The sequence below is a fragment of the Haemaphysalis longicornis genome, unplaced genomic scaffold (assembly GCF_048455015.1).
Source record: "Haemaphysalis longicornis isolate Haplotype H1 unplaced genomic scaffold, Haemaphysalis longicornis Haplotype H1 scaffold_13, whole genome shotgun sequence".
Classification (NCBI taxonomy): domain Eukaryota; kingdom Metazoa; phylum Arthropoda; class Arachnida; order Ixodida; family Ixodidae; genus Haemaphysalis; species Haemaphysalis longicornis.
The window spans coordinates 93,978,017-94,122,195 of record NW_027526233.1 but is presented as its reverse complement, the minus strand read 5'-3'; the positions used below and the strand labels follow the sequence as shown (position 1 = coordinate 94,122,195).

The 144,179-nt window shown below is 44.5% G+C and overlaps 1 protein-coding gene across 6 annotated transcripts; it reads right to left on the bottom strand.

Moving 5' to 3' along the window:
- Positions 1 to 44,223: 44,223 nt before the first annotated feature.
- LOC144164408 (papilin-like) lies at positions 44,224 to 141,021 on the bottom strand. Of its 6 annotated transcripts, XM_077694928.1 has the most exons (29): positions 140,883 to 141,021; positions 136,382 to 136,567; positions 129,476 to 129,550; positions 128,793 to 128,966; positions 121,784 to 121,837; positions 120,855 to 121,043; positions 119,377 to 119,427; positions 118,088 to 118,261; positions 112,537 to 112,725; positions 111,446 to 111,508; positions 109,436 to 109,609; positions 108,160 to 108,210; positions 106,486 to 106,659; positions 100,249 to 100,299; positions 98,575 to 98,748; positions 93,076 to 93,126; positions 90,269 to 90,442; positions 82,154 to 82,201; positions 77,071 to 77,244; positions 75,145 to 75,333; positions 65,886 to 65,942; positions 62,271 to 62,315; positions 61,130 to 61,186; positions 58,843 to 59,013; positions 55,757 to 55,936; positions 53,927 to 54,001; positions 50,599 to 50,772; positions 49,221 to 49,280; positions 44,224 to 44,689 (listed from the first exon to the last, which is right to left on the bottom strand). In XM_077694928.1, the coding sequence occupies exons 1-29, from the start codon at positions 140,923 to 140,925 to the stop codon at positions 44,487 to 44,489; spliced, it is 3,480 nt and encodes a 1,159-aa protein (XP_077551054.1). In that variant the 5' UTR covers positions 140,926 to 141,021; the 3' UTR covers positions 44,224 to 44,486. The 6 variants fall into 6 exon arrangements, with proteins under 6 accessions (XP_077551054.1, XP_077551055.1, XP_077551056.1 ...); XM_077694929.1 differs by lacking the exon at positions 65,886 to 65,942; XM_077694930.1 differs by lacking the exons at positions 62,271 to 62,315; positions 65,886 to 65,942.
- Between the last annotated feature and the right edge of the window lie 3,158 nt (positions 141,022 to 144,179).

Sequence of the window (144,179 nt, the reverse complement as noted above, 5' to 3'; positions counted from 1 at the left end):
GATGCCACACGTACACGCAGACACACTTGAAACCCACCTTCGTCTCTACAACAAAATATTTCTTTCAGAGCGCCTTCAAGGGTATTGGAGGGAGGCCATCGTAGTGGCCTTTCTGAAAGAGGGGAAATACCCTTCCTCTCCCGCAAGTTATTGTCCCAGCGCCCTGACAAACGCCTGTGTAAGCCGCTCGAGAAGATGATCAATAAGAGACTCCTGCACTTCCTAGAGTACAATGGTCTTCTCGACAGCTTCCAGGCTGGTTTAAGGGCGGGGAGATCCACCAACGATCAACGGTTGCGTTGGATTCGTAGGTAAAAGATGCCTGCATCAATAACCAGTTTTGCATAACAGACTTCACGATATGGCAAAGGCCCCCGACACGGCCTGGTGGTACGCCATCTTGAGTGACCTCAAGGCATTTGGCGTTTCAGGGAACACACTGAAAATCCTCGCTAGCTACATGTCGGAAAGAACCTTTCGAGTGAGGATTGGCAGTGCACTTTCCGATGTATATGTACAGAAAAATGGCGTCCCTCAAGGAGGTGTCTTGAGCTGTACACTATTCATTGTTAAGGTGAACTCGGTCCGGAAGGCATTGTCACCAACCACCTGTTCTATATATGTAGATGATGTACGCGTGCGCGTGGATTCACGCGTGCGGATATCTATATTGGTGGCGCAGTAATTCCTATCAGAGGGGAACATAATTTTTTAGGCCTAATATTCGATAGTTAACTCGCATTTGTCCCTCACATAAAACGGCTCAAACACAAATGCCTAAAAACAATTAACATTCTCAAAGTTCTGTCACACCAATCATACGGTGCCGATAAAGAACTCCTTCAACGTATGTATAATGCTCTAATGGGATCCCGGCTAGTACAGGACTAGTGCTTGACGGGAAGGCAGGAAACGATCACTATGGGCCTGGAACGCCGCTAAACAGCTTTGCGGCAGGACCATTAGAATCGCTGTCAGGGTTGCTGACAGCTGACAGCGTTCCACTACACGGGCGCTACATTTTGTCTTACTTTTCACATGTGTTTGAGTTCGTTTAATAGCGCCATGAGGTGTAGGGTCGGGTGCAATCGCTTTTTGTATCTTTGGACCAAAGCGTTGCGTCGAACACCTATTTTCTTATTTGCTATCCAAAAATAAACGGTAATTTATATTTATACGAAAGCGCACTGTCAAACCCCTATTGTAATGATTCTAACCCTAAAATACCTTAAATGTTTTCTATTTGCTTCACAATGCTGACGTTCATGCTGTGTGTTTCAAGATTTTGTGGATCAGAAAAGTCTTCCTTATATAGAAATCTCGTTTGAAATGCACCGAACCTTTCTCGCCGGGTATGAGAATGTGGATAAGCAGACAAAACATTTTGCCTTTGGTATACCAATAAAAACGCCTGTTTAAAAGGGGTGTATACATCCGTCGTGGGTATTCCGCGGTTGCTGCCTCTGTACCAGGCGAACTGTCACGAAGAAAGCAACTCCTTTTGTGTACCTGGGTCTTGAATGGCTGTTGTCCAGTCGTAAAGTCGCTGAACTGCCATACGGACATAGTTAAACGGTTCGCTAAAACGGCCGCACACAACAAATAATTGTGATAAACTTTATGATTGGCACCTGTGGAGCTGTATGTGCAAGTAACCGCTCAAAATTGCAAGCTGCGCTTCGGTACATAGGCATGCTTCTTGGCCAGCAAATGTTCAGTGACTTGGCCAGCAGGCTTTGCTTAAAGAGAAGCACTTGTTCCACACGTGGAAATACAACGGGCCGTGTAGTGCACTTGGCACTCGAAAATTCCGCTGCGATCGCAAGGACCCGAGCTTATATGCAACGTTGGCTTTGGTGCGGCGGGCTTGTATTGTGGGAAGGACACCCGGAATGCCAGGTCGGAAGGGATTTTAGTGGCCCAGCTTTTCCACGAGGAAGCGGTCCCGTTGCCGATATCGGCTGCATGTTTCGGCGTCCCCTGCGCCCGCACAGCAATATTACGGAGGTCCTGTAATACACAAAAAAAATTATCGTTTTGGGGTCACACGTGGTAAGAATGCAAGTAGTATGGCCACGTTTAATCAAAGTTTTCTGGCTGTATGTGGATACTGCTGGATGTCCGGTTCACATCTGTGCCGTCGCAGAGACGTCCGTGCCACATCTGCTGCTGGTCAGTTCCGCTATATTGGTGCAGTGTAAAGAAATGCCGCGAGGCATGCACGAAACACGATTGGCATGCAAAGTAACCTAATTGTGCGAGGCATCAAATTTCGACAATCAATGCAAGCCAGTATAGTTCATAGAGATCTTTCTTTGAATGTCGGCACGTACCGGTGCGGCGTAGAACTTTTGGTAGGGGTGTTTGTGCCTCCACAAGCATCATCACTATTGGAAAAGTGTGACAGAGACTATTTAAGCATCTGCGAAACCTCACCGGACTGCATAAAACCTTTATTTTGAAGCAGGGGCGCTCCTGTAAATATTTCTATTATTTTCCAAAACATACATAGCTAGTTGCAATTATTTTTCTCATCATACGCAGTGTGCCGCATGACCTTATTGCTTAAAACACAACTGCTTGCCAAGATAAACTGTTATAAATACTTTGTTGACTCGCATGAATAAAGTAATTGCAAAACTAAATTCTGCTCCATAGGAGTTTAGAAGAGGGCAGAACGATTTATTTATCAAAAGCAAATAAGAGTAGCCATAGAAACAAGTTTATCAACTGTCATACATTATTTTCTCGAACAATGTTTCCAGGTGGAATCCTGCCTCACCGAACTGCCCGATCCATACCGCTTTTCCCAAACAATTATATATGGAGCCTATTGCGCCCCGCCTAATCATCTGCACGTAGTGTATCCTTGTACTTGCCAAAAACCGCTTGTGGCATTTGCAGCGTATATCTTCGAACAGATCCCCAATGCCCAAAGCAACTACAAATGTTTTGAACGGGGTATGACGGTACCTACAATAAAAATAATAGCGCGAAACTACACAGTAAAATGTTAGAACTTTGCCAGTTTATACCATCTTTCTTTTGAGTATTTCCTGTTTGTACAGCGTGGTCGTGTGCTTCTAAGATTCTTCTAATGTAAGATTCTACCAACGCACATCATCATCATCATCACCAGCCTGTCTACGCCCACTGCAGGGCAAAGGCCTCTCCCAATATTCTCCAATTACCTCGGTCTTGTGCCAACTGTGACCAATTTATCCCCGCAAACTTCTTGATCTCATCTGCCCATCTAACTTTCTGCCGCCCCCTGCAGCGCTTGCCTTCTCTAGGGATCCACTCTGTTACCCTTAATGACCAGCGGTTATCTTGCCTTCGCATTACATGCCCTGCCCAAGTCCATTTCTTCTTCTTAATTTCTACTAATATGTCTTTAACACCAGTTTGCTCCCTGACCCACTCCGCTCTCTTCTTGTCCCTTAATGTTGCACCTATCATTTTCCGCTCCATTGCCCGCTGAGTCGTTCTCAATTTAAGTTGAACCCTCTTAGTGAGCCTCCAAGTTTCTGCCCCGTAGGTGAGTACCGGTAAGATGCAGCTGTCATACACTTTCTTCTTCAACGACAATGCTAGGCTGCTATTCATTATCTGATAATGCCTGCCATATGCACCCCACCCCATTCTGATCCTTCTAATTATCTCTGCCTCATGGTTGGGATCTGGGGTCACAACTTGGCCTAAGTATATATATTCGCTTACCACTTCCACTGCCTCGCCATCTATCTCAAACTGCTGTGCTGTCCTGAGATTATTGATCATTACTTTAGTTTTCTGCATATTATTTTCAGGCCCACGGTTCTACTCTGTTCGCCCAGTGCGGAAAGCATGCTTTGCAATTCGTCCCCCGAGTTACTTAGCAAGGCAACGTCATCAGCAAATCTGAGGTTACTAAGGTATTCTCCATTAACCCTTACTCCCACCTGTTCCCAATCCAACGTTCTGAATACTTCTTGTAAGCATGCTGTGAATAACATTGGAGAGATTGTGTCTCCTTGTCTGACACCCTTCCTTATAGGTATTTTACTGCTCTCCTTATGGAGGATGATAGTAGCTGTAGACCCATTATAGATATCCTCTAGTATTCTTACATAATGCTCATCTACCCCCTGGTTCCGTAATGCCTGAATGACTGCTAGGGTTTCGACCGAGTCAAATGCTTACTCATAATCTATGAAGGCTATATATAGGGGTTGAGTATACTCAGCGCACTTCTCTATCACCTGATTGATCGTGTGAATATGGTCCATTGTTGAATAACCTTTACGGAACCCTGCTTGTTCTTTAGGTTGACTGAAATCTAAGGTTGCAGAGATTCGGTTAGCGATTACCTTGGTAAATACCTTGTAGACGACTGACAGTAAGCTGATCGGCCTGTAGTTTTTCAAGTCCTTCATGTCGCCTTTCTTATGGATTAGGATGATCTTCGCCTTCTTCCAAGATTCCGGTACCATTGCGGTCATTAGGCATTGCGTATACAGGTTTGCCAGTTTTTCAAGTACAATTTCTCCACCGTCCTTCAAGAGGTCTGCTGTTATCTGATCCTCACCAGGTGCTTTGCCCCCTTTCATTTCTTTATAGCCTTCCTTACTTCTTCGGTCGTTACTGGTGGGATGTCTATCTCCTCTGAACTACTGTCTCGTTCGGCATTATCCTGTATGTCGCGGCTACTGTACAGATCCCTATAGAACTCCTCGGCCACTGTGACTATTTTATCCCTATTTGTGATGACATTGCCTTGCTTATCCTTAAGTGCATACATCTGATTTTTCCCCACGCCAAGACGTCTCTTTACTGCTTTCAGGCTACCTCCGTTCTTTACAGCGTATTCGATCCTCTCCATATTATACTTCCGTATGTCAGCTGTCTTGCGCTTATTGATTAACTTCGAGAGGTCTGCTAGTTCTATTCTGTCAGCTGTGGTAGAGATTATCATGGTTTGCCGTTTCCTGATTAGATCTTTCGTCTCCTGTGAAAGTTTACCAGTATCCTGTCTAGCCATAGTGCCCCCGACTTCTACTGCACACTCCGTGAGAATGCGTGTAAGGTTTTCGCTGGCTTCCTGTGTCGTAAGCTCGGCTTCCTCGTTAAGGGCGGAATATCGGTTCTGCAGCGCGATCCTGAATTCTTCTACTTTACGTCTTACTGTTTGCTCATTTATCGGCTTCTTTCGTACTAGCTTGTTGCGGTCCCTCCTCAACTCTAGCCTAATTCGAGATCTTACCATACGGTGGTCGCTACACCTTACCCTTCCGAGCACTTCCACATCCTGCACGACGCCAGGGTTATCGCATAATATGAAGTTTATTTCATTTTTGTGCTCCCCATTCGGGCTCCTCCAGGTCCACTTCCGACTCTCCCGTTTACAGAAGAAGGTATTCATTATGCGTAGGTTATTCCGTTCTGCAAACTCAACTAGTAGGTCCCCCCTGCTATTTCTACAGCCCAGACCATAGTTCCCAACTGCGTTGTCTCCAGCCTGATTCTTGCCTACTTTAGCATTCAAGTCCCCCATAACTACAGTACACTGCGTTTTTACTTTACCCATGGCCGATTCCACATCTTCATAGAAGCGTTCCACTACTTGGTCGTCGTGGCTGGATGTGGGCGCGTAGCCCTGCACCTCCTTGAGCTTGTACCTCTTATTGAGCCTAATTACAAGAGCTGCTACCCTTTCGTTAATACTGTAGTATTCGTCTATGTTGCCAGCTATGCTTTTATTGACTAGAAATCCCACTCCCAGTTCTCTTCTGTCCTCTAGACCACGGTAACATAAGACGTGTCCATTTTTCAGCACCGTAAAGGCTTCGCCTGCCCTCCTAACCTCGCTAAGCCCTATTACATCCCATTTAATGCCCTCTAATTCCTCGAACAACCCCTCGAGACTTGCTTCGCTAGATAAGGTTCGCACGTTAAACGTTGCCAGGTTCAGATTCCATTGGCGGCCTGTCCGGATCCAGTGATTCTTAGCACCCCCTGCTGCGTCACAGGTCTGACCGCCGCCGTGGTCAGCTGCTTCGCAGCCGCTGGGGACTGAGGGCCGAGGGTTAGTTGGCGTATTCATGGGAGGTGGTGGCCGGTACTACACCAGGGTGGCCAGTCCTGCTCTGGTGAGGGAGTGCATTACCGGCAATGGTCGCCGGTGTCAGGCCGCACCCCAAGCCCCTTTGTGCAATTCCATCAATACGCGGATTTTTTTTTTTATCCGGTGGGAATTGTCCGGCACCGGGATTCGAACCACGGTCCTTCTGCACGCGAGGCGGGTGTTCTACCTCTACGCCATCGCTGCATCTCTACGCCATCGCTGCATCGCTGCCAACGCACATTGCAATTTAAAAAAGAGTACCATTGATGCCACCACAGAACTGACACCGGATCACTTTGTCGTTGTTGGGCCCGCTTTCATAGGTAGTTATACGCGCAGGTATTGTCACAGGTGTAGGAGGGACGATGAAGACAGCCTGTCTCTTCACTGATATAAAAAGTTTGAATATTCGCAACCACCCTCATGGTAATCTCTACGTAAACTTCAGTCTTCTGGTAAATATGTTGAGAACACAAAGTATTGGTGGGGTTTATCAGGAACTTTTCACACAAATTGTGCAATATGCAATGTGCAATTGCGCAATTGTGCAATGTGCTTTTTACACCAATTGTGCAATGATCAAAACCTCCTAAATTCCCCAAATACGGTTTCTTGAGTTGTAGGACGAGGTCATAGAGCATCAAATGAAAAGGGGCCAGGTACACTAGCTTTTTGTCCACATTCTCTTTTTTTTGGCAGTAAGCCTTTCAAAAGACACAGTCAACGACCCGATGGGTACTTTGCAGTTGTATCTGCTGAGCGTTAAGGGAGGTTACTGAGTGGCTGGGGTCAAGCCTGCCCACTTCAGTAGCTGTCGGAACAGCTTGAGAGCTCCTAAAGACAAAAGAATTACGTACAAAACACGTTCGTTGGTCCGTCACGATGCACTTATGAAGTATTCTCAACGAATCGTTAAAAAAGTATGTTTCAATAACCAAATGGGAGACCGTAATACACGGAAACACTGTGTCAAGATTTTTTGTTGTACTTATGGAGAAAAGAACCAACTTCCATCACGCGGTGCAGAGCCAGTGTACAACCCGGGAATTGTAGCCACTCATGTACGCCACAGGAATTTTTTGCTTAACGTAAGGCCACTGTTCGTAAGCATTTTCAAACGTTCGATGCTTTCATCCCAATTCTAGTTTACAACATTGGGAAAGTAGAAGGAACGCAAACGAACACAAGTGAAGGAGAGAATAGGAGTACACGTGCCGCAAAATCTGCTAATCACCTCCGCTCCGTGCTCAATTGTTTTGCGCTTTTCATGCTTCCAACCGCCGAAATAAATCAATCAACGTTTGGCAGGTACACACATAAAACATTTTCAATGAGGCGCAGTGTCTATTATGTTTTTACTTTGAATAATAAATACTTTTGGGCCTATGGTTGCCAGAGAAGATTGCGTAAGGACAAGAAAACAAAGTGCAAACAAAGTTGAGGAGGTCGGCCGAATGGTTGTTCTGTGGCTAAAATAGGCCTAAGCGGCAACAAATTTCTGATCCTAAAGAGGAGTGCTGGCCTGGTTTTTTATGCTATGACGGGAGGAAAATATTTGTGCTTGCCTATTTTTATATAGTGATTTTTTTATAAATCAGAGCTGCACATTTAGTATAAGGCCATGATTGGCCTTATACTCAACTTACTTTACATTGCTTCCATAGTGCATTGCTCTTACCTATTGAAACCATTTTTTTCGTTGGAGTTAACGGGCATGTAAGGAGCATTTGCTGCATACACGTTGACTTCAGTGTATTTGATATACCTTTTTGAGATCTACTGAAGAGGGAAATATTCGAACGCAGTATGAAATAGAAGTGAACAAACCTACACTATAATCACTATGTTTGTTGCTTGAGAAGAAATGACGAGCGTCACAGAGGGAAAAGAGGAGGAAAGAGAAGGATGTAATTATAACAATTACTATGAGCATTAAAACTAGGAGTGTGGTTAAAGAACAAAACTGTGAGCTTTCCCAAAAAACGCTTGTCGAGGTGAACAGGTGGAACAAATTTAATGGAAAACATCCACTGTATATATCACATCAGTGTTCAGAGGGGAAGGAAAGAGCTGAAGAGTTTCGATGGGTGAAAACTTATTTATTATAAGAAATACAATTTGGCCATACCAGGGGCTTGTGTTTGCGGAAAACATCACGTTGCGTGCTGCTCTAGCAAATAAAGTTAAGAAAACGTGTATTCCTTCTTGTGAGTTCTGAGAGTGGCGGGCAGACCATGAAGGGTAGGCGGTGCAAATATAGGTAGTTATTTACCCCTCCATCTATTACGGGCTATAGCGGGTGTATGGTGTTACAAACATGCGGGCTGCGTGTGCCGAACGATAATGGGTTAGTCATGCGAATTCTATAAAAATGGTACATCTTGCCGTAGTGGTTTAAGGCTGGAGTCAACATCAGAACTTGTGCGGCCAACCTTCTAAAGCCGCTTGTTCATCGGGTGTCCCGATTTTGTTCGGTCTTCCCATGGCAGCAGCACGTACGCACGGTATACGTACGTGCTCTTACGAAAGCGAGTTCTCTCATCGCGCAGGCTGCTCTGAGCCATTGCTCGCCTGTGACGTCACGGCCAAGCTTTGCGTTCACACTAGTCGTCCATTGGTAGGAGAGGAAAGCGAAGTGAACACGTTACGCGGACTTCGCCCTAAGCGCGTGGCGAGGTGGTATGCAAGGTAGTTGGTGAGAAATCGCTCTTGATAGGTGAAGTTATTTCAGGAGCTTTACTTGCTTTTGGAGGTAAAATGTGACGGGACTTGCTTTCTGTGGTTTTGGCGGGAACATGTTACATAAATAGCTTAACGTGGATTGGCGAGAATAGGCCGCGTGTCTGTTGGGACGTGATGTTACGTGTTTGTAGTGGAAATACATCACGGAATTAGCTTGGCGGGACGTTACGTGATTTCGGCGGAAATGGTTCACCTGAGTAACTTTAGGTGATGTTACGTGATTTCGGTCCTGCGACTTACTTGATGTAACTTCTCGTAGAGATGGCATCAAGTTACGCAAGATTTGCCTAGTGGTCAAGTGATCTGGGTTCCGGAACTACGTGTACGTGAAGCTGCGTGATTTCGCCCACGCGACTAGGTTAACGTGATGTTACGTGATCACTTAAGCGGTGTCGAAGCTAGGCTTTTAAAGGCGCCGCTGTGGGCGACTTCGTGTTTGTGCTCGCCACATAGCGGCCGTTGCGAGAATCGCCATAATCAGGTTCGTTTGCGGACTTCGCCATGGTGCCGCACAATTTTTAGCGTCCTAACGGCGTAGTCGTAATAGCGCCGACAGAAGAACCGAAGACGATAAAATGGAGGTGTAAGAAGTTTTGTTGCGTCCCCTTTGGTGTGACGTCCCGATTGAAGTACTGCAGTGCATACTTTTACCGCTTCCCGCGAGAAGCAGACGACGCGTCTCGCAAGGCGCTGTGGACACGGAATCTACGGATTGAAAAAAATTACGCCCACCTCCCCTCGCGGGAACCCTGTGTAGATGCCACGCATCGTGGGTTTCCCTAGGCGTTACCGTTGGGTCGATCCTACCATCGCGTGAAACGTGCCATGAACGCGTACGATGCATTTCCGTCTACTACGGGGTTTCCACTTCCCGTGCACGTCACTTGGCAGCCTCATCGTCGCTAGTGCTAGCAGTTTTGTTATTGGGCTGGCCGGTGCTTGTTGCGGTTGCACCGACCATCGCGATAGCAGTGCTTGTTAGTCTCCATTCAAAGCAGCATTGGACATCCGAGCACCGGCGCTGAAACGACGGAGCGGAGCGGCGCAGGTACCGCGTTGTATGCCGCCACATAACGGTGAGGGGAATAAGAGAGAGCAGCGCATGCACATGCTTCACCCGAGCGCTAGCGCGCCCCGACGCGCAGCTGGCATTGCGATGAGCGAGCGCTAACCCGCAGATAACGCTGCGGTGAGAGCGGCGGAGACCATATGCGCAGCTCGCGCGGACAGCGACGACGCCGGATGGATGGAGGGATGCATGCATGCATGGACAAGGCCGGTGAATGAGATGCGTCACATCTAAAAAGTGACGCCCACCATGCAAGTTAGCAGAAATCGGTTCGCTCAAAATGACTACGAGCTTCCAGGCTAGAAGCTACTTCCTTTTTTATTGTGATGAAGCCGCATTAGATGATTGCATGCGGATGGCTAACTTCCTGTCGGCGTACTTCTCCCGTGTGTTTTGCTTGAAGTATGTACAGGGGGATTAAATGAAATACTAACAACAGAGCACACAGCCTCCGACGCATGCCGCACCGCCTGGCTACACTGTCCCCAAACTGCGCGCATGCGTAGTTATTTCGGAGTGTTTGTGAGTGTGGCCTGCTCTTAGCGAAACTGCTTGATAAAGAAGCGACGTTGGCAATTTATTTTTAGGCGTCTTTTTTGCTTTCTCACCACTGAGCATCATATTACCTAATAAATTCGGGAGCCAAGCATGCAGCAGGCTGATTGCAGTTAGCATGATGCCCTTCAACGATCATCGTGCTCAGTGGCGACGCAGCGTGAAAAGGCGCCTCAAAGTAAACGACCAACGGCGCTTCTTGATCGACCATTTCCCATAAATGTACGCCACACTCTCAAACGCTCTCGAAGAAGTGCGCATGCGTACAGTTTACTTACTTCGCAGCCAGGTGATGCAGCATGAGTCGGAGGCGGCGCACTCCGTTGTTCGCATTTCTTTTCATGCCCCCTGTACCTGCCCTTTTCTCATAGTATCTGTTTGGTGCTAAAGATATATGTCAAGTGTTAATATTATTGAGATAGATGTTTCAAAGAAGCCTTGATTTCCATCAGCTTGGGACATCGTTTCTTACTTCGCACATGAAGCCGTGCCTCAAATGGGCATCTGCATGGCCGAGCCGCGCGCAGCATGACGTACTTGACACTCAGGTCGGTGACTGGGAGTATTGCCGACGCTTCAACAGATCCAAGCAGCGAGCGAACGACGCTATTCTATCGGCGGACGATGTGGCGCCTTTTTGTTTACTCATATCGCAAGTGGGATTCTAGTTTAGTCGTTTCCACTAAGCAAGTTGTGAACTTTACAAAACGGCCGCAGTGATCCGCGCGGCTGTTAAACAACTAGGACGAATTTGTACTAATAATATTTTGCGAACGTCGCTGGCGGCTACAAATCATAATTGTCAAACTTGTATCTCAAAGTTGAGAATCACGACATTGCCAGAAAAAAAGTGCAGTGGAAATTTAATGTGCACCTCGAATGTAGAACAATTTAAAACACAGCCCGATTGCCTAGAACCTGACTTCACCCGCAGGTATTCCACGCCAAAAACTTTAAACCACGGCTTAAAATGTTCGCTTTATAGGCTTATCAAGCAAATGTAAGTTGCATGCTGTCATCGCTGTCATGGAAAGGCAAATAATTTCTTCAAAATGTTTACAGCAATGTTGTCTAAGCCAAGTACATCAAAACAGACGTTTCTCAGTACTGCTCATTTGATTTTTAGTTTGCGTGTTCTCGTGGCAAGCTAACGATACTCTGAACTGGGTTTTCAGGCTACGATCCGAAGAGAAGCTACTGAAGAAAAAAGCAGTTCCAAGACAGGACTGCCAGAATAATCTACGCGTGATGCAGTGAAAGCAGCCTGACACGAACAGCTGAGCGCAGAAAAAGGCAGCTAAAGATGCAGCGGTCTACCGTCCACCACTGTAAGCATAAAGGTAAAACCCTCCTCTAAAATCATACACAGTACCAATTTTATTCCACCTTTTTTGAAATCGGGACAGGTAGACGTCTGCTGCCGTATCACGCAGCTCAGGGATTCTTGACACGCCTCTGATCACCACTGCTCGTATTTGTGCTGTTCAGGTTACACAACAATGCTCAGTTTCTATTATATTTTAACCAACATCATTAATCGAGCAAATCACAGATATTACCATTTTCCAGGAGGGAGTATGGTTGGAGCAAAAATTTCTTCCCGTTTGCGTCACAAGTTAGTCACCACACCCAACCGCAAGCGTTCCAAAAGTGGGCACCTTACTGCACACTAGTTCTTTGGGAGCTCCGCACCTCCAGCCAACAATTCCGAGAACAGAGCCAACATGGGAAACACGCTTAGGCAAGTACACCACGGTTATATGACCAACAGTAACACAGTAACATCTGTCGACATGCGTCTGTGGGATTATTAAGTTGCTCCGGGGGCACAATCTTTTTGAGCAAACCCTAAACTTGATGCTTTTACATGAGTAAAATAATCTGGGGCACGAAATGTGCCATGCCGATATATGTCGACATTACCGTTCAGACCTCCTAATAAGACACGCCATACTTTCATTGTCTATGTGAATATGTCACGTCGGTAAGGAGGGGTTTGAAGCAGCAACATGTATTTTCGTATTGCTGTTTCCATTTCTAGCGAAATATACCAGACACAATGAATATTTATTCAGCCACAGATACCTTGAAAAGGTCGTACCTACACAAAACGCTTGCAGCCTAACCGGTAATTAGCAATAGCTTGTGGGTGGGCGTTCACATTTGCTGCTGCGAGGCAGAGGGGCCTGAATTTAAAACCCAAAGTTTTCGAACTGCCGAAAGCACTTTCTTTTAATATGCTCGGCCAAGTGTAACACATAATATAATACTGGGTACAGACATATCATGACACCCACATACACGCCGAGATAAAAGGCCCTCTCATACTAAACTACCGGCGCTTGTCACAAAAATGACCAGACAGGCACTCATCCAAAGTTTGGCTATGCCAGCCACTTCATCCTTATGCTTTGTATATATAATAAGGTTGTTAGTTGCACAAAATAGGTTACTAATGAGCTTCTGTCCTGTCATTTTAACTGTGGATCACTGTAGGGTCTCGGTTTGTCTTTGGAGCTCGTGCGGGGTCACGGCGTCAAACAAGAAAACAGAGGCTCTGAAATAAAAACGGCTTCCCCTGCTCGAGATTTAACCTGGGTTCCTCGCGTTACGAAGCAAATGTCTATCCCATTGCGCCACAAAAAATTTGAAATAAAAAATGAGCAAATTGAATCTGCTGTTTTTCTAAAAGGGTTCTGAGGGTTCCGACAAGCTCAAATAATCAACACTATTGATCCATCCAACAGAGCTCACTGCTACAGCATTGCCGAGCAACACATAAAAATTCTTGCAGTTTTTTTAGGCCTGATCAGTGCTTCCAATCTTCTGCTTTTCTCATTAGGGTATTTCGAGTAACCTGTTCTGCCTGCTAACATTTGGTTGCTTCCTCAAGTTGCCCCTTACAACAGGAGTAATGAGTTAGCTCACGCGGCGGCCAGTGCTTTAATCCAGCTGGCCCGCAAATGTCGGCCCCCTCAAATTGAGCCCCCTCGGGCCGGTTCCGGAAACACTAATTTCAATCAAAACGACGCCGTGGATTACATACCCGATAGCCTTTTGTCTTTTCCCGAAATAATTGAGAATTTTCTAGGTGGCGACGGCTACCAACTACCCATCACCAACCTCATCAAGCCACAGCATACAATGCTAAGGCGACTGCACACAAACACTCTCATGTGTCCAGTCGGACTCCGCCAGTTTTATCCAACGAAGTTCACCAACCCTCACTGCAAGTTATGTGGAAGAGACAGAACCGGGGAGCATGTTGTAAATTGTATTGGAACCTCGCGCTAAACTGTCACGTGGTTCGAATGAGCCACGCAAGGACGAGGACAGTGAGGAAGATATGTACATGCAGAGCGCAGTGCGTATTGCTTTTTTCTTTGTCTTTTCAAAAAGAACACGACACTTGCTGAGATGGATGGAGGGTTTTGCGCCTCTTTTCTTCGGCGCCCCTAAAAGCTCAGGCGCGGTTTTTTCACATCGATTTTTGTTACCTACAACCTAGGAATCAAGCAGCGGCACGAGCCTTTTATTCCCGGTGGGGGTGAGCTGCACTTAGAGTTGGGCCGGCATGGGACGAGCGAAGCACAAGCGGGCCTCACGACGAGCCATAAACACGAAGATAATCAATGAAGTCAACCAGGTGCTCCAGTCTGATCAGTTTGAGCTTTCGAGACCTCGAATACTGCAGGGCTGCCTGCGTTCCTGCAACTTGGAACTTGGAGCCCTGAACAACGAAGTTGAAACCCACCTGACCGAAGACCTAGCGGAGTACGACTACGACGCGGTCATGCAGTACGACGACGCCGCGAACAGTACGTTGGCTTTGTTCGGGCACCACACTGACTTACTGCAGACCGCTGCAACGTCTCCCCCTTCGGGTCCACCTTCAGCCACGTCCGCTGCGTCTTCCGAGACAGCCCCCAGCGGACACTAACTTCCTCCACGTGAGTTCCTAGCGAGGTCTTCGAAGTTCGAGCTTCTTCGGTTTAACGACTCAGTGACCAAATTGGAGCCCTTTTGGGACATGTTTCGGGATTCAGTGCCCGAGAACACGAAACTGTCCAACGCTGACCACTTCCACGACTTGATCTCCCATCTGGAAGGATCTGCTGCGCAAGCCGTTGCTGGAATTCAGGTGACAGACTCCTGCTGTAATGACGCACTCGAAATTCTCAAGCGACGTTTTCGAAACATTAAAATTATCGAGCACAAATACCTGAAGTATTTGGAAATGCTCAAACCTGTAAGTTCAGCTAGCAATGTGCCTGCCTTGCGCAAGCTTTTGGACACGGTGTAATTGAAGAAGGGGGTCTGCATAGCCTGGGAAGTACGAAGTCTTCGTACGCAGCTATGCTAAACGAGGTGCTACTCTAAATGATCCCAGCCGACATAGTAATAGAGTACTACAAAAACGAAAGCACGGATAATGCGACAGGAACCAGCCCAGCTTCGTCTGATTAACTCGACCAGCTACTCACGTTTTCACGAATCGAGGTCGAGGGCCGACAAAAGGCTTTTCTGATCAACAATTGGTCTAATCCATCGGAAGGCAATGTTCTATTCTACAACCAATCTCCCAAGAAGCAGACTCCGACTCCTGCAGTGTGGGCTCTTCCGAACAGAACGAATTCTTCTGTTCCGCCCTGTTTTTTCTTGCTCCGCCACCCAGCACAAGAGTGAGGACTGCATGAGCGACGGGACCTTGGCAGAGAAGCGCAAACAGCTGGCATCTGATTGTCGGTGCTTCAGGTGCGCGGTGAAAGGTCATCTTGTCCGGGACTGCTGAAATCGAGTCCAATATCATGCATGCAAACGACGACACGCTTCGTCTATGTCCAACGGTCGTCCCATGGGCATATCATCTTCTACTAACGCCCAGCAGTTGAATGTTACGATGCGAGTCACCACACAGAATGATTCAGCTCCTGGACTCATCAATGACGTACTACTCCACACGTTTCCAGCATGAATGATGGCGTCAGAGCGTTGTTGCTACATGCGTAGAGTCATCAACAATGAGAGCCAGCGAACGTTCTTCAAAGAGAGTGTTGCTTTCAAGCTGAAGCTCGCTACTGTCGCCGATACAGAAGTCTCCATCAGTGCCTTTTGAAAAGTGAGCGGACCGAAACGACGATACAGAATAGTGAAGCTCACGCTCCGCAGTCAGCACGACAGCCTTACAGCGGATATCGAAGGCATAGTCGTGCCTTTCATATGCGACGAACCGCTAATGATCAGGGTGTCGAACCGGAACCGGAACCGAACCGAAAACCGGAACCGAACCCGAATTTTTGCCCGGAACCGGAACTGAACCGGAACCATATTTTTTCCGCCATTTTGGAACTGAACCCGAACCGGAACGAATTGAAGGAACCGTTCCGAACCGGTTCCGGGGCCTCAAAACTGTGATTTCTAGTTTTCCATCCCGGTACCCTACCTTGCATCCGAAGATATTTTTACCATTCGCCAGACAGCACCACGCAATATTTTGCATAGTCTGCAGTTCCCAAGGCCCATCATGTTCTCTTCTAACTACTGCCCTCAATTTAATGTAAAGTTGTCCGTATATACTATCAGTTTGCGTTAGGTACTGCCCATCTCCCCAAATTATCTTTTTGCATTTACAATAACTTAATTTAGAACGCATATTCCCTGGCAACGTATCATGGGGTATTCTTTATGGTTTCTATCTGCAGCGTGTTCAAAATCGTGAGAAATTTTCATGTTGTTAATTCCAATGCATCCGTGTCCGCTTGCGAAGGCCTTCAGGGACACCATCAACAATAAATCCGTATCTTCCACTTATTTTAGTTTGAGTGGGCACTTATGGAAAAACAGCACTGAGACACAAACACTCACAGTTCTCTACATCACCATCACTTACTCTTGTACAGTGCCGTTACAGTGGTTACTGCCCTAGGAGAACATGAGAACTGAAAAAAAAATTGGGGCCTTCTCATTTTCACTTTTAAAGTAAATGCGATAGCATTTCGATGCATGGATTTAAGTCGATCAACGCGGATTAGCGGGTAGACTAGGGTGGTTTAGTGAGATTAGTGAATGAACTAATGTGAATTAGTGGGACTCTGGTGTTGATTAATATGGATTAGAGGAATTAGCGAGTCAGTTAAGGCGGATTAGAGGGTTGGACCAAACATGATAGATTTAGGGCCCTTGGCATTTGTAAATTTTGCAGCGTTCTCTTTCTCGACCAATCAGGAAATTTAGTTACGCACAAAATAGGCGGAACGTTATGTTTCGACCACCTGAATGCTATAAAAGGCCTTTTTTTACGCACGTATTACGCTCTTATGGTATTTCTCGCGTAAGATATACATCTCGAAATGAAGTTAAAAAATTATTGCCTAATGCATGTCTTATATACACCAAAAGGTTCTCAAAATGTGTATATATATGAGGTAAGACTAGGAAGAAACTAAACTGAAAGAAAAAAAAAAGGAATAATCAACTGGTGTGATGCGAAAGACACCCCATAGCATTCTCCGATACCTTCTCTTTCTTCGTGCTACCGTTCGGCAGCCTTACGCAGGTGTAGCATCTCAACCCCCGAACACAGCCCCTTCCAAGCTGAGGAAGAGGCTATAGCACGTGCGCTTAGCCTAAGGGCCTCCAAATGTCTAATAACAGACTTATATCAGGTGTGGCGCAACTTTGCCAACAGTATATATTACATGTTACAACACTTCTAATGAAGAAGCAGAGACCACAAACGACACCAGCCAGGATTGTATGGGCATCAGCTCATACTGGCATCGCCGGCAGACAAGATCACCAACCTCGTGGCTGGACATTTGACCCCCTTAGCCAGCGCTGATGAAGCCGAGCCCGAGCGCATGCATCCTGTATACATACCAGGAAATTAATTAGCAGTATAAGCTCTCCCGTAGAACGTATTCCTTCCCGCACAATTGCTAGCGAATAACCAGGAAAGATTATTCCGTGCACTGCGGAATAACACCTTCCCACACATCACCAGTCTTCACCTCTTTGACGGGACACAATTCTCTCCATTTCGTCGCTTCTGTGGGGAGCCTTGGAACCTCATACGCACAGTAGGCGGCTGCGACAAGTCCACCCTAGATCCACCCAACCTACACGTTTCCATAAAGATTTGGGAGAAAGCCTTGGCCAGCTCCGGCCTGGAAGATCAGTTTCTCTTGATGGAAACGACTGTCGACTCTACCCCTTGAATGAGGATGCCTCTCTGAAACTTTTACTATATTTATTTAAAGTTCATTTTCCCTCTCTCTGCGAGGGATAATTACTGCTGCTTGCGACTTCACTCAGCTATTATCTTCCATAGAGCCCAACTGCTCTCACCTGTCGCTGAAGTGCTATTTAGCAAGTTCCTATCTCCGGTGGTTCCCTATCCAATGGCGTCCTGTACACGGCGTCCAATGACTCATTAAAGCCGTTCTTTTTTTCTAACTGGTGCGTTAGCATATGAAAGATGAGCAGAAGGAAATCGCTTTAAACGCCACCAGCCACGCTTGACAGTCGCAGGTTGACGCCGACGCCGGACTGTTTTCGACTTCTAGCAGTGCTAATGATTTCGTGTTAAAGCTAAAGCGCCGTTGAAACAAGGGGTACATGAAAAGCGTAGCAGACCAATCAATTTATTAAAATGCAAAATTATTTGCCTCATTGTGCGAAAACAGGGGTGCATGCGCGCGCGCATGCCTAGACATTTGGTGGAACCAAGAAAGATGTTGGGCGCTCAGGCTCTCCTGCGTGCCAAAAAGACTTCCCGCTCGCCAGTAAACTACCTGCCTGCCTGGCTCCCTGCCAGGCAGGCGATTCCTGCGAGGATGCGTGATTTCGGGACGAGGGGCAACCCGCCACGAGACGCCCGGACGGAGAGAGGAGGCGGCGGAAACGCAAAGTACTGTACCATGGCGACACTCCAGGGTACTAAAAAAATTCTGCAGAAATTCAAACAATTATCTACTAATGCGTAGCATTCCTACGCCGCTTGTCCTCAGTGTGAGTTTTTACAGCCAATTTTCTGGTTTTTATAAATCCTGTCCGACCAATTATCTCAATTGACGCTGCTATAATTACAAATAGAATATTCGCGAATCCATTATTTTGAAAATGCAGGCAGTTATACGGTTTCCCATTTTCCTTAATTGCTTAATATTTTTCATATTTTATAGTTTTTCAAAATTTCGTTCGACCAATTATTTCCATTTGCGCTATTATAACGATTACATTTGTAACTCGCGAAATCTGCCTTATTGTGGAAATGCAGGGTGTTACACGGTTCGCCAGTTTCCGCAATTATTTTACATGTTTTTTATTTTTGAAATTTATGAATTTTGTTCGACTAATTATCTCCATTTACCCTGTATACCGATTACAGGTGGAAATTTCCCTGAATCCTCATTATTGTGGAAATGCAGGGTGTCACACGGTTTGCCAGTTTCGGTGATTACTTTTTTTTTATTTTTTACTTTTTCAGATCTTTTGTGCGACCAGTTATTCTCCATTTACGCTATTACAACGATTACAGGTGGAACTCCCGATAAATCGGTATTCTTGCGGAAATGAAGGGGGCTAGACGGTCCTTGCTGTGGGCAAAGAATGCTACGCATTAAAACGATTGTGGACGGACGGGTCGACTGCTTAGTCATCGTCATCATCATCATCATCACCAGCCTATCTACGCCCACTGCAGGGAAAAGGCCTCTCCCATTATTCTCCAATTACCTCGGTCCTGTGCCAACTGTGACCAATTTATCCCCGCAAACTTCTTGATCTCATCTGCCCATCTAACTTTCTGCCGCCCCCTGCAACGCTTGCCTACCTACGCCATTCCCTATGCTATATTAAGCAAGGGCGACTTGGCCAAGATTGACACCATGATCCGGAAAGCCTATAAGCATGCTCTGAGGCTCCCTATTAGTACCTCGACCGACAGGCTTCTGAAATTGGGCCTACATAACACGGCCGCCGAACTAGTCGAGGCCCACCTCGCCAGCCAGCGTCTGCGACTAAGCACGACGCCATGCGGGAGGAGTCTCCTCACCAGACTGGGAATGGCGTCCCCCGAAGAAAGATCCCAGCAAGTACGCGACGTACCTCCAAAAATAAGAATAAACATTGACGTTGCACCTACATCCCGCAAGATGGACCCTACTCACCACGCAGGGAGAAGAGAATCAAGAGCGCGCACTCTCGACAAACGACACAGGGACCGACACCGTACGGTTTACACCGACGCCGCCGACTACGCCAGAAGGGGAGCCATGACCGCCGTGGTTACTTCAACAGAGAACCACCTCACCATCATCACCTTGCCCTTCACAACCACTACCCAGGCAGAGGAAGCGGCCATTGCTCTGGCCATCTCCCAGACAAATGCGGATACCGTTATTACGGACTCGCAACAGGCTTGCCGAAACTTCCTTCGTGGTAGAATTTCCAAAACGGCTCTGAACATCCTGCTGCAAAAGCCACCCGAAAGAAAAGTAAAGATTATTTGGACGCCAGCCCACTCAACCCTCAAGGGCAACACGACCGCCCATGACATCGCCCGAGATCTATCCCGCCAGGCGACACGAGGGTGTAGGTTAGAGACTGCGTGTCCATTGGTTACGTATCAGGACATAACGGGGTACTATAAGTGCCAAAGAATGATATATCCCCCCGGTCATGCATCCCTAACCAAAGAGCAGGAGCACTGCCTCCGGCTCCTCCAAACAAATACGTTTCCTCATCCGTCAAAACTTCACTTGCTCCATCCCACTCAGTACTTCCAGCTGTGCAAATTTTGCGCTTCCCCGGGCACCCTGTACCATATGGTATGGGAGTGTTCGGCAAACCCCAAAATTCCAAGAATCGCGCACCCTTCCCGTGAGCAGTGGGAGAAGGAGCTGTCCAGCTCCGGTCTCGATTCCCAGCTTAGGCTGGTGGAAAGGGCCGTAGCGGCAGGGGTCTCCAATGGAGTCCTGGAATGAGGGCCCCACACCACATTACGATGCTCCCAATAAAGTTTATCCTCCTCCTCTCTAGGGATCCACTCTGTTACCCTTAATGACCAGCGGTTATCTTGCCTTCGCATTACATGCCCTGCCCACGTCCATTTCTTCTTCTTAATTTCTACTAATATGTCTTTAACACCAGTTTGTTCCCTGACCCACTCCGCTCTCTTCTTGTCCCTTGATGTTACACCTATCATTTTCCGCTCCATTGCCCGCTAAGTCGTTCTCAATTTAAGTTGAACCCTCTTAGTGAGCCTCGAAGTTTCTGCCCCGTAGATGAGTACCGGTAAGATGCAGCTGTCATACACTTTCTTCTTCAGCGATAATGGTAGGCTGCTATTCATTATTTGAGAATGTCTGCCATATGCACCCCACCCCATTCTGATCCTTCTAATTATCTCTGCCTCATGGTTGGGATCCGGGGTCACAACTTGGCTTAAGTAGATATATTCGCTTACCACTTCCACTGCCTCGCCACCTATCTCAAACTGCTGTGCTGTCCCGAGGTTATTGATCATTACTTTAGTTTTCTGCATATTAATTTTCAGGCCCACGGTTCTACTCTGTTCGCCCAGTGCGGAAAGCATGCTTTGCAATTCGTCCCCCGAGTTACTTAGCAAGGCAACGTCATCCGCAAATCTGAGGTTACTGAGGTATTCTCCATTAACCCTTACTCCCACCTGTTCCCAATACAGCGTTCTGAATACTTCTTGTAGGCATGCTGTGAATAGCATTGGAGAGATTGTGTCTCCTTGTCTGACACCCTTCCTTATAGGTATTTTACTGCTCTCCCTATGGAGGATGATGGTGGCTGTAGACCCATTGTAGATATCCTCTAGTATTCTTACATAATGCTCATCTACCCCCTGGTTCCGTAATGCCTGAATGACTGCTAGGGTTTCGACCGAGTCAAATGCTTTCTCATAATCTATGAAGGCTATATATAGGGGTTCAGTATACTCAGCGCACTTCTCTATCACCTGATTGATCGTGTGAATATGGTCCATTGTTGAATAACCTTTACGGAACCCTGCTTGTTCCTTAGGTTGACTGAAATCTAAGGTTGCAGAGATTCGGTTAGCGATTACCTTGGTAAATACCTTGTAGACTACTGACAGTAAGCTGATCGGCCTGTAATTTTTCAAGTCCTTCATGTCGCCTTTCTTATGGATTATCGACTGCTTAGTAGGACGGGACAATAGGCAGTCTGCAGAGACGCTACCCATTACCAGAAGCTTCTGGCGGAGATGCACCAAGGGGGAGGCGTCGGAGGCACCCGTGTGCTGGCCACTGGTCAGGAGGATACCTGTTTGCCTTCCAGAAGACTGTGGCGAGAACGCAATATTTGGAGACAATGTGCGGCCCGTCACTTGTCGGCGAAGGGAGTGGATCACATGGCTGCACAGCGGCTACGTAGAGCCATGCGTTAGAGCGCAGCCCTTAAGCACCCGCTCCTGTGGTTTCGCGTAATCCCTCAGCGTCGGACTCGTTGTAACCGATAGAACGAAGACGCCACCGAAGATAGAAATGGCAGGAAAACGGAGGTTGCAAGTATGACGGAAGAGTAAGGGGGAGGGCATAATTCCGTGACCGTGCGAGACGGGCTTCACAGTGGCGACCCCTTACGAGATAACGACAGAGTTTGTAGCGCGCCGTCGTGCATTAGCTGATGACCCGATCACTTCCTGAGGCACAGCATCTATGCGCCGTCGCCGAGAAGACCACAGTTCGCGCTGCACTCAAATTTCGCATTAGCGAGTGTTGTAATCGTCCGTCATTTTATTTTTCAAGAAAACAAGTACGGGGTATAAAACTGCCGTGTTATCATCCAAGAAAAAATTAAATTAAATTATAAAAATGAAAGAAACTAAATCAATAAAAATAAACTTCGGCCATAAAAAGTAGGGCTTTCAAATTCATACAAATACGCAGTCTTGTGTGTCCGAACGAATTTTTCATTTCGCTTCAGTTAATTTTGTAATCGTGGACCTATTATAGAAAACATTTTGCAGTACATTTTACAGTTAAAGGAACTCTTCAACACTTTAGATCAACGCTCTCGCTCTTATCTTCGCATCTGGAAGCACTGCAAAAGTTATAGCTATTGCCAGCACAGAAGAGCAGTGCGGGATTTGCTCGTCCCAGCAGATACGCCTTCCGTTTCTCCTTCGCTGTTGTGGTTTCATTTTAATGTCGCAACTTAAGGAAAGCCGGCAAATAGCCGCTACATCGCTGTAATGACGTCATTCCAGCGGTAGAAGAACGCTAAGGCTGGGGAAGAGAGAAAAATATTTCAAGCAAGTTTGTAAGTTATCTGATGGGGACAGAGCAGTACTTTTTGTCTGAGGGACTTTCCGACTCCCTGATCTAAGTACTGGATGTGTTGGTTGACTACTTTCTGCAAGCATTCAAGATTTCGAACAAAGTTGAAAAAAGTGTTGAGGGTTGCTTATTTTTGGCCAAAACAAAACATTTGCACCAAAAAAACTACATTATGGCTTCGTTTCTGACAAGAAAACCTGACAAGGAAATGAAAACCGAGCACAAAAAAATTAACAGAAAAAAAACACGCCTGCTTTTTTTTTCTCCGAACCCGTTCGAACCCGTTTGAACCGGTTCGAACCGGTTCGAACCGGAACGGAATGGTGCGCCGGAACTGAACCCGAACCGAACCCGAAAGGCCTGAACCCGAACCCGAACCGAACCCGAAAAAAGTCCGGTTCGACACCCTGCTAATGATATCCCGTTTCTCCAAGCCATGGCTGCCGCAGGATACCACCTGGCGGGGAGGTCATTTATCCTGGCATTCTTCTTGAGGTGGGCGTGGGCGTTCTCATTGGCTCTGATGAACTCTTGAAGTTGATGCCGAGTACGCGAGAAACGAAGTGGGGTGAAGACAAGCCTGCATTGATCTCCACTAGCACAAAGATGGGCTGGACTCTGTAGGGCCCTTCACCTAGAGGTGGAGGTACACGCACCAAAGCGAGCGGCCAAGTGTGCGTTCTTACAACGAATTCCCACTTTAACGTCGACATTGTTCGGCCACTGCAAAGAGTTTGGGAACTTCAATACACAACTCCTAAGGCGCATTCCTCCGAAACGAGCAATCCGGGCGACCTGGTCAGCAAAGGCATATCTGCAGAGCACCTGTTTATGAATAGCATGTGGCAACATGGGCTTAATGGCAAGCTGGTGCCGAAGAAGCGTCGCCGCAAGGCCATGGTATTTACGGAGAGTCGTTGGATGTTGTACGTGACCTTTCCCAGGTGACCCACACTCACGAACTTCAACCTTTTTTGTGAAATCATAGAATGCTGAGAATAAATACAAGTTCTGAGAACGCGGTGGCTTCAAAAGAGGGAGTGAATCACCATTTCCTCAACATCACCACCGGCAGCATGCACAGGACCATGCCCATAGTAATGTCAACGACACTCCGGCGGAACGGCGTGAACAGTTTTCGGTTGTTAGTGGCAGACTATATGTGGGAATTGTTATGTCTAAGTGCAAAGTGTGTGCCGGCACAGCTGTTGTTCCCATTGGAGTCGAAGGAGGGAACTGGGAACTTTGTCGGGCGCGGAGGATGTCGGGCGCGGAGGATGGATAACCACGGTGCACTTATCCATCGATAATCATGTCAGAGCATGTAAGTCGTGTTACCCCGAGGTAGAGAAGTGACAAGGCCAGTACAGCTGTTGTGTCCATTGGAGATGGCGGGTGAACTTTGTTGGGCGCGGATGATGTTGTACACTGTATTCGAACCTCGGGCTGAACTGTCACGTGGTTCGAATGAGCCACGCGACAAAGAGGACGATGACGTAGATATGTACGTGCATCAAGCAGCGCGTGCTGGGCCTTTTACTTTGTCTTTTGAAAAGAACACGGCGCTTCCTGAGATGGATGCCAGGTTTTGCGTCTCTATTGTTCGGCGCCACTTGAAGCCGAGGCGAGGTTTTCCCACAGAGCACATTGTGTGGCTCGCCCCTTGCCCGCACGCCCCTCTTGCGGTTCGTGATATCCGCATTCCTCCTCCTTGCTTTCAGGACAGGCACCCCTACAAGCCATTACTTACAGGAGCACCCCTTTCTATCCTGTCATTTTCCGAGGCCTCGGAAACTTATCCTGGACCGACCCTCCACCGAGGACAAGCTCCAATTGACCGGCAGAGCAGGGGCGATGGTCCATGGCACTCGGATTACCCTGAGCCGGACCGGGCCTTCTATTCCCAACCCCTTCTGCTTCTAAAGGCCAATAAATTGCGCTCCACCACCACCCTCAAATATGTAACAGAGACCATGCCACATCATATTAAGGTGCTGTCCACGGATCATTTGAAATCCACTCTATGAAGTCATATTTCAAGAGATCTTCAGCACTAGAAGAAAAGGAAAAATTGCCCCCATCTCCCCGCGAGGGAACCCTGGTGTGATGTGGCGCATGCATACGTGAAATGAGAGAGTACACGTGTTTTAGCGACAACCACCCAGCTCTTTATTACATTTAGGAATGATGAATTTATGGTCAGTAAAGTTCACAGTGAGCGGTTGCCGCAGCAGTGGTCGAATCTTGGTTTCATCGTCGATGTTCGATAAGAACGAGAGCGAGCGCTGACTGAACCGCCGCGGAGCGATACTCGCCTTATATTCACAGTGCTTGAAGGAGCGGAGACCGCGGGAGAGAGTCGAGCATGCGCGCACATGCGCACCGGAGCCGCTGTTAACACAGCGTTAGCGAAGCGAAGCGCGCACCAACCAAGCGCGCCAGCTGTCGTTATGCTAATGCGCCGGAGTGAGAGTGTTGCGCACAGCTGTGGGAGAGACGAACGGAGGACAGTCGCGCATGCGCAGGTGGCGTGCGGACGGACGCCGACGACGCAGGGGGGACATGCCTCAGAGCAAGAGATGTGCCGCATCTAATAAAAGGCGTAATACATGGTAGCCTCTGTTTCACCATTAATATAAAAATTTAAAAAACATCGAAATGCCCTTAGCAAACTATCAAAGGCGCAACCGGCGGGCATTCTGAAGACATGTTCTCAAATATTAAACGTTAACACAGGAAAGCTTGGACGGGGTAAACAAATTAACAAACAGAAGAAAGCCGATGTGCTTGCCGAAAGAGATAGACAGATGTGATGCAGTACTTTGGGGCTCAGACTTCGGGGATGCTGTTGATGAACTGGTTAGAAACACGGGGAAGTATCCTACGGGCACGCGTGGTGTGTCAAATGATACTGTTCCAACATTAATCAATACAATTTGTTTTGCGCCCAGCAAACGCTACAGAAGTGAATTGCCTAATAAAAAATGCATAATAGCACAGCTGAAGGAATTTAGATCGCACCCGAACCTATCAAACTTGTGGTTACGGCCTTTAGTGACGTTTGAGCGCGGGTAATAAACCAAACATTAGGTACAGGTGTTTTTTTTTAAGGAAGTCGCATGGGGGACGCCGGTGTATACAGTTAGGAAATAGGAAAAAGTAAGCTTAGAAATTATAGATAACTACCAGTTCTTGTCGTGCTCTCTAAAATATTTGGGGATGTAATCCTGTATAGTTAATCCAATACCTTTGCACAGCATTATAATATCAGCAAAACCCATATGGCTTCCAAATAGTAGGATGAACAGACCAGGAGCTGATTGATTTCATTGATTGTAGGGTTTACCGCGCCGACGCAACGCAGGCGATGAGGCGCGCCGTAGTGGAGGGCTCGAATTAATTTTGACCACCTGGGGATCTTTAACGTGCGACGACATCTCCTACACACGGGCGTTTTCGCTTTTCGCCTCCACCAGAAAACCGGCCGCCGCTGCCGCGAATCGAACCCGCCACCTCGTGTTCAGCAGCGCAACGCCTCAGCCACTGAGCCACCGCGGCGGGTAAAAGAACAGGAGCTACTTCACAAAAAAGATAATATAAACAAAAACATTGAAGTGAATAATTTAGCATTCTAGTTATTTTTAGACCTGAGGAAAGCATTTGATTCATGTAACCTCGGAATGTTGAAAATAAATTAAGCAAATATAAAAGTTGCGGCGAAGCGAACAAGTTGATGGAAAGTTACCTAAACAAGGGAAAATAGCTTGTATTCCTTGGATTGTCTTGTTCAGGTTGTTTAACAATTCAGCGCGGGGTACCTCAGAGCTCACAATTACTGTTTCTACTCTTTTTGGCATATAATAATAACCTCACTTGCGTTTCGAATTGCCCCGAGCTAACAAAATATGCCCAAGACAGCAATGCCGTTTTCGTATAAAAAATATAATAGTCCTGTCAAAAATTGTGAACCCCTATCTTCCATTACTTTCCTCGTGGCTTCGGCGCAGTGAACTGCAACTAAATTCCTCAAGAACAAAATATGCAGTAATTCTAATCAACAAATCAATCATAGCAGGGCCAGCAGTAACGTGTGAAGGGACCACAATCGACAGGACAAGGGACCAAAAACATTTAGGAGTATGGTTCAACAGAAAATTAACTTTGAACGCTCCAAAACATAATTAAGCATTGAATTGGTCCTAACTGTTGGAATGTTGTGCCGTACGTGTACCTCATTCCACTGTCTTTGCAACACAGCTTATAACTCCCTTTTAACTCGAAGTTATGCTATGGTGTAGTCCAATGTGGAACCACAGCAGGTCAAAATTACAAAAAATAATTACATTGAAGAATAGATTTCTGAGAATTTATGTTAAGTACACAGGCTACATCAGTGACCTGCTAACGTCTTCACTATTTATCAATACAGCATACTTCGAGCGTACCTGATTTATTACTTAAAACTGCTACACATTGTACATAAAACTAAGACACAGCTCAAACACACGGAACCCGATGAAACATGCTATTCGTTAAGTCATTCAAATAGGCATACTTGCAGAATTACACCAAAATATGAAAAACAATAGTTATAATATCAACTCATTTTAGCACTAACCAAACAATCCGGTTACATCAATTTTAGCGCCTCCATTAGAACACTTACCAGTCAAATAGGCAATCTAGTTCTAGCCACTGGAGACTGGGGTCCATGGGTAAATTGGCGTGTTCATTGGACGTTGTGGCAATTACTACACCAGGGTGGCCAATCCTACTCTTGTGAGGGATGGCGTTACCAGCGGTGGTCGTCGGGCGGCGCAACCCAAGCGTCATTATGCGATTCCAACAACACTCGGATTCTGTTTTTTAAATCCGGAAGGAATTGTCCGGTTTTAACAACAAAACAGCGGTGGCATAGAGGTAGAGGACCCGCCTAGCGTGCAAAAAAAACGTGGTTCGAATCCCGGTACCGGAGAGGAGCATGATCGATCTGTAGTTATTAAAGTCCGTGGCATCTCTCTTCTGTTGAATCAGAATAAAGAAGTCGTTTTTCGGCGCTATTGGCACTTTTTGAGTCGCAAAGCATTCCCAAAATAGTAAGGCAACCTTTTCCACTGCAATACCCCTCCCTCCTCCAAAATATCTACGGTCATGCCATCGTTACCAGCCGCGTTTCTCTGTTTGCATTCGTTTGAAAGCCTTTACAATTTCCTCTTTAGTTACTAGTTGGACATCCCACATTCAGCTTGTATTCTCAGTAGCTTCCCTTGTTCAAACGTCGCTGGCAGAGCCTGCGTGGAATAGTTCTGCTACCTTTATTTCTTCGTCCTGGTCGTGCGTATGCTTTCCTGATAATCTCTGAGTGCGTGCGCCCTGTCTTGGCCGATGGGTAGATTTCACTTAGCTCCTTTCAAGTTTTCCCCGATTTGCAGCATTTCCTTGATTACGGCCATGTGAGATGGGCAAATGCAATTTGTTTTATTTCTGTTAATCAATTTTGACTGCCCGCTTACTCCAATCCGATCCACCGTACTTGACACCTTTATTTTCTTACGTTTGGCTGTTAGTTGCTTTGGTTTTTTTTTTTGTTCGTCAGTTTGTTCTCTACAGGTTACTTCTACCATAGCCGCTGCTAAATTCGGAGTGCCGATGTTAGGTTGTCATTTGGCCTGTATGTACTGACCTTGTTCCACTCGTTGAAAAGCGGGATTTTGTTTTGACAAGTAATTTTAAACTCGTGCAATCTGGATCTGAGTTATGGTATGCCGGTGTTCTTGGTTTTCACGAGGTTCGTTCATTCTCTTCTAAGAAGATTCAGACTTAGTTTGCATCTTACCATCCTATTATTACTCCGCAAAACCTTCCTTAGCATGTCTACGTTTTTCACATTACCAATGTTATAACTTATATTGAAAGCAATTTGTTTTCCTAATTTTTGTTTGTAGAATTATGTGTTCGTTATCCCCAGGTTATTTACCTTTGCAAATCCAACATGTTTATCTACTCGACTGTGGTGATTGTATATTCCGAGGTGTCCCACTGACCTATCTACCATTTTCTTCTTGCCGAACTTGCGCTAAAGTCTCCAATCACAATCTTGAACTCGTTGTTGTCTTCTACATTGCTGATTCGACGTCTTTCGAAGAAGCTATTTGCAGCCTCGTCAGCTTACCTGGTTTTTGGCGCACAGGCCTGTACTATATTTAACCTGTATCGCTTGTTTCGCTTGATCATAACAGCCGCCACTCTCTCGGCAGTGCTGAAAAACTCCGTCACGTTTCCGGCCATTTTTCTGCGGATGAAAAATCTCGCTCCTTCTTTCTTCTCCTGTTGCATTTCCCGGTAGCACAAAAAATGCCCGCCAGTGAGCTCCGTTAAGCCTTCTCCTTTCCTCCAAACCATGCTTAACCCTATAATATCCCACCTAATGTCACAGATCTCCTCCAGTACTACTGCTAAGCTTCCCTCGATAGACGGGGCACGTGTTTTTAATGTCGCAAGGTTAAGACTCTAAGGGCGGCCTGTACGGACCCATACATTCTTGGAAACCTCAGCGGTATGGGTGTTCTCACCACCGCCGTGTACTGGTTCTCTACACCTGCCGGGGACCGAGGTCCCAGAGTGTAGATGACAAGTATTGGGAGGGGCGATCAACTACTACACGAAGGTCGCCAGATTTTTATATGGTGAAAGCGTGCTTTTTGTATCCCATAGAGGCTTCCTCGTATGGTTGAACCTCCCTTGTGTAGCGCCTTAGGAGTCCGGTATGATGGTTACTTCCGGAGCAGGTCGCACTCCATAACTGCATTGCTGTTCACAGAAAGTCAGCCGACAAATTGCCAGAGAGCGAAAGACATTTCCCGACGATGACATTGTCGAGCTCACCAGTAGTGATAATAAGCCACCTTTAGTTGGTTTTGCTTTTTACGCACGCGGTTCTGAAGGAGTAATTTGACACGATAGCTTACGGGTGAGATTAACTTACGTCTGGTAATTATAAAGGTGGGTTACTTTCATGATTAAGCGTATATCAACGAAAAAAAACTTTTTTGAAGCTCAGCTGGCCAAGAGAAGCTAATGAATAGCTAAACTTCTCAGTTGACGCTAAGCTGACTTGCTTGAAGCTGAGGTCGCACAGCTCCGTCTAAGCATGTCCGCTATGAATACAAGCATCTCGAAAGAAAGGCCATTGTGTTTACATTCCAGCTTTCGGCGGTAACTTTACAAACTTTATAGTTGTATGGTGTGGTAATTCGGGTAGGGGGGAGCATTAAGACGTATTAAAACGTTAGCTTTCACGTACGGGGCAAACGTAAGTTTACATAAATTAAAAGTGAAAATATACCATGAATGTTTTCACGGTTTTGCTAAGAACAGATAATGAGAACGTGCAAAGTGCACTAGAAGCCTAAACGCTTCTTCCGATTCATTGCCGTTTCAAACTTTTGAGAGTTGAACTGACGCGATAAACCCCGGTGTTTCTGTACTGTAAGCTATAATGGGTACTCCGTATTTGGAAATCAAGCTTCCCATAGAAATGATAATATATGATACTTATTTGAAAAGTGCGCGCGTAAAATACATATTCGCGAACGTTCCCGCGTGGGCGAGTATGTTTTACAGGGCTTTCGGCAGAGGCTCAGATCGACTTGGGGAAAACTAAACAAGCTGGCGAATGCTGCAATTAATTGAAGGTAATCGAGTTTTAAGTACAGTTTCCCTAATTTAGCGCAGTAGATTCACTAAAAGCCACTGCAAGAATAAAAATAATTACGTGTACGTCGTTATTACCCTGTAGATTCAAACAGGTAGTTTTCCGAAAGCAGCCTCTAGAACTTCTAGGGGATGCGTAGAATCTTCGAAGAAAAACCGTTACTTTAAAATTTTCCTTCGTTATAAACGACTGCACGGCGCTCTGAATTGCTTAGGAATATTTGCAAATGCATTTGTTCAGTTTTAAAACTATTCTACTCTCCTCAGGGGAAACCCAAGCCCATGTACTATTTTTAGGCAATGTTCCCTTTTGAAACGTTGCACGCAGCTTATCAAAAGCAAAGTTGACAGTCACGTGTAAGCCAGTCGTATTTATTGAAGGAGCTACAGACCTCTCAAACCCTTGGAGCAACGGAGTCATTGCAAAGTCTCATTCTTATCAGACATATACGATTCCCATAACTTTATTGGAATGAAAAACCTTTTCAGCTGTCATCACATACTCCGTAGACAAAACACAGGTAGCTCAGAAAAGGCAAGAAATTTGAAGCATACGAGTAGTTGGCGTAATTAGTTTAGTTTACCTCAACACTAAATGTGTGTAATATACATAGTTCTTCCTAGGTAAGCGGGGGAAGTTATTCAAGAAAGGAAAAATACTCTGAGAGGGTGCAGCTTTTTCGTAGTGAGAGGGAATTATTTTCTGCATTTCTGGGCAGTGGTGTAGATGGGGCTGCAACATTGTTGCTAGAGTTTTACTTTTCAGATAAGGATGCTTTTCGCGGGTCTTCTGGCCATTTATTGCAAGCCTCCCTGCCAGAGAAGCAACGTGTGTAACGAGGCACCGAATGTAACAAACCACCGTGTCATGACTATGCTCTTTATCCCTCGTGTACCCAGCGATTGTTTTCCCGGCAGTAGGCTATTGCCATTAAAAAGCTCTACCTTTTGTCCTACAGTCTAACGCCCCTCGAATTCATGAGAGCTTCTTATATTTTCCCGCGATTCACAGGAGAACGTACTCCAACATGACGCAAACCGGAAACTCGCACATACATGAAACCTACACATCTTGTCCGTAACGATAAAAAGAGCCTTCAGTAGGCTAGAGATATGACTTGGTGTTGCCGCCAGTTTACGCGTAAGTCGCGTAACCACCCTCCCTGAAATACGCAGTGGTGTGCGTTCCGAAGTAGGTACAAAAGAAATAAGTGACTGCGAAGCAGAATCTCTGCAAATAGCGGGAACGGATATCACCGTTTTTGGGCTGCCAATTTTCCGTCAAAGATTTCATCATTCTGCCTAAGACGCCTTTGGGCGTATCATGGACCTAACGCCAATTACTCTAACGCGCCATAACTGAACGCAGTTTTGCTATAAACTGCTTTCAATTGGCATCAAGTGCACTTATACGACTCTCGTTCTCACTGTCTCGCCGCATTCTGTTTAGCATTTCATCGTATACATCCTCCCGCCTACCGAGCCTCCTTTGCAGACAAACGCTTAAAACAAAAATTAAAAAGAAGCACTCGCGGAGCGCAGCCGATCCTTCTACGGAGCGCAACCGTATGCAACATGCGCTATTGTATAGGGATTTTTGGTGATGCTTTTTGTAGCCGCAGAACTGTCACTTAGTTATTATCCGCATTTTACTTGTTTCTTTGCTTGTGGTATTGGTCGATTTGCTATTCGTTCTATCCCGACATGCTGTTGTACGGTTACAGCTGTGATTAAACTGACGCACCCGCTTGTACAACGCACTGAAGATATTTTTTATATATTTAAATGTTTCAGTTTAAAATACATAAAATTAATTTTCCTTCACATATCTAACGAAAGCCGAGGTTCACTCGAAAGTCCTACAGTAGTGGATGTCCTCGACACCATGGATTTACTTTTCACCTCTTTACATGCGTAAGCTACAGTTTCAGTTAGCGCTAACGCAAATTTGGCATGCTTGGCAGGAAAAATTGGCATCGTGGCAATTGTAATCTTCGCCCTGCGTACCTTTCTTGGTGTCGCTAAGTGGTTCCGCGCATTTGATGCAGCGTCTGTCCAACAAAGGTTGTTTCGTGGACACAGTCATACCAAAACTAGTTTCTGGTAATATTGTCTCATTAACTCCCCTTAATGAATTATGTGGTACTTCTTATGCAACACCGAGGTCGCCATGATTCCGCAGCTGATACGTGTGTAGATACAAATGACCGAAAAAAATTTAGGATGCTGGCAGGTGCGCTGAAGCGCCCCGAGTCCCTATCGAGAATTATTGCGCTTGTAAGCGGTTGGGGGGGGGGGGGGGGCGGGGCTTCAAAGTACCAGTTCTTAATTTCTTCAACTCAGTATTTTGACCTTTTCGAACACAAGCAAATGCAAGGACAGAAACAACACATACTAGGTGGATGGGAATTTATCATGCGTCTGGGTAGTTTTGTAGTAGCACTTATAACACCGCGCACCATCAAATCATTAATATCCGCGCGCGTTGAGCTGGAGTTCGGGAAGATTGTTTGCGACGAATTCATGAGTAGTTTGATGGAAGGATGAGCTTAAGAGGATCTGTAGGGGACGCGCCGTAAGCTTATATGACGCAAAACTACGTGTGGAAACTCAGACTTCCAGGACCAATGCAGTGGTCAAAACAGCAGTAGTGATTATAGGAACGAAGCACCCATATAAAGGGCCCGGCGCGTGGTTGTGACAGGGCTACGAAAAGAGACACGAATGAATGCCAGTTCGTACTTTTGTGGTGAACAGTGAGTGCGCAATGAAGACGTGTGTAGCGCCAATCAAGCCATAAACAAGTGCAAAAGAACAGAGCCTAGCATAAAAACGTCTCTCACGAGTGCACCGAGGGGATTAGGCGGCAACAGCCCGGCGGTAACGGATGGCCTGAATGGGCGCAAGGGCAAACAACCGCCACCACGGCCCTCGGCCAACTGGAAACAACCAGCATGTATGCAGGCGCCCATGCTGTGGCTTGGTATCAGAATTGAGGCAACACCATCAATGGCGATGGTGGCGCCGTTGTATTTCGCCCACGATTGGCAAAGTAGATTATTTAGCGTCGCCCTATAACCATGACCATTATGTAATACTAGTTTAAATTTCTGTGGATGTAAATCTTTGTTGTCTGGAATAAAACCGGTGGTTTCACTTTCTTGCGTGATGCCGTCGCTTCGTCGGGACGGGTCAGGCTGGAGAACTCTGCGCAGATGAAGGAGGTTCGTTCATTTCCGCTAAACATGGTTTATGACATTGTCGAGCCTAGAGTCAACCTGCGATAATTATATGTGCTTACTTACTGGAATATGGGGAACTCTTGATTGCAATAGTTGCGATTGCTTACACTTGGTTCCTACATGTAAACTGAGTCACACAGAAGCCCGACGGAAGCCACAGCTGCTACGAAGCCACGGAAGCCACAGCGGAAGCCACAGGAAGCCACGGAAGCCACGGAAGCCACAGCCACAGCCCGGCGGAAGCCACACTTGGTTCCTACATGTAAACTGAGTCATGCAGAAGCCACAGCTGCTGTCTTGGAAAGAGTCTCGCAAGAAACAGGTCGTGCGGACTGCGTGAGCGTCACCCCAGTCTCAAAGAAGGCGCAACCACCCGCACGCGGCCAACGACGGAAGAGGCATGCATAGAAACGATAGAAGCGGCGCCAGAAACCTTGTGAGTACTCACCAGCGAAGTTGCAGATATCGCAGATTCGGAGCTGCCCCAAAGCATTTCGCGGTTAGGACCGTTTTTGAACTCTGCGAACTATCGCAAAAGTTGCCTTTCGCGCCACTCTATCAAAATTTTGGAGAATACGGCCTTGTAGAAGGCTACGTTCAACTCTGATTTTATGCTTCCGATGCCCGAAGCAAGTTCACTGCTGCAGGAAAGTTCTGCAATAAAGCATTATGATTGTGTTTTTGATATGGACCTTGTATGAGACAGCACGCGGCCGAGTCGCGAATTCATGCCGTACTTCTTCGAGCTGTAGACATAGTTCGAGATGTAGCTTCTGGCACTAGAGGTTTGCAAATATGACAGTGCCGCTTAATGGTTTTTCGGAAAGCAAGCTCCAAACGCAAGACGATATCGCTGTAGCACATCGCTGCAGTTAAATTTGGAAGTCTTAAGTTCCCAGGTTATGCTGACAAGTTAATATATTTGACTTCCTTCCCAATTCTCCGATTGACAACAGCCCTTGGCAATTAATGATTTAACGCTAATTACAGATGTCGTCACAGGGGCTATGTTTCCTCTGCAGCGACTTTGATGAGTCATCAGTAGCCATTTAAGATTGCGCCTAACTCCACGCGGCACTTGAAGCAAGAGTTCGTGGCTCGGATGTGTCTACCGGATAAAAGAGTAAGTGCACGCGCGTGCTAAGGGTAAGATCAAAAGCCTGCTAGAATTGTGCGTCAGTACAGGATTTCCTCTAGCTTGAAAACCAAACGAAAAGCGCCGAAACTAGAAAAGGTCTCCAGGGCTATGCGTAAGTGCATCCGAGATTCTAGACATACGTACACTTCAGGAGTTTTGAAGCTTTGCCGCCCTTGCAATACAGCCTTTCTCTTATACACGTTTCCATTTTGCCAAAAGCAGACTGCCAACAACCTCCACCTAAGGACTCCTGTTTTGAGCCTTCCTGTGCCTGGTGCCGTTCCGGCCACGCGCCATATTAACCGCGGCACATTGTCGAAAGGGTACTCTTGCGGCCTGCTCATGAGAGCGTTACTTCGATCTGGCCTGACATCTTCCTACCCCACGATATTTCCGGCCGGAAAAACGCCGTAGAAAACAAAGGGCCTAATAGCAACCGAGTGAAGGTTGACGTTATTGAGCCACGACATACCCAAGCCGTGTAGCACGAGCTTTTCCTCGTCGCCTCTTCGGCGACTATACAGTTGTCAGATCGTGGGAAGATGAGTGTAAGGACACAGCTCCTGCATAATTTCTACCCCGCCGCCTGCTAATGAGCGTCCGGTGAGGCCGTGACGAACAAAGATAAGACCTAAGGACTTGCTTGTGTGATGAACTGTGAGCGCCCAACGAGCACGTGTGTTGTACGCAGCAAGCCCGGAACACCCGCACAACTTAAGAGTATCGCATAAAAGCGGCTCTCTCAAGCTCAGCACTACACGTTGAACGGAACAGCCGGTGGGAGTGGAAGGTCAGGATGGGAGCACTAAGGGGTGGACTATCACCACCACGACCCTCGACTAGTTTAGGCTAACCAGCACATGTGTTGGGCACGCATAGTGTGGTTTGGTAAAAGCAGTCGGACATGGTCGTAAGTGTCTAAGAAAGGCCGTATTATTTCCTGCACTATAGGTGCATTGCTCATCATGTTGCGCGGCACAATGACCCTACATGTTCCATTCTGATATTTCTTGAAACTATATATGTTGCTAGATTATATGTATGTCGTTATATTGATGCTCTTGAATAAACAGTTCAGTAGTCTTTTTTGTCTGTCTGCATCGCTTATTCGTACAGGGTCAGAGTGGTGTAAGCTTTATGGTCTGCCACGGAGCGTTACCAGGGAACTCCGCCCAGAACTTCACAAAGAAGAAAGAGGCACTTCGGCCATATCTGGTGAGGATCGAACTCGCGGCCTTCGTGTTATGAGACTTGCGCGCTGCCAGTATTGTACACGTTCCTCTAAAACAGGAACGAAAGCTCCTTCCTCGTTCCTTCCCAGTTTTAAAACAACTAGCCGTTACAAGTTTCTTAATTTCGAAAGGAACGCGTTCCAGTTCCACTTCGAGCATTGCAACATGTCGTTACATTATGTTACATTTAATTTTTAAAATTAAAATGTGGTTAGGCACTCTTGAGGAGAACTTAAGTGAGAAATTTAAAACTCACACCGAATTACGCAATTTATAGGAATATGAACACCACCGGTAGCAGTGTATCTGAAGATAAAAAGAATCCAAAGAAACGCTCCTAGACTATCTTTTTTAAGGGAGCACCGGACAAGATAGAACCTAACTGTGATTTTGGTGCTCGTGTATTATAGGTGCAACGCACGTGACACTTACTACTTCGTTCTTACAAATGTGGAGTGAGCATTGCAACATGTCGTTACATTATGTTACATTTAATTTTTAAAATTAAAATGTGGTTAGGCACTCTTGAGGAGAACTTAAGTGAGAAATTTAAAACTCACACCGAATTACGCAATTTATAGGAATATGAACACCACCGGTAGCAGTGTATCTGAAGATAAAAAGAATCCAAAGAAACGCTCCTAGACTATCTTTTTTAAGGGAGCACCGGACAAGATAGAACCTAACTGTGATTTTGGTGCTCGTGTATTATAGGTGCAACGCACGTGACACTTACTACTTCGTTCTTACAAATGTGGAGTAAGGTTACCGTGCATCAGATATGCAAATATAAAGTTTCTCACATGCAGTAACGTTATAAATGTCGTGCATAAGAAACCGCGTCGAATGGAACAATACATACAGGCCTTTATTAAATGCTGATTCAATATTAGAGTTAATTTAAAATACCTTGCAAGCCCCTTTGCCGTTAATGTAGTAAGAGGGGTCCAAAAGTGAAGCCTTCCGGATCATACAGCACAAATGTGCGAGTAAGAAAACACAGCCGAACAAGTAATTACAACGAGGTTCGAAATCCAAGTTTAGGTCGGCAGACGATAACCAGAAAAAAAATAGCATCCAACAGCGTAGCAACACACAATCTACGCCCAATAATTACAAATTATGCGGAGCACAATCAGGGTAGTAGATAAAGTGAGCAACCACAGATAGCCAAGTATGTGGAAGCGACGCAGAAATCAGCTGCTGTAGTTATAAATACGCATAAGGCAAAAGTACAGGAAATGACACGGAGCATATTCCCGGCCGAAAAGCATTTACACTATATAGTAGGACACAAAAGTGCGACACTGTAAACTAAAAGAAACAACAAGCAATGAATAAAAAATTAATCAGAAAACAAGAAAACCCGTGCCGTGCAACAGAAATGACAGATTCTTTGGTTCTTCAAGCAGAAAAAAGTTACGTACATAGGAAAGTTGGCGGATATGGCCGAAGAGAAAAAAAAAGTAGAATGAATGAAAAATTGTGACAACAATTAGTGAGAAAAAATTGCCTGATGCATAGTCGCAACTAAGTTGAGTCGCTTTTTTGAACTCAGCTAGAGTTGCATCTCGATGTTGGAGTCAGACAGACGAACCCGTTTGTTCGCGAACACTTCGTTGGTAATGTTGAAGAGCCGTTCCACGGAAGCGCTTGAGGGTACTGACGTGCTGTACTGGAAGGAAAGTTGGTCCAGTCCTTCGAAGTTGTTCATCTGCGACAGCGGGTAGTCAGCCGGTACCAGCAGGTACCACGACAGCTCATCCTGTGCCTCGGCTGGAAGTGTTTGCTGCCCAAAAGAAAAAAAAAATATTCGGGCGCGGACTAGGTGGCAAAATCTGCGCTGGATGACTTGGTAAGTGCAGCCAGCTCTTTCGTTGTATCCTTGGTCGCCCTGTCTCGCGTGGAACTGTCGGGGATTCACGATAGGCTGATAGCTTAAACAATTGGGATTAAACAAATGGCGACGATGAGCTCGCGCTTTCCTTTCAGGAGTCCAAACCTGCAATCACGAACAACTTCCGGTGACCCGTTGACCCTGCAATCCCGGTGACCCTTCGAATGACCTCACGGTGAGAGCAACTCCCTCGACCACAACGCACCTGCGCCTCTCGCGCACTAATGCATAATTACCCTTGACAATATACGCTAAATTCACAAGGTACTTAAAGCGCCGCTTGGACTTAGAAACCTTTCTCCGGAACAGAACAATTCTATTCGCCATACGCGCATCCTATCCTCCCCAGACAGACGGTGAAAGGTGAAAAGAATTTTTGCGGCGGTGCCATTCGCCTTTCGAACGGCGTGTAATTTCGACTGGTATGAAATCAAGCACAAGCGGCGGCCCGCTGCGTGGTTGGTTGTTCTTCTATCTTTGACCTTCGAGGAAGCATGTTCCGCTGAAGGGCGGCCGAATTGGCCAGCTTATAGGAAGAGAAACACAGTAGCGACTAGTAGATTTTTGTACTCTAGCGTTGGCGTCAAAAACAGCCAACTCCTAGCGATGTAACATTTGCAGAAGGAACGCCGTTCCGGCCGTTCCTGTACAAACCAAACGAGTTACCATCACAGTTCGACCGACCATTAATTGAACGGTGGCGGTCCTCCGTTCCTCCAAAAAAGAACTAGTTCAAGGAACGCCGTTCCTTGGAACGCCGTTTTTTATAACACTGCGCGCCGCGTAGAGCACAACCGAGGCGGATGCCTGCAAAGGCAACTACTGAATATATAAACACAAAAGTGCATGCTTTGCAAAAAGGTTACTAGGCGTATATTTTAATAGCACAGGCGCTTAAGCATTTAGCTCCACCGTTGAAAGTTGCCAGAAAACTCAGCCCAGCCGACCGCACGTGAGCTTGCGCCCCATGAGGACCTCCCGGCGTGATCCAGGATTTTGGGTAGGCTTGCGCCAATGAGGGTATCAAAAAAGATTAAAAAAACATAGCGCAAGTGAGGTCGCAAGTCGCTAGGAGCGCACGGCGACGGCCAGCTCGACCTTTGAGAAGCCTCGGCCGAGCGTTCATGGCGTGATCTCTCGTTTGCTGTTCTCCTCGCCAGTTCACGTACGTATAAGCCTAAATTGGAGAGAACAGACGCAAAGTTCAAGAAACCGCTGGCGGCTGGTTCAAGCTTCTTAACACCGTCGTATATGAGTGAGATATGAAATCCTGCGCACAAAACAATCCAGTACCGCCAGTGTTGGAGATGTACAGGCGGCAAGTCTCGAAACCTTGTGAGGTGCAACGGCAGGGTAACGAGCGAAGGGAGGTCCGCCAACTCTGCCGTTTCTCCAGCTTCGCCAACTAGTTCTGTTCCTGCAAATTTGTTTACCCCTGAAGGAGGTTCGTTCAAGCTAAAGGAACAGGAAACTAATTTTTATGAAGTATATTTTTTTTATAACGAATGAAATGGCATCACCTAAAACACCTTTCACGAACTGTTATCATGATAGCGGCCTAGAAATTTGAAATGGCAATTTTTATATGTAACAGACATGTTTCCCGCCAAGTGGAATGCTGGAAACCATCACAGACAGAGCGCTACAACATAGTTTTTATTTCATGTAAAAACACAAAACTAGTAAACAGCTTTCGCCGTCCAAACAATAAAATATGCACCCTTTGCTATTTTTATGAGGTCTTTGAATGATGCGTTGAAACCTACTTGTGTTGCCAAGTGAGCTTCTGAGGGGCCTAGATACATAGGGCCAGCTTTCATGCTTCAGAAATTGAAGTAAAAAATTGAAATTATTTCATTTTCTGTATTTACAAATTTATTGCGGTTACCTGAGTGTACAAAATTTGGGATTCATATGTGATACACGAAATGCTCTCCACAGAAATCGTCTGTCGGTCCCTTTGAAGCTCTGGGATCCAATTCAAAATCAGGAAGGTGGCCACAATCAGTCCTAAAGATCCTTGTTATTCCAGTACGTGCCTCATGTCTTGCGGGTTGTTTACTCTGTTACCTAATGCCTTCAATATGGGTGGTGCACCATATATTGTATTTGTTGACAACGGAGTGGGAACATGTTCTATTACCTCACAAAGACATTATGCTCAAGGTAAGAAAGCGAACAACCGCTTAACTTTTTTCTCCACAACCGACTGTTCTGACTTATTTATTTGTTCATTGGTTCACAATAGTCAAAAACGGCACGATGATTCTCAAAAATACCTGGTAAAGCCTTGCGTGTACACCTACCTTGGTCGACAAACCCTGGTGATGACGTGTATACTAACATCACTTTTTCGAACCATAGGAAGTGACTGCGTAATAACATTTATATATCTGTCCGACGTTTTTGGCACTGCTGTGAGAAATTTGAAGCCCTCATTTTAATTTATTCAAAGCACATCCGGCCCAATTGTTTATAGCCTCTGCTCTTTGTGACTTCAATTTTTTTGCAGGCTGCCGCAAGATGCCATAATTGAGATAATCGGTTCCTGACAATGATAATGAGAATGGTGATAAGACACATGTGCTTTGAAAGTAGTTGTGTAGGTTCGGAAAAAATTTCGACCGAATATTGGGAATAACAGTTGACAGTTCAGCATATTTGATCGAAGCTGTCCCACAGATTAAAAATAAAACAGCGTCCGACGAAATGGCGCCGAGAGGAACGTTCGCTCGATGATACGGCGCGCGATAAAGGCGCTTCCAGTGGATTGCCCTTCGCTAGTCGCTACGCTTATCAAACATCTCCCAGTGTAGTCATTGACAGTCTTCACCGGAAATAGAAACTATATGCGTTTGCCTGTGTGCATGTTTTTACCTGCACGTTTGCCTCCCACAGGGGTACGCTTCCTCCTACCGCACATGGGACAAAAAATGCTGCTAATAAAATTATAATCATGGTATAGAGAGGGAATGACCTATTATTCAGTAAGTAACGTGTTACAACACACAATGACACGAATAAGTGCTTTTGGTTCCCACACCCGACTTGTCTTCTCTTTATGCACCCGAATCGCTACGACGCTGAATCTAAATTTTGCTCAGAAGTATAGGAACAATCTGCCACATAAACGGGGTGTGCGACGTTAGCCCTGAGTATCCTCCTCTCTTTCCGTCAACTACCCAACAAGACCAATGGGAGATGCTGCTGTCCAGCCCCTCTCTACTTACCCAGCTTCAGCTGGTTGGCATAGCACAGGCGGCGCGGAGGACTGAATATGGGCTACAGTGAAGAAGGAACCACTGGGCTGGGCCACACTATGGGCCGCTGAGAAATTTGAATAGAAGTATTTCCTCCTCCTCTTCCTGCTCCTGCTCCTCCTTCGTCTCTGCCGCCGGTCTCGTCGCCTCCGTCGGCGATGGCAGAGACGGAGAAATGAAATCGTCTAACACTGGGTTTTAGATTTAATTTTATAAAAAAAAGAATTTCCGCTCATGTGCTCCACCAATACAACTCAACTGACCACCGTTCATGTAACATGCAGTATATTAACCTTACCACGAATACCTCTTTCAAGTAATAGAGGGTGTGGTTAAGCGCATTACACTTCTCTGTGGTTTCACTATTTGTTGAGAAACGCACGTGAGTTAATTGAAGTGACGTCGCATGGGTAATCCTTGTGGGTGCCGTTTACAGCTTTGCTTTACAATCATATTCACAGGGTGGATTGGCGCTATTTTTTCCTTTCTCTTTCTGTCCCGAATACCCTCCCCCCCAGAGGTAAGTAGCAGGCCCAAGATCAATTTCTCAAGCCAAACTCTTCTCCTTTTCAATAAAGATTTACTCTCTCTCTCTCTCTCTTGAGGAGGCTGCTGCTGCTGCTGATGATGATAGTGCGGGAAAAATGGTATTGTTTAATAGTTCTTGAGCTCCTGATGCCCGCTGTCATCTTTATCGGTAAATCCCGGAAAGTAGTTACGCCATCAGACCCACTTCACCCATACTTTACTTGATCGTAATGTTGAACTTAAAAGTCGCACAACGTTACACCACCAGTGTAACGCAAATAAAAGGCTGGGGGAATAGAACAAAAATAGCGGCCTTAGGGCTTTGGATGCACTTTGCGTGCCTACATAGACAATGTTTGTTCGAATGGAAACTTGTTAAGGTTGCTCTACGCTTGTCTATCTCATTTGCAAAATCAGCTTAGCAGGTATGCCTCAAGGGTCTACCAACTGATTTTGTGTAATTTGTGTCCTTGTTTTCAAACGAGAGCTAGTCTTCTTTAGCGGGGTAACTACAAGGAATAGTTTTATAACTTGGTGTAAATAAAATCGTTGGCGCTAAGCTTTTGGATATTTCAAAAGAGGAGGCATCCGGTGTATCAACGTTACTATGCTGTACGTATGCTCAACATGAGGCCTTAAAATCTTACAGCTACAGAAATGTTTTACGATTCAATCTTTTATTCTTGAAAAATTGCCACCAGTTCATCTCTGCTCGATGATGATTTGCAAAGAAGACAAAGTGCAAATGACGGCTCCGATTTTATTTCGGATACTCCGCCTGCCTGTTAGCGTCGCTGGAGCCCCATCAAGCAGAGAAATATAATGTAACGACGTGTCGGTACGAGCGAGTTGGTAATCTATCATAAGTTCGTAAAGCGCAGTAAATAAAGCACTAGCGCTAGTTAAAACTGGATTTTAAGAACAAAACGCTCAAATGACAATGAATTTTATCACGTCTTATTCAAGAAGGGGAGCTTATTCAAGAATGCCAGCTCATTCGAGCTCAAAGATACAGACGTTGTATTGACAGCCAGCTATCCGCTGCATTTACGCGGCCTCGGCAATCTCTCGCGGGCGCAGATCGGCGTCTCGATATATGACGGAGCACGCCTCGTACATAGGCTCGCACTTGTCGCGCTTTTGGCAATGAATACCCAAATTACTCACTTTGCGTTTCCGTTCCTTGTTACAATTTTACCTTAGGCGAGTGTTGAGGCACCGTACCGTTTGGCCGACGTATGCTATTTTACAAGTAAGGGGCACTTATAGACGACCCCTTCCGCTTAACGCACGTACTGGTTTTGGCTTGTGAGGAAAGAAACTAACAAATGCCTCCTTAATCAACAAAACCACTACGAGAGTTGCGCGGAGGGGGTCGTCTATACGTGGCCCCTTGCACATTCTCAGGAAGGGAAAAGGCTCATGAAGTTGCACATTCTCACGAAGCGAAAAGCCACAGAAAATGGTTGCCGTGGAAAGGTTCCTCTCACAGATATAGGCTCTCGCTTTAGTAGAGTTGACCTGTTTAGAACCAACACCTATATACCGAATTATTCGGCTATAGCAAACTAAATACGAGCTTCGGTTCGTCCCGCTTATTTGTTTACCACGAAACTAAAATCGTGTGATCTCCGTGCATTATCAGATATAACGAAGACATATTTGACCATTAGGCGGAGAAGCTACTAGTAAAAACTGCCGGCGCCCGGCACTGAAGAAGTAGAAAAGGCCTTTTTGCTCGTGTAGACTGTGGAAAACTTCATCCTGCGAATAGCCACCCGACAAACATCAAATTCTACCTCGACAAAAAAAAAACGAAAAAACAACGAGGTACGTTTTTTTAAATGAAATGTGGTCTGTTGTATCTTAGGTTGTATTTCCTGTTCAATTGAGCTCGAAATGCCACAAGAAGAACAGTACGGGTTACCTTGTCCCTAGTAGTTTCAGATCCTTAAGAAATTTGTTTTTGAACCAAGGATTTTGGCGGGAGCCAGATAGCGGATTGGTATCAGCCGATTTTTAAATTTGCTGCAACGAATCACGACGTAACAACATTTCAAGAACCAGCGCAAGGCCGCGGACGATAGAACGGAAAAATACACAGTAGAGACCAGCGATAAAGTACGCCTTGTTGCTAGTCAGTGCTTTTACTGTCTTTTTTCGGTTGTGTCATCCGTGTCGTGGCGCTGTTATCTCAAATGATCTATAGTCAACCAGCCCAAACCCAGGCCTTAGTGGGATGTAAAAAACTAAATAACTATACAGATAGTATTTTGTTATAACTAGCCTCGACTGTGCCCTGTTTTGTGTAAATTAACCACTCCCTTACGAATTGTTGTACTTGTGCTTAGCGCACGAAAGTTGTCACGTTTGGCAGGTTTGCGGCAATAAATTGAAATAAATAGACGCAAAAGAAAATAAAAGTGATTTTATTTCCGTATTCGTTTATTATTTTCAATTCCTTAAATAACAAACGAACAACGCATTTTGTTTATTACCTTTATATTTCGAATCTTCGGGTAATTAGTTTCGCACACACCGGTTTCTTTTCATATTGTTGATCACGAGGCTTTAGATTGTGCTAAATGTGTGCAATGGCCATTTATCAGCACCAAATAAAAGTAGGTCTTCACATTATGCTGGATAAACACGGTTGTTATCAGCCAACGTGGTTCTTAAGCCCGAGGGAGTACGGTGTTCTGGTTTCTGCACTTCTTCAAGCACAATTCTGGTGTGGGGAAGTTGTTGCCGTTGCCGTGGCAACCACCGTAGAGGAACAATGCACAAGTGCCGCTCTCTGGGTTGTAATAGTAGCGAGGGATGGATGCCTTGCATGGACCGACGTCTTTTTCCAAAGTGCAGACAGAGGAGGTAGTCACTGTGCAATAAAAAATCGCAGTGAGATTGAATACAGATAAGTCCAAAAAACTGTAGTGAAATACAACCGTGTCAGTTGCAGTTAAATGCAGAGCGGAGTACTGCAACGTCGTTGGTAGTTGCTTATTCTCGGTGTAGAAAAGTTGTCGTATGGTAAAATTTGTTAATATATTTGTGGCCCCTTTTATTCAGTTACATCAAGCTCATTTCGTTCAAGGTTGAGGTGTGCACCTGTAGGTTTAAATAGAAAGTTACATATATAGTTACAACAATACGCTTAGTCCACCAAACGATGATGCCGCTGCTTCTTCAGTTGCCCTCTCTCCAAATGGTGTCGTGCAACATGATCAACACAGGGTTGCTACATCCAACACTATGGCTCACAATGACCAGCATACCCTCACAATTCCACAGACCGCAGAACAAGCTAAATCGGAAGCGTTTTTAATTGCGGCAAACACCGGCAACCATATTTTCCCCTGCTTTCTTTGGCGCAGTCTGTGAACCGCGCCATTATATACAGCGTGTCCCAGCTATCATGCACCAAGATTTAAAAAAAGAGTGAAGGCGTAACTCGAAAGAAACCAGGTGCATAATGTTTGCAGTACTGTGAAGAAGCGGAAAGTATTTTTTTCTTTAATGAGACTTATTAACTAATTGTAATTTATTATCTAACTCGAGAAATACTGTCCTAATCACTAAACTGTCAGTGAGGCACTTGTAGGTAAGCACGAGGGGCATCTAACTGCGGTATTTTCAGCGATGAACAAATTGTGTAAACATTTATTCTTACTGATAAAGGAAACCCGCGAAATATGAAAAATACCACATGACGGCGCTTCCGCGCGCACCGTAGAGTAACGCCCTCAAACAGGCTGCCTCTGAGTTAGCCAGAATGAAATAGACAAAAGAAAGAAAGAAGAAATCGCCACCGAGTTTGTTCCTTATCTGCACACGCGTCCCGCGAATCTTGCTGCTGCTGCTCCTTCCATGCATGCTATTATCAAGGTGAAGCGCTGTCTATTCGGGCGGGTAACACGCGAAGCAGTTGGTTATAACACGCAGTTATAACACACGAAGCAGTTATAACACGCGAAGCAGTTGGGTAACACGCGAATCAGCTTTACAATGCGCGTGTAAGCATAGTCACGTGGTATTTTTCATATTTCGCGGGTTTCCTTTATCACTCAGAATAAATGAGTACGCAATTAGTTCGTCGCTGAAAATAGCGCAGTTAGATGCCCCTCGTGGTTACCTACGAGTGCCTCATTGACACTTTAGTGATTAGGACAGTATTTCTCGAGTTAGATAATTAAATACAATAAATTAATTAAGTCTCATAACGAAAAAATTACTCTCCCCTTCTTCACAGTACTGCAAACATTGTGCACTAGGTTCTCTTTGAGTTACGCAATTTCTATTTTTTTTAAATCCTGGTGCATGATAGCTGGGACACCCTGTATATATATATATATATATATATATATATATATATATATATATATATATATATACTTAGGTTGTACGTTAGCTTGCTATTGAATGGGCACACAGGTAATGGTACTATTAAACTGATGTGAGATTGTTAGACTGCTGGAAATAAGTATAATATTGGTTGGAACGCATATGGAAAACTTGACTAAATATCCACTTGAAAATATAAGTAGCATTGTCTATGTAAAATGACAATTTTCGATTACGTTTAAGTAATTTTGCATGCCAATTTAATCAACGCTTACACGTATACGGGGGGTATACAGCAGAATCGTTGGCAAAAAACATTATTGAAGATGTCGCACCTGATAGAAGGCCCGTTATGAAAGTTAAAAAGCGGAGAGTGCCAAGGACAGAACAAGTAGCATGTTTGCACGCGCGCCAGTTTCCACTCTAATAAAGGACTTGCCTCTTTGTATTTAAACATATTTACAGTGATTGCCTGTCTATTGTCCTAAAAAGTAACTTTCGAAGGTATCTTTGGGCTGTTGAAAGGCGTGCGTGACCGTGAGAGCACTCTAAGGCTCTCACTCTCCTTAATGACGGTACGCCTACAACAAAAATAACCATTCCACCAGCGGTTATATCTGTTCCAACCGTCACGTGCTTTACCCTCTGTTACCATTACAGCTTTTGCACCTAAGAGAAACAACAAATCAACAATACAGATAAACAAGAACACAATAAACCCCCCAACACATTCAGAGGAATTGGCAACTGACTAAAAGGCTACGAATGCATTCGAAATAGCATTTCCACAAGGCACGCAAGGCACAGTTCGCATAGAGATCATAAATTTTTCCGGTAATTTTGTTCTGAGCAAAGTATTACTTATTGCATAAGTTTCGCACACAGTACTGCGTTGAGGTGCGCCTAAAATATCGTATTTTATTCCTGCCTTCATTACAGTAGAAAACAAACATTTGCGACAATAAAATAGATTTTGATGTCACACGGACTTCTAACAATGCATAAATACCAAAACATTTGTAAGTAAGCTCCGTCTGCATTTTCTCCTTGTTTTTACTGCGGCTCTTTTAAGTCTACCAGCCTCTTCCTGGCGTACTGAATTTGCAAAGGAGTTTTCGTAGTTTGCATACCTGTCCGTGATCCAGGGTAATTTATTTTTTACCTGTAGTGCCTTGTATACTTAAACAGCCCCCTACACCGGGTAAACAACCAAACATAACAAAAAGGCGTTGTCCCAGATACATATTTTGTTTATAAATTAAAAAAAGTAGTATCGGCCACTTTTAGTAGCAGATACCGGACGGATCAAAACCAGCTTTAAATCAAGAGTTACAAAAAAGTTCCATCGTCCTGTTCCTAAAACAAATGGCTTCGAGGTTTTTTACCACTACTCAAAAGAGAGAGAGAGAGAGAGAGAGAAGGAACTTTATTTGAGCCCAAACTGGTAGAAGGAAGGTGGTGACAGGGAGGAAGTCACCTAGCCTTCCCCATTAGATGGCGGCCATGAGCCCGTGGGCCCTAGCGGCATCTTCCGCTAGCTGGAAGAGTAGTTGTTGTAAGTCGGGGTGAGAGCTGAGCAAGGCGGCCCCCTTTTGCTCCTGAGTCCTGATGTTTAATGCTCTATTAGGTGAACGAGGTTTCTGTGGGCATGCCCATATGATGTGTTGTAGGGTGGCTTTGTCTGCACACCACTTGTGTCGGAATACGTGTCTGGGTAATATTGGTTGTAGATAACACGGTTGGGGAAGGTGTTCGACTGTATTCGTCTCCACGCAACCGACTGCCATCTGTTGAGGGAAGAGTGTGGTGCAGCGTACTTGAGGCGACTCAACCTCTAGTGGTGCGTAATCTCCCTGTACGTGGCCAGCCTGTCTCTGCTCCCCGTGAACGTAGGCCCGATGTCTCCGTCGAGGTCAGCCTGGTTGCCGAAATCTCGGGCTGCCTCGTGAGACAGTTCATTCCCCGGCAGGGACGAGTGCGCTGGTGTCCATACAAGGCAAACATGCCTTGATCTGTCGCCAATAAACGTTGAAAGAATTTTGGCCGCTGGCAGGGATATTCGTCCCGCCAGGAAGTTTCCTATTGCCGTCTTGGAATCAGACACATTGTGTGTTTCAAGTAACGAAAATTAATGGGTATTTCCAACAGTGAAATGTTTTTATACTGTGGGAATAAATAACTTGTACGCGTAGCTTGCGGAAAACAAAACTGAATTCGGTAGCTCTGTGAGAAAGAATTCGCAATAACTTTAAACACGAAAGCGTATTACGCCGGGATACACCAAGATCTGATTGACGTCATACCCGTCACGGAAATGTCATCGCCGGAAAAACGCGGCTGCGCCAGGATTCGACCCGGGTGCTCCGTCGCCGCAACGGGACGTGCTTGGCGCTTTACCGACTCCACTACGAGCTGAAGCGCGGACAGCCGTATGAACGCACCATATATCTTTCTTATGACCGCCTCTACTTAGATGGTGCTGCCGTCTCAGAGAGGTGAAGCGAAGTAGTGCATCACGATACTAATGCGCGCTGACATTGGCCCCAGCTGAGCTCGTCGCAACGCAACTCTCTGCTTTAAACTCCACTGAACAGGGACACAGTGGTCACACATTTGCGAAAGCGACTCGCCAGCCGATTGTCCCTCCCCAAGCATACCCAATAACCAGCACCGAAAGTCACGCTCTTTCGCTGCTGCTGATCGTGAGTTCACCAAACTATTCGCTGGCAACCCGTTCGGTTTCGTTCGCATGGTTTGCGGGTGGGTGTGCTTTCATCCGGGTTTACGCAGTGCTCCAGCGCGTGCAATCCAGTGGCTAATGTTGATAAGACGACGGTTCCATAACGACGAAATATAAATAACGATGTGCACGTTCTCATCGATGCAGAATAAACATTCAACTGATCCTGTGAAGGCACATCTCAGTTTCGTGTTTTAACGATTCCTATAAGAGATGGATAAACCACATTTTTTATACTAGTCCACACAGCCTGACTCTGATCAACACTAGATAATAACATTCATAAAAGCAGAAGAACTTATTGTTAACGGTTTTGTAGGTAACTTACTTTGAATCAAAGGGTACCTGAATGCCTCCACATCTTCAAGGGTCTCGACCATGGTTGTATCTACAGAGAATAAATCAAAAAATTTTCATTTGTGGCAACTGCTTTGTGCACCTGATTAGCCTCTGCGTGGCTTACAGTACGCGCGCACAGGGTCTTCAAACTATGCTTCATGCTTCAAACTATCCCACCACATTCATTCCGGAGCATCGTCAATTACTCTATGACTTTCAAATGCCCCTAAATGTGTCATTCCCTTGTCTCCTTACAGTAAAATGGAAATATGACCTTTCCGGCGAATAAATAGGAATTATACCTTGGTAATCGCTGTTGTGTGTAAGAAAGTTTTATTAGGGCAGCATAATATAAATTGCTTCCAAAAATTAGTCTGTGGTCGAGGAGCAGGTAATATTAGCAAAACTGGCAGTGTACTCCGGAAGGGGAGATTTGGAATTTCCGAGGTTTTGCTGTGATAGCATCAGCACAATGAAGATTTATCAAAACTAGTCTACTCGCAGTCATGTGGCTCGAATTGAAATTTGCGAGAAAATTGAAAATGCAACTGGAGCATCTGTAGCGTACCAGAAGGCATTGGCGCCCTTCTAGTGTGAAGATAAATTGAGATACCCGCCACTGTTACCAGGTCGCTGCTTTTTGATCGTCCAGTAGATAACGTTTAAACCATCGATTATGTCATTGACGTTCAGTTAACCGCTGTTACACCAGTATCCGCCAAAGCAATAATAAAATATTTCACTCATTTCACACTTTCAACAAGGATTTTGTTTTTGATGGTTACCGTACTTGAGGTCGTGCAGCATACAACAAAAGTTAGTTTCAGCTCCTAAACTTGTCAAGAAATAATGTTTTTCGTACTTGTAAGGTGGTACACGTTGTAAAAGTCTTGTCTCGATTAGGGTGATCTAAGACCATAACATATCGGAATCTAGTGATATTTGCTGTACAGTACGCATGTAATAACAAATGATTTCCTGCAAAGATGTTGCACAACTAAAATTAGTTCCAAAAACCACTGTGAAACTGGAAGCATGGCTTTGGAGGACGCAAATAGGATCGCCAAAATGGTTCATCGTGGTGGTATAATTTGAATATATTTGTACAATTTCACGTTTCCACCAACGGCATCTTTTGTTGCTGCATTTTCGCATAATTTTGGAACTTCTTTCGAACCTGAGAGCGAACCAAAAATACTTCTCATTTTGAGAAAGCACGGACTTCTATTATTGTCACGAAGGTCGCATTACAAAATTCCGAAAAAGACAAACAGTCGCAAACTTCCTGCACTTATCGTAAATTCAATTTGATAACGAAAACGGCTCTTTTTTCGCAGGTAATGGGCGCAAGCAAACTTGCCACTTACTTTTACAGGTGTTCTTACACTCCTCGACGGTGTTGAAGTTGTTCGCGTTGCCACGACATCCGCCGTAGATAAACTCTTCGCAGCGCTCAGTGTTTGAATTGTAGTAGAAGCGAGGAAAGTACGCATAGCAAGGTCCTTTCTCCTTTGGCAGGTAACAAATTGGGTTCTTGCGGACTGCAAATGAAGTAGAAAAGGCCTAATATAGGACAAACACAAATTCGCCGCAATAAAAACACACAAACTCACCCCAACACAAACGCTCAACCCACAGTAAAGGCTTTCTTGTGCGAAAATAAATAAAATTGGTTGAATTTCGAATCCCAGTTCTAACAGTTTCACTGTGAAAGTGCTATTCTTGGTATTCATGAGTGATTATGAAATCGAGAGCAGCATATTCTGCCGTTATCTAAAATGGCCAAGTCCTATTTTACTACAATGGAAAAGGACGCATATATTCAGTAAATGACGGGGCGAAAGAGTTACAAAACCGTGCTACAACAATTTTGCGAGGCGCAGTCAAGATAGCCTACAGGTATTAATAACCAAACCAAAACTTGCATTAGGACCAGGGAACCAGAAAAGAAAACATATGAAGTTTAATGTCATTTAGGAAGGCAAATTGACAAATATAGTACAACACGTGTACAGTAGAGGAACAAATCGAAGTGGCCCTTTACTGAAAACTGTTCCAGAAGATAGGTTTTCAAGTTTCCTATTTAAAACCTGGTAAAACGTGAATAAAGAAAAAAAAAGAATTCCAGCGAAACCAGACAATTGTTTGCAAAACAGTTCATCCCGAATGGTTCAAAACCAAAACACCATCTCTAATCATACCTACGTTGTGCAGTCTCACTGTGAATACACAGCGGTTTGTAAGATACTAATGAGTGCATCAAAAAATCTATATTCTTATTTTAGGTCCATTACGCTGCAGTATAAAGTGGTAGAAATGTACACCAATAATAAGTGTCCAGTTGTGTGAAGATTTATATTGACCAATTTAAATTTAGAAAGTGAAAGAAAAATAGTAAAACCCATTCGGCATTATGGCACTTTTTTTGAACATCCGGATATTACATATTGTGCGTGGATGTACAGGTAACAAATTAACCTAGAAAATGCAGTACTGGCGTATACTCTAAGCAAATTAGCGAAGAAAAGGAAAAAAAATCAGGCCAAGGACGCTAAAAACTGAGCTGAACTATCAGCTGATTTTATTGCGAATGAAGCACAATATAGATATAGTCGTTATACCAAGTAAGAATCTGTGCATGCGCAGAAAATTTAGTTCTTTCTAAGAGAAGATGATAGTGTTCATGCTGACGCGTGCCTCAGCAATTGTTAAAATTCGTTCGCATTTCACGTCACGTGACAGCCGTATTTTGCACTTTCCAATGAAGTGTGAACAACGAAAATATTTTGAACTCTGGGGAACACTCCTCAAAGTTCAAAGAATGGCTCACCGAATAGCCTTTCTCACATTCACTTCTCCCGAATTTTTTAAATTGTTCACGTGCTCCCTCAGCCAATCATGGACGCATCTCTCGGATTGGTCAAGGTATGTTTTTACGCATACTAAGACAGTTTGTTTGACTACGCTTCCCGCGCATTCCACGAAAGGTCCCCGATGTTTCGTTCCGCAGCCATATTGCTTCGTTCCCACCGCATCGGTAGTTTACTGATCATAAAGAGCTCGTGAGGTGCAGAAAGTACAGCGTCCACTTTATACCTCTGAGCCTTTTTTATTTAAATTGTGTAATATCACGTATATGTAGGGTATCACAGCCACCTTTTGCCTACACTCTGCGCGGGCATTACATGTGCGTGGCTTGGTAGGCATTTTTGCCAGTAGGCTCTTTACGACCGACACCAGGAGATACTGAGGAAATCTGGCACTGAGCACACTTTGGGGTTGTTAGATTAACTCATCCGCGACAGTGTGTGGGCAACAGTTGCCTAGAGCGTTCTTGAAGCAAATCAAGGCCGTAGCTCGTTTAACGACTTTTGAGGGCGCCGAGTTAAGGGCACAAGTGGTTTGTTGGCGCGATGGTCATAGCTTCAACAGATACCAACATCTTTCGTCTGAAACTAGGATATCTAAAAAAATTCCCCCGCATTTCCCCGAAGGGGAGTATGAGGAAGTGCGAAGCACGGGGTGATGCTATGAGGGGGAGTTTGTTGAAGATTGGTGGCATTTTGCCCGTTAGTTACATTAACACCCCCTCGTGATCACGTTCGGCTTACCACGCCTCGTTTGTCCCTCTGCGGAAATCTTGGTGAATTAACGTGTATGTTCCAGAGATGTTCGAGAGGGAATGTAATCACGCACACACACACACACACACGCAAAGTAAAGTGAAACGACAGTATTTATTTCAGCACTTGTTTGTGTTGTTGTATGCGACGGTCGTTACGACCGCCTTGTGGTCGCTAAAGTGGACCGTTAAGGGTTGTTGCAGGACAGCCCTTACATTACAGTTCCTAGCAAAGGCCAGGTCTATATACCCGCCGTTGACGGTGGTCGGAGTCACTGAGTCGCCAACGCACGCCGCTGACGACGTAGTTTGAATGCGTTAAAGATATAAGGCGCGTTACTAACGCTGACATCAACGTCGCGTCCGTGGCTTAGTCGGTAGAGCGTCTCGCTGCGGCCGCAAAGTCTTCGGATCAAAACCTTGCGCCAGATGCTGTTTTTTTTATATAGTGTAGTGGCCTGGCTGGCGCGCCGAGAGAGGGTGTTGCGAGCTGGAGAGTAGTAAAGGGGCTTTAGGAGAGTAGGCGATGGGGGAGAGGAGGCACTATGGGAGCGCCCTCACGCGTCGGAAAAAGTGCTTCGCACTTAAAATCGGCTCTCGGCCTTGACGGGGAGGTCGTGAGTTAGTTCATTGGTTTGAAAAACAAATAAAGAGCCTTGTCTGGGAAAGAACCATCTTTTCTACGCATGCGCAGATAAGCCTTTGGTTTGACGGCTATCTATAAATTGTGCTTCATTCGCAATAAAACCAGTTGAAAGATCAGTGCAGTCCTTGTGGTCTTCCCTCTAGTTTTGCCTTGTTTGCGCTGTATTGCTGTATTGTAAGAATTTTTTACGCTATTTTATTGTAAGTTCTAACATAGTATTCGCGTAAATACGAATTTTGCGAAGAATGTGTAGCTCAAATTTGAATCACAGTATTTTTCATTAGTACCGCAAATCAAAGCCAGCGAATTTGGTGCATCTTCTGTGTCTATTCCTATGCACGTTTAGTTAGTACAGTGCGCACATGAAAAGTAAATACTGAGATACGAGAGAGTTGCAGATCCTACAACAGATATGTTTTTGTCTTACCTTCGAGGGACGTCCTGCTTGGTCCACGAACAGCAGAGATCGTTCTGTCCTTCAGGTACACGCTATCGGTGTTGTCTATGGTAGAAAAACATCATAATTAAGGTAAGAGCTTTTGCAGCAGCAAACTTGTGAACCGCAGACTTTCGCTATGATCCATTTGTCACAACACAAAACAACTCCAATATGTGTCTAAAATCCCATTTTCAGAAAACTCTACAGTGAACAATCTTTGCCCTATCACGAATACAAAATAAAAACGGGTGAGAAGAGGTATTCGGTGAAAGATAAAATCTTACCAACATGAAGTTTTGTTTAGCTACGTAGCGGTTCGTGCGCATATGGTTCTTACTACGGTTTAAAAGTTTTACCGACATTTACTTTCCCAATTTACTAATATTTACAGCAAAGTTTTATCAACGAACCAGCGTATGCGAAAGTATTTGTCAAGGCCGTGCGTACTCTATGCAATAAAACAGCGGAAATATGTGCAAAAAATTGTCACATGGCTAACGTTCGTCGCCTTGCAGTGCAGGCATGAGTGAGTGAACTTGGTGCGCCAATTTGAAATGGCCAACTATGAGTGTTATTAAGAACTTCCCTTTACGTTGCACTCCTTGACTGCGGCAGTGTGTTCTTGGAATGTTCTGTGGCTAGAACGCTCTTAAATTCGGGAATATTTTTGCCTACACCTTCGAAGGAGTTTCAAACATGTCGCGTTTACAGTAAAGAAAAAAGTGCTGTTATTTTTGCGCTCGGCCAACGCCGTTTCCCCAGCACTGAACATAGTCCTTGACTTAACCTAAATGTGTTACACGGTCGGCTAGATGACGCAGCCGGATGTGCATGATCAAGATCTTCCGCACAGAACAAAATAAATAAAAAAATGTTTAAATCAACAAAAAGCAGCATCCATCAGTGCTCCACATTAAATTTTACACTTGCCAGAAATAGGTGCAGTCTTTTGGTGAACATTGTAAATCGTAACCTGCAAACACTTTTTATTTTCTCTAGGGCAATCCTCAAAGTCTGGTGCTCCGATTAATGAGCCTGTTTAAATAACAGAGGGCAATTTTATAATCATACGGCAAGTTGTAGGTCGCTGTAGCTTGGAGGATTCCTACAAATGTTTCGGTTGCATGCCTCATTCAAACAATCAATTCCGTCCTTCCTTTCCCTTTCTGTAACAACAAAAGTTATTTACAATGACCTAAATATGGTGGGCAACAAGTTTTCCGCTGCTGTACGAACGCCCAATTGACCAGAAGAAAGCTTAGATAACTTATACAAATATATGTAATATAACGCCTCAGTAGCCGTATTAACGTTCTTCAATGTTACCTTATTAACATATCCTATAATACTCGCACTTTGAATCTGTGTGGATGAAGCAGGTGGTAGAAATTTTCAACTTATGTTTGCGATAAGTAAACAGCTTAACTAAAGAAAAGTAAGGCCATTCTAATACGACAAACCGACGCCACAAGAAAAAGAACGAATAAAATATGGTTCTTGATGAAGAATAGAAATTCGCTTTAATGAGGTGCCGAAAGGTGAATAAATTGATTTACGTGTTAGACCAGGCTTGCTTCATTAACGAGGTAGAAATTCGTGTAGTGCAAATTATTCAGCAAATTGGAAAGGCGTCCTTTTGCTGTCAAAAACTGTTGTCCTTTTGCTGCCACAAACTGTTGAATTTTTCAAGCTCGAGTAACCGGACTTCTTTAAAACTTAGAAGAACTAAGCCGGTACATCATGCGTATACACAAAGTGAAGTACGATGCAACACTACCGGACGGCGAATACTACGTATGGTGGGTGCTGCACGCTCACTGAAGCACGTGGAGAAGCATTCCTGCATAGAACGATACTTGTTGTCGTTTCCGTCGCAGCCTCCATAGATGAAGGTCTCACACATGGATGTTGTCGCATTAAAGAAGAACATGGGCATGTAGGCCAGACAGGGTCCCCTGTCGGGCTTGGCAAGGCATTGCCTCTCGTATTCGCTGGTGGCTGGAAGAAATCGAGCACAAAGGAAAGGGTAATTTTCAACAGTGTGAGGTTCAGAACCTAGCAAAGTGCGCCAAATTAAATAAAAAGAGAGAACAGCCTAAATTAGGACACTAATATTCTATACCGAAATTAGGAAGCCGCCATGCGCTGTCACTGCAAATTTCTATTTTCGCCAGGAATTTGTTGGGCGTATCAACTAAAATAAAAACAAATTCTCGACTATTAAAATAATTACTTCTTATATAAATGCAGTCCTTTTAGTTCACTCGTAACATCCGCCCACATACTATGCAATCTTTGGCCTCCACGGTTCCCGGTGCACCCGCGAACTGAACGCGGTACCATGTAGTTCTGGATATTTTATGTATTTACTCCAACTTCTGGTCGCGTAGCTGTCTTCGGGATACCCGCGGATATTCAAGAACGTGTAAATTGAGGCAGCCCGATGTCAACAAAAGCAGCAATTAGATGTGCGCAGTAGAGTGGCCACATGGCGTACCAGAAGAATTGCGTAGAAGCACTGCTCCTCTTTCTTTTAAGAAGTCCTGTAATGCTGTCTTCTAGGGGGCTTTTGTATTTGGAACGGCAGCCTGTTATTGGTAAGTGTAAAGAAATAGCCATACATCCGATGGTTCGTACTCACAGAAGACAGGCATTAAAAATTGAAGCGATATAAGTACACAGCCGGATCAAAATATCTGTGGGAAGCGCCGTTGTAAAATAATAATTTTGCTATAGATGTTTGCAACATCCTGCCCAATCGGTTTTCTATGATAGTTAGAGCGAAAAGGGGCCCAGCGCCGTTCGGTTTCCCATGACTTAGGTGTACATAATTACAAATGCAGAAAGAAGTTGTTTTTTTAACTTTGGATTAATATTCCTTGGCAAAATCAATAGGAGGATGCGACTAAAGGCGGACGCGGCCTGAAGGAGGCTTCAGCCACATTATTCTAAAATTAATAATGACTCGTTTTAGAATACTAATTTGCAAATTCTTCGTCCGACGGTCCCCTGGTGAATGAACGGGCTTGTTTTGACGGAGCGTACCAAGGTGAATTCAGCCTCCTCGTATTAGTAAGTACTGTACAATACATTTGCCTAGTTGTCATCATCATTACCATCACCAGCCTATCTATGCCCACTGCAGGGCCATGGCCTCTCCCATTATTCCCCAATTGCTCCGGTTCTGTGCTAACTGCGACAAATTTATCCCCGCAAACTTCTTGATCTCATCTGCCAACCTAACTTTCTGCCATCCGCTGCAGCGCTTGCCTTCTCTAGGGATCCCCACTGTTACCCTTAATGACCAACGCTTATCTTGCCTTCGAATTACATGCCCTACCCGCGTCCATTTCTTCTTCATTTTACTAATATGTCCTTAACACGCGTTTGTTGCTTCACCCACTCCGCTCTATTCTTGTCCCTTAATGTTAAACCTATTATCTTCCGTTCCATTGCGCGCTGAGTCGTCCTTAATTTAATTTGAACCCTCTTAATGAGCCTCCAAGTTTCGGCCCCTTAAGTGAGTACCTAGTTGTACAAATCACCGAAGGGCCATAATAAGAAGCAACTTGTACTGCATCTACAAAGCCAACTCATTGTATCAGACCTACAGGTGTAACGAAATAAAATCAAAGCAACAACTTTAGCGTGGCCGCATATTAAAATGTGTTCTTTAGAACCCCGTTCCCAAATAAAAATACAAAGAAAAATTCTTATCGCGTATTGCCGGGGCTCTACATTGCCGTAATATTAAGTTTAATTGCCCCTCTTAACATATTACTTGCGATGACAAACAAAAGCCAATACCTGGACGTTTCCTTTTATCACTGCAGTAACAAAATGGGAGCTAGCGATAACAAGCCTAAACGTAATCTCGGTAATATTACCTGTAAAAGAATTCAAACGCCAGGCACCTGCCCACTAACTACATTTGCCTCCTGTCATGAATAAAGGGCAATTTCCCGGGATGACGCCACAGAGCAGGGGGAAGAAGAAGAAGGGAGATCGAGGCAGGTGCGCCGTGAAGACCCCGGGTTCAGACACAGCCAGCGGCTACGCGACCGTAGGAACGGGCGTCGCCACACAAGCGTGGGCGGGAGACGGCCGACGACGCTTCGGCTCCTGTCTCCCGACGCCCCGCCAACGCACGACTGGTCGGCTCCAGCGGCGACGGGCGCGTGTATTCGAGAAGCTGCTTCGAACCGTCGTCTCCCGCTGTGACGGACCCCACAACGCAACGCTCCCGAAACAAGTCGCACTTCTTCGGTCACAAAACATCAAGATGACCATGCGCCTACCTCTTTAACCCCTCCACACCCACTCTGAGGGCCCACATCAGTGCCGTTCATCCGGTATGCATGTGTGTGGACCCTGTGTGACACCGTATAGATTAACGTAGGAGACTATTCAATGGACATCGGGACGAACTTCTGCTTCTTCATTAACTGTATTTCTGCGTTTTCATTAACTCTTCTTTTTCGGGGGTGAATGATTTCGCTGGCTGCGCTTTGCTTTTCTCGAGGTTTCTTTTGAGATAAATGTCGTTTGCCAAGCTCCCCTCGCTTACCCATGTCCTTCTATGCCGGTCAGAAAACGTGACACCTCCGACATGAAGGGCAAAGGCAGGACTGAGGTTCAAAAGCGTTTTGTTGATACTGCAGTTTTTATTATAATTGTGAATAGCATTGCCGGTTGCATTCGTATACCATCATAATTTCGAAACGACATCTTGCACCTTGGTTTTTTTAGCCGGAAATATCAAGTTGCACAAAAAATTAAAAAGAACATACCCCAAACTCGTGCGACTGCAGGAATTATGTTCTGTAAAACGGCCCCACAGCATGAAGAGTAAACGTTTTACCGTGGTTGGAACATTGGTTTTGTGTTCCAAAAGAATCACTCACGGGCGCAACTGGCTTTGCAGTCTTCCATTGTCTCGAAGTTGTTATCGTTTCCATCGCATCCGCCGTAGACGAAAGGTTTACACTTGTTTTCATCAGCGTCAAAGTAGAAGCGAGGTAGGCGCGCCTTGCACGGTCCCATGAACATCGGCAGGCTGCACGTGAAACTTGGCGCTGCATAACATTGTGTATTAGGTAGCCAGTCAGAAACTGCCGAAAAATGAACGCAGTTGCTGAAGATAGAGTAAAATCAGTATTCGCTCTATGCGACATCGAGGACCATTTGAATTTTTTTCCCGGAAGTACTTTTGTTCTCCCTCCTGGTTAAAACAATTCTTAATGGTATACCTGTAATTAGTTGCCAGTTATTTGCTTGTATGAAGCGTACGGGCGATCGTCCTTTTATTGATTTCCTTGATAATAGTAAGAGTGCTCAATGCGAACACTAACTCATTTGTCTTTGCTTAACGTCGTATGGGCTGTACATCCAAGTACAATGAGGTTGCTAAAAGAATGCCTTAATGCAAATTCCTAATTGGTCAGGTGAAAGTGAGTGTGGTGTTGTAGCAAAATGTTGCGGGGCCCAGAAGCAGGACATTGAAATGGTGAAAGTATCTTCCAGGTCGAAGAAGAAATTGGCCATTACCGTATTTGACTGGTGCCATACTTGCTCAACATTGTCACACTTTATTTTGTTATTTGCTCTGAAGACAATGCGTCATCAGAACGAGAGGTGAGCGATTTTTGCATGGAACAGATCGGAATCGAGAAATAGTAAAAAGGGTACGCGTGTATGCCTGTCGTCGTACCCAATATCCGCTGGGAAAGCAACTTCCAGTTAAAAAAATGGGTGACGAATGCGGCCCCCCTAACCTTACATTTAAGCTCAGCGTGAACTGCAGTCTTCTCGGCGTCATGGTATCGCTGCTTTTTTGGGAAAGCTCACTCTCTTCCCTGGAGCACTTGCTTCGTCTCAGCATGTCATCAGCTAACTCACCACGGCGCGTGCTATCCTGGCGTTATCCCGTAGCGCGTCACCGACTGGGGGCTCGCCTGGTGTGGCCTCGGGGTGCCGACCTCCCACTCACAGGATCACCCGCTCTACTTTCCTACTCTATTTCCTGCTCGCTATATTACCAGTCTGCATCTTCCTGCTATCTGTTGCTACGAGGCCGACTGCGAAGGACGACCCAAAACAATCCGAGCTGGCACTGAAAACGTATAGTGTAAAAATGATGAGCCCTTCAACTCTGTCACTATGATGACCACCCAAGCTGTGTAGCGTGATAATAGAGTCTTTTTGGCGTCTCACTATTAATACATTTTTCTTTCTGGGCCGTTTTGATAACACGACAAATGAAGTTGTTTCCTTTACCTACAGTCCCTCCATAAATGCCCGTGTATTCACAGCACACTGATAAATGCTTACAGCTTCACTGTGTACCATTTACACGAAGTGAATAAAATTCGACGTATTGGCAGAGACATCTTAGTGACTACATCTTCTTTACTTTGTTTTGTTACACTTGCAAAAGCGCCAGAGCTACAACCGTTTTATTGAATTACACTCCCTTTTTAGATGTCCATGCTTCACGTTTCAATACACATCGTAGATGAGCCCACTTACAAAGGCGAACTTTAAGCGATTCTGTGAATGTGACATAAGACTAGAAAAACGAATGCATTGCCTAGAAGATATTTCTTCAGGGGCAGTAGAGGCACGTTTCTATTAAAATAAAAATGGAAAATGTCCTTTCGTAGTTTTCTAATCATATTTTCTTTACTGGGAACTGCTTTCATCCACCAGAGATAACTCCTCCAGAAAGGGCGTGACCCGACACCAGCATTGTCTGTTGTCAGGGCCAGCCCCATAACGGCCCTGCTGTTATAATATGTAGTAGCTTTGCTCCGCCACTTTTATGGTTCGATCCCAATGTACTACTAGCGGAATTTTCAAACCTCGCCTTGCTGTAATGTGTTGGTACATAACTTTGTCCAATAGGCCGGAGATGCCCAAGCCAAATCTGTTGACGCGCTTTGCGGATCCTTTTCGTGTGTTCGTATGGACTGATTGTTGTACAAAACATACATTGCGGGAACGGAAAACCAAATATTGGAGTTCGTTGCTTGCCACCCACTGTTGTCTACGTGAGAGTGGACCACATTCAAAATGTTTGATTTCGTTTATAATTCTTTTTGCATATGTTTCACTACGGGTCTATTCGTGACAGAATCACAACTATTTTTTTCGTCGAATCATTTGAGAAGTTGAGAATGTGGTTTTACGCACTTGATTGCAATGCCAAGGAGGGGGTTTCCCAGTAGACTCCGTTCACGTCCTTGTACTCTGCATAGAATATACAGTTTTCAGCGGTGCACAGAACAAAGCATGTAAACGCCATGGCACTAAATATTTTAACGGCATCTTTCGCATCTTTAGGAGGCCGGTAAGTACAGCAAGGTGAAAGAAACCGGTGTTTACACAACAGGTCTTATATAGCGTACATATAAAGAAAAAAGACAACAACATGTCCGAAAGAAATTTTTGAGATTTATATTACGTTGATTTCAGATTTGGTATCAAAATGTTAAAAAGGTAGGAAGCTGTGCCATTCAAAAATCCCCAAACAATAGCACCATCAGTGCCTCTATGTCGGTAAGTGTCAACGTCAGTACTCCAAAGTTGTATATGCGTGTCAAGTGGCCTAAATATTTCATTTCTTAGTGGGGCTATCCATTTTTGTTTTCTTTTAAGCCCAATACTGAAGCCTGCAGTAGCTGACTTATATATATCATCCCCTCTTCCGCTCCGTTTCGGGCAAGCAGGGAAGTTGTGATTTGTTCTAGCTCAGCTAGAGCTTTTACGCTCAAAGCAAAATATCTTTATTTGCACTTTCCGATTGAATGTTCTTTCCCGCTGAACCTGAGTAATACTGATAGGATGAATAGCTCAGCTCTACGGGACGAGCAAAAGACTGCCCTTTTTCCTTCCAGCAATGTAATTGCATTGATACAACAGGTATATTCAACGACATTTACTACTTCGGATTAATACCTGCAGGTCGATAGAATTTATTAGTTTATCGGTTCATGTTCATGTCTTTCCTTTTAGTGTAGATTGACCGAAACAAATGTTCAGGCCATTTGGTGAAACCATTATCTTTTTGCAGGCGCCTACGTATTGACATTTGTAATGTTCATGACGTTGTATATAAAACACGGAATGTTGGCACAAAAGACCCAGCGGTTACTGCGAACCTTTTTTTTACGATACCGAAAGAGAAAACCAAAATTTACGGGAAAATGAATACAATTTTTTTCGTGTCGACGACACGTGCAGACGGATGTACGTTGGCCGTAACAGGACGGTACGCATACAAAGCTTCTTTGAAAAAACTAGCATATAGAATGCGCCAGATATAATTACTTACGAGCTCCTCTCTCAGGGGGTGCAATAATGCCGTCAACATCGTCACCTAATAAAAAAGAATTAGCGCTGTTAGAACGAACTAGGTTATTTTAGTATTAGAGGTCAATTCCGAATCATCATCTTTGCTGTGGTGCTCGGGCGGTACCTAACCACCAAAAAAATTAAACAGCAGCGGGTTTCAAAAAAGGTGTGTTTTACTTTATGGTTGTCTGTGTAGTTTCTGCATTTCTTTTCAGTCTGCATAATGGCTGTGCTGCACCGCAGGTTTGAATTGGCAGTTAAATGCTCCCTTTGAAGTGCGCTCTACGTATTTGCTATAGAACACTCCATGGAACATTGTCTGGAAGGCCTCCGGACGACCTTTAAAACGGGTGTGTAGAACGGGCATTAGGCAACATAATCAGCAAATTCTACGTTCTGCATGAGCGAGTTTGAAAGCGAGAGACATATTATTAGTTCCGAAGAATGAAAATTCTGTGGAGGCATTAACAAATCCTTCAGTGCCTTCTGCGTATGTGCTTGGGCAGTGAATTGGAACTTGTGGCCACGGAACGAAAAACAATTGGCCGCAGAACAAAAGCTATCACTGAGGGAAAGAGAGAGAAGTGGAGTGTATATTTGTGATACGGCTCACTTTAAAGCTTTTCGGCGTAACTGGCTTTGTAAAGCCTTGAAAGTTACGGTATCCTAAAAAGGTGGCTTTGCAGATCTGCTTTATTGCTATGTAGCAGCCACGTCTTTGGCATTATGTTCATTACCGTCATCCTAAACAACAACAGCCACAAGAACACCACAGAAAATGCCGTCGTCATTATTCATCCTTATAGTGGTCATCACTATCCTGCATTGTACGCTGGAAGCAAAGGCCCAGCATTCCTAACACACACCTTTAAAAATACCTTCCAGCCGCTTTTATTGCCACTTCGTCGAACACGTTCGTTTTGCAGAATTTCTTTGTTTATCCTTCGTACAGTACTTGTAGTTTTTCTCTTTTTTTACAACTCTTGGGAAATTGGCATCTTTACTTCCTGTGTCTCTGCATTATATGACCTGACAAATGCAACTTCATTCTATGTATAATAACTTCTAAAAACTTTTTGTACCCTTTTTGATGGCCCTGTATTCCTGTGTGCAACATAGGAGGCAACAATTTCTCTTTATGCGTTGAAGTACAATAAGGACTACGAGTAATAAATTATGCTAGAGAAAACAGAACTCTGTGCCAGAGAGTCACTTACGCACTTAGATGTGTTTCAGCATGGTTACGGTGAAACAAGGGTTATACTCTGTTCCCGGCGACACATTTGACCGTACGAGCACTTGTAGACAGATATTACCAATTCTATAAATCTACCACATATAAAATAAAAGTAACTAAAACAGCACACCTAAAGTGATATCAGAAGAGAATGTTCACTTAACGTTTTGTAGTATTATTTTTGTCCAACAATGCAGCGCCCTCTTCACGGACCGGTACAACTCATAGAAGACTCCTGTTGTTATAGGCTACATGAGTACGGGGGCGGTTACAACTCCGCGGTAACTTATGTACTAAAACCACTAACTGGAAATTTGTTTATTGACAAAACTGCCCAACCTTCGAAATGCATTGCGATTTTTGCGCCAAGTTATAGAGTGTACTTTTGTTCTCTATCCTGGTTAAAGCAACTCTAAATGGTATAATTGCAAACATTTGCCTGTTATTTGCTTGAATGAAGCGTACGGACGATTGTCGTTTTATTGAATTCTTTGATAACACTGAGCGTGCTCAATGCGAACACTAACTGATTTGTTATTGCTTAACCTCGTATGGGCTGCACATCCACTTACACTGAGCTTACTAAAAGAAAGCCTTAATGCCAATTACTAATTAATAAGGTGAAAGTGAGTGTGGTGTTGTAGTACAATGTAGCGGGGCACAGATGTAGGACATTGAAATTGTGAAAGTATCTTCCAGGTCAAAGAAAAAATTGGCCATTATCGCATTTGACTGGTGCCATACTTGCTCAACATTGTCGAACTTTATTTTGTTATTTGCTCCGAAGACAATGCGTCATCAGAAAGAGAGGTGAGAGCTTTTTGCATGGAACAGATTGGAATCGAGAAATAGTAAAAAGGGTACGCGTGTATGCTTGTCGCCGTAACCAATACCCGCTGGGTAACGCAACTTCCAATTAAAAAAATGACTGACGAATGCGGCCCCCCTAACCTTACATTTAAGTCTTCTCGGTGGCATGGTATCGCTGCTTTTTCGGGAAAACTCACTCCCTTCCCCGGAGCACTTGCTTCGTCTAAGCAAGGGACCATGTCATCAGCTAACTCACGACGGCGCGTGCTATCCTGGCGTTATCCCATAGCGCGTCACCGACTGTGGGCTCGCCTTGTGTGGACTCGGGGTGCCGACCTCCCACTCACAGGTTCGACCTACTTTCCTTCTGTATTTCCAGCTCGCGATATTACCAGGCTTCATCTTCGTGCTAGCGGTTGCAACGAGGCGATGGCGAAAGACTACCCAAAACAATCGGAGTGTGCGCTGAAGACCAATGCTGCAAAAACGAAGAGCCCTTACACTCTGTCACAATAATGACCACCGAAGCTGTGTAGCGTAATCATAGAGTCGTTTTGGCGCATCACTAATAATATAATATTATTTCGGGGTTGTTTTGATGACACGACTATTGAAGCCGTTTCCGTTACCTATACTCCCTCCAAAAATGCCCATGTATTCACAGTACTCTGATTGGGAAAGGCTTACAACTTCGGTGTGAACTATATGCGCGAAGTAAATAAAAGCCGACGTATTGGTATAGACATCTCAGTGACTACATCTTATTTAGTTTGTTCCAAGGCACTTGCAATAGCGCAAGAGTTACAACCGTTCTATTGAATTACACTCCCTTTGTAGATAGCCATGCTTCATGTTGCAATACACATCGTAGAGGCACCGCTTACAAAGGCGAACCTTAAGTGATTCCGTGAATGTCGCCTGAGCTTATAAAAACGAATGCATTGCCTAAGAGACATTCCTTCAGGAGATATATTGCCACGTTTGTGTAAAAAAAAATGCAAAATGTCCTTTCGTAGTTTTCTACTACTATTTCTTTTAATTGGGAACTGCTTTTGTCCAGCAGAGATACCTCCTCCAGGAAGCGCGTGGCCCGACACCAGCATTGTCTGTTGTCAGGGCCCGCACCGGAGCAGCCCTGCTGGTAATTTTGTGCAGTAGCTTTGCTCCGCCACATTTATGGCTTCATCCCAGTGTACTACTAGCGGAAAGTTTAAACCTCGCCTTGCCGTAATGTTTTGGAAAATAACTTTGTCAAATCGCCCGGAGATGCCCAAGCCAAATTTGTGGACGCGCTTGGTGTGTCCTTTTCCTCTGTACGTATGGACTGATTGTTGTGCAAAACATACACTGCGGGAACGGAAAACCACATATTGGATTTGGTTCCTTACCACCAACAGTCGTCTACGTGCGAATGGACCACTTTCAAAACGTTTGATTTCGTGGATAATTCTTTTTGCATATGTTTTACTACGGTTCTATTCGTGACAGAATTACAAATATTTGTTTACTCGAATCATTTCAGAAGTTGTGAGTATCGGTTTTACGCACTTGATTGCAATGCCAAGGAGGGGGGTCCCCAGTAGATGCCGTTCACGTCGGTGTACTCTACATAGAATATACAATTTTGAGTGGTGCACGGAACAAAGCATGTAGAGGCCATGGCACTCACATATTTTAACAGCATCTTACGCATATTTAGGAGGCGGTAACTACAGCAAGGTGCGAGAAACCGGTGTTTACACAAGAGGTCTTATGTATCGTTAAATAAACAAAAAACAGAACAATATGCCCGAAAGAAATAATTAGATGAAAATTAATTAGATGAAAATGTTACATGTGCACCACGGGCAGCTTAACCAAGAAACGCAACTTCTCTGCAAGAGTACAGATAGCATGATTTGCGCATCTAAACGCGGAACAGTCGGAATTCCTTCTTGAAAACACATACAGCGAAATTGTTGTTTGAATCAAAATCTGTGCCGCGGAAACAAATAAACAATTTGGAAAGACACAAATTTAGCGGAGAAAAAATGCCCCATGGGGCATTGTCCTGTGGCTTTTGCAATTTTTCTCCACTTCCTTTCCGTCTTTCCAAATTCTTTATCTGTTTCAATGACCTACCACATTCTCCCCTTGCTTACCGAAGTTTTCCTAACTGCGAAATTTTATTTCTGTCTTAATTCAGCGAGCCACTCATTTCCCAATCAAAGTGGCTATAGATATACACACACACACACACATATATATATATATATATATATATATATATATATATATATATATATATATATATATATATATATATATATATATATAAATATATCTATATATATATATATATATATATATATAAGAGAATAAAAACTTCGAAGTTTTTCTTCTCTTGTGTTCTCTACTATATATATATATAGACTGAAAAGATAAAAACTCACACAGAGCGCGAAAAAAATAAGGTTAGTAGAGACAGAGACAAACGAGAAAGACTAAGAAAATAAAAATAAGTTTACTGACGTTTCAGGAGAGGACTTCCTTTCTTCAGAGTACAAAATAAGTTCGTTTGAGACCTATATATACAGAAAATGTAGCAAGCGCGAGGGCAAGGTAAGAGGTGGGAGAGTTTGTACAAAGGGATTCATGGTTGGTGGGTAGCAAACGAATGAAGGGAGAGCGGGAAAATTAATTACAACAAGGATATATATGTGTTCTTATTATCCTTGTTGTAATTAATTTTCCCGCTCTTCCTTCATTCTTTTGCTGACGCGTTTCCCATTTTTTGTTGCCAACGTTTGCGGAGTTACTCCTTGTTCAGCCCTGAAGAAGGAGTATCCACGACCTCCACGACCTCTGGTGTGTTATCGCACCAGACCAATATTCTGGAGGACGTGGGTTCGGATCCCACTTGGCGGGCATTTTTTCTCCACATTATTTCTTTCTTTCCATTCTTCATTTGTTTTAATTACCTACCACATCCACCCCTTGGCTTTCCGAGGTTTTCTTCACTGCCAACCTTTATTTCTGTATATATATATATATATATATATATAGCGAAATCAGAAATGGGAAATGAGGGGCTCCGTGAAATAAGACAGAAAATGAGGGTTGGCAGTCAAGAAAACCTCGGAAAGCAAAGGGGAGGTGGTGGTGGGTCATAGAAAGAGATGAAAAATTTTTTGAGTCGAAAAGAAAGTGGTGAAAAAATGCCCGCCGGGTGGTATCCGAACCCACGACCTGCAGAATACTGGTCTGGTGCGATATATATATATATATATATATATATATATATATATATATATATATATATATATATATATATATATATATATATATATATTTATACAGTCAAACCTCGATATATCGAACACGGGTATATCGAGTTATTGCCTACATCGAACAGTTTCTATATCACGCGTGAAATCACATCCATTTTCAATTTTTCATTTCGAACTGGGACGGTGATGAAATGGGTATATCGAACTCCGCCACCCCAGACTGCCCAGGCCGCTCGCGCTCTGTTGACAGGCGGCGGGCTATCCCGCAGTACCCTCGAGGATAGCGGTGGCGCGATGGGCGTTCCCGACTGCTGCGCATCGGTTGCACCGAAGCTGAGTTAGACGGTGCAAAAGAAGAATGCGAGCTTGACGACACCTGGGCCAGCTGGAGCGCTTTGTTGGGGCTGAGCCACGAAGCATGTGCATTGATGAATTATTTGGCGGTGACGACAGCACCGGTACTACGGCGCAGTTGACGGGTGTGGAGATCCTACCGGAGGTTACTACTGAGCGCACAAACGAAGGCACTGCTGATGTTGTACCCGCAAGCGCTGATAGTTCCCCGCTCCCGACTTCGACCGAGGCTTCAGCGGTTGTGGCACTACCGCACCGCTACTGCAGCGCCATAAAAGGCACCGGCATGCCGCTTGTGGAACGTTTGGACTACGTTGAGGAAGTCGTGTATAACACGCCAGGCTACCCTGCTGCAGTACTTTAAGCCAAAAGAATAAATACTTTGAAGCACCAAGTGAGTATTTACTGCACAATTCGTTCATTTAATAATTTGTACCAGTTTATGAAGCGTTATCTACGTGATAATATATATCAAATTCTGGTTATATCGAACTATTTCGCGGGCACCGCGCTGTTCGATATATCGAGGTTTCACTGTATATATATATATATATATATATATATATATATATATATATATATATATATATATATATATATATATATATATATATATATATATATATATATATATATATATATATATATATTTATATATCTGTGTGTGTAGGCCTAGGCGTGCTCAGAAGTGGGACAAGAGGGGGGTGGTTTGGCCGCCCCCTAATCATCTAAGGGGGGCGCCAAATTTGCCGCGTACCTTTACTCATTCGAACGTGTCATTTAGGGCAATGACCACGCATGTGTTTTCACTATAATGGCCGCCTAAAAACCTCCATGTTCCCGTCCATCAGCTGTTTTCAGCACACGAAAAACGTGAACCTAAAGCAAGCCATTGTGAGGAACACGTTATCACTTACTTTTCAATGTTGCATCTATTGCGGAGCTTGTTCTCTTTATACTTTTTGCCGTAAACAGCATGTGTAGCACCGAGCTACACAGCCGTGTAAAAACGCTTCAGCAGAGACCATATTACCTTTGTATATTCTTACGCATTTCAAAAGCTTGCAGTGAAACGGTCATCACAACAACCACGTTGCTTCAACCCGTAAAGCAAGACAAGTCCACGCACGGCTTGACGGTAAAACTTTTCGCTCAGAAAGAAGTAAAAAGGGCTGCTCGGGGATATCCTGTATGTGTTGAAATTGTATCTCATTGAATTAAAAAATTTATCACCGTTCCTCGGCTTTGCCCGGCGTTCTGACCGTTAGACTTTTAGTGGCAAGAGGTCGGGAGTTTCCGAGGGGGGGAGCTGCGGCAAGACTTGCCCACCCCCCTACTCGAAAACTCTGCGGACGCGTATGTATATAGGTGTAACAATAAGGGACAAGAAGAGAGATGAGTGGGTCAGAGAACAAACGCGTGCTAAGGACATATTAGTTGAAATTATTAAGAAGAAATGGTCATGGGCAGGGCATAAGATGCGAAGGCAAGATAACCGTTGGTCATTGAGGGTGACAGAGTTGATCCCTAGATAAGGCAACCATGGCCGGGCGCGGGCTAAATTTAGGTGGGCAGATGATATGAAGAAGTCTGCGGGGATAAATTGGTTGCAGATCGAACAGGATCGCGATAATTGGAGATTGATGGGAGAGGCCTTTTCCCTGCAGTGGCTGTAGATAGGCGGGTAATAACATATATATATATATATATATATATATATATATATATATATATATAAAAATTACCAAGAGCGCTACCAGGGCTCCGTTGAAAGGCTTAATCGAGGAACTTCCCCACAGCGCTGCCACTACTGGTGCAATTGGCGGCTACCAAACTATCTTTTATAACCTTTCGACCCCCTGTGTGCAGGAACCCACGCTTTCTTGCCCAGACACTGCGCAGGCATTGCTAATGCTGGCTCGCTAATTTACGCCATAGCTGATACTTCCAGTACAGTTTTTCTGCATGTCAGAAATAACAAACTGGGCTCTTCATCTGTAGAACGGGCTCTTTCTGAGTACCTCTCGCTGGATAACCTTAGTTTTCTATCTCGCCTGAATATTTCTACCACGTTCCGAAGCATGGTTCTTTCCCGCTCTGATAACCGCCACCCCGTATACCGGGCCTTTCGCTTTGGCCATGACTGCAGTCGAAGCCGCGACACTTGAACGCGCTCCACCGCGAATTTTTGCGGCACTCCCGTTGTGTCCGCTACATTGGCCACGGCTTTCAACATCTTAGCGCGGGCGGAGAACTTGCTTCTAATGGCTTCCACCCCCTGGTTCAGATGGCTGCTTTGATTGCTAGAAATACCCGCCGCGGTGGCTCAGTGGCTAAGGCGTTGCGCTGCTGAGCACGAGGTCCCGGGTTCGATTCCCGGCCGCGGCGGTCGCTTTTCTGATGGAGGCGAAAAGAAAAAACGCCCGTGTGTACGAGATTTCGGCGCACGATAAAGATCCCCAGGTGGTCAAAATAATCCGGAGCCCTCCACTACGGCGCGCCTCATCGCCTGCGTTGCATCGGCACGTTAAACCCTACAATAAATCAATGATTGCTAGAAATATTCGCGAAATTTGCTTGTTGCAACAGTGCTACAACCATCACCTGAATGAGCGAAGTTGCGTGTTCCACTAAAGAATCTCCTGCAATACCGTCCTACGACAGGTACTGTAGGCCCTTGCCTCCGCACTTCCCTAGTATAACGTCACACACGATGTCCCCAGAGCCTTGTCGCAACTGGCCATCCCCGCCTGAACCTGCGACCACAGTAGTCACGGTTCTTAGACTCGGCACCCGTGACCCACTCCCGATATACCTGGACGCGAGCTGCAGTCTTCCGCCCGGCCTGCTCCTGAGAACGCAGCAACGATGGAGTACCAAGCCATCGCCCGCCGACCAACCATGAGGGTGCGTCGCGCCCACAGCCTACTGCGCCCACCCTATGGATCCATAGCAACCGCCTGAGCCCCAGCCACCACTGAGCGCCTGGGCAAAGTCATCAACCAGTCAGCACAGCCTCCTGGCGTCGCAATGCCACTCCCCTGTGCCCTGTACAGCTTCCGCAAAAAAAAGTGTCTCCCGAGGCAAGGAACTGACAAGAGCTGGGAAAAACCCGGTAACCCTGCATTCTTCCCAGTGTAAAAGCAGTTCTTAGGGTAAAGGAATATTGCTGAAAAACGCATACGTTACAAATATCTTTTTTCCGCACAAACGCAGTATTTCACTGCCGAGGCAGCTCTGATGTGTTTGAGTATTAGACTTATGCCTACGACTGCCGAGCTTGCCCTATCCAACACGGGAAAGTGGAAACAAGTACTAGACAAGGGCTCCTTGCCATTAACAAAGATAATTCACAATCACTACCAAACTATATCCCGTTCTCTCCTCCAGGAAGGGGAAATTCTTAAACAAGAGCTTTGCGAAACAAAATCCCACCTACGCAGCTACGAATTTTACAAGGCCACCTCCATATCCAAAAACAAAAGTCACTAATTTTGTCGAGCTAATATTCTTAAAATCCCTTCACTCGAAAGATTGAATTAGCATTAATTCTAATAGCTGTCAGCTGTCTCGGAACGCAAATTAGAATCGCACCTGAAACGCGATAGACGTGTACAATAAGACATCTCTATAGCTCAGACTAGCACCGGTACTTCTAGCACCGGTATTGAATCAAAATTTCTTTACCCCGTTTGCAAACAGTTTCCACTCTACGAACGTAAACAAAAATTTCGCTGGAAATGTGATGAACCTCCCGGTATTACGATGCCGGGAGCTTAGAGAAGCGCCCTGCAAAAAGGTCTGTACTTGTGTCTGCCAGCTGGTGGCTTCGGCATATTTCATTTTTAAGGACTTAGACACCTTCCCCAGGATTATGAGACTACAAGAGTACTTCTATGACCGTCCTGCAGCTGACGTATCTTTACACGCCTTAGCCAGCAATGAGCACTGGACCCCTCCCAAGCGCGTGGTAATTGCCTCAATATGTACACAAAAGCCGTCCGATGCGATTTGCAAGCGGCATAACACAGGCCTATCTCGTTTCGCTGTAACAATACTAACACGTAGATGAACACCCTGGAGGAACTCGCAATTTCCCCTAAAGAGTTATGTCAAGCCGAGGGAGGAAGTGGATCGCAATTCTCAACAAAGCGGACTTTATCAATCAGTCGCAGAGAAAATATACCGGTTTCGAGTTTCTACAGAGTGCTCCCAACTTATATCACTAATTTTGTAACCTGATCATCGCAGATAAACTCACTGAGCTTCTTCAAATCAATGTAATAACATATGGGGAGCATTGAAATTCTTGACAACTTATTACTTGCTACCCTTGATGTAGTATCACTAAACGCTAAAATTTGGCACGGAGATAGCGTCACCGCTGTATCATGTGCGTATGAGCAATGGGGGTTTGACAAGCCCGTCGAATATCTTACCCATCACCCTTTGGTTTATCTTATCTTTGAACTGCGGACTTTGGTGTTTGATAGTGCCACTTATGCGCACGACAGCAGAACGTCAATGAAAATTTCAGTTGCGCCCAACTACGGAGATATCTTTACGGGACGTCTAGAGTCAAACTTTCTTGAAACCAAGAATTTGCAGCCATTTTACTGCAAAAGGTATATGACGCTGTTGCTATGGTGAAGTGATAAGGCGGCATTATAAAATAAATGTTAGCGTTATTGAGGCTTGTAATCAGGCGAATTCTATTGCTCTCTCATTCCTACTCTACGCAGAGATACATTTTCTACATGTCCTAGTTACGGTTCTGCGGGTCAAGCTTCAGGACACTTTACAGGAAACATAAATTTATTTGTCAGTATTTAACGTTCCACAGCAGCCAGGTCAGGCACTGCTAGACCGAAATACCATATATCCAAGCTGTAGCCGAGCGGATATCAATTTCCCCAGCGGAAAATTTAAAACAGGGCTCTTGAAACAGAAATACCCATAACAGGTAATTCACTACGTGATTACGCGACGTCACCAATTCAACGGCACTGAAATCATCCTTAACGAAGCTCCAAACCATATTCCGCAAACAAAAATTGTAACCTAACCATTCTTCGTTCCGAATGTTCCAGCCATACTCAGACGACATTAGGATACCCTTGTTCAAAGTGAACACAATAAAAGAATACTTTCCAAACCACTACGCAATGTTTCGAGAGATAGCAAGAATATGGCCGAGTTTTTAACTAAATAGGCAAGAGCTCACCGCAAACTACTGCATGCACGCCCTGTAGCAATCCACGATGCAAGGTATGTCCGCAAATGGTCACGACACAGCACGCCGCCGGAACGGTTCCTAAATACTACGTTAGTGTAAAAGGGAACTTTAACTTAAAGGGAACTTTAACTCTATACCTTTTGGAATGTGCCCTCCCCTGCAAACAGTATATTGGCCAGAGTAGACCGTCCTTTCTTTTGAGGTTAAATATTCATCGCTCTCACGCAACAATTTAATCGCATTTACCTATATAAAGGCATGCGAAAAATCCTGGTCGTTCTTTACAACAATTCTCGCATATGGTTCGAAAACTCTTTATATCTTCAAGTTCCGAGAGTACAATCTCATTTTTTAAATAAACGCCCTTAGACATCATAGACAGTAATACGCGTAAGAGTCTTCTATCCCATTGAAATTTCGGTCCACCCACTCCCTGCCTCCTCTCTCTCTCTCTCATTTATGTACCATGTTTCTGGGCCTGTCAGGAGAGAATTATACCCATTTATCGCGTTCCGTCAACATCCATTCATCAAAGGGCGACCCCTGCTAGCTGATTTTCTTTTGGCACCATGTTCCACAGCATAGTGGCTTCACTAATCAAACATCGCCTGTTTTTAATATATTCAGTTTTTCTTGGGGGAAATCTGCGGTACCTGTTTTAGTTTTGAACTTCTAACCTTGCAATCTATTTCGCGTGGGAGTTTTGGGGATTTTTCACTCCCCCTTCCTTTCTGTATACTTTTTTCTAATATTTATTGCTGACCGCGTGGGCCTTCACTGAGTGTCCAGGTGTGCGTCCTGTGCGGGAGTTCTCCTGTCTTGTATTGTCGTCTTTCACTTCTTGTCTTGTAGAGCCCCAGATGGTTAGTAGTAGCTGAAACACTTTCTAAGTTCATTGATTAATATTTTTGGTTCGGTACGTTTTGTATATTATTGTACGACCATTTCTGCTCGAAACTCTCTCTCTCTGGCTGTTTATGGGACCTTTGCCCCCACCATCACAACCCAAGTATATTACTCTCTCATATTTTATTCAAGTGATATTGTATCTGCTTCAACAGCTTTGTATAGCAAGGTTTTTTCCACATTCTTGCACTGAAGTGTCTTCTTTCTCCTTTTGTCCTGAGCCCTACTGTCACCGGATGCGTGAACTAGCACTTAAAATATTGAGTTAATATGTTTGTTTTTTCATGCTCCTTAATGTTAAGGATGGTTATTTTGTGTGTAAATTTAGCGCGGCCTCATCCTTCATCCACGTCATTATGAAAGACTGTTTTCGCCTTCTGTTGCCCTCAACCCATCACCTGATTGAACAAACATGCTCCCTATCCTTCCCGTGCTTTCTTCCTTGTTATATCGCTCATGTATAATTCAGTGAACTCCACATGCACTTTCCTCTGAAGAATGGCAGTCGTTCTCCTGAAACGCTAGTAAACTTTTTGTGTTATATATTTATGTATGATGTATGTATTATATATTTGTGTCCTACTGGACAACCGACTCTCCTAGTGGATAGTGATCTCAGTTAAAAATCATCCCTCAAAATTGCTTGCTACGACCATGTACGCACATTGACAACGTTTGCATTTGAATGATTCCTAATTTGGTTATCCTGAATATAAAAGGCATCAAGTTTGCTTCAACCATGGAACCGTACAAATTTGGATAAATAAATGCTGAATATGTCTACACTACCACATTCAGCAAATTGGCGAGTCGGCGTATTTTTTCTGACAATTGTACAGGAAATGAACTTTAAGCGGTAGTTGTTTCAAGAAAATTAGTAGAGAAAATATGAGATATTTGTCTGACCTGGTGACCTGGTAATTGTTATCGAGCGCTTTAAAAGTAAGAAACTAAAAACACCACTTTGCGCAATAAGAAAATATAGAAATCTCCAAAAAGTTTTGCAGGTGCTGAACGTAACACCAATGTGTACTTTGTTTACCCAGGGGATGCAGACAGGTAGATTCACAGTCCTCCTTGGTGGGATACTTGTTATCGTTGCCGTCGCAGCCACCATACGTGAACTGCTTGCACTGGCCCTCAGTGGAGTCGTATGCCCACAGCATCATCCTTGCCCGGCAAGGTCCAGTTTCAGCGCGTGCCAAGCACTTGCGTTCGTAGTCGGTGGTGGCTGGGCAACAAACGGTACAGCGATAATACCACACAGAAAAGCTTGAAAGCACTCTGAAAGAACACAATTCACTTCGTAAATTTGTTGATCAGACAGTAGCATTAACTCCCAATAAAAGAAAGATGTTACTTGAAGATGATGTTACTCTACTACCTAACATTTTATTTATGCGATGCTTGAACACCTACATTGCTTTCAGTGCCTAGCCTATTCCAGTATATTTCAGATCACATGTGTTGATTATAGCAAAACATTTGTCACAAAGTCCACCGTAATATTCATCAACAGTACTTCGCATATTGGGTACGGGAAAATACCTCGGAAAAATTTCAAAATTACATGCCGTGGTGGCACATTCGCTGAGTCGTTGTGCTGCTGAGCACGAAGTCACGGGTTCGATTTCCAGCCACAGTGGCCGGTTTTCTGGTGGAGCCGAAAGGCAAAAACGCCTGTGTGTACGAGATTCCGGTGTACGTTAAAGATATCCAGTTGGTCAAAATTAATTCGTAGCCCTCCACTACGGCGCGCCTCATCGCCTGCATTCTGTCGGCGCGTTAAACCCTACAATCAGTCAATAATTTCAAAATTCTGCTTAGTGGGGCAGGCGCACCTTTTTTGGTAACAATATAATACATGTTGCCACATGGATACCGCTATTGCAAAATGAAACGATACGAATGACAGTAAGAAGGCAAGGTAGCGTTTCTTCTATTGGTGTCCTCTATTGTAAAATAAACCATTCCTTACTGCTGCACTTCACACGGCGCTGGCAGCACTGTCTTTATAACAAAATCAGCAGTGTAGCCTAGCGATGTGGATAACTCAAATGATTCAAAGTTGGGGAGAGACTCGCCATGCGTGGTTCAAGCTCCTAAAACCTCGCTCACGCGGGAGCGCGAATCCAGAACGAATTTGTAAGAGGTAAAATGAAAGTGCACGTCTGTCGTGGTTTGAACATAGTTAATTATATTCAGTAGACCCTCAATACTCCTCCCTAGGATTGTTCGTACTTAGTTATGTCTCGAACAAAATTTCCGAAGTTCATTGGCGCGCTGTTTTTATGATATATTTAAATCCCTCTTAAACAAGAATTGCTACATTTGGTTAGTTCGTACCACGGCTCGACTACACAAAAAATATCGCCGTTCTGGCAACTGAAACCTACAAAAAACGGGCGCAACAGAGCCTCTGAACGAATGTTTTTTTGTTCTGCAGAACAAACGACCTTTCGAATAGAAAAAACTACTGAAGAGCGTCATGTTATATGCTTTTTCTGAGCCCTTTGTCGGTTCAAAATTTCAAATATGCACAAATATACACCACTACCCTTAAAAAGTAACACAAAAGAATTGGAATAAAACGCCCATACATTTCTGTTACAATTCCCAAAGAGTTCAAACGAATACATAACCGTCATTTTTGCTGTTTTCTGTGATTATTAAATTGCATGACAACCTTCAGAATATTAATATCAATACATATAGTATACATATGTGTAACAAAAAACGACTCTTGGCTCTGCGGGAGCAACGGCGTCTCCCTGATACCCTGACTTCGCTTAGAGCGTATGCGTTTGTTTACGACTCTCTCGGAATACTGATCCTGCTGACGTCATATTATTTTACTAACCCTCTCCCCTTTGTGTTAAAGCTAATATGTCCATGAAAGTATGTTCATTTTTTACATTTATTCCTTTAAATGCGCGACATGGGGGCCATGTGAGAATGACGCACTTACGGGCACAGCTGGCCATGCATTCTTGAACGGTGTGGTAGTTGTTCCTGTTCCCTCCGCAGCCTCCGTACACGAACTGCTTGCAGGTGCGGCTCACCTTGTCGAAGTAATAGCGGGGAAAGTATCCCGCGCACATACCAGGGTCGGGGTTTCCAAGGCAGGCGAAATTCTCATGCACTGTGGGTGTTCAAGAGGAACTCAGCTGTTTCAGGTTATCCTTGTTTGACTGGGTGAGAGATCGAAATTTAAAAATGCGGATAGCACATTACTGTGGAGCTAACTTGCAGGAAATATATTTTAGACTTGTTATGGTTCTTCTCGTTTAATTCCGTTGCACTGTATAAACATTATGTCGCACACCGAAGGCAACTTCTTATAATAAATACAGTTGATATTACACATTTTATTTTCTACACCTAAATGCTCATTTTACACGTAAAGGGGACGATAAAGTGCTCTTGATATTTGATGTTCCAGGTAAACACAACTTGTGCATACGAGCGCATCGTAGGGGGCTCAGTTGCTATAGCCGCGTCTGGAGAACGAAAGCTCGCTGACCCCACAATAGGGGCATGCAAATATTTCTCAATCGCCATTTCAGAGCCGTGTACGTTCGACAAGTGTAGCATGGGTGGAAAAGTCTCTAAATGGGATCACTGTTCCCCAGAATCAACGTGGCCACCTCCACACTCTGTCGGCACATATGGAACCGGCAGGTTTAAATACCACTAGTGGCGTTGCGGCGATTGGGTGGAAATTGGCTTTACATCTAGAGCGTTTGCTTATTTTAATTGTCAGGTTCGGTATGCATCTCCACAAGTCTGGAAGGTGATGCGAACCATAAACATAATAAATAATTCGCACTATCCAGCTTTCTCCTACCATAAACACTTTTTTTCACTTCACTGATCACTAAACTGAAACGACCTTTACGAAACTCTAGACGCACGTAATTAAGAAAAAAATAATGCCGTTTCACTCGCTATTGGTAGTTCGGAGCAGTGATTCGCCCTGATGGGCTGTAGCGGCGTTGTCCCGCCAGTGCTACCTCCGATCCCGCTCTTCGCCACCCTCTCTCACTGCTATCTTGTAGAATGGTAGAATGGAACTGGGGTTTGGCCAATGCAATTCGAATTTTCTACCTTCGCAGTGCTCGCCAGTTCGCATGCCTAAAACTGCAGCGGGAGAGTTCTGTTCTTTTTGTGCTTCTTTTCCTCCCGCACGTGCGGGAGTTGCACTGCCACTTTTTTTTTTCGCCTATTATCGTATAAACCAACCCAACGAGCGTTCCTAATTGACCACGGGTGCTGACGATTAGGTATGTATATTTTACCTCAAATATACTTGAAGTGTTTATCTGGATAAACAACTGAGAGATATATGGCAAGCGCCAGCAGTTCACGAGTTTCCAATGGTAACGACTTTAAAAACCGCTGGGTTTTGGAAGCCTCGGTGGTACGCGGATGCTACAGGACTCCACTATTACGGCACGCCGTGTGGCTCTACTTCGGTACAGCGAGCGAGCTGCGGCGACAAGGCCAGCCTTTAAGTGCCCCGCACCTAGTGCATAAAATGCGGGTCTGGAATACATCTCACGGGGAACAGCCCTGTGCAAAGAGGGATGTTGGGATAATTTTCTCCAAAACGCTCGAAATGCAAAATATTTGTATAGATGTAAGGAAAGAAATATTCACATTTTCAATGCGTATAAACCTCCAGTGAAGCACAGCATCTTTTACATACGCATAATAATGATTTAGCGTAATTTATTCGCTTGCAATATCTATGCAAACTACCGAAGACTCTTGCATGACAAACTGCAAAGCGAATATCTAATAGTTTAGCCGAGATATTTTTGTTGTGCCAAAAACAAGTTTGAAGGCAGGGTCCTCCGAACAACCAACGCGCCTTGCTAAAACATAGGGAATTTGTATGGGGCTGGCAAAAGCGTTCTTTTTTCTTGATGGTGCGCCTTGTCCCTAAGTATTATTTTTTTTTTCTCATAATGCATTTACTATTGGCATCACCTGTAACTTCGGTATTTTCTTCGCATCCAATAAAGAGCTCCGTTAGCTGCACTTCTTTTTCTAATTTCAGAATGCTGCGTCAAAGCATTGCACTTTATAAGTTCTCCAGTTGAAAAGCAACCGCCATCATCCTCGTATAATGCCCACGTCTTCTCGTTGGCGCTGTTTTCGCTCAACCCCTGAAACCTTTGCAGCGCTGCTGATTTTGGGCAGATAGAACAGCTATATAAAATTCTCACAGCAATTTTTACCCAAGCACTGTTCTATTGATTAAACCCTTAGTCTTCAAAGCAAAGCTTTCTACTCTACCAGCCAACTGTTCTTTCGTGGTGTGCGGGACGACAAACTCCCAATGCGGCTCAGGCGGCGCGGGGGCCGGGAAAGCGGAGCATTTCACTCACGTAGCACGCGGTAGGTGGCCCGGTGAATTTACCAAGCATATAGTGCCTCGATGTCAGCGCCGCCGTACAGGGTGTAGACCCCCTTTGAACGATCCCTTGGGCCGCTATTGGGACAAAGTGCTCAACACGTTTTCTTTTCGTTTCCCACAATATCCAGCAACAGAAAACAGATAAGGTGAAATTAAACTTTGCCACTCTACCGCGTTGCGGCGATAATTTTAGATCGGTATGATACAATTACTTGCTGCAGCGGCGAGCACGTGACCTAAAATGGCGGCACCAGCATATACGTGTGTCCACCCTGTACGGCGGGCGCGTGAATCGAGGCACTTTCACCCAGCGTTTCCCGCGCTGAGGTGCCTGCTCGCCGGCGTCGGCGTCGGCGATACAGCTTTCTCACCTGCATTAGCAACGGTTGCTAAGGCACTGTTTTGGCGCACCTACGCGTTCATTGCACTCTGCCTCCACACGGCCTGAATAACTTGTTCGACAGGCCCTCAGGGGTAACCCGAACCCCATGAAATTAAGTGGGCATATGGCAAACATACGTTAGGATTTTTTTGCAGGGCGGGAAAACTAAATTTACACACGACATACATACATTTGGCGGCTAGAGAAAAGCTACCTTTTTCGCACTGCTTGCCACGAATGGTACTCCGTGTCATAAATTAGTTATTACCAATTCGGTTGTGTTTTAACAGGTATTAGAAAAGCCGAAGTAGCAACTCATTTTGATAAATGCGATCATAAAAGTTCCCTCAGCTTTCTCGCAATTCTCAAACTTACTAAATTAGAGAGTTTAAATCGATATAAAGCACACCAAGAAGACTAGGTCTCGCTGTCTGACCCTTGGAAAGACGCTCCTCACAGTTTTGTTTCTCCGGACTCACGGCCGGGCTGGAGCGGCGCCGTCGGCCGCTCTAACCCGGCCATGCCCAACGCTGCTGCTGCGTACGGGATGCCGCCCCCGCGTATTTCAGGTAACGGCTGGCAGAATCTCTGGTTTCACTCCTTGTAGACCAAAGTGTGTGAATTCAAGTGAAATCGGCTGGGCAATTGTTGTGGGTGTCGTTTAAAGGTGTGCTTTCCAACCACATTCACAGCGCAGAATGGAGCCAATTTTTTTAGAAATAATATTATGTACAAGTACCATGTGCTGACGCTGAAGACATTGAAACGGAATGCAAATTGCTCCGTTTTAATCATTCACAGTGCTAGTATTTTATAATTCGTAGCTTAAAAATGCGAAATTTTTATTAAAAGGCAATACCAAAGGCCAAACATCATCGATATTAGAAATATGGTAAATAAAAGTAGCATCGGGGCTGTCGTTGATTTTGTTTAAGGTAATTGTTTTCTCACGATCACCGCAATTGGCGCTGTTAGCCCCTATAAAGAGTGTTGATATACGGACAAAATTATCTCACATTATGAAACGCGCTGATTCTCATTGATGACACGTTCGGTGACTCCTTATATCAAGTTGTTGCAGTGTTGCCATGTTAAAACATTCTTCGCCAAGACCTTTCATCTACGGACATCATCTAACTACAGCAACATGATGAACAAAAAGATCACAACAAACCCATCTATTGCCATTCATTATAAATCGTACCCACTATCCTTGCTACCTGCGAGTTTGATCTGCTGAAGATTTTGTTTCATTTATCAACACCACCTATAAACAAGAGCGACGTACGCGGCTACACTCATGTATAGAAACAGATTCCATACGAGCAAATGACATTGAATGTATTTAATTAAATGAAAATTTCTCACGGTTTTTGCAAACAACATATTTGCAACCGATAGCTCGTAAGTATGCGGACCTGGTAACGTACGTTTGGGCAGTGCCATTGTAATACTTCATGAGAACCGCTGTACACATTGCGCTATAAAGACACTGGAAGACCATCTTTCGATACTTGATATAAGCTTATCGGCGCAGTTCATCTCAGATCTCTGTTTGCAGTTTTCATTGCACATGCCAACGCTTGGGCGGAAACCCTAGCTTCGCGTTCATGTTGAACCTTAATTATCAAGCAATCAAACCTGTCCTCTGCGACGAGAAATATCGAATATCTTTAAACGCAGTCATCATGACTCGCTCCAATTATTTTTCTTGAACTGCTGATGTTTCTTCACGTATTCACTAACCAAAGTAATTCAAGTAATTAGCTGTTTTAAAAATAGATTACAACGTGCTCCGGTTAAACATTCGCGCGTACGTGGTGTTGTGGCCTCTGTGGCACTTTGCGATGCTTCGTGATGACCGCCAGGGCGTTAAGTAGGCGGACACTTATTTTATTGCCGGCACTCCCGAAGCTTGCGAACAACTCGATCGATCGGTCCACCCTTCGACTGACTGGCTGACTGATTGAATTGTGGAGTGTGTGTGATCCAGCTATTCATTCATTCATTACTGAATAAAGCTAATTGTTGAACCGAATAAACTTATTGGGCGTGTAAAAACCGTCGTTACATACACTTCTTCCGCTACGCGATACTCAGTAAATAACTGTGTGCGAATACGCGTACCGGCTTCAAACTTCACCCAGACATTTAATGTAAGCGGCACTGCTAAGGCGTTTTTACTGATCTTTTTAATGACACGGTATTTTTATAGGTACCTATGGATACTTGTCGCATGTCGCTTACCAGGGGAGGTAGTCAAGGCCGGTTCCGCGATGGCACTCACGAGATCGCCTGCAAATAAACGGAAGCGAAATTTTAAACACAAGATGATATCAAAGAGACTAGGTAAGCGCTGAAATATTCCTCGGCGTTTTTCCGCACTTCTTGGAACTCCAGCAAAATTTAAACGAATTAAGATTTGAAAAAGCTACAGGTGAGTATGAAATACCCAGATTATACCCATAAAACTGCTGCATTATCTTTTGGGCTATACATATCTGATGAATTCGAGCCTACAACATAAGTGACAGCTACTTGCTTTCACCTTCACCGTGGCTGTATCGGTGGCTCACCTGGTGCGGTCGTAATTGTCGGACCCCACACATACAAATTCTTCACGAATGAGCTGACACAACCGACCATTCAATGAATGCACTCATCCCGCGCATGTTTTACGGTAAGCTATACCTCATAATCACGATTGGGCTCTTGTGTTTTGTAACAAGCCGTGAAGGGTCCTTGTAGCACTGCCCCGTTTGCAGGTGCTTCTGCAGCCAGTTTGTGTTAAAGGCTAAATACGTGACTGGCATGCCAAACACGGGATTTGCAATCAAGAAAAAAACCTAATTGGCACGTTCAGTCCATTAAATGTTGTGGTTTTTTGCCGTAATTTGGAGTGCGATGGTTTCTATATATTGGAATATCGTATTTCATTCCTGAAGCTTCAAAACATTTTGAATATAACTTATAATAAAGCCTGTGCTACACGGTGTTTCAAAGGCCTTCGGTTAGGTCGTTGAAACCATTGTCTATCGAGTGCCCCATTGTAAGTACCGAGGAATCAGTTGTGAAGGAGAGTCAAATAGTCAATTGAAATTTACCGTGTAGCACAGGCATAAAACGTGTTCTCCAAAGTGAAAGGCAGCTGTTTCACCAACTACTGCAGATTTGCTGCACCTGCCAGCGTAACTGCTAGTTTAGCATCGTGTTGTGAATTGCTCTTGTGGAATGCGGTACGTAACCCCGACAATTTTAGCGGTTTAAATATATACAACCATATACAAGAACATGAAAAACTCTGCCCGTATTTACATGTATTCCTTAATAATACCAGAGATATATGAAACCTTAAGAAGACCAATGCTTGTGCCATTCCTCCAGGTTTTCCTAATATTATGTAAGACTTCTCACTTATTGACATGTTCCTTTGCTCTTTGAGTGTCTTCGGGGCATTTTATAATCACAGTGAAAACGATGACTTTATTCTCAGAAACAGAAAGAGTTCAGGTGGTAAACTGCAAACTTCTGTTCAATCAATTTTGTAACATTCTTTGAAACGCAAAAACTCCCCAATAGCACAATCGTCAGCTTTCCTTTTTTGGGGGTATTAAATGGTAAGAATATGAGAAAAAAAATTATTTCAAAGTATACAGAAGCAGATAATTTTGTTTCTGCCACAAAGCAGAAACCCGAAATTTAGCATTATAGTGTTGTATTCTATAATGTTTTGTTAAAACCCAGAATGATAGACAACCATTTCAGTAATCACAATAACGCCGACAGAATCCATTTTTAATAAGGTACCTGCAGGACAAATGGTGAATTATTATAAATAAATCAGCTTTAATTCCTTCGTCCTTACGCATAGGAGGATGGCTGAAATGACCGCGCATTGCTCCGGCATTAACAATCCGCCATGCGTAGTTTTTTGCTCACCCAATGAATAGTGTTCCAGCAATGTACCCCAGGTTGCTGTAAAATTTATAATGGACACGTTTGCTTACTTTAACCGAGGAATGACTGATTGCGCTTGTTTCTTCGTCCACGAACTTCATCACTTCTGTGCCATTATCTCCATTACTCATCTTTGATAGTGCTTGTTCTTCGAACTTGTGAGCACATAATTTACCGCGCGTAAAAGCGGTGTCGCAGTGGTTTCACAATCTTGGCAAGCGACTCGTGAAGCCGCCGCGCAAATCTAACGTAGGGGGCCGGAGACCACATACAACTCTGGTCTCCCGTTTCCACGAGCTTCGTGGTTTTTAGTTCTTCGGCAATGCTTGCCCGCGAAATAAGGGCTGGAAATCTGCCCCCTCCCATTCGGTGCCTAGGGTCGTCGGTTCGATTACGGTCTGCAGCGGGCGCTTTTCCAATGGAAGCAAAAAGCCAGACGATTTGTGATTTCAAAGCACGGTAATGATCCTCCGGTGTCCAAATTATTACCCAGGCGTGACTCTTGGCATGTGCAGAGTCGGCGCGCTCTTCTCATCATCAATCAAATTAATCAAATCTTCCCGCATGCCCCTTACATTGCTAGATCCAATAAAAGCAACAGAACGTTTCATGACAGAAATGAAAGAAACACCTCATGCTTCCCTTGGAAAAGTAACATTTTTTCATAGTCTGAACACATTCTCTATTTCTCGACTGACTTGGGTGAATGGCAGAAGTTTTTGAAATATGCAACTCCTTCTCATTGTTATTCCAGAAGAAACCGTTCATTTGTGAACCAGTTTTTGTTGAGGAAACCCATCTGGGTTAAGGAAACCGTTACGTGAACACGCTATCTGAATAATATGGTTGCATCTATTTGGTATTTTCAACCTAGTGGGAAGTCTGTGGAAGTTTATTGAAGTGCCCTGATTGCCTGCTCTCTGCGTAAAAATGTCACCTCTGATGGCATACAAGCATTCATTGTAGACAAGCACCTGAGTATTGCGTCGTATTGCGCACTACAGCTTGAACCGGTACCCGTGCAGTGCTGCACAGCGCTTAGCGGCTCCTCTCTCGCAGACCAACGCAGGAGTATTTCGTGCGCCGAGGCTCTAAAAGACGTTTTCTGTGTAAGAACTAAGCATCTCTTTGGGTCCACGGGAGATTATCATTGTTTACGAGATTGTTACACACTGACTACATGTATGTTGGGGTTATCCTGCAATTTTCCTGGGCTTGCACTGCTCGCATCGAAAGCTGCCGCGTCCACAGTGATTGATTGATTGATTGATTGATTGATTGATTGATTGATTGATTTATTGATTGATTGATTGATTGATTGATTGATTGATTGATTGATTGATTGATTGATTGATTGATTGATTGATTGATTGATTGATTGATTGATTGATTGATTGATTGATTGATTGATTGATTGATTGATTTTACGCGCCGACGCAATGCAGGCGATGAGGCGCGGCGTAGTGAAGGCCTGCGGATTTATGTTTACCACATGGGGATCTTCAATGTGTGCGAAAATATGTTACCCACGGGCGTTTTTGCTTTTCGCCTCCATCATAAGAGTGGCAGCCGTGCCCGGGAGTCGAACCCGCGTCTTCGTGCACATCAGCACAACGCCTTAGCCACTGACCCACCGCCGCGAATACACAGTGCGACTATGGCATTCGCTGGCCTCTCAGTAGCTCGGTTCCAACCATATTGTCACGAAGCCAAAAACGACGCAAAAAAAGTCCATCATCTTGCGCAGTAAAGTTTGAGGTGAACCACGTGGATGACTTCGGGTCACCTCCGTCGTCGGGATGTGCCCGAATCACCATCGGGGACCACGTCGTAGGCACGTTGACCAAGAATGCCGCAAACCATGCATTTGGTCGGTTTATTGGTGGTTTGTTTTTACTGCCCGGCAGCGCCGGGCTCTATTATTTCTGTCCCCAGCGAAGCCCATGTTCCATTCCTTATTATCATGCCGCACGGGTTCAGAAACGCTGTCCTCATCCCATGTGGATCAGGACAACGATTCGCCCAAACGTCAACTGGCCTGGAAGAATCTTCTTTGATCTACAATGTTTTGGGTGTAAATTGACGTTTCGAGAAACACTCGCGCCGAAATATAAAAGGCAGCAGAGCAGACGCCCCGGCATTCATTCGAATTTACCGATGCGCGCCTGCGCACGTCGCTTTGCTGACTACTGCTTCGCCGCATGTGTATTCTTTGAGTTATTAGGGGAGCACAAGTTCGCTCCAATAAACTTGTTTCCTTGAAGACGTTGACGTTCGGGAGAAGCGCTGTCCTTATCCGAATGAGATCACCTGGGACACAGATAACAGAGCCGGGCGCAGCCGGGCAGTAAAAACAAACCCTAAATAAACAACCAAATGCATGCTTCGCGGGAATATAACGTTAAAAGCACCGACGTCGTACTTTGAAAATCGTATAAACTGCGGCTACCACCAAATACAACTTCCTAGGCACTTTTAATCTTTTTCAAGTGGAACTATAAAAAATATTTTTTTAAATTACGCCTGTAATGTAAAAAGCTACCAGAAATTCCTACTTTTTCTTTTCTTCTTTTGCTTTTACGTTGTACTCATTCAATATACACTAAGCCAAACACTAAAGCACCACTTACAGATTACCTTATCAAAGCATTACATGCATGGCGGTTCCTTCCGCGGGCAACAGCCCTGGCTGAAGAAAGACTCACTGAGTCTTTCTTCGCTCTGACACCAAGTAAGACCCGACAAACTACAGCGACCAAACAACAAGAGCAACTTCTCTTAGATGAACCCGAAATGTTTCCGTATGAACGTCTGAAATTTTACCCTGCCGCTTAGGACCAGATTTATTTTGAAAAAACACGCGCGACCGTTCCCCTTTGTTTCTTTCCTTCTTTTTTGTTCTTGATGTTCTCCACTTCCCTTTTTGTATTTTTGTTTTTTTGTGCGTTTCTTAAAAAGTATCCCAGACATATAGTTTCGCTTGGTCCGGAAGCAAGCAGCATCTCGGATACCTTGGAGGCTGCACAAGAAAGGTTGGACCATGCTAGGAGGCTCTTTGGGATACAAATAGCCCTCCCTAACGTGAGAAGGATCTCGCCACCCTGGTGTAGTATTTGGCCAATCCCCCTCATGAGTTACCAATCCAAATCTTGGACCTTATTCCCCTAAAACAGTAAAACGTTAACCGCGGCGGTGGTCAAGCCAGTGGTACAGTAGAGGGTGCTAAGAATCCCTGGTTCCGGACAGCCGCCTGTTGGACTTGAAATTGGCAACGTTGCACACAGCAACCCATTTTAGCGAGGGTAGATAAGCTGTACTATTAGAGGAGCTCTCAGGCATTAAGTGGCATACTAGTGGCCTAAGTGAGGTTAGAAGAACAGGAGAAGGCTGCATTGAACTGACTGGCGGGCATATTCTGTGCTACCGTGGACCTCGGGAAAATAAAGAGCACGGGGTAGAATTTTTATTCCACTTGGATAAAGCAGGGAACGTGGAAGAGTTATTCAGCATTAGCGAAACCGTCGGAGTCGTAGTGAGCAAGCTTAACAAGCGGTATATGTTAAAATTAATACAAGCCAATTCACCAACAGCTCGCTACGAGGATGAGGCCGCAAAACGTTTCTACGAAGACGTGGAGTAAGAGAATAAGAGAACTGCCCAGTTCATACTTTTAACAGGACACTTTAATGAAAAAGTATGTACAAGGATAGTAGGGGAACCATAAGTGGGAAATATTAGAATAGGCACTTTCAACAGTCGAGGTGTGCAACGATTTGATTTGCCTGGGGGAATAACATCAAACTACTCAACAAATTCTTCCACAAGAGTATGAAATGGACATAGACGAGTCCTGACGGGATGACAAAAACCGAAACTGACTTCGTTTTGAACGACGACCATGGTATTTTACAGGACGTCCAGGTACTAAGCAAAATTTGGTGCAGTGATTATAGGATGGCTAGCGCAAAAGTAAGGCTGAATATCAAAAAGGAATTAAGAAAGCTTGTAAAAATAGGAATTCCGGAAAACTAAAAACAGTTTCAAATAATTCTTCACTACAAATTCGCGCTTTTAACCGTTAGAGCGAAGAAAGTCTTGACATTTTAAATGATACCGTGACAACAGTCATCACTAGCTCAGCAGCGGCTAATGGAGAAGCAGCATCTAGAAAAAAAACTTGAAAACTAACTCAGCAAACAAAGCAGCTTATTTCCAACCATCACATGATGAAATTGTCGGGTACGGTATATAAAACGGAAGTAGCGGAGCTGAAATATATGATAAACAGAAGAAAAACAGAAGTGATTTATGTCTACAGCGTTGCGGACATCGAGGAAACGTTCGAAAATGAAGGAAACTTGAAGGCAACAAGAAGGAAGTTCGCTATTGACAGAAGCAGAATGTACGCACTTGGACATGAACAGGGCAACGTTACGCACATCATGGAAGAAATATTACAAATCGTAGAACGATTATACACCAGCGACACTGGAGCGAGCGAAAATACCAAGAATACAAGCTTCGCTTGAGATGTTGCTCCAGTAACGAAAGAGGGAGTAGACATTCCACTTCAGGACATAGAAAGAGGGAAAGCTGTAGGCGCCGACAGCATAACAATAAAAGAGGATGGGGATTTATACTTGAGAAACCTGCTAAACTATTCTCAGAATGTTTAAAAAAATGCCAAAAGCCTGGACGAAAGCCAACATACATTTTTTTCCAGGGGGAGATAAAAAAGATCTCAAGAACCACAGACCCATCAGCCCTCTGTCGGTTGTATACAAGCTCTTTAGCAAGATAGCATTCAGCCGCATAACCACCAACCTCCCTAGACTTCCAAGAGCGAAGAGAACAGGCTGGGTTCAGAAAACGATACTCTACAATGAATAATATTTATACCATCCACCATGTAATAGAAAAATGAGCAGAGTATAATAAACCACTTTATGAGCTATTTATTGACTATCAAAAAGCTTTTCATTCAGTAAGAACCCTCACAGTGATGGATGCACCAAACGTACCAACAAATAGAGGTGACCTACCTAGACTCGTACACTGCATGTATGAGGAATGAACGGGCAGAATTACCCATCACAAGCAAAGCGATAAATTTCTGATCGAAAAGGGACTGTGACTAGGAGGTACTATCTCACCAAAATTGTTCAGAGCAAGACTGGGGAGTACATTGCTTGATTTGGAACACCTAAGCTTACGGATAAATGGTGAATACCTGAGCTATTTAAGGTTTACAGACGAAACAGTCTTGCTCAGTGAATCTCCAGAACAACTCTAAAACTTCTTGAGGAACTACCATCAGAGATCTTCGCTGTGGGGCTAAAGATAAATATGAATAAATCTAAAGTAATAGTTAATAAACCTGCTGAACACGTATATTTTAGCATAAAGGACGAATCACTGGAACAAGTACAAGAATATAACTACCGTCGCCAGATGGTCAGTGCGGACCCATACCACGAGAAATTACTCAGCCGCAGAATAGGACTGGGATGGGGTGCATTCAGCCATAACTGGCATATAATTAAAAAGACACCTCTATTCCTACACCGAAAGGTATTCAAGCAATGGGTCCTGCCGTTGATGACTTACGGAGCGGAAACTTGGCATGTTACTTAAAAATTAGAGAGCAACCTTAGGTCCGCCAAACGTGCCATAGAGCGAATAATGTTAGGAGTAATTTTTAGTGACAGAAAACGAGCTGCTTTGATTAGGAAGCAAACTTGGATAGATGATGTAGCAGTTCGTGTTAAGAAAACGACATGGACTTGGACTGGCCACGTGGCACAAAGAACTGACCACATACGAACCACAAGGACAACAGAATGGACATGGAGATACGGGAATAGACGGAAAGTAAAGCAATAACCTCGATGGAGAGAAGAAAAAATTGGCCGCGTATCTGCTCCTTTCGTTGCAAATGATGTCAAAAGACGATAGTCTTTATCGACTTTTGCGAAGTGAACGCCTCCCTTCGCTTTACCGCTCACAGAAGAAATAAGTAAATTAGAAGGCAAAGGATGTACTCGGAATATACAGGGCAGAAACGGGTGGAGGTGAATTGGGGAGGCCTTCGTCCTGCAGTAGACGCAAATACACTGTTGATGATGATAACGAATGGCAGGCTGACGGCAGAAAATTGTCAAAGTCGCTTGTTCTGCCGTTAAAATGCAATTGTGTAATAGTGGGCATTTTTTTACGCTTGATCGTACCTTTGAAATTATTTATGCACTCTATCGCACTCGATTTTTTAGCCCACTGTTTTTCACCGTAATCATGAAATTATATATAACTGTGCTCTCATAGAACATTTCTTTTAATCATCAGTACCAGTTGTGATTGTTTTAAAGATGGATATGGTTACCCTGTAACTGACACTTGATTTCTTACCTGAACACGTCCGGTTACACTCGTAGGGTGTGAGGAAGTTGTTAGCGTTCCCCTCGCATCCTCCGTAGATGAACTTCTCGCAGGTCCTCGTGGTGGTGTTGTAGTAGTAGCGGGGAAAGTACGCAAGGCAGCGACCAACCACCTTCGGCAGGTAGCAGACTGGGTTCAGTTGCGCTGTGCGAGACAATTGGAAACCTGAGTAAACATCTAAAAAATATTTGATAGTTCTACACACATGCAGGTTAAGAATGGCCTAATTCCTGAAACAGACTCTCTATGGGTCACAGCGCAGCTCTCACAGGCACCGTTTTACTTTTAAATGCAGAGCATTTCAGTAACTCACGATGTCACCCGCGTTGTCCCGTCGTAGTCCGCACCCCTCCCCCTACACTATATAAAAGAAAATACTATCCGGCGCCAGGTTTCTATCCCTCGACCCGGCGGGCGGAACGCAATGTACATGGTGCTCTACCCACTGCGCCACAAAGCCGAAACAGAATGGGACGCTACGAACGCGCCTTATATCGTTGACTCATTCAAATTACTGCTGACGAGCGCTCTCTCGTCAGCAGTTGCCACAAGTGCAAGAACATTACCGTAACGCAAACTACATAACGTCGTGCGCCCCCGGAAATGCTCTGCATTTGATCGTGCCCCTCGCGAGGGGGATGTTTCGCACTTGATCGCACTTCCACTGCTCTCTGCGCATGCACCCCGTCGCTATAGCAACGGAGGCGCGTAGTCTGCTTCCAGGACGCCGCGGCGCCAAATTGAAACGGGTGGTGAGCGGTGGTGCCGCACGCCGCTCGTCGAAACGCGCCGTCGGAAGCGAGAAACGTCGTCGCCACATCTACGATCGAGATAAATAAATGCAAACGTAAAGCGCCAGACATTCGGCGCATTTACCTCATCCTAGCCACGAACAGCTGATCCGACAATTCGTGTCTTCGATATGCGCTGGCTTTGGCTAGGCTAATCGGCACTAGCATATGAGTTTTTTAAAGACGATAGTCTTTCTTTGGCTACTCAAACCGAGAAATTTTGGTCTGTCTGTCTCTCTGTCTGTCTGTGACTCGATTCAGCCACGCAGCCAAACACATACAAGGTCGGAGAAAAAGCCTTATATACTCGCAGAAGAATCTCAACGTCTAAGTCAGGTGTAATGTTCATACTTGTAAACACTGCTGAGCAAGAACAAGGCATTACGCAAATATAATACAACAAATTATACGGAAGCGATATTTGCAGTGTTACTTTATAAAAAAATAACAAATGCTTGATTTTTGCGAAACGAAATATTACATCCACTGCAGAAACAAAATTCATTCTGCCGTGCCTGCTGTCGCCCGCGCCACTATAGCTTCTGGCGGCATTTTAAGAAATTAAGCGGCAACGGTTACGAAAGGTTCCACTAGATAGGTTCCATGGTCTGCTTGGAACACACGAGGAGTAGGGCAACGTGGTTCTATAATTGTTGAAGTAGGCAGCCTCAATTCACGTGCGTGTCCGCCGAAGGGCAGCGCTGGTATCGAGGCACGAGGCCTCAAGAAGTGTAACGCGTTTCGTATAATCGTGTTTACCTTTAAAGGAGAGCGACGGGAAAGAAAGAGCGTAAGAGGTGAGCGCGAAAGTGAAGGGAGGCATTTTCTTGGCCAATGTTTACAAAGACTGTCGTGTTTCGTCGACTTTTCAACGAATGAAGCAGATACACGGCAATCTTTTTTAAGTGCGAATGCACTTTATAAGCGAACCCAAACCATCCACCGCCGGCGGCGGCGGCGGCGGCGTCCGCAGTCCTCCTCTCAATATATAAAAAAAAACAGCATCCGGCGCCAGGTTTCGATCCGAGGACTTTGCGGCCGCAGCGCGACGCTTTACCGACTAAGCCACGGACGCGACGCTGATATCAGTGTTAGTAACGCGCTTTATATCTTTAATGCATTCAAACTACGTCGTCAGCGGCGTGCGTTGGCGACTCAGCGGCGTTATAGCGGCTTGATAACTGCGTGGTGTACACGTGATACTACAAACCCGATGGAAGAGATGGAAGAGAGGGCGGCGAGGCGGTGAGCTGCGGGGGCCGAGCGCAAGCGCCGCAAGCGGGCCTGACAACCGTGCATTCGCACTTTCACATTCTCCCCCTCGGGGAAATGCGGGGGAATTTTTCAAGCTGATATGTCGATGCTGGGGCTAACGCCCTTACTGTCACGAGCTGCCGGGCGTCACCTACTCACTGTGACACGTGACACCTGAATCAAAAGGCCAGCTACATCTTCCACGAGCCATCGCCACGACCACGTTAAGCTGCAATTATTTTTCATTTAGGTGCTTAGTTTGCCTACTTACATAGTGGCCAGCAATTTTGTAAATAACTGTTTTATAAAGTTTCATAACTTAGGGATTGCATTATCGCTGGCTGTGGATCTGCTTTTCCGGAGTATATCATGGCTTGGGAGGCATCTGAAACGCTCGCGAATTCGGATACAAACCGAGATTTTTCATGGCGACACAGTCAAAGTTAGCGCACTGCGGTGCAGATTGATTAGTTTTATAAATATACAGGCTTCCGCCATATAATGACTTCATTGATAAGGTGGGCTGTAAAGCGTTGGACGAACACCCCTTCGATTATGTGTAGTACTCTGTGCTATGAAGCACTGTTCTGAAGCACCCGTTGTGCTCAGCGGCTTGAAAATGCATGTGCAGATTTTTTTTACTGATGGAGCCCTTGTTGTGTGTACACTAACGTTTTTGGCTTATAATATTTTCTTTTCGGCCTGTGTGCAAACTGGCGGATTATCACTTACAAGTCGAAGTAGCCAGCTCAGGTTCCGCGATGGCGGTCACTTCAACATCGCCTGCGTAGAAAAAGAATTCAAATTAGTAATAATTGCTCATTTTTAATAATCGCGCCGAAAGTTTGATCCAGGCTCGCATATAGAACAGAGAAAACAAAGGGGACAAAAACACATACCAGGCGTACATGTTCTAGGGATAAAGCATTGCATTTTATTCCACAATATGTGACCATCTAGATACAGATTTGCTGTGATACCTCATCGTTCATTGCTACACAGCTTTTCTAACGAATCCAGATGTGTCTGTAATCGTTTCTTCCCGAATTCCTCTCCGCACGTGCTGCAGAATGTTTGCGCTTTCTCTGAATCCCGGCTTAGCTCGACCCCCATGGGCAGCTATCATTCGCAGCTGGCGCACTCATCTCAGCAAAAATGGCACTCACATAACAAGTGTCGTTAGTTGGTCCGATTGCATCCTTTTGTTCCGATCGTCCAGACATTGATTGTCTTTGCATCGTCTCATTCTTATTGTGTTCCTTTTCGGTTTTTGTTACATATGGAGGTAGATAATTTTGTTCTCTTGAGCATTCTATTTAGTCATTGTGCACACTGCGTAAGCGCCACTAATCTGAAATTGATTTTACACTTCCGTAATTACATGCTTAAATTATTCAGTAGGTCCAATACAGGTATGCAATAGAGGTTTTTATTTCAAGGACCCCACTGTATTCCCCACGTTTACCATTCGTTAGCTTTCAACAAGGTTCGGGGCGCTGTAAATTACACGCTCCCGAATTTGCACTGTGTAGGTTCGGGTTGGAATAGCAGACTAAATTTCAGGCCTTTGCTTTTGTTTTATTTGCGCCGGGAGGCCATGGTGGACCAGCTATTGTTCACTCCGATTCGGCAGGACGCGATCGTTTTAAATGGTACTTATTCTTTTTGCGCCGATAAATATAAAACTGAAAACAGGAATTATTCTGTTATTCATAGGCGCAAAATTCCACGCGAGTCGCCGACGCTCGCTTGCACACGTCGCTTTGCTTACTACTGCTGACTATTCTTTGAGTTGTTAGGGGAGCACAAGTTCGCTCCAATAATCTTGTTTTCCTTGAAGACGTTCATGTTCGGGAGAAACACTGTCCTTATCAGAATGAGATAACCCGTGTGGCATAAAAATAAAGAATGGAACATGCTCTTCGCTTGGGACACAGATAACAGAGGCTGGCGCAGCCGGGCAGTAAAAGCACACCATAAATAAACAAACCAAATGCATGGTTCGCGGCAATATAATGTTAAAAGCACCGACGGCGTACTTTGAAACTAGTATAAACCACGGCTAAAATAATTAGAACTTCCTATGCACTTTAAATCTTTTTCAAGTGGAACTTTAAAAAATATTTTTTTAATTACGTCTGTAGTGCGAAAAGCTACCAGAAATTCCTACTTTTTTCTTTTTTTTTCTTTTGCCTTTACGACGTCCTTATCTAATATACACTAAGCCAAACACTGAAGTTCCACTGTGAGATTACCTTTTCAAATCGTTACATGCAGGGCGGTTCCTTCCGCGGGCAACAGCCCTGGTCGAAGAAAGCCTCAACGAGTCTTTCGTCGCTCTGACACCGTGTAAGACCCGAAAAACTACAGCGACCAAACAACAACAACAACTTCTCTAATATCGACCCGAAATGTTTGTAGGAACGTCTGAACATTTAACGTGCCGGTAGGACAAGATTTATTTTGAAAACACACGCGCGACCGTTCCCCTTTGTTTTTTTTTTCCTGTTTTTTTTCTATTGATTTCCACTTCCTTTTTGTTTTGTTTTCTTTTCTTTTTTAAATATCTCCGACATGAAGTGTTGCTTGGCCCATTAGTAAACACCATCCCAGATACCTTGGAGGCTGCACAAGAAAGGTTCAATCATCCTAGGAAGGCTCTTTGGGACACAAACAGCACTCCCTCACGTGAGAAGGATCTGGCCACCCTGGTGTAGTAGTTGGCCCAACCTCCTGATGAGTTACCGATCCAAATCATGGACCTTAGTCCCCTAAAACGGTAAAACGCCAAACAGCGGCGGTGGTCAAGCCAGTGGTACAGTATAGGGTGCTAAGAATCCCTGGTTCCGGACAGCCGCCTGTTAGACTTGAACTTGGCAACATTGAACACACGAAAATATTTTTGCGAGGGTAGATAAGCTGTACTATTAGAGGAACTCTCAGACGTTAATTGGCATACTAGTATGCTAAGTGAGGTTTGAAGAACAGGAGAAGGCTGCATAGAACTGACTAGCGGGCATATTCTGTGCTACCGGGGACCTCGGGAAAATAAAGTGCACAGTGTGGAATTTTTGATTCACTTGGATAAAGCAGGGAACTTGGAATATTTATTCAGCATTGACAAAACTGTCGGAGTCGTAGTGAGCAAGCTTAACAAGCGGTATAGGTTAAAAATAATACAAGCCAATACACCAACAGCTAGCTACGAGGATGAGGCCGCAAAAAATTTCTACAAGGACATCAAGACAGAGAATAAAAGAACCGCACAGTTCACAATTTTAACGGACATTTTAAAGAAAAAGTAGGTACAAAGAGTGTAGGTGAAAGATCAGTGGGAAATATTAGAATAGGTACTTTCAACTGTCGAGGTGTGACACAGTTTGATTTGCCTGGAGGAATAACATTAAACTACGCAACAAATTCTTCCGCAAGAGTATGAAATGGACATAGACGAGTCCTGACAGGATGACAAAAAAACGAAACTGATTTCATTTTGAGTGACAACCCAGGAATATTACAGGACGTCCAGGAACTAAGCGAAATTCGTTGCAGTGATTATAGGATGTCTAGCAGGAAAGTAAGGCTAAATATCAAAAAGGAATTAAGAACGCTCGTAGAATTAAGAATTCCGGGAAACTAAAAACAGTTTGAAATAACCCTTCAGTACAAATTCGCGCTTTTAGGCCGTTATAAGGAAGACGGTCTTGACATTTTAAATGATACCCTGACAACAGTAATCACTAGGTCAGCAGCCGCTAAGGGAGAAGCAGCATACAGAAAAGAAACTTGAAAACTAACTCAGCAAACAATGGAGCATTTTTCGAACCGTCAGAAGATGAAATTGGCGGTACGGTATATGAAACGATACTAGCGTAGCTGAAAAAATTGATAAACAGAAGAAAAACAAATTACATTTATGCGTACAACGTGTCGGTCATCGAGGAAACGTTGGAAAATGGAGGAAGCTTGAAGGCAACAAGAAGGAAGCTGCCTTTTGGCAGAGGCAGAAAGTACGCACTTAGAGATAAACAGGGCAACGTGACGCACATTGTGGAACCGATAATAGAAATCACGGAACGATTCAACACCAGGCTATACACCAGCGACATTAGAGCGGGCGAAATAGCAAGAATTGCGATGTTCCTCCCGTAACAAGACAGGGAGTAAACAATCCACTTAAGGATATGACAAGAGGGAAAGCTGTAGGCTCCGACAGCATAACCATAAAAAACTATAACTATGTAACACTTAAAAAGCTCGCTAAACTAGTCTCCGACGGTTCAAGGCCTTTAAAAGTGGTAATACCCGAAAAAAGGCCACCGTACATTTTCCTTCCAGAGGGAGATAACACAGATCTTAAGAACTACAGGGCCATTAGCCTTCGGTCGGTTGTATACAAGCTCTTTCGCAAGATAGTATTTAGCCGCATAACCACCAAACACGCTCTACTTCCAAGAGCGAAGAGAACAGGCTGGGTTCAGAAAACGATACTCTAAAGCAAATAATATCTATACCATCTACCATGTAATAGAAAAATGAGCAGAGTATAATAAACCACTTTACGGGCTATTTATAGACTATAAAAAGCTTTTTATTCAGCAAGAACCCAAACAGTGATGGTCGCACCAAAAGCACCAAGAAATAGAGCAGACCTACCTAGACTCCCAGACGGCATATATAAGGAATAAACAGGCAGAATTACTCTTCACAAGCAAAGCGATAAATTTCCGATTAAAAAGAGACTGCGACTAGGAGGTAGTATCTCACCAAAATTGTTCAGAGCATGACTGGGGAGTTTATTGCTTGACTGGGAAAACCTAAGCGTACGGATAAATTGGGAATACTTGAGCTATTTAAGGTTTACAGACGAAACAGTCTTGCTCAGTGAATCTGCATAACAACTATGAAAAATGCTTGAGGAACTACCATCAGAGATCTTGGCTGTGGGGCTAGAGATAAATATGAATAAAACTAAATTAATAATAAGTAAACCTGCTTAAAGCGTCTGTTTTAACATAAGGAACGAATCACTGGAACAAGTACAAGAATATACTCTCACCAGATGGTAGTGGTGACCCATACTACGAGCAAGACCTCAGCCGCAGAATAGGACTAGGATCGGGTGCATTCGGCGAGAACTGGCAAATGTTTAAAAATATATCCCTATTCCTCTAACGAATCGTATTCAAGCAACGGGTCCTGCCGGTGATGACTTACAGAGCGGAAACTTGGCATGTTACTTAAAATCAGATGGCAAACTTAGGGCCGCCAAACGTGCCATAGAGCTAATAATGTTAGGAGTAATTCTTAGTCTCAGAAAACGAGCTGCTTGGATTAGGAAGCAAACTGGGATAGATGATGTACAGTTCGTGTTAAGAAAACGACATGGACTTGGACAGGCCACGTGGCACAAAGAACTGACCACACGCGAACCACAAGGACCACAGAATGGACATGGAGATACGAGAATAGACGGAAAGTAAAGCAATAACCTCGATGGAGAGAAGAAATAAGAAAATTAGAATGCAAAGATGGACTCGGGTAGCAAAAGGCAGAAACGGGTGGAGGTGAATTGGGGAGGCCTTCGTCCTGCACACGGAGCAAGAAGAATATAGGAGGGGAAACGATGCTTCCTAACAAGGCCAGATAATTTCACAAGCGCTCGCCATACGTTAAGCTAGCGGCATCTGCGCGGGTGAAGAAACTGCGGGGCTGCCGCTTTCGGCATTGCACTGCGCATCCACGGAAAAAAATGCGGTCGCTATCACTTCGTCCATTAGGTGCCGCTACCCTCTGCTTCATCGTCGCAGCGACGAGGCTTTCCAGTTCGCCTGGTTTTCGTTGCGACATTATCGGGTCGCTCGCCCGCGCTTATCGCGATAGGCCGTTTCGCCTCCGATATATTCTTACTCCGTGGTCCTGCAGTGGACCCAAATGGACTGTTGATGATGATAACTATGGGGAGGGCGACGGCAGAAAATTGTCAAAGTCGCTTGTTCTGCCGTCAAAATGCATTTGTGTAATAGTGGGCATTTTTTACGCTAGATCGTACCTTTGAATTTAATTGTGCACTCTATCGCGTTCGAGTTTTTTAGCCCAACGTTTTTTACCGGCACGAAGAAATTATACATACGTGTGCTCTTATAGAACATTTCCTTTTATCATCAGTACCGCTTGGGATGGTTTTAAAGATGAATATGGTTAGTCAGTAACTGACACTTGATTTCTTACCAGAACACGTCTGGTTACACTCGTAGCGTGAGAGGAAGTTGTTAGCGTTCCCCTCGCATCCACCGTAGATGAACTTCTGGCAGGTTCTCGTGGTGGTATTGTAGTAGTAGCGGGGCATGTACGCAAGGCAGCGCCCAACGACCTTCGGCAGGTAGCAGACTGGGTTCAGTTGTGCTGTGCGAGAAAATTGAAAACCTGAGGAAACATCTAAAGCATATTTGCTAGTTCAATATACATGCAAGTTAAGAATGGCTTAATTCCTTTTACCGGATGTTTATGGATCACAGCGCAGCACTCACAGGCACCATTTTACTTTTCAAAGACGATAGTCTTTCTTGGGCTACTCAAACCCAAATATTTCGTCGGTTTGACTGTCTGTCTGTGACTCGATTCAGCCACGCGGCCAAAGACATACAAGGTCGGCGCAATAGCCGTATATACTCGCAGCAAAATCTCAACATCTCAGTCGAGTGTAATGTTCATACTTGTCAGCATTGTTGAACAAGAAAAAGGCATTACGCAAATAAAATACAATAAACTATAAGTAAGTAATATCCGTTGTGTTCCTTTATAAGTAATAATAAATGCTTGATTTTTGCGAAAAGAAATATTACATCTACTGCAGAAACAAAATTCACTCTGCCGTGCCTGCTGTCGGCCGCGCCACTATAGCTTCAGGCGGCATTTTAAGGAACTAAGCGGCAACAGTTACGAAAGGTTCCACTAGACCGGTTCCATGGTCTGCTTGGAACAAACGTGGAGTAGGGCAACGTGGTTCTATAAAGGTTGAAGTAGGGAGCTTCGATTCACGCGCGTGTCCACCGTACGGCAGCGCTGGTATCGAGGCACCCGGTCTGGAGGAGTAGAACGCGTTAAATTTAATCGTGTTTACCTTTAAAGGAGAGTGACGGGAAAGGAAGAGCATAAGAGATGAGCGGGAGAGGGAAGGGAGGCATTTACTTGGCCAATGTCGACAAAGACTGTCGTGTTTCGTCGACTGCGCAACGAATGGAGCAGATACACGGCAATTTTTTCAAGCTCATATGTCGATGCTGGGGCTAACGCGCTTACTGTCTCGAGCTGCCGATCGTCACCTACTCACTGTGACGCGTGACACCTGCATCAAAAGGCCCGCTACATCTTCCACGAGCCATCGCCACGACCAAGTTGAGTTGCAATTATTTTTCATCTTGCTGGTCAGCTTCCCTACTTACATTGTGGCCAGCAATTTTGTAAATAACTGTTTTATAAAGTTTCATAACTTAGTGATTGCGTTATCGGTGGGTGTGGATCTGCTTTTCCGGAGTATATCATGGCGTGGGAGGCATCTGGCACGCTCGCAAATTCGGATACAAACCGAGATTCTTTATTGCGACACAGCCAAAGTTAGCGCACTGCGGCGAAGATTGATTATTTTTATAAATATACAGAGTGCCACCATAAAATGACTTCTTTGATAAGATGGGTTGTAAAGAGTTTGACGAACACCCCTTCGATTATGTGTAGTTTCTCTGGGCTATGAAGCACTCTTATAACGCACCTGTGGGGCAGAGTGGCTTGAAAATGCACGTGCAGATTTTTTACTGATGTAGCCCTTGTTTTGTGTACACTAACGTTTTTGGCGTATAATATTTTCTTTTCGGCCTGTGTGCAAACTGGCGGATTATCACTTACAAGTCGAAGTAGCCAGCTCAGGTTCCGCGATGGCGGTCACTTCAACATCGCCTGCGTAGAAAAAGAATTCAAATTAGTAATAATTGCGTATTTTTATTAGTAACGCCGAAAGTTTCATCCGCGCTCGCATATAGAACAGAGAAAACAAAGTGGACAGAAACACATACCAGGCGTACATGTTCGAGGGATAAAGCATTGCATTTTATTCCACAATATACTACCATCTAGTTACATATCTGCTGTGATTACCTCATCGTTCGTTGCTACACGGCTTTTCTAACGAATCCAGATGTGTCTGTAATCGTTTCTTTCCGAATTCCTCTCCGCACGTGCTGCAGAATGTTTGCGCTTTCTCTGAATCCCGGCTTAGCTCGACCCCCATGGGCAGCTATCATTCGCAGCTGACGCACTCATCTCAGCAAAAATGGCACTCACATAACAAGGGTCGTTAGTTGGTCCGATGGCATCCTTTTGTTCCGATCGTCCAGACATTTATTGTCTTTGCATCGTCTCATTCTTATTGTGTTCCTTTTCGGTTTTTGTTACATATGGAGGTAGATAATTTTGTTCTCTTGAGCATTCTATTTAGTCATTGTGCACACAGCATAAGCGCCACTAATCTGAAATTGATTTTACCCTTTCGTAATTACATGCCCAAATTATTCAGTAGGTCCAATACAGGTATGCAATAGAGGTTTTTATTTCAAGGACCCCACTGTACTTCCCACGTTTACCATTCGTTAGCTTTCAACAAGGTTCGGGGCGCTGTAATTTAAACAGTGCCAAATTTGCACTGTGTAGGGTCGGGTTGGAATAGCAGACTAAATTTCAGACCTTTGCTTTTGTTTTATTTGCGCTGTGAGGCCTTGGAGGACCAGCTATTGTTCACGCCGATTCGGCAGGACGCGAACGTTTTAAAGGGTGCTTATTCTTTTAGCGCCGATAAATATAAAACTGAAAACAGGAATTATTCTGTTATTCATACGCGCAAAATTCCAGGCGAATCGCCGACGCTCGCTTGCGAACGTCGCTTTGCTGACTACTGCTTCGCCGCATGCGTATTCTTTGAGTTGTTAGGGGAGCACAAGTTCGCTCCAATAAACTTGTTTTCCTTGAAGACGTTGACGTTCGGGAGAAACGCTGTCTTTATCCGAATGAGATAACCCGTGAGGCATACAAATAAAGAATGGAACATGCGCTTCGCTTGGGACACAGATAACAGAGCCAGGCGCAGCCGGGCCGTAAAAGCAAACCATAAATAAACAAACCAAATGCGTGGTTCGCGGCACTATAATGTTAAAAGCACGACGGCGTACTTTGAAACCAGTATAACCCGCGGCTACCGCCAAGTACAAGTTCCTAGGCACTTTTGATCTTTTCCAAGTGGAACTATAAAAAATATTTTTTAATTACATCTGTGATGTGAAAAGCTGCCAAAAATTCCTACTTTTTGTTTTTGTTTTGCCTTTACGGCGTCCTTATCCAATATACAATAAGCCAAACACTAAAGTACCACTTAGAGATTACCTTATTAAATCCTTACATGCATGGCGGTTCCTTCCGCGGGCAGCAGCCCTGGCCGAACAAAGACTCAATGAGTCTTTCTTCGCTCTGACACCATGTAAGACCCGAAAAACTACAGCGACCAAACAACAACAACTACTCTTAGATCGACCCGAAATGTTTCGTAGGAACGTCTTAAAATTTAACGTGCCGCTTAGGACAAGATTTATTTTGAAAACACACGCGCGACCGTTCCCCTTTGTTTTTCTCCTTTTTTGTTCTTGTTGCTTTCCACTTCCCTATTTGTTTAGTTTTTTGTGTTTTTTAAAAATATGCCAGACATAGAGGTTTGCTTGGTCCATTAGTAAACACCATCCCAGATACCTTGGAGCCTGCACAGAAAGGTTCAACCATGCTAGGAAGGCTGTTTGGGACACAAACAGCACTCCGTCACGTGAGAAGGATCTGGCCACCCTGGTGTAGTAGTTGGCTCAACCTCCTCATGAGTTACCGATCCCAATCTTGGACCTTAGTCCCCTAAAACGGCAAAACGGCAAACAGCGGCGGTGGTCAAGCCAGTGGTACAGTATAGGGTGCTAAGAATCCCTGGTTCCGGACAGCCGCCTGTTGGACTTGAACTTGGCAACATTGAACACACGAAAATATTTTTGCGAGGGTAGATAAGCTGTACTATTAGAGGAACTCTCAGACGTTAAGTGGCATACTAGTATGCTAAGTGAGGTTTGAAGAACGGGAGAAGGCTGCATATAACTGACTTCAAAAAATTCCAAAAATTAAAACGAGCGTAAAAGACGAGGACACAAAAACACAGTAGACGGGACGAGAGCTCTACGAGCGCTCGTCCCGTCTACTGTGTTACTGTGGCCTCGTCCTTTGCGCTCGTTTTAATTTTTTGCAAACATGAACCAACACGCCCAACAAAGCATTTTATTAAGTTATAGAACTGACTAGCGGGCATATTCTGTGCTACCGGGGACCACAGGAAAATAAAGAGCACATGTTGGAATTTTGATCCACTTGGATAAAGCAGGGAAATTGGAAGATTTATTCTGAATATAAAAAACCGTCGGAGTCGTAGTGAGCAAGCTTAACAAGCGGTATGGGTTAAACATAATACAAGCCAATACACCAACAACTAGCTACGAGGATGAGGCCGCAAAACGTTTCTACCAAGACGTCGAGTCAGAGAATAAGAGAACCGCACAGTTCACAATTTTAACGTGAGACTTTAATGAAAAAGTAGGTACAAAGAGAGTAGAGGAAACATCAGTGGGAAGTATTAAATTAGTACTTTCAACTGTCGAGGTGTGCAACGGTTTGATTTGCCTAGATGAATAGCATCCAACTAGTGAACCAATCCTTCCGCAAGGGTATGAAATGGACATAGACGGGTCCTGACGCGATGACAAAACACGAAAGCGACTTCATTTTGAGTGACAACCTAGGTATTTTACAGGACGTCCAGGTACTAAGCGAAATTCGTTCCAGTGGTTATAGGATGTCTAGCGGCAATGTTAGGCTAAATATCAAAAACGAATTAAGAACGCTCGTAGAAATAAGAAATCCGGGAAACAAAAAATAGTTTGAAATAACCCTTCAGTACAACTTCGCGCTTTTAGGCCGTTAGAACGGAGCGAGTCTTGACATTTTAGATGATTCCCTGACAACAGTAATCACTAGGTCAGCAGCGGCTAAGGGAGAAACAGCATATAGAAAAGATACTTAAAAACTAACTCAACAAACAAAGGAGCTTATTTCGAACTGTCAGAAGATGAAATTTTCGGTACAGTATATGAAAAAAAAGTAGCGTAGCTGAAAAAATTGATATAATGAAGAAAAACAAATGGCATTTATGCATACAAGGTCGGGGTCATGGAGGAAACGTTGGAAAATGGAGGAAGCTAGAAGGCAACAAGAAGAAAGCTAGCTTTTGGCAGAAGCAGAATGTACGCATTTAGAGATGCAGGGGTTAACGTTATGCACATTATGGAAGAGATAATAGAAATCGCTGAACGATTATACACCAGGCTATACACCAGCGACACTGGGACGAGCGAAAATACCAAGAATACAAGCTTCGCTTGCGATGTTTCTACAGTAACGAAACAGGGAGTAGACATTCCACTTAGCGACAAGAAAAGAGGGAAAGCTGTAGGCGCCGGCAGCATAACCATAAAAGAGTGTGGGGATGAAATACTTGAAAAACTCGCTAAACTATTCTCAGAATGTTTATTAATAGTGCCAATAGCCTGGATGAAAGCCAACGTTATTTTTTTCACAGAGGGAAAACAAAGATCTTAAGAACTACAGACCCATCAGCCCTGTGTCGGTTGTATACAAGCTGTTTAGCAAGATAGTATTTAGCCGCATAACCACCAACCACCTTAGACTTCCAAGAGCGAAGAGAACAGGCTGGGTTCAGAAAACGATAAACTACAAATAATATCTCTACCATCTGCCATGTAATAGAAAAATGAGCAGAATATAATAAACCACTTTACGTTCTATTTATAGACTATGAAAAAGCATTTGATTCAGTAAGAACCCAAGCAGTGATGGACGCACCAAAAGTACCAAGACATAGAGCAGACCTACCTAGACTCCCACACGGCATGTATAAGGAATGAACGGGCAGAATTACCTTTCACAAGCAAAGCGATAAATTTCCGATCCAAAAAGGGGGACTGCGACTAGGAAGTACTATCTCTCCAAAATTTTTCAGAGCATGACTGGGGAGTGTATTGCTTGACTGGGAAAACCTAAGCGTAAGGATAAATGGGGAATGCTTGAGCTATTTAAGGTTTACAGACGAAACAGTCTTGCTCAGTGAATCTGCAGAACAACTCTGAAAAATGTTCGAAGAACTACCATCACAGATCTTCGCTGTTGGGCTAAAGATAAACATGAATATAACTCAATTATTATTAACTAAACATGCTGAAGGGATCTATTTTACCATAAGGGACGAATCACTAGATCAAGTGCAAGAATATACTCTCGCCAGATGGTCAGTGCTGACACATACCACTCAGAGAGAACTCAGCCGAAGAATAAGACTGGGATGAGGTGCATTCGGCAAGAACTGGCAAATGTTTACAAATATACCTCTATTCCTATCACGAATCGTATTCAAGCAACCGGTCCTGCCGGTGATGACTTACGGAGCGGAAACTTGGCATGTTAATTAAAAATCAGATAGCAAACTCAGGTCCGCCAAACAGGCCATAGAGCGAATAATGTTACGAGTAATTCTTAGTGACAGAAAACGAGCTGCTTGGATTAGGGAGAAAACTGGGATAGATGATCTAACAGTTCGTGTTAAGAAAACGACATGGACTTGGACTGGCCACGTGGCACAAAGAACTGACCACACGCGAACCACAAGGACAACAGAATGGTCATGGAGATACGGGAATAGACGGAAAGTAAAGCAATAACCTCGATGGAGAGAAGAAATAAAAAAATTAGAATTCAAAGATGGACTCGGGTAGCAAAAGGCAGAAACGGGTGGAGGTGAATTGGGGAGGCCTTCGTCCTGCACACTGAGCAAGAAAAATATAGGATGGGAAACGAGGCTTCATAACGCGGCCAGATAATTTAACAAGCGCTCGCCATACGTTAAGCTAGCGGCATCTGCCGCGGGTGAAGAAACAGCGGGGCTGCCGCTTTCGGCATTGCACTGCACAGCCACAGAAAGAAATGCGGTCGCTATCACTTCGTCCATTAGGTGCCGCTACCCTCTGCTTCATTGTTGCAGCGACGAAGCTTTGCAGTCCGCCTGGTTTTCGTTGCGACATTATCGAGTCGCTCGCCCGCGCTTATCGCGATAGGCCGTTTCGCCTACTATATATTCTTACTCCGTGGCCCGGCGGTGGACCCATGAAGGAAGAAAAAGTTAGGAGACGGCGCCAGTGGAGAAACGTGAAGCCTATGCATAAAAAGTAAAATCGAAGTCGGGCCAGGGCGTTACTGCACCACGTGACCCCACCGCGCCGCCGTGTGAGAGCGCGCGGTGGGGTTTCTGGGCGCTGCGTGCTCTCGATTTCGTCTGCTCGAAACTCCTCTGCGGCCCGTTGTCGCGAAGCCTGTTATATGATGGTTTTTTTTCGCGCGGCTGTGGTCTTTCGCACGTTCGCGGCACTCCCGCCCGCACGCGCTCATGAGATCGCCGAGCAGACGAATACAGGAAGGACGGGAGAAAGCTACCGCGAACCAAACACGAGAGATGTGGTGGAGTCGGAGACCGCCGCCGCCGCCGGCCCAGCTGACCATAGAGGTCACGTGCTGGGTCGACTCCGGCAGCTTGAGAAAGGGAAACAGCGGAACAGTGGCTTCAACGGCGGTGGGCTTGCGAAGGCTAGCTGCGTGACGTCATGCCCTCTCCTAGCTTTTACTTCCTCCATGGGTGGACCCAAATAGACTGTTGATGATGATAACGATGGGGAGGGCGTCGGGAGAAAATTATCAAAGTCGCTGTTCTGCCGTTAAGATGCAATTGTGCAATAGTGGGCATTTTTTTACGTTTGATCGTACCTTTGAAATTATTTATGCACTCTATCGCACTCGATTTTTGTTAGCCCACTGTTTTTCACCGGTATGAAAAAATTATATATACGTGTACTTTTATAGAACATTTCCTTTTATTATCAGTACCGGGAGTGATGGTTTTAAAGATGAATATGGTTAGTCAGAAACTGACACTTGATTTCTTACCAGAACACGTCTGGTTACACTCGTAGCGTGAGAGGAAGTTGTTAGCGTTCCCCTCGCATCCACCGTAGATGAATTTCTGGCAGGTCCTCGTGGTGGTGTTGTAGTAGTAGCGGGGCATGTACGCAAGGCAGCGCCCAACGACCTTCGGCAGGTAGCAGACTGGGTTCAGTTGCGCTGTGCGAGACAATTGGAAACCTGAGTAACCATCTAAAGCATATTTGCTAGTTCAATATACATGCAATTTAAGAATGGCTTAATTCCTGATACAGGGTCTTTATGGGTCACAGCGCAGCTCTCACAGGCACCATTTTACTTTTTAAAGACGATAGTATTTCTTGGGCTACTCAAACCCAGAATATTTGGTCGGTTTGAATGTTTGTCTGTGACTCGATTCAGCCACGCAGCCAAAGACATACAAGGTCGGCGCAATAGCCTTATATACTCTCAGCAAAATCTCAACGTCTCAGTCGAGTGTAATGCTCATACTTGTCAACATTGTTGAACAAGAACAAGCCATTACGCAAATAAAACACAACAAATTATAAGTAAGTAATATTCGCAGTGTTTCTTTATAAATAATCATAAATGCTTGATTTTTGCGAAAAGAAATATTACATCCACTGCAGAAACAAAATTCACTCTGCCGTGGCCTGCTGTGGGCCGCGCCAATATAGCTTCTGGCGGCATTTTAAAAAATTAAGCGGCAACAGTTACGAAAGGTTCCACTAGATAGGTTCCATGGTGTGCTTGGAACACACGAGGAGTAAGGCAACGTGGTTCTATAAAGGTTGAATAAAGGAGCCTCGATTCACGCGCGTGTCCGCCGTACGGCAGCGCTGGTATCGAGGCACCCGGCCTGGAGGAGTGAAACGTGTTAAAGATAATCGTGTTTACCTTTAAAGGAGAGCGACGGGAGAGGAAGAGCATGAGAGATGAGCGGGAAAGCGAAGGGAGCCGTTCACTCGGCCAATGTCGACAAATGCTCTCGCGTTTCTTCGACTTGCAACGAATGGAGCAGACACGCGGCAATTTTTTTCAAGCTCGTATGTCGATGCTGGGGCTACGCGCTCACTGTCTCGAGCTGCTGAGCGTCACATACTCGCTGTGACACGTGACTCCTGCGTCAAAAGGGCCGCTACATCTTCCACGAGCCATCGCCACGACCAAGTTGAGCTGCAATTATTTTTCATTTAGGTCGTTAGCTGACTGACTTACATTGTGGGAAGAAATTTCGTAAAGAAGTGTTTTATAAAGTTTCCTAAGTTAGCGCTTGCATTATCGGTGGGTGGGGATCTGCTGTTTCGGAGTATTTCATGGCGTGGGAGGCTTTGGGCACGCTCGCGAATTCAGATACAAACCGAGATTTCTTATGGCGACACATTCAAAGTAAGCCCACTGCGGCGAGGATTGTTAGTTTTATAAATATACAGACTGCCGCCATAAAATGAGTTCATTGATAAGGTGGGTTGTAAAGCGTCGTTCGAACACCCCTTCGAATATGTGTAGTACTCTGTGTAATGAAGCAATGTTCTAAAGCACCCGTCGGGCTCAGCGGCTTGAAAATGCACGTGCAGATTTTTTACTGATGGAGGCCTTGTTGTGTGTACACTAACGTGTTTTAACTTATAATATTTTCTTTTCGGTCTGCTTGCAAACTGGCGGATTTTCACTTACAAGTCGAAGAAGCCAGTTCAGGTTCCGCGATGGCGGTCACTTCAAAATCTCCTGCGTAGAAAAAGAATTGAAATGAGTAATAATTGCTCATTTTTATTAGTAGCGCGGAATGTTTGATCCGCGCTCGCATATGGAACAGAGAAAACAAAGTGGAACAAAATACTAACCAGGCGTACATTTTCGAGGGATAAAGCATTGCATTTTATTCCAAAATATGCGACCATCTAGTTACATATATGTGCTGTGATTACCTCATCGTTCGTTGCTACACGGCTTTTCTAATGAATCTATATGTGTCTGTAATTGTTTCTTCCCGCATTCCTCTGCGCACGTGCTGCAGCATGTTTGCGCTTTCTCTCAATTTCTATTTAGTTCGACCCCCATAGGCAGCTATCATTCGCAGCTGATGCACTGATTGGCACAATGCACTGAGGCACAATGCACTGATGCACTGATCGCAGCTGAGCAGCACAAATGCCGCTCACATAAGAAGTGTCATTAGCTGGTGCGATGGGATCCTTTCGTTACGATTGTCCAGATATTTACAATCTTTTCATCCTCTCATTCTTATTGTGCTCCTTTTCGGCTTTCGTTACGTATGAAGGTAGATAATTTTGTTCTCTTGAAAATTCTATTTAGTCGTTGTTTACACTACATAAGCGCCACCAATTATGAAATTGATTTTATACTTCCGTACTTACATAATAAAATCATTCAGTAGGCCCAATACAGGTGTCCAATACAGTTTTTTTTTATTTCAAGGGCCCCACTGTATTACCTGCGTGTACCATTCGTTAGCTGGCAGCAAGGTTCGGGGCGCTGTAATTTACACAGTGCCGAATTCGCACTCTATACGGCCGAGTTGGAATACCAGACTAAATTTCGGTCCTTTGCTTTTGTTTCATTCACGCTGTCAGCCCTTAGAGGACCAACTATTTTTTGCTCCGGTTCGGCAGGACAGGAACTTTTAAAGGGGTTATTGTTTTTGCGGTGATAAATATAAAAGTGAAAACATGAAATATTCTGTTATTCATAGGCGAAAAATTCCAGGCTAACGCCCGGAGAAATGGAGGAAAATTGGTTGCGTCGTTAACTGCCTGGAGTGAAACCTATCAAATGTTTTGGAAGCTGTCGTGAACATACGGATTTGGGCTGCGATTGTCTTAACTCTAAAGCTGCATGCCAACAGACCATTAGATACAGTGAGAGCAAATCATATTTATAGGCACTGTTCAAATATTCATATTTAGAGAGAAGTTGCTAACTCGTTGCTTACGTGGACACGTCTGGTTACATTCGCGGAGCGTGAAGAAGTTGTTAGCGTTCCCCTCGCATCCTCCGTAGATAAACTTCTGGCAGGTCTTCGTTGTGGTGTTGTAGTAGTAGCGGGGCATGTACGCAAGGCAGCGACCGACCACCTTAGGCAGGTAGCACACTGGGTTCAGTTGCCCTGTAGAAGATATTCAAAAACTACATTAATATCGTCCACATTACGATAGTTCACATAGCTCTCGATTTTGTCGCAGGGGGGGTGTAGCGCTTCAAATAAAAATACGCATTACCCTATTGAAGCCAAAATGGTTTATGTAAGGTTTTCGTTTTAGCCTTCAACATTGCTCTTATTTGTTGTAGTCTTCAATTGTTCTCATTTGTGCACACCATGCTTCAGCGGCGGTTCCCAACCGCGATTGAATAATTATGAAATTGCTAGACATCGATTGATCCAATGATTGTATTGCAATCAATGTATTGCTTATACTACGGCTGTATAGAAACGTTCTTTTTTTGTCTTGTTGTTGGATTAGCTGTAGACGAGGAATAGGTTTACTACATAAATGAATTCGAATTTTTCCCAAATGTCGCACAAGCGTGGCTAATGCAGAAGCAGATCCGAATTGTGTTCTAATTGATCGTCTATGATATGTTGATATGGGACAGTACAGTAGCAGGGCCGAATGCCAAGGTCTTCAAGGGGGTCTTTTTCTAAGTAATCACATGAACAATCACCCTTAAATGCCTTGCGGAACATGTGCAAATAAATAAATAAAAATTAGATACAGTGCCAAATGTCAGATGGAAAGACAGTTTGATAATTAAAAAAGCAAGCCTATGTGATTGTTACTGAACGCAAGTGCAAGAACATATTTTAAATGCATATAACGACGAAGAAAGCTAAGTTTTTTCGTCAGAGATTTCCAAGACACAAAACTGGCGAAGTGGGCAGTTTGGTTTCCAAAATTTGAGTCTTCCGTGGATAGTCGGAAATTATGGTTCGATAAAAACCTACCGGAATTTATGTTATAAACCTGAACAATTGAAAACCCGCAGTGGTTATATTTCCTTTTGCGATTGAAACGGCAAAGTCGTGAAGTGATTCACTAATTCATTGAATGGTGACATACTCAACACCTGACCCCGTGAAAAAGCATGGCATGGAGTTGGCTCAGAGTTGTTATGCGAACGGCGTGATTCTAGATATGTCGTAATAACGCCAAATGAGTCGAGTACTTCAAACCCTATGAACGCAAGCCGTACGTTGAAAGGCTACCAGTAAAACATACTCAAGGAAAGCAAAGTGGATAAAATAACAAAATGGCGTGCTTTCCGTGACTGGTGTTTGTCCTCAACTATATGATTTACTTAGTATATGTTAAAACACTCTGAACAAGAGACTCATGGAAATATTTGCTGCTTGACTACTTGAATAGTGTGATTGTTCAATACTTGTTTTTTAAGCTCAACTGTAAGGTTCCGCTGATTGGAATGCAATATTATGAATATTGTTACAAGACTCTTCGTGTATTGGATTTTATGGTTTCATTTTGAGTTAAGTACCTTGTCTGGGGTTTGTATGTTGCCGAAGTGTTGTCGCGCTTGTAACATAAAACAAGTCAGTTTGCGCATCCCTGCCTAATTATGTATTGCATTATTTATTTTACGAATTTGAGTGGTACCCAATATTTTAGTTATCAGGTTTTCCAAAATACGTGCTAAGCAATCACTCTTTTTTATTTTTATTTTTTTGGTTTCCAAAGAAGCACGGCTAAGTCTATACTTGGTTTATGACTTTGAAACTTAAAACAATCCGACTTCTTGACACACTTTTAGTTTAAACGAGCATAACTTGAAAGTATTTAAAAAGCTCATTATTGCAATGCGTCAGAGATTCATAAAGTCCCACTAGTATGGCATTGTGGACGGACTAGAATGATTGGAGGAGTTGTGCGTAACACCATTTCGACGAAAGCCACGTGTCTGCATCTTTGTAGCGAAGTGTTGTGCTTACGCGGTGGAGAAGGCACCCTCAACCCAAGTCCGGCGTTTTCACGGTCAAGCAGGAGGATGCTGTCTGCGAGAACGAAAATAAAAGGAAGACTTTAACAACTATACTGATACAATGAAACCTCAGCGACCAACTACTGCATATTTATTCGTGAGCGCCGAATATTGTTGCGCAAGTGCAGGTGCTATTGTTCAAGTAGTTACTCGTATTCAAAGCGCACTTTTATCAAGTGAAGCTTGACATCGCCTTTAACCTTCCAGTCACACACTTACAAACAAAAAATGCAGTAATGACTGGGCCATTTGGGATATTTTGTTGTCCTGACTCCTAAACCTGACATGTGCTCGAAAATGTTTGGTAGTATTACAAAAATTACAGGTCCCAACTCATGCACGGCCACTCCAAATATAAAACGTAGAATTTTCACAGTGTTTTTGTTTTTCTTCTCGACTTTAAGTCGCAACTAATTTACTTCATGTATTTAAAACAAGTTTTCAAAACGACCATAAAACGTTTAATGCAAGCAGGCTTAAATACGAGGGTTTTTGAGGCTTTAAGGACATGGTTCAGTTAGAGTACCTGCACTTGCGTCTTCTCCGGTACGGCGTTTATGCACCAAAGTGCGCACTTCACTGTTAAAGGATCTAACATAAATTTTGAGACACAAAATGGCAGGTTTGTATACAACCATGGAGGCCCCATTGAGCGAACCTTGAGACGCTCTAGCTTCAGCTAGGCATCCCGAATGCCAACTCATAGTTTTATGTGCATCGTTTGGGCGATAGTTCTGCCCTTTTCTTTCGTGTTTCCATCTCACCTCGTCTTATACATTTACCCCAATTCGTTATAGCTTAGTGATAGCAATAACGTATCATTTGCTTGTGCAGTACCCATTTACATACACTTCATGCTCAAAGTAAAGCCTGGCGTTTGAAAAAAAAGAAAAGATGGCTGGCAGAAACATTTTCAATGAGAGGCAACCATATCTGTAAACGTAAAAAATCCACACCCACTGGCTCTTTACAAGTTTCTTCCAAATGAACGCTTGTTCCCCCTCTATGTGAAAGAAAAACCATTTCGGTTTGGAACCTTACTCTGTGGGCGGTTGCAGTTCTTCTCGCACTCCTCCTTTGTGCGGTACTTGTTGTCGGTTCCGTCGCAGCCTCCATAAACAAACTCAACGCACTGGCCCTCTTTGATGTCGAAAGCCCACATCCGCATGTGCGCCCTGCATGGTCCAGTCTCAGGCCGAGACAGGCACTGCCGCTGGTAGTCATTCACGGCTGGAGCAAATAAAGTGAGATTTCTTTTTAAATCCAACCCATCGTGCAAATGTTTCCGAAGTCAACTACGACGCATTCGAATTATTTGAAACTCCGAGCGGTTCTTTGATAAAGGCCTAAACATTGAAGGAGGCCAGCCGGAATACTCAGCACTTCAGCCATTCCTAATTTCGGCGATTTCTAATCGATATCGCTGCAGTGGTAACGGAAACGTCAGCAATACTTTCTACTCCGGCAACGCGATAGAACTGATCCACGAGAAAAACAAGCCCTTCAAGTTTCTGCACCTTTCACCCCCTTCAGCGGATAGCGTGCATAGGGAACGTAAAAATCTAAACGAGGGAAATCTGTTATACTTCCTCCACACCTGCATTTACGGTTGAACATTGCGATCCTGAGTTAATAGCTTGCCCCGCGTAGGTTGTGTCGTCAGCATCTTGAGGCGATGAAGCATCCGCATCGTGGTTAAGTGCCTCGTTAAAGGGGACACATTTTCGCTCAGGATCTGTACTGCGGCTGTTTGTATTAGGAAAGAAATATTTGCCTTGTGGGCGAGTTCCCCAGTCTGTCAGAACTGGAACTTGAATAAATGCCTTGTGACTCGCCGCAGTAACGGCACCTTGGACTAGCGGCAACTGTCGGCATGTTGGACGTGTAGGAGGCGCTGTTGTCTGACTAGGCTGAACGAGACCCGTGACGTAACAGCGAATGTTTGAGGTTGGAAGGCGCGCTCACCAGACGGCTGATTATGCAATCTGCAACCGCAGCCATTGCTGCCAACTCTAGGGTTTTCGCCCGCTTTGAAATGTATTTTGGCCATTGTTTTCTCGTTGTAGGAACGTAGCGCCATTTTTACACCAGAAGCAGGGTGATTTTGAGTTTGGCATAAAGAAACCGTTAACACATGAAAATATTCCTTTATCTAACGAGTTGCAACGTCAACTTTGGACGCTTTATTTCGTTTCTGATTCTTGATCCGTGAACAGACAGCAATAGAAAGTAAGGTTTATCAGAAAACGCCACTCCGTGAGAACATGTGGTCAGGAAGAGAAGACGTCATAATTAGGAATTGGATGGTTGCTACCCACAAGAAAACTGTCATCCATGATCACGGGGAGCGCGAGTAACTGTAGTCTTCGGAAAGACGGAATATCGGACAATATACAGTGTATAATATTATAAAGCTCCAAGACAGTTTGTTGTATGGCGGTTGCCATGGCCTCACGTGAATAGTGTCTGCCCATTGTTAATGTGGGATACATTGATTCAGGTTTCGGAAGCCGGCCGTGAACGAATAAAAATTTCATTGTCATTCCACACTGTGAAGGAGGATCATCAGCGAAGCTGGGCGCGTTCATATGAGTGGAAAAAACAAACCTGGTTTATTTGTAATTTCAGAGTCATCATCGTTCCAAGCCAGTTAGCTGAATGAAACTTCAAGGACACTAATTTTGTTGCGGAAAAACACGGGGAAGTCTGTTTTCTTCGTGTAGGAGCATACGTACTCATAGCAAACGGTAATTTCGCAATATTCAGATGTTCACTGTGAACACCGGAATAACGAAAATGTGTGAAAAAAAAGGTACGGTTCGAGTTGAATTGGCGGCTAATTGCCACCTAATTTGTTGTGTCATGGTATGATTAAAAACATTACGTCAGTTTTTATTAACCTTTTCGTCAAACACGTTGTCGTGCAAACATCTCACCCGCCCTCACCCATTCCTCTAGTCAAAGCATACGTAGCCAGCCGGCGGTAATATTGCACTCGTGCGGTAGTAACACGGGCAAAAACACCGCCCGGCAGCCACTCAATGTACAGGTTCCTGCACGGTGCAAACACCGGTCAAACGCAATCCCAGGAACCATTAAAGAAGGCAACACGTGTATAATTATAATCCTGGAGAGGAAAAATTTTCGTTTCGCGCCCATTTGTCCGCGCACGTTCCATTGTAAAACCGCAACATACTAGCTTCCCCGGAAATGTACTAAACCGAACAAATCAAAACACAAGAACCGGTTTAAATTAACACAAATAGAAATAGAAATAGAATAGAAACATGCATGGCATCCCTGTAAATGCGCTAAAACAAACAAATCAAAATACAAGGACTGATTTAATTCAACGCAATTGGAAAGTAGATTGCCATGATGTCGCAAACTAGTCATTTTTGGGCTGAGGCAAAACGTAGGGCCGCCACAGATTTTGTGCAGGGCGGTGTGGGGCTCCTTCAGCTGCAGTGTTGGGCGCTATGGTGTAAATGGGATGGCAACATTGACCGTAGCTTATGAATCTAGTTCGCGTTATAGTAATAGCTGCCTGCTGCGTCGGACCATCCTGTTGATGTGGCTTTGCTCTCTGATGAGTCAAAGCCGAAGCGTAAAAACAACTACAAAAAAGGTAGGCTGGAACGAGTGAAGAACGATAACTTCGACGGGCTACGTGGGGGTGAAATATGCAGAATAATGACAGCGACTAGTTTGCAGGCGTCGGGATATTCTGACGTCAAGGTTGTGTGACAGCGACGGTGATACTGTGTGAGTGACACATAAGGCGTTGTACTTCCGTGCTTGAGCACGTAGGTTCGACCACGCCGCTTTTCAGAGGGAGTCGAAAAGCGAAAACGCCGATATGTAGTTTCCTTAGCCCGTCATATTTGCCCAGGGGGTGAAAATATTTTTTCAGAACCGTGCATAGCGATTAGCTTCAGAAGTCAGGCTGTCTTCGGCACGTTAAGCCCCCAAGTTCCTGATTTATTTTACAACTGCCTAACAGCATGTCAAAGAAAGGTATTTTATTTTCAGAACTCTTATCCTTTTTTTTCCGCTGAAATGCCTGTGTGGGTGAATTCCGAATTGCATGAGCGTTGCCCTTATATAACCTAGTGATGTACGGTGTTTTTCGCTTCGTAAAGCCTTAATACTTCAAGAGGTACTTGTGTTTTGCCGTTTGTGCAGACACTTAAGAAAAATGATTTGTTATCAAGGAATTCACACACTTCTTCATAACGGCGGCACAGATGTATAAGCATTCGGCGGATTTAGATGTGTAGAAGATGACACAAAAGATAACTTGTTGGTATTCGCGAGTAACCAAATATTTCCTGCTTTTACTTCGAAACTGTCAATTGTGTTTAATAATTTTGCCGTGGCGTAAGCCGAAAATTAACATTCAAAATACTTATCGGCATTTGCTGCGTGTTTCTGAAAAGGCAGTAAAAGGGCTTAGGATTACTAAGCTAGGTTCCAGGTTGTGTTAGTTATTCACACTTTGATATAAAGTTTGCCTGTACTACTGAGGAAATCGACTTTTCGGTGTATACCTCGCAACATTATACCCTAAAAAGACCGATCACGGAGCTGTATAAATGTACCTCTGGATAAATACAGGAACATTTACCACTGCTGTGAACTTCACTGTTAATTTAGCAATTTAAACGGTATTTTGCAAATGCAGGCTCGTTCTCGTGCAGAAGTATTATTAAGAAGTATTGCATGTATAAATGAGCAAAAGGATGTGATTGTAGTAATGCGGCTCTAATATACTCTTACGTAGTTATACGAAATTAATCTGGCCAGCCGAAATTAAACCGGAGAAATTGTGGCACCCGTAAGCAATGCTAACGATTCTCAAAGGTGGACCTTTTGAGTGGGTGATTTTGTATTCTTGCTATGTCATTTAATTAGGTGTGGAGATAAACTTTTGCTTGCAGTATTGCACATTCAGTAACAATGATTGCGCCATCTCATGAGCCTTCTACGAATCTGCGCCTAAGTGAGGGCAAAGAAGAAAGGTAATATATGGAATTATGCTGCATCTGACGTGTTCAGCAGGTGCCACAATTCAACCACCATCGATGCCCCGGAAAATAGAACGAGACTACGGTCTCTCGTATGGACAGTGGCGCAGTGGTTAGCACATGCTGTTATGGAGTGGCAGCAAATGCGGTGAGGCCAACGCAATAAACAATTTTGCTACCCGCATTCATATAAATATGGCGTAATTTGTGCCGAAGTTGGCCGCAACGACTTGGCACCACAGACCTAAAGACGCACACGACAGGCAAGCGACTGTACCGTTACACGTCGGCGGCCACACGGCAACATTGGTGTTCGAAGTACTTTAAATATAAAAGAAATGGGTTCAAAGGAGTACCCTGACCGTCAGCGGCAGTTTGCGTGTTGCGGATGATCATACTGGGTGGGGCGCGCCATGTCGCTTTATTAAACCAAGCCGAACGGCAGACCGCAAGCCATGCCGCAGAACTGACCAAAAAATCCACTGTGCAGTAAGAGCGGTAAGCCACGCTGTATTCGATGTGTCTATGCCATGGTTCTTCCCCTTCTCACGTGCACAATACCGGTCCACAAGTTGAGCACCATGTCATCGCGTTAAGTTTGAATTGACCATCATTACCTCCGCATTAGAAAATCTGAAGCGCTCCTTGTATGTCTTCGGAATTCAGCGCCTTGTCATCGCATGATGTTTAACTTGAACATCATTACCCCCGCATGTGTTATCGGAAGTTTCTTTCAGCTTCCACACGCTTTTAGCAAGCTTGCACGCAACAGCAAAACTAAAACAACGAGTAACAAAATGTCTATTTGCGTGCAAAAGATAATGAATTTTCCTATGGCAAGTACAAATGACTTTCTAATACTTCGCAGAACAGAAGAACAATCTTTTTGTTTCTTTTAGTAAGAGTGTTTTTTTCTTATGACTCTGAAATACCATAAGGATAAAATATACTTGCAATTGGACACATACCTTTTGTATATTGTAACTCCTTTTCAACCGCTAGAAAATATTTTGCGCCCAAATGAACTGTGGTCAACAGGGGGGACCTCCGTGCTAGGGCAACGTATTTTAGAAATAATGCATTCATTGATTCGATGTTGCTTCAATTCTGCGCAGTTCAATACTGACAAACGTAGACATAATTTCCACTATAAATGTAAGCCTCTCACTTCACGTCCAAAGATACTAAATACTACCAAACATCCAGGCTTTAGGTATATACGGTCGCATTAAAATGCTATTTGCGGGTTCTACAGCATTTGATCCCGTGTATAGCATTTCGTCATGCTGGACAGAAGTTGTGACTGCCCAAGCAAGTACATTAATCGCTGCTCCTCACCTGAAAAATAAAGCAAAAACGCCCTTGTGCTCGATATTTTGGCGCGCGTTTAGGATGCCCAGATGGCCAATAATAATACAGAGCCCGCCACAACTGCGCCCCTTCTCACTACTGTACCTTCCGTGCTGTAAACCCTATAATTATTATCATCAACATCATAATTATTATTATAATATCAGGAATATTGTGCGCCTTTACGTTACCGCACACCCAGTGATCCTACTTACGTGCGCAGCTGGCCTCGCACTCTTCTGCGCTCTCAAAGTTGTTGGGGTTTCCTTGACAGCCACCGTAAATAAATTGCTTGCAGGTCCTCGTCTCCATGTCGAAGTAATAGCGAGGGAAATATCCAGCGCACATTCCTGGATCGGGTTTCGGAACGCAGGCGACGTTTTCGTGCACTGCGCAGCCAGAGAGATAGTGTTTTTCAACGTAGTCATAAATACGTAATCAAGACAAGGGACGCCTTTCATATCCGTTCAAAGTTAAACTATTAATCGCAATTTCCCGCTCAACGTAGATAAAAAACAACAAATTTAGGTGAGACTGCTAGGTTTATGTGTGTACAAATAGAGAAAAAGCCCATTCCTAATGTGGCAGGTAGGTAAGATACGTGCATAAAAAATGAGAGGATGCTTTGAACATATTATAAACTGCAGACCAAAGCGTGCGAAATCAAACTCCTGAAATTAACTCCATCAGCACATCTGTGTCGGTTAATTTTGAGTAAAATTTCGTGCGTACTGACCACGCAAGTGCGAATATCCTCCACCTTCACAACGCTTTGAAAAAACAGGGGGATTTGCATAAGGCGACAAGCGAAATTAAGTAGTTCTTTTTTATGTTTTCCGACGACACGTCTAGACCATATCCTTTGTCTAACAACGGTCTGTTAGGTTTACGACGTTCCTAAGTATAACAATACTAGAACTTCAGCTGCTCTATGAAACCACCTGTTAAAAGATAAAATCAGCCACCACACGAGTGAACGAAATAAAAAAAAGCCTGCGAAAGGATTGTCGCGACGTAATTTCTGTCATAAAATCGTATGTGTAAAATGCGATCTCGCTGCGAATGTGGAAGAGGGGCGGACACTTTTCCGCGGTGGCACCTACAGCTCAAAATGTTTGATGGTGCCTGTTTGTAAACATCTTTGTTATTTCTTACGGTTTTAAGTCCCTCGGTTAAGTGTACGCAAACAGGAAATACTTTTATAGGTTTTTTTCCTTTAGCATCGTCTATCTCAGTCGTCTCTAATAACTTCAGCATCCATCGAAGAGCGCGGTGGCCCGGTACTTGAGTCATGCATATAAACGTCCTGTTGTAGAAGAAATATGCACCCCCTTATATTTGGTTCCTCTCCCATTTTGACGTTTTGAAGCAAAACGTTTTGTGTATCCTGGGGAATAAAATTCAAATGTCATTGAAAATAGTCCTGTAGATGTTATACCTTCCTTCGTTTTCTGTTCCGCTTGAAAATAATTTTTTGAAGTTCTTAGAATAAAACCGTAGTTACCATTTGCAACAGAAAGGCTTCCTTCACGAATTGCAGCAGTTGTCGTAGCCGCTGAAAGAATAAAACAATGTTTGAGCTACTATCAGAGGAACAGTTTGGTGGCAGTTACACAAGCAGCCTTTTCACTGACTCCTATTACAGAACACGCCCAATACAAGGGAGAGCCTAGAAAATCATCATGCCGCAAATAGGTGCCTGCACAGTGCAGCAGGGCCTGAATCCCAGTCTCTAAATTCTGACAAAGTCTTTCATGAACAGATTTTTTGCCAGGTTATCGATCTTGGCTCTTTCATGAGTGTATTATGGGCAATTTTAAAAAGGGGTTGCGGACACGAACGATAAAATGATACAGACCGAACACTCACAGCAACAATTTTATAGTACTTTTTTAAGGTGCTGGCAAACTCTAGCAGCAATGTAGCCACAATACTGCAGGAAATAAATTAAAGCAGCCTTTATGTGAACTGTAGTTTTAAGAAACAACGGCAGTTTGCGGGGTACGGAGAAAGCATTGGCTAAAGGGCACATTCTATTTCACACATAGTTTGCGGAAACCATAATAAATTCCATTCCTCACTCAAGGGCTTGCAACTTTTGTTATTTCTTATTTTGTTAGAATTTATTAGAATATCTGGAACAGCACCCGCGCAAAAAAAGAGACCTTATTCCCAAGACTGCAACCAATGCTTATTTTCTAGGCCCCGTTTGCACGTGTTCGGCACCGCGGAAAACCCACACAAGGTGAATTATGCGTTCCCAGTCTCATGTACTGGAGTGTGTCAAAACTCAGCAAACAAGAATCTATTTTACGCATGGGTGCAAGGAGACGTTGCGCCTTTCTAATTAGCCCCCATCATGGGATCTGGGCTGATCCGTGTAAGCAAAATAGAGCCAAAGTTTATTCCAAGGTTTCAGGCAAAGGGTTTACCGGCCCCACGCACTGAAGTTATAGGAAACTTGACTAAAGCAAGACGCTTATCAGAACTACCACTTTCAATGTTGTCGTTTCAGTTTTGAGGCCAGCTGGAGCGAGACAAGCAAGTTTAGAAACATCGTGTTTCTCCGCCGCAATTACATGCGTCAAATATAAAGTCGCCCTGCTTCCGTGTACATGCTGTCATGCTGCTTATATGTGTGCGCTTGAGCCACAGGGAAACCAGTTTCATTTCAAATTTTCTAAGGAAACGTACCTAAGGCACAGGAAACGGGGGCCTGTTTAAATCATGCCAATACCGAGTTAAAATACTTGACATAGAAAGTATACTGATGGTCTTTGTTTAGGACATATATATTTTGATTTACAAACAAGTTGTTTAGCCGCTGTTTCATTTACAAGCAGCAAATTGCGACTACCACGTTCCTTTTAAAGAGAATAATCATCGCAAGGTCAATTACAATGGTAGTTTTATTGCACTAGTGGAACTTAAGTTATTGGCATTTCTGGGAAAAGATCTTGTTTTAACATCCACATTACTCACTCCTTGTCCTCAGGCATGTCAAGTCGCATTGCCTCTTGGTTGCATAGTTGTTCTTGTTTCCCTGGCATCCACCGTAGATAAATTGCTCACACTGGCCAGTCTTCACGTTGAACCACCAGCGAGGAATGGAGGCCTTGCAGGGACCGGTCTCCTTCTCTGGCTTGCAGTATATCTCAAAGTCGGCTGGTGCTTCAATGATAAACAGGCATGGAAATAAGCTCAAACCTCCATTGAACCAAACAGCGGTGATAATTTGAACGGCCTCATTCCTCGCCGGAGAAAGCTCATCGGGTTGGCTTTGAGCGTCCAACGTTTTCATGTTTTTCCCGTAGAATCTGGCAACGCACTTAGTGATGCAAGTGCAAACGCATAAAACAAACATTGCATTCATGAACCCATTGAACTCATTCCTTTAATGCCAGATGTGATTTTGAGCAGATTGACGGTATCCAAACGAGCGAGCTACTTGATGGGGTGTAACAGATTATTTGCAAAGGAAACTGCAACACGACCGTGTTTGGAGAGTTTAAACCAAATTCATTCTTTTCGTCCTGGGGAAACCGTACGTTTCTATTGATTTCAAGCGCTGTTAAGAGCACTAGGCTGACATAAGATTTATTAAGGATTGCTGAAATGCCTCAAGAAAAATTTTGCTGTGCTGCGTAGGTAAAGGTTTCTTAAAATGATTTGCCTAGCGACTATTAAATCCCCACGATTACGATGAATGTATCCTACTCATTTCCAACAGCCTATTGGGAAGCCTAGCAATACCGAGAAGGCTCACAGCTGCATTTGTTCGAGTAATCTCCACAGATCTACACATGCTTGGTTTCCCCACCCCCCCCCATAAGTTTATAATCAGTCACAATTCGTGACTTCAGTTTTTTTTTGTTTCAATTAGAGTGGAAGTTCCAGCTGGGTACACTCACCTTTGAACTCAGTGGCGACAATCTCATCTTCATGAGGCAAAACGCCCGTAGAGTCTGCAACAATATTGACACCATTATTATGTCTTGATGAAAAATCTCTGCATTTTACGCGTTTCAATATTTAGTATCATAAATGGTACCCGAACATACACCACCGCGGTAGTATGAAAGAAAAGCCTTTTTGTTAAGTAACCCGCAGCGCTGGCTCAGTGGGTAAGCCGCATTGTACTGTTGAGCGTGAGGACGCAGGTTCCATTCCCGGCCGCGGCGGCCGCTTTTCTAATGGAAGCGAAAAGCAAAAACGCAGTTTGTGCGAGATTTTGGTGCACGTTAAGGGAACCCAGGTGATCAAAATTAATCCGGAGCCATCCACTACGGCGCGCCTCGTCGCCTGCCTTGCGTCGGCGCGTTAAGAAATCAATCAATCAATCAATCAATCAATCAATCAATCAATCAATCAATCAATCAATCAATCAATCAATCAATCAATCAATCAACCAATCAATCAATCAATCAATCAATCAATCAATCAATCAATCAATTTTTAGTAAGTCAGACTTGCGCCAAATTAGACAATGTCGGCTCCAGCTACGCGGTATATCGCTGGCGACAACAGTACTCAAAGCCAATATAACGGTGTTGTAGTGTTTTGTTTTAGCATAACCGTATAAAGTGTGATTCCCCTTTCTCCTCCTGGTTTCACGTCTTGGTTAATGAAACATAATTGGCTTAGGCCGCTACATTAGTCTCGAAACTGCGCCCAACTTGTTTTAGGGCGTCCCTAAGCCAGGTGAAAAGATCTGCGCGCGCCTAGTGGTCATTTTCTGAATCGCTCGATTGTCGAAATCGCAACGAAGGTTGTTTAAAATACTGTTCTTTTTTCCTAAAAATAACGTTCGTCAATAAAAACACATAGGAAAGGGCTCTTTTCTAAACCAAAGTAGAACGCCCCCGCTGCGGACCAGACGGTCATTCATCCCCGTCCGTGTATCCCTCAGATGGCTGAGTATTCTCCAAAGGTACTCCTGAACTACTGCAGGTGTAGAGTGCACCCAGAACTTGAAGCATGAACTTGACAGCTGTCTCCCTGAACAAGATTGCGATAGTATTTTCCAGTTTTTTACGTGATATGCCATGCAGCAGGGACGCCACCTTACGGTCTGTTCTCGTGTGTGGTTGCCTTTGCCATCAGAAATGCTGGTACGACCAGCAAACCATTTCAATGAAAACAAAAGGTAACAATGGGTACCGCCTGTGCTCAGTCGTCTTTCAACTTATTCTTGTGCTGAGATTTGTCTACGTTCAAGGGCACGTGATCTGATAATTCACGTGATAATGTTGTATTTTCCTAATTTTATTATGATATTTCTGACATTTGCGGGCGTAATAGTAGTTTTTAGCCATCCAAACCTACCCAATCAAGACTTGCTATGTTGAAATAGGTATTATGGAAGCGTGATTGATAAGCGTCTCGGCGTGTCGCAGCCTGTTTAAGCATTTACTACGTATTTTTCTTACAATATAGCTCCCAACTGTACAGCTGCAGTCGGTACTGCCTCTAGTCAGTAGCTCCACCCACACGCCTTCACCTAAATATTGCTACAACACAAAAGTTGAGTGTTATCATATCCCGCAATTAGCCCACTTATTAAACTGAAAAATGCAGAAAATGATCCCGGTTTTGCTAGCCTGTTCTTTTTTTCGGTTTGTTTGTAGCCCTAATGTGGTGGCATGGCAGTCGGCAGTTTCCAAAGGAGGCTCTTTGTACACCGTCCCGCCGTGCCTGCTTCTTTATATTTGCAGTGAAGACGGTAGGCCCTTTTCTTCAGTTTAAATGGGAACGCCTTTTATGCAACCAAGTGTCGGTTAGGCTAAAACACGTCGTTCCTATCGGAACTACTTTTATGAAATGAAGAGGTGGCCACCGAATTTCTGATGTGATAAGGTTCCCGGGAAACAACCGAGAATTTACGTAAGCGGCTACAAAACTCATGTCTGGCTGGAGTGCAACGCGGAAGCAATAAGAAATAAAACATTCTATGAAATGCTCAAGAAGCTGGGAATATCGCTTAACGTCAACGTTCCGTGTATCCAAAAGGGGTTATCAATGCAATGTTATCAATATATTGCAACCTAGTTTTCGTTTTATCTTTTACACGTATTGCCACCCCGCGTACTTCTGAGCTATCCGAAAACACCTGTCAAGAGCACGCACTTGACGACCTTGTGGGCACTAATTCACCGTGGGTTTGTGCTTTTCCTTAAGTTTTTATATTTAAAATATTTGTTCGACCAGGTTAATGTTTTCTGTCATTTCTTTTATTCACGATAACAGCCTAGAAATCCCATACGACGCGCGATAATTATTTTACAGAGGTGCCCGATGACAGTGAGTTTTTACTTCCATTGCGTCTAGCCAATAAGCGCGTATTCGAGTGACACACCATAACTTCGCCTTTTTGTGCGGGTGGAACAGGGTGTGGAGGCCGGAAAAGGTGCCACCTGAGCTGAGCGGCTGAGTTACCAGAAGACGTTTAGCCCTAACATTGCGCAGCTATGCAATGACTGCTTTCTACAAAAGTCGCGATGGCGTCGTGTGTATCCACTGTTGACTATATTATCTCCTGCTTCCCCACCTGCGGAAATTTTATTTTGGCACGACTACTTTCCTAGCAAACATTTGTGCCTGTAGCTCGGACTACGTACATCAGTTCGTGAACACGCCAGCGAAAATTCGGCTCTCACTGGGGCGCGAGTGGGGAGTGACATCACAGGACCCTGCCGAACGTCGGAGGCACACGGCTACGTCGTCTTCTCTATCCTACCCCGCAAAAAAAACGCAATTTGAATGTGAAAAAAACAGCCATTTGCGCAGCGCCAGAAGTAATAAATTGATATAAATATGTAACCTGGCTGTTGGTGGGCTTGAAAAATAAAAAAAAAGAAACAAAGTTAGCGCACCTAAACCTGCTTGGGCAATTTGAGCGCGTAAGGCAATAACGAAATGTTTATGACACTTAAGCCTGCTCATGTTCCTTAAGGGCAAAAACCGAGTCAATATTACAGACTTCTTTAGTGCAGAATTTTGTTCGTATCTGTTCCTTTGCTTTCGTTTATACGTGGATCGGCAGAACTTGCCCAGAAAGGCAGACTGACCCCGATTCACACCACTGAATCCCCACAACGAAAGTTCCCTCTACTTGCAGCTGTTCAAAATACCGTCACTTTCGACTTACACGGAGCCCGCATGAACCTTTTCTTATTCCGTTTTTAATGGTGTGGGTTACATCAGTTGCTAGTGCTCTTGGGTGTAGCTCTCGTTGCCGAAGTTTGGATTCCACCTGAATCCAACAATGTTTTGAATATTTTTTGAGCTGTGGCCATTAACATTTATATCGTGTTGACGCCTAAAAGCACAACTATGGTCACGTTTCTTGTTTGAAAAGAAATCAGAGTCTTTCTTCCTCAAGCAATAAAACGTTGGGGGCAGCGGCTCCAGTAGAGTGACACATGTTTTGTGCAGTCATTACCTGGCGGAATTTTTTCTTTACATTTAAACCAAATCCCTGTCACTTCAATATACCAATATTACAGCTTACATCGGCCTTTGTACTGCCCCCTCCCCCTCAAATCACTGATTCTTCGGAATCTAAGTACCCCCCCCCCCCAGAATATTGAATTCCTGCCCATCAGCATACACGTGGGAGGTGCATCGCGCAATGCTTCCCATAGGGAACAGCGTGTCGCGCAAGTAACAAATCGTGCGCAACGTTGCCAACAGTTCCCATAGCGGAGTTGCATTGTTTCAGGGATAAGGGTAATATGTTAAATAACGCAAACCCACACACGTGTATGGGTGAACCTTTAACGCAATAATTTTTACGTTTGGGCTACTACTAATACCTCTGTATTCAAATTCACCTGGAAACAGGCGTACACGGGAAGACTAGTACGCCACAAAACCCACTGGCCGGTTAAACCGTTTAATTCCATTCCAGAAACTCAAACACCGATCTATACGGCAGGACACCACATAACCAAAGCTGTATCCTCAGCAGCATATGTACAGTAGGCAGTATGTATGCTAGGTTATTTCCATCTCATGAAAGCCCAAACAAAAACATAGTAGAAATTCGTATAGTACTGCTTAAAAGCCGATTTGTATTGAATGCCTCCCTCTACCCGACATTTTGTTTCGTGCGAGTTGTGGAGCAAGGGAATGTTTTAGGTCGACCTAGCTTGTTTTCCGACACAGGAAACCACGCTAGCTCACTGCGCGTCAACCAAGCGGGTCACAGCACTTCCCTCAGACCTTCGTTGACACGAGAACAGAGTACACAACAGGGCCGAAGCCAAGCGGTTTGATTGGGAATTCTCAAAACGCACGTCACTACTACACTCAACGGAGCTCAAGCTTCAAACCACCCGGTTGCAACCACAACGGGTGGCCCGGACGGCTCACGACAAATACAGTTTGACTGAGGTCACTGAGTTATGTCGCCTGCGTACTGCTTGCCGTACTCCGCTGTTCTGTTATCAACGTGATTCTAGCACGCATGATTGGGGATCTCCCGCTAGTGTGCGAACGCGCAGAATGCCGGTACGGTCGCTCGCCGCAGTCCCGCCACCCGTCGATACGTCCACGTCTTAGCGCTTGTCTCTGCGACAGCATACACCCAATCGGGATCACGGAACCGCAAAAGATTTAACACTCCTCCTCACTGAAGCCTTCAGCCCAATCGACCTCTAGTGAAGCAACGTTACTCAGCACTCGACAAAATCTTCGACCCCCAAGACACACCCAAACGTCTACCTGTGACAGTTCAGACCACTGTTCGCGACATGGTGCCGCCGCCGCGAATCTTGTCTGGCAAACCTTCGAGCACTTTTCAAAGCTAGAAACAGGTGTCCGGCGTTAAGGCGGTAAAGCATGTTGGTAGGCTTGGGAGCAGCCTGTTGTCGAACCGTACTGAAAGCTGGGGTCGCGACGTGACGTCGTCGCAATTGCAATCTCGAGGAGGTCTCCGGCGCTTCCGCATGGGATGGCGCTGCGCGAAGGTTCGCGCTGTTCGCATAGGCGCCAGGTTTTGCCCCGTCCTGGGTTCTGAGTCTTCTTCTTGCCCAAGGTCATACCGAATGGCTGTGTTGCGCACCCAATATCCTAGCGATGGCGGTCCGTTGCACGAGCCGGTAGTAGCTTTTTGGAGTGTACTCTGTTCTGCCTCAAATGACAGCATCAGCAGTACATTGGGAAAGTATTTTCTGCCCATCATAGTGCCGATTTGGAACAAGCGTGCCTCCCCGTGGGATTCTTTTTCAGGAGTAGGCTCTCATATTCTGGTTCGACCGATTCCTGTTATTGCAGGAGGGAGCAGCGATCTGCGGTGTCACCCGTGACAGATCGTAAACCCTACCGATAAAGTTACCGATTCGGTTGAAAGGTTGTATGCTCAAGGGTATCGCCCTGCCACGTTCGCTTCCTTACTGAATCACGAGTTCATACCTAAGATTTAGCAGCTGCCTCGAAATGGAAGCAGCTCGCCTGAGCTATTAGTATATGTGGGCTTAGAAATAACCACTTGAGTTTTCACTTAGGCGCTTTTTTTCGGCAAAAGAGTGTGAGCATCAATGACGTACGGCTCCCAAAATGCAGCCGAACGAACAAAAGGGGCTCTAGAGTCAGCACTAATCTCAGTATAAGCAGCTTACGGGCCCATATCACGGAGCTCTTAGGCTCACAGTCCGTCTCGTACGAAGACCGCGATCGCCGCGACCATGGAAGCCACCTTCTGATCCGCGCTGAACTCGTTCACCGCAAACGCCATCTCTAGTTGATGAGTCGTGGCATCAAGGAGCAAGCATTCCGGAAGCGTAAAGACAACGGTATTCTTTCCACTCTTCCACAGCAAATGTGAAACTTTACTTCAGCGCCCTCCTCTATCTTTGGCGTCAAATCGGACATCACTTGGCCTCAAACACAAAGCGCACTGCCGTTGGGCTCATTGCCAACATTTTAAAACGAGCACCGCATCTTCGTAAGTACAAGCCGCGCACCACAATGGGTGAGGGACATTTCAAGCCACGCCGGCGGAACATCTTCACCGAAGGCGCTACGAGGGATACGCTGAACCGCCATGTTGGAACAAGGTCTACGTACCTCCTGTCTCGAAAATTAGCAGACCCTGCTGCTGCTCAGATACAAAATAGCGGGGTGTACACTAGCTTCCTCGCTCGGTACATGTGGGATGGTTTACAGTTGTATCGTCGCTGCTGTATCGGGCACAGTTAACTGCTACCCGCAGCCAACCGGACCGGTGTGTTTCATCAGAAAAATTTATCAGAAAAGCTTGGCGCGCGCGCCTCACCAACGAAAAAGCAACGTCAAACGCACCTGCGGTCAATGCAACAGAGGCAGCAGTGATCGGGATCTGCCCACCTCCCCGGAAATGAGCGGAAACACCGTCGCTAAAAAAGCTAGATTCTCATAAAGCTAACAAAACCGGATTCATATGAAGATAAGCAGTGCGTTCTAGCCCATGCGGAGTTATTGCTGGTTCCTAAACTGACCCAACCGGCTTTCTGACTTAAGCCATCACGCTAGCTCCCAGTTACTTGCCCACGTGTTCTCCCGTACCTATGGCAGGCCAGGATTTTTTTTCGACGCGAGAACATAGTAGCGAGAGGCATATTCCGGTAACTGACATCCATCATTTCGAAGTACCACGAGTTCGCTGCATTAGTTGTGATTGAAGTCGCCATTCTCGCTGCTACCGTGCCATTGTCATTCAGGAGTTATATCATAACGACTAGAGGTCACTCCTTTGACATTTGTGCCGGATAATCATGGGCTATGTGAACTTCTTTAGGCATCAAATTGTCTTGAATGTTACTTTTTTCCTGATCCATACAGTATACGTTAAGAGTATACGGAAACGCTTCCTGCTTGGAAGCTGGTTATAACATAATATTTAGGGCCGCTGATGCATGAAATCCTTCAAGCTCTGCTTACTTTTACACCTCTGCTCGCACTCTTCCACAGTCTCGAAGTTGTTCTTGTTTCCCTGGCACCCTCCATAGATAAACTTTTGGCAAGTCATTAGGGTGTAGTTAAAGTAGTAGCGCGGAAAGTAGCCGAAGCATGGTCCTGGATCAGCCTCGAGCGTGCAGATGGGGCCGACCCGCACTGTCGCGCAGAAAAAAAATAAATATGAACATGGAAACAGTATTTAAGGCATAATTTGTTATAATTGAAGTAGATGTTTTATAGCTATAAATATCTGTTATCAGTAAAAAAGGCACAGTATCTTTATTAGAGAGAATATCTGGTTACTGGAATCCATAAAACGGCAATTGCTTACAAATTCGTGAAGCTGGAATAATATCGAACGATTCTTGTATAAAGATAATAATTACGTTGTACTCATTACATACAAAACCATGTTTGAAGAATTTCCTGCCGCCCATTTTGTTTTGTATGAAGGCGTTTGTCTGCCGAAAAACTAAAATCATGGCGAATACATTTTCGTGAATATAACACGAAAAGGGACAATATTGTGTGGTCAATGGTCACATAATTTAGCTGGAAAACAACACAATATTGAGACAAACAGTAAACATAAAACGCTTTCGTTCCTCAATCTGTACTTCCAATACCCATAATGGAAAGCAGTGATGGTGGTGACACGACCTTACCGTTGACACGACGTCGCATCTGACGGTACGTCGCGGAAACTTCGTCACTGCTTTGAGCGGAGGTTTCCACATCACCTGGATGAAAATGAGTTTCCTGGTTTTAACTCAACGTTTGGGGTCTTAAACGTGCCGTAAAATATCTGTAGGAATTTGTCTAATTGCTGAAAATCCGCAAACAAACGAACAAAATATTTAGCGCCCTGATAACTGGAAACGTTAGTGAAGCTCCTATACTCACAATTTCATATATGGCTAGTTGGTGTTCGTAGTCAACATGTCAGAGGACAAAAGCCAGCATTTATTAAGAACGACCGATAATTTGCATTTCTAGCGAAAGAACGCGTAAGCATAAACTGAGCGAATGATTCTCTGTTCTGCATATATGTGTTTGCAACGTTTTGAGGTTAGTTTCGCTGAGGCGAAAGAAACATCTATGATAAAAGACGGAGATTATTTTAACGAAACGTTTTTGACAGAGACGAAAAATGTCTCTGATATATCGAAAATATATTCAAGTAGATATGTATTATGAGAACAATTAGAAGTTCTTCCGCTCAAATAGTTTTTTCGCCTACTAGATCAAAGTGTAGTCTCTTCTGTGTCCTCTTTGTGGATAAAGTTATCTTAGTTTTTAGAACTCGTTTCAAGAAACAAGAAAATTTGATACATAATTGATCAATTCTCACGTTTTTGGTGCCGAAGATACCTGTGCTATCAGACGCGCCGTAGTGGAGGGCTCAGAAATTACTTTTGTTCACGTGGCTATCTTGAACATAGTCCAAATATAGATACACAGGCGTTATCGCCTCTCGCCTCCATCATAAAATATGCCACCGGTGCCGCGCTCGAACCCGCGTCCTTGGGCTCAGCAGTGGGACGTCATATTAACTGAGCCACCGGTACTGGTGAAACAAAATTCACAGGGTTACCACCGCACGCATACGCCTCACGGAAGGATAGAACGACAAGACAAGGCGCTGAAATACATCTGCTTTTTTATTCAGAAAAGAAAGACATTAAACACAGAACATCCAGTAGCATGGCCAACACAGCCTGACATCAACACTTATCTTCTCGCCTTTAGCATATTACAATCGTTGCACTGGATAATCCTTTTCTTTTTGTGAGAGCGTAACAGAAGACATGCTTATATAGTTTTCTTTAAGCAGGTCAATTTCAAGCGCTTCGACCACCTCGCGTGCGTGCTCATCTTTCTCTCTGGTGATGACTTTGCACTCGTCGAAGAACGGACGCAAGCACATTTACTACATTGGGAAGCCAAATGCCTTGAAACTAGTCTTTCCCACGAGGTTCTTATGTTCCCTGAGCCTCTCGTTGACGTATCTACCCGTCTGCCCAATATAAGTCCTGCAGCAGTTTAAGGGGAGAGAGTAAGCAACGGATTCATTACACTGGACAAACTGCTCTCTGCGCTTCTTTGAGGAGCCCACTTTTTCTCTGTCCCCTTCATTTACCATCGGACACAACTTACAAATTTTGTTACGGCCAGAGAAAATGACGTCAACGCCTGCGCGCAAGCAAATCTTCTTGACATTGTGCGCAATCCTGTGCATATAAGGTACCACAACAAATTTTTATTTCCTTTGTAGTATCACCCCGCATTCCTGGCCTCCAAGTTTGACGTCCTTCAACAAGGCGCGAGCCACTGATGTCAGCAAATGACGCGAAAAGCCCGCTGTCACCAGGCGGGTAACCTGGCCACTGAAACTTTTTTCTGCTGAATGGTCCCAGGAATTCAAAAAGGAATGTTTTAGGTGAGACTGGACAATACCCCATTTTATAGGTTTGGTGCGGTTGGAGGAAAACGAAAGCAGTGGTTTTGACGCACGTGGCTCGTACGTCCAACATACGTGTTCCTCCGCAAAACGCAGCTCAACATTTAAGAACTTAAGCGAATCGTCTACTGAAACCTCGTGCATCTACTCCAAAGAGTTCAGGCAGTCACTAAAAATCGCCAAAACTTGGCCAACTGATGCGTCAAAGTTCAAGGCTTTACGATTTAAAACTATGCGGTAGTCATCGACATACCTAAAAAAATTCCCCCGCACTTCCCCGAAGGGAATCGTGCAGAAATGCGAACGCACTGGGTGCACCGATGAGTGTGTTGCGAGTAATGGCGTAATTAATGACGAGAGTGTGAACGTAATCATTTATTCATCAGCACCTGTTTGTGTTATCGTTGTACCTGACGGCCACAATCACTGCCTTGTGATCGCTAAAGTGCACGGTCAAAGGGTCTTTGAGAAGCATACGCGCGTCACAGTTTCGCGTAAAAACCAGATCAATGCAACTCCCGTGAATGGTAGTGGGGCACGTGTCGAAGCCGGCAGAGAGACAATGCATAGAGTGCCTGGTCTGCATGTACCCGACCAGCCACTCGCCACTCTTCTTGCGCACGTAAACGTTGAAGTCGCCAACCAAGACTATGGGGTCAGAGGGTTTGGAGCGCACGCGCACACTTTCCATAGCCGCGTCCAGCTGCGCGGCAACGGCGTCTCGAGCGAAGTTGCGCGCGAGGTACACGGTCACCACAAACACTCCGTCTCCGGTGTAGGCAAGGGTGTACAAGTCCTTGTACGGAGACGTGTCTCGAACGGGAGACGTGGCAATGGCGTGCGATATCAAGTTCCCATACACGTTAGACACGAGACTAATACCGCAAACTCGCCATCCTTGCCGCTTCGAGAAAACTAGTACAGCTCGCTTCAAGCGCATGCGTTCGGCATTCAGCGCGGAGAGATAACACCTGCGGGTGCACGCCGATGGAGCACGACAACCCCCGACTGAGAAATGCATTCGCATTTACGACGACGACGACGAGGAAGGCAGAACTACGAGGCGCGCGCTCACGTGCGCTCGCGCTGGAGGAATGCAGGCGCACGCCGCTCGATGGACGCAAGACAACCCCCGACTAATAAATGCATCTCATTTAAAACACGTTTTATTTTTACTCCACTAAGGCGTCACCTTAAAATACGATCATGAAAGGCTAAAAACAAGACCCTTAAAATAGGCGCGATACATGACCCATTGCAGATCCCAGTTGTTTGAATGAACGTGCCCTCCTCCCAACAAATGAACGTAGATGTGAGGTAAAAGCTTAAAAAGCTCAAAAAAGTTTGAGTCAGTCATAGCAGCAGAGTTCTGGAAGCCCGCTAAACCGTGGATGTCAATGGCGGTTTGAACTGAAGTTAAAAGCTCTTGCAAAGGAAGCGAATAAAAAAGAACCCTATTATCAACATAAAAAGCTATGAGGCCTTTGTCGCTGGCTTTGAAAAACTCAACTACTTTGTGGGAGTTCTTTATCATGAAGTGGTCATGAATCGTTCAAATCTTAACTTTTTGCTGCAACAAAAGTGCCATTGACAAGAAAAACGCCATTTACAACCACGGTTTAGTGGGATTCCAGAAATCTTGTCGTATGACTGTCTTGCTTTCTGGAGCTTTTAAACTTTTACCGCACATCTATGTTCCATTGTTGGGAGGAGGGCACGTTCTTTTGAACTACTGGGATCTGCATTGGGTCATGTATCGCGCCTATTTTAATTAACTTGTTTTTAGCCTTTCGTGATCGTATTTTAAAGTGATGCCTTAGTGGAGTAAAAATAAAACGTGTTTTTAGGTATGTCGATGACTACCGCATAGTTCTAAATCCTAAAGCCTTGAACTTTGACGCATCAGTTGGCCATGTTTTGGCAATTTTTAGTGACTGCCTGAACTCTTTGGAGTAGACGGACGAAGTTCCAGTAGACGATTCGCTTATGTTCCTAGATCCTAAGCTGCATTTTACAGGGGAACACGTGTGTTGGATGTAAGAGCCACGTGCGTCAAAACCACTGCTTCTGTTATCCTTAAACCACACCAAACTTGTAAAACGGGGTATCGTCAAGTCTTACCTAAAATTCCTTTTTAAATCCCGTTACCATTCAGCAGGAAAAAGTTTCAGTGCCCGGGTTACTAGCCTGATGACAGCGGGCTTTCCGTATCATATTCTGACATCAGTGGCTCGCGCCTTGTTGAAGGACGTCAAACGTGCTGGCCAGGAATGCTCTGCGATAGTACCAAGGAAAGAAGAATTTGTGGTGGTACATACATGCAGAGGATTCCGCACAATCTCAAAAAGATTCGTTTGCACGCAGGCGTTGACGTCATTTTCTCTGGCCCTAACAAACTTTCCAAGCTGTGTGCTATGGTAACTGACGGGGGCAGAGAAAAAGAGGGCTGCCAGAATAAGTACAGGGAGGAGTTTGTCTAGTGGGATGAAGGCGTTGTATACTCTGTCCCATTAAACTGTAACAGGACATATGTTGGCCAGAGGGGCAGATGCATCAACGAGAGGCTCAGGAAACATAAGAACCTCGTGGGAAAGACTGTTGTTTCGGGGCATTTGACTCCCCACTGTAGTAAATGTGCTTGCGTCCGTTGTTCCACGAGTGCGAAGTCATCGCCAGAGAGAAAAATAAACACGCACGTGAGGTTGTCGAAGCGCTTGAAATTGACCGGCTTAAAGAAAACTGGATAATCATGCCTTCTGTTGCGCTCTCGCAAAAAGAAAAGGATTATCTTGTGCAACGTGTGTAATATGCTGAAGGCGAGAAGATAAGCGTTGACGTCAGGTGGTGTTGGCCATGCTATTGGATGTGCACTGCTTTATGTCTTTCTTTTCTGAATAATTCATTGATTGTAGGATTTAACGCGCCGACACAACGCAGGCGACAAGGCGCGCCGTAGTGGAGGGCTCCAGATTAATTTATTCCACCTGGGGATCTTTAAAGTGCGCCGAAATCTCGTCCACACGGGCATTTTTGCTTTTCGCCTCCATCACAAAAGCGGCCGCGGGGGCCAGGAACCGAACCCGCGACCTCGTGGTCAACAGCGCAACACCTTAGCCACTGAGCAACCGCGGCGGGTTTTCTGTTCTGAATACAAAAGCAGGTGTAGTTCAACGCCTTCTCCTGTAGTTCCTTCCTCCCGTGTCCCCGTCTGCGTGCGCTTGTAACCCTGTTAATATGCATCACCAACTAGCCCACCTTGCCATCCTCGTGAAACACGAAACTTAACGAGATAGAGTTTGTGACTCCTGAAAGGAGCATAACGCCCGAGCACCAAATCGGGAAAACCACTCAAAACACGCATCGAGAAGCAAAAATTGCTGTGGTAATATAAACCATTGTAACATTTTCGCCACACTGTAAGCCTTATGCAGCCTATCGGGGTGACGACAACTCTCGAGAACGACAAATTATTGCCACGTGGACTTGGAAGTTGGCGAAAAAACAGACGAAGCAGGTTGTTTGGTGTAAATAGAATATGTGCAGCTGTTGTTCAGGTGCTAATTTCTTTTTTAAATGGCAGGGCTGTTTAGGCAGACGTTACTGCGTTCGTTGTATATATACAAACACTCAAGCTTGAAAAAATGTGGCTAGGGAGGTCACGCAAATAAAAGCTAGTTTCCTTATGCCATGAAACCGACAACCTAACCACTGGGCCACCCGAAAAGCTCAAGCGGTGTGGGTTAGCAACGGTCGGGAGTAATACCATGTGCAGTCAACTGGAGAGAACGAAAACGAATCGGCATCTTTCCGGCTGAGCTAACATCGTATTCCGGGCGCACAGCATTTACGTCTGTTCCATGCACGCGTGTTGGCTTTGGACCTGTGGCGGGTTCTTGCGGGTGCAAACGCGGTCCACGTTGGGAGATATGTAACAACGCGTACGAAATGATCCTGGACTTCCAGTCACGCAGAACTTTCAGTGGAAAGTTAGGAAACATTTGTGCGGTGATGACAAATGGAGCGGAAACTTGGTGCCTGACTAATCAACTTGAAATAAACCTTAGGTCGGCTGAACGGGCCATAGAATGACTAATGATTGGAGTAACACTTATATATAGGAAACGAGCTTCCTGGACCATACAACAAACTTAAGTAGAAAATATGGTAGTTCAAACAAACAAAGAAAACGGAGTTGAGCTGGCCGCGTAGTTAGGCGAAATGACAATCGTTCGGCTACCAGGGTGACATAGTGGAAACCGAGAACGAGTCTAGACAAAGAAGAAGAGAAATTGCTCGATGAAGGGGCGAAAAAAGGAAATTTCGGAGGCAAAGAAAAGTCGACCGGCGCGGGATGGGAGCGGTTGGAGGTCGATGGGGACGATCTCCGTCCGGCAGGGGAACTAGTGGGCTGCTTCTGTTGATGACGATGCAACGGCCGGGTCTGTGACGTAGGGAGAGCGGAGTCCAGCTCTGCCGTTTTTTCAGCATTTCACCACTAATGCATGCTGCGCAAATATTTGTACTCCTGCTGGGCGATGTGAATCACCGAATACCCACATTTAGTCATGGCGATTTGTTCTTCTAGAGCCACAGGCTGGCTGGAAAAGCCAGCCTGTGGCTATTTCTTGCTTGTTTAGCATTGAAGTTTGCATTTCCAGTATGATTCTTGACAATGCAGGCAAAGGTGGTGTAAATCCTTACATTTAGACGGTAAGCCTTTTCAACAATAGGGGTGTCCCTGAGTGGTGCACAAATAGAGCGTTTTTTTATAATTTATGCTTATTAGGAATGGTAATTCACACGGTACATTGTAACGGTGGTAAAATGACTGCTATAACATACGAGTACAGGTAAATGCCTCTGGCACTGCGGGAAGGTTTTAGGCGGCATTTTGAATGAAGTCTGTGTTACACATACAACTATACATGTTCCGTTTATCAGCCGTATCTCGCAATTCCAAAAGAGACAAGGAATATCATTCCTGGAAATCGCGATTAGGAAGAATACAATGCGGTATTATTTCACAAATACATTTCTCGCCTTACCGGAAATAATAATCACTAGTTTTGCTAGCACTCAAAAAACGAATTTCATTATAATTATTACTCACTCCTTGCCCTCAGACACGTCTGCTCGCATTGCTGCATGGTCTCATAGTTGTTCTTGTTTCCTTGGCATCCGCCATAGACGAACTGCTCGCATTGGCCGGACTTAACGTTGAACCACCAGCGGGGAAAGTAGCCCTTGCAATGACCGGGGTCTTTCACCGGTCTACAGTAGGTCTCGAAGTCAGCCGCTGTAGAGAAGAAACATCGGTTTACAACGGAACCCACTTTCCCACTGGAAATATAGCTCTTGTCGGTGTTAAGAATTAACTACTGTACACATATTTATATGTTCGGCGCGCGTTAACGTCCACATCTTGAGAACTCTGGTGAGGTGTGCAAGATAGTTAAAGTTCACTCTTAGATTAGACACTGCAAAAAAGCATAACATCCATTGTGTCCGTCAAAGCCCAACATGGTTGTGTGCCCGAAAGACGTCTGAGTGATCGGAACCATTACGCGATTTGGTGGCCTGATATATTGCAAAGAAGGTGCATAGACTATCGGAAACAAAAGCATTTGCAATTGTAGTTCTCTAACCCGAAGTTAGCTACCACTTCAGTCGTAGTTTTCCGCAGCGAACCTTACGTTTTCTTACCTATAAAACACCTGGTGGTGCAATAACAAGGAAAACTATTAAATTGCATTTCGAAATGTCTTAAACAAAAATCATCTCCAACCACCTCCAAAAGTCTTAGGAAATGTCAGTTTCGATCCTGATATTCATTACTTTACCACACGCAGAAATTGAACCCCATGTAATCTAAGCTTTATATAAGCTTTATATACATCGCAAACAGAATGCCCGGGCTATTCCTTTGGTGACAGCAAGACAATTTTAGAAATTTGCAACAATATTTTGGGCTCTACCGGACGCTTTCGAGGAAGAAAAGTAGATAGTTAAAACATTTCAATGGAACATTGCTTCGGGGCTGTAATGACCCGTGTCGTAGACGTTATACACGCAAAATTGACTTTGTATAAAAAAGCTTTCTAAAAAGGTCACTTAGAAAGGATTTTGTTGAAGTTTTCGATACTATTCATTACAACATACTTTACCATAAATTATTAAATTGCGGTACTACTGGTCCTCAATTGCAGATACTGCGCAGTTACCTACTTGTTCGGCAGCACACAATAATACCTCGACAGTACTATCATACGCAACAGCTAACAACATGGGCGCTCCAAAGGATTCATTATAGGGCATATGCTACATTTTTATAACGTTATACTTGCCACCGGTTTATCATCCATAGTTAATTGCCACTTACATGCTGGCGACAACAATATTCTTGGGTATGGTATAAACCGAGTGGTAATAACTTTACTTTCTAATATTGATCTCAATGATGTCATGGACTGGTGCTAGGGAAACTATGCAACAATCAACCAAAAAGAAATTATATGGTATTCTGCACGTTCTGTAGAGTACGGTGAAACATCTCTCCGGTTTTCGCTACCGCACACGTCATCTATCCGTCTCAGCTATTACGAGTTTTAGGTGTTGAATTTTACCCCTTCCTCGAAGTCATAGTTCTCTCTACTCTGCAGCTTTCTATGTGTGTAGCTGGAACCATTCCTCAAACTTACAATTTACATTAAATCGCCGAAGACATAGGCGCATAATGTTGGAGGGTCCTAATCAGGCTGTTGAATCGGAACCGGAACGAACCGAAAACATGAACGGACCGGTATTTTGGCGGAACCGAACCGGAACTTGGACCATTATTTTTTTAGCACGCTGAATTCATACCAGAAATGCACTGAAAAAGAAATATGCGTTAACATTTCTTGAGAAAACGGTTCGACGAACCGGTGGTGATGATAAGCGGTGTAACCAATTCGGGCCCACACCCGAACTGAGCAGCCTTGTTGCATGTCATAATTTGTTTTAAAAAGGTCCAACACAAAGAAAGTCAATATAATTTACGAGTGCGACCGTCAAGAGCTGCTCCTGCGCTGAGTTATTGTCTGCTGTCAGCGAGGTCAGCAGCCAATCGCCGTGCCCGGCGGCCGTATCCCTGATGTGAACGAAATACAAAAGCTTCTTGTTTCGAGATTAGGACGCAGGTTTTGAGTAACCCCAGCTGATTTAAATTAATCTGCTGCGCCGCAATCTAAGGAGTGTGCTTCGTAGCACACGGGTATGTTTTAGAAGTGTGTTTTTAAAAGCCCGTATTTTTTAAAAGTGTATTTCGTATGGCATACGAAAGGAACACCGACCACGTGTTCTGAAATTATTACGGGAACAGCTACCACACGAACAATATTGGCTGTTTTTGCTCCCTTAGGCCATCGAATAAGCAAAACACCGAAAGGTTGATTTTGCTTAGCCATACCCGGCCGAGGCATCCCCTCAAAGCCAGTGACTGCCGGGGTGCCTGGTATGATCATTATATTAGTTTTTTGTACGTGCACACAAGACCATTTGAAAAATTTTAACAGATTTAAATATTGGTGACAAATAGAAAATTGTAAGCATATAGTATGCACTCTATCATCTTGCAAGGAAATGAATTCCTTGTCCATGCAGGCACTAAGTATGTGCTGTTGAAGAAAGTAACGCCTATAAAGACGTAGAAGACACATGCAGAAAGGCAGGCTGGTCCTCGACTTATTCCATTTTTCCAGGGCTCCCAACTTCCACTTATTCGCTGTTGGGGCTCTTCAATGCTGCTTTGTTTTCGGACATGCGCTTTCTGTGACTAGTCTAACTCGCTCTCCGCTGCTGTGCTACTGTTTCTGGAGAGGGGTTAAGATGTGGGCAAAATAAATTGTTTCTTCCTAAAAGGTTTTAATCTCGGGCTATATGCGGGAAAATATTCCCTCAGTATAGAATCGGGCTTCTTCTCATTAAATTTCACATTTTTGTGGAGTGGAGGAGGGCAGCGGTCAGGGGATACGACACGCACTCGTGGTGACGCTCATCTCAAGGATACCTATCTCAAAATGTATCCCAATGATAAAATCGCATTTAGCATTTTACGCTCACAATTAACACCATTTCTCAAATAAACCCTGAGAAAAACATTGCTGACAAATAGTCCAAATTAACTAAACAAACTCATAAATAGCATTACTTTATGCTGTAGGATTTTTTTCCTAGGCATGAATTGAGAAAAAGTAAACATCCTCGATATAAACATGCCCAATGAACAAATGTGGTGGTGGTGATCTGGTATGCAGGCCTAACTCCAGAGGTTTAACGTTGAGGGTGCTGGGCGAGTCTATATAGAGGATTTCGGCTTTATGAAGGAGGAAAGTGGGAAAACTATGTAACAATGTTATCGTCCGTGATGGTGGTTTAGGTGTTCTAAAAGACATAACCCCAACGTCAGTCCGCATTAGATCTGAGTTCTTCAATGCACACCAGTTGTAGAGCCTTGCTTCATAATCCTCGCCGCGACATCTCCCCTGCCTTGTTTAAGGACGTATGCCTAAATCAACAAGCGAATTAGTTTACCTAATATTTGAGCCGCTTTTTTAGTACATTTATTTACATAATTAAAGTTAATTGCTTTTCAGTTTAAAACGCACTGAGTAACCACACCAGAATTCGAACTATAGTCTCCTAAAAGACACAACCCTAACGTCAGGCCCCGTTAGATCTGAGTTCTAAACTGTACACCAGTTGTACAACCCTGCTTCATAATCCCTGTCGCGAGATCACCCCTGTTTTGCTAAAGCTGTTAAGCAAGTATATGGCACGCCAACTCAGGGAGAAAACTGACCTTTGCCAAGAAATGTTTTTCAAAACAAACTTTCTAAATAAAGCTTGCTTTTCGAATTCGTAAGCACTGAATTGTTCTATGATTACAAATGTTTTTAGTTTTTTGCACTACAACTTCAACACTCTCCCGACCGATGACAAAATAGTTAATTTCCCTTATTTCTGGCCCTCTTTGTCTCCAGCTCAGGGACGCCACCTGAGGAACGTTGTTTTGATTCATGGGACCTCTTACAAACTTCAAAGTATGCCTATACTGAGTGAATGTGCTAGGGAATGCCAAATGCAAAGTTCTTGACCGTTTGAATATCTGTTGCGCGCACATGTGCCTTAAAGTTAACAAGTGTTGCATACCGTGAGTAAGGCAGAAAATTTAGAGCGGCGCGTGAGGACAAAAAAAAAACCGTATGACATCGTACATTATCTAATCTCACTTTGGAATTGCGGCTGCTTTGCGGTTTCTTTGAACTTGAAAATTCATGAAATGCGGTGATTATGTTCATTTTCCTAATATAAAGTTCACAAACAATTATTTATTGTCAGACAATGTATTTGTGTATCAAATATAAAAAAATAATGAAGAAATGAAAATACAATTATGTTCTGCTATTTTATAGAAAAGAAACATTTTCTGTGAAGGCACATATTTCCGGGAAAACACGACTGCCTCTATCAGTGGTAACATTAGCATTTCTTTATGAACTCGGTGTTTTTACATACCATACGTCTTGTGAGCTCTAATTTACAATAATTGCATGTACGCTTTAAAAACTCACCAAGCGCGGCACCGAGTATAGCCAGAAACACTATAGTCTTCATGGCACCAGCAGTGATGCCCGAAATGGCATCAAGAGCGGCCCAAGTGCTCGAGATTTATACTAGCGTCGAAGGTGCGGACTGCTCAGTCTGACCACCTCAAGGAGTGTCATAGCTTGCGTGAGATAACATTCGCTTTGGTTTTGTGACGTATCTTGCTCAAGTGTTCCAATGATAAAGGGGGAAGTGTTATCAACTGCAAGTTACAGCAGCTTTCAGTGGCCGCATAGGCAGACGCGTGTCTGCGTGGTCATCATGGGAAGAGTCGGCAGCCTGGCTAAACCCTTGTGGCCCTTGCGTGGCTATTTTTTACCCTGCAAATGTACTTTGTGGTTTGATGATAGGATAGCTAAGCAGTATTGTGGGCAAGACAACTGTAATTGTGTGAGTCGTATGTGAACCTAAATACGTCAAAATATTTTTATTACCTGAATATATACAATATTGCGAATACAAAAGGAAGAGATATCCCACAGAAAGCTGTTAAGATATTTAGAAAACAAGTCCGTTATTGGAAAATAATATTTGTGGCCCCAGTTTGTTTTTACACAGTAAAGTTACACAAATGAACGTCTTTAGCCACCGGAAAAATTTGTCGGTCCGGCAACACATTTTGTTAACCATTGAGTTGTATATTTCGAGGTGAGCCAATCGTTTTTTCGTCACTACCTTTAGATGAACCGCAAAACAACTTAAGCAGCGTGTAATGACAATCGCCTCAGCAAATTCCGAAGAATGTGAGAATGTTAGTAGAATGTAGTTGCAATGCCGATATAGAAGCTGAAGAAAATTGGAAGCGTAATTTAAATCGAAAATGACGTTTCGGGGACCATGAAATTTTTAGTCGGAGTGCAGCCGCGAGTGTCACTAACTGCTACGAAGAAACCACTGTATTTACCATCAAAGGTAAAAATTACGGACCTTTTTTATTACAAAAATGGCCCAACAGAGGGGTTTAGTCTGTTTAAAGGAAATAACAGCGACTGTCAAGAAGCACGCTTACCCTTTTCGGTTGTTACTCGCAGCGAAAAGATGTGAATATTTTAATTTAATCGAGTCCCCGCGCCGTGACTCGACATGTCGTAGACACTCGAATCACGGCGCGGGGATTAAAAAGAAGGTCCCCTTCATCCCGAGAAGTCAGAGTGGCGCTGGCTACCACCCCCAAGCACAGGAACAAAATTACATTGACATAAATACCCCAGACAGCGGGGGAGAAAATCGCCCCGCCGGTAGCGTAGTGGTTATCGCACCAGACCGGTATTCTGGAAGTCGTGGGTTCGGATCCCACCTGGCGGGCATTTTTTCTTCGCTTTCTTTCTTTCTTTCCAAATTCTTGATCTTTTTCAATGGCCTACCACAACCTCCCCTTTGCTTTCCGAGGTCATCTTGACTGCCAATCCTTATTTCTGTGTTATTTCTACGAGTCCCACATTTCCTATTCTGATTCGCTACATGCATAGCGAGGGCCTCTGTTCTGGCAGTCTTGGTGCCATAGGGAGCTTAAGAGGGTTCAACGCTGGTTGACCACTCTCGACGTGTCGTAGACACTCGAGTCACGGCGCGGGGATTAAAAAGAAGGTCCCCTTCACCCCGAGAAGTCAGAGTGGCGCTGGCTACCACCCCCAAGCACAGGAACAAAATTACATTGACATAAATACCCCAGAAAGCGGGGGAGAAAATCGCCCCGCCAGTAGCGTAGTGGTTATCGCACCAGACCGGTATTCTGGAGGTCGTGGGTTCGGATCCCACCTTGCGGGCATTTTTTCTTCGCTTTCTTTCTTTCTTTCCAAATTCTTGATCTGTTTCAATGGCCTACCACAACCTCCCCTTTGCTTTCCGAGGTCTTCTTGACTGCCAATCCTTATTTGTGTGTTATTTCTACGAGTCCCTCATTTCCTATTCTGATTCGCTACATGCATAGCGAGGGCCTCTGTTCTGGCAGTCTTGGTGCCATAGGGAGCTTAAGAGGGTTCAACGCTGGTTGACCACTCTCGACATGTCGTAGACACTCGAGTCACGGCGCGGGGATTAAAAAGAAGGTCCCCTTCACCCCGAGAAGTCAGAGTGGCGCTGGCTACCACCCCCAAGCACAGGAACAAAATTACATTGACATAAATACCCCAGAAAGCGGGGGAGAAAATCGCCCCGCCGGTAGCGTAGTGGTTATCGCACCAGACCGGTATTCTGGAGGTCGTGGGTTCGGATCCCACCTGGCGGGCATTTTTTCTTCGCTTTCTTTCTTTCTTTCCAAATTCTTGATCTTTTTCAATGGCCTACCACAACCTCCCCTTTGCTTTCCGAGGTCTTCTTGACTGCCAATCCTTATTTCTGTGTTATTTCTACGAGTCCCTCATTTCCTATTCTGATTCGCTACATGCATAGCCAGGGCCTCTGTTCTGGCAGTCTTGGTGCCATAGGGAGCTTAAGAGGGTTCAACGCTGGTTGACCACTCTCGACATGTCGTAGACACTCGAGTCACGCCGCGGGGATTAAAAAGAAGGTCCCCTTCACCCCGAGAAGTCAGAGTGGCGCTGGCTACCACCCCCAAGCACAGGAACAAAATTACATTGACATAAATACCCCAGAAAGCGGGGGAGAAAATCGCCCCGCCAGTAGCGTAGTGGTTATCGCACCAGACCGGTATTCTGGAGGTCGTGGGTTCGGATCCCACCTGGCGGGCATTTTTTCTTCACTTTCTTTCTTTCTTTCCAAATTCCTGATCTGTTTCAATGGCCTACCACAACCTCCCCTTTGCTTTCCGAGGTCTTCTTGACTGCCAATCCTTATTTGTGTGTTATTTCTACGAGTCCCTCATTTCCTATTCTGATTCGCTACATGCATAGCGAGGGCCTCTGTTCTGGCAGTCTTGGTGCCATAGGGAGCTTAAGAGGGTTCAACGCTGGTTGACCACTCTTGACATGTCGTAGACACTCGAGTCACGGCGCGGGGATTAAAAAGAAGGTCCCCTTCACCCCGAGAAGTCAGAGTGGCGCTGGCTACCACCCCCAAGCACAGGAACAAAATTACATTGACATAAATACCCCAGAAAGCGGGGGAGAAAATCGCCCCACCGGTAGCGTAGTGGTTATCGCACCCGACCGGTATTCTGGAGGTCGTGGGTTCGGATACCACCTGGCGGGCATTTTTTCTTCGCTTTCTTTCTTTCTTTCCAAATTCTTGATCTGTTTCAATGGCCTACCACAACCTCCCCTTTGCTTTCCGAGGTCTTCTTGACTGCCAATCCTTATTTCTGT

Excerpts from the sequence above, each read along its gene's own strand:
- LOC144164408 (XM_077694928.1), bottom strand. The coding sequence starts at position 140,925 with ATGAAGACTATAGTGTTTCTGGCTATACTCGGTGCCGCGCTTG. Across the intron at positions 82,202-90,268 it reads GTGTAACCGGACGTGTTCAG|GCGATCTCGTGAGTGCCATC; the intron begins GTAAGAAATCAA and ends GTTTATTTGCAG. Across the intron at positions 61,187-62,270 it reads ACCCCCTGAGAGAGGAGCTC|AGTACAAGGACGTGAACGGA; the intron begins GTAAGTAATTAT and ends TATTCTATGCAG.